Source organism: Sprattus sprattus (assembly GCF_963457725.1).
Source record: "Sprattus sprattus genome assembly, chromosome: 5".
Classification (NCBI taxonomy): Eukaryota; Metazoa; Chordata; class Actinopteri; order Clupeiformes; family Clupeidae; genus Sprattus; species Sprattus sprattus.
In genome coordinates, this window is record NC_137924.1 from 20,455,416 (window position 1) to 20,598,071 (window position 142,656).

The 142,656-nt window shown below is 42.8% G+C and overlaps 12 protein-coding genes across 20 annotated transcripts; 9 read left to right on the top strand and 3 right to left on the bottom strand.

Moving 5' to 3' along the window:
- Positions 1-20,216: 20,216 nt before the first annotated feature.
- On the bottom strand, positions 20,217-23,459 carry hspe1 (heat shock 10 protein 1; the record flags this gene model as incomplete). Its single annotated transcript, XM_080838555.1, is given in 6 exon segments — positions 20,217-20,415; positions 20,813-20,902; positions 21,088-21,243; positions 23,325-23,333; positions 23,335-23,406; positions 23,409-23,459. Coding segments are annotated over 6 exon segments (429 nt in total). The 3' UTR covers positions 20,217-20,364.
- Positions 23,460-23,983: 524 nt separating this feature from the next.
- On the top strand, positions 23,984-30,058 carry hspd1 (heat shock 60 protein 1). Its single transcript, XM_080838529.1, has 11 exons — positions 23,984-24,041; positions 25,396-25,571; positions 25,865-26,200; positions 26,294-26,389; positions 26,483-26,576; positions 26,669-26,837; positions 27,000-27,099; positions 27,207-27,452; positions 27,865-28,039; positions 28,429-28,607; positions 28,893-30,058. The coding sequence occupies exons 2-11, from the start codon at positions 25,398-25,400 to the stop codon at positions 29,049-29,051; spliced, it is 1,728 nt and encodes a 575-aa protein (XP_080694655.1). The 5' UTR covers positions 23,984-24,041; positions 25,396-25,397; the 3' UTR covers positions 29,052-30,058.
- Positions 30,059-30,423: 365 nt separating this feature from the next.
- Positions 30,424-38,956, bottom strand: coq10b (coenzyme Q10B). Its single transcript, XM_080838533.1, has 5 exons — positions 38,824-38,956; positions 34,056-34,208; positions 32,516-32,708; positions 32,306-32,407; positions 30,424-32,034 (listed from the first exon to the last, which is right to left on the bottom strand). Exons 1-5 carry the CDS (start codon positions 38,922-38,924, stop codon positions 31,867-31,869), a joined length of 717 nt encoding a protein of 238 aa, XP_080694659.1. The 5' UTR covers positions 38,925-38,956; the 3' UTR covers positions 30,424-31,866.
- Positions 38,957-41,126: 2,170 nt separating this feature from the next.
- Positions 41,127-56,234, top strand: sf3b1 (splicing factor 3b, subunit 1). 4 transcript variants are annotated; one of them, XM_080838521.1, is made up of 25 exons: positions 41,128-41,203; positions 42,431-42,609; positions 43,666-43,767; positions 43,946-44,060; positions 46,949-47,028; positions 47,648-47,842; positions 48,005-48,242; positions 48,375-48,587; positions 48,741-48,862; positions 48,972-49,169; positions 49,269-49,370; positions 49,480-49,659; positions 49,799-49,885; positions 50,023-50,293; positions 50,509-50,654; positions 50,748-50,894; positions 51,155-51,280; positions 51,465-51,686; positions 52,043-52,225; positions 52,340-52,451; positions 52,597-52,717; positions 52,972-53,103; positions 54,612-54,884; positions 55,070-55,286; positions 55,587-56,234. In XM_080838521.1, exons 1-25 carry the CDS (start codon positions 41,173-41,175, stop codon positions 55,743-55,745), a joined length of 3,951 nt encoding a protein of 1,316 aa, XP_080694647.1. In that variant the 5' UTR covers positions 41,128-41,172; the 3' UTR covers positions 55,746-56,234. The 4 variants fall into 4 exon arrangements, 2 of the variants coding, with proteins under 2 accessions (XP_080694647.1, XP_080694648.1); XM_080838522.1 differs by lacking the exons at positions 41,128-41,203; positions 42,431-42,609; positions 43,666-43,767; positions 43,946-44,060 and adding an exon at positions 44,132-46,606; XR_013968647.1 differs by lacking the exons at positions 48,005-48,242; positions 48,375-48,587; positions 48,741-48,862; ... (14 more) ...; positions 55,070-55,286; positions 55,587-56,234 and having other exon boundaries at positions 41,127-41,203; positions 46,003-47,028; positions 47,648-47,716.
- Positions 56,235-58,665: 2,431 nt separating this feature from the next.
- ankrd44 (ankyrin repeat domain 44) lies at positions 58,666-79,761 on the top strand. Its single transcript, XM_080838561.1, has 28 exons — positions 58,666-59,096; positions 62,745-62,828; positions 63,480-63,558; positions 63,918-63,988; positions 64,731-64,931; positions 67,007-67,094; positions 68,132-68,274; positions 68,682-68,894; positions 69,183-69,261; positions 69,493-69,607; positions 69,840-69,922; positions 70,691-70,754; positions 71,128-71,196; positions 71,647-71,787; positions 72,936-73,001; positions 73,648-73,759; positions 74,379-74,450; positions 74,785-74,986; positions 75,631-75,718; positions 75,918-76,035; positions 76,366-76,594; positions 77,001-77,088; positions 77,229-77,312; positions 77,433-77,578; positions 78,110-78,192; positions 78,454-78,536; positions 78,798-78,889; positions 79,418-79,761. Exons 1-28 carry the CDS (start codon positions 59,070-59,072, stop codon positions 79,669-79,671), a joined length of 3,174 nt encoding a protein of 1,057 aa, XP_080694687.1. The 5' UTR covers positions 58,666-59,069; the 3' UTR covers positions 79,672-79,761.
- A 4,379-nt stretch (positions 79,762-84,140) lies between these two features.
- On the bottom strand, positions 84,141-109,581 carry pikfyve (phosphoinositide kinase, FYVE finger containing). 6 transcript variants are annotated; one of them, XM_080838516.1, is made up of 43 exons: positions 109,407-109,581; positions 107,498-107,694; positions 106,158-106,319; positions 105,020-105,031; positions 104,079-104,188; positions 103,324-103,474; positions 101,934-102,141; positions 99,809-99,835; positions 99,377-99,466; positions 99,122-99,248; positions 98,553-98,618; positions 97,889-98,046; positions 97,455-97,566; positions 97,185-97,332; positions 96,526-96,678; positions 96,243-96,302; positions 96,021-96,150; positions 94,821-95,001; positions 94,639-94,713; positions 94,432-94,539; positions 94,014-94,154; positions 93,670-93,796; positions 92,032-93,332; positions 91,634-91,734; positions 91,459-91,530; positions 91,141-91,312; positions 90,738-90,916; positions 90,293-90,406; positions 90,095-90,203; positions 89,645-89,799; positions 89,040-89,130; positions 88,672-88,735; positions 88,448-88,582; positions 88,103-88,223; positions 87,819-87,914; positions 87,648-87,731; positions 87,252-87,346; positions 86,986-87,045; positions 86,691-86,867; positions 86,284-86,387; positions 85,329-85,719; positions 84,890-84,964; positions 84,141-84,760 (listed from the first exon to the last, which is right to left on the bottom strand). In XM_080838516.1, the coding sequence occupies exons 2-43, from the start codon at positions 107,682-107,684 to the stop codon at positions 84,645-84,647; spliced, it is 6,345 nt and encodes a 2,114-aa protein (XP_080694642.1). In that variant the 5' UTR covers positions 107,685-107,694; positions 109,407-109,581; the 3' UTR covers positions 84,141-84,644. The 6 variants fall into 6 exon arrangements, 5 of the variants coding, with proteins under 5 accessions (XP_080694642.1, XP_080694641.1, XP_080694644.1 ...); XM_080838515.1 differs by having other exon boundaries at positions 87,819-87,938; XM_080838518.1 differs by lacking the exon at positions 98,553-98,618.
- Positions 109,582-111,746: 2,165 nt separating this feature from the next.
- On the top strand, positions 111,747-115,373 carry c9h2orf80 (chromosome 9 C2orf80 homolog; the record flags this gene model as incomplete). Its single annotated transcript, XM_080838537.1, has 8 exons — positions 111,747-111,787; positions 113,207-113,288; positions 113,783-113,865; positions 114,104-114,182; positions 114,423-114,500; positions 114,605-114,692; positions 114,826-114,929; positions 115,204-115,373. The coding sequence occupies 8 exons, from the start codon at positions 111,747-111,749 to the stop codon at positions 115,270-115,272; spliced, it is 624 nt and encodes a 207-aa protein (XP_080694663.1). The 3' UTR covers positions 115,273-115,373.
- Positions 115,374-116,204: 831 nt separating this feature from the next.
- On the top strand, positions 116,205-117,558 carry LOC308366065 (gamma-crystallin M2-like; the record flags this gene model as incomplete). Its single annotated transcript, XM_080839700.1, has 3 exons — positions 116,205-116,213; positions 116,610-116,852; positions 117,283-117,558. The coding sequence occupies 3 exons, from the start codon at positions 116,205-116,207 to the stop codon at positions 117,556-117,558; spliced, it is 528 nt and encodes a 175-aa protein (XP_080695826.1).
- Positions 117,559-118,979: 1,421 nt separating this feature from the next.
- Positions 118,980-120,355, top strand: LOC308366066 (gamma-crystallin S-1-like; the record flags this gene model as incomplete). The annotated part of the gene is made up of 3 exons (XM_080839701.1): positions 118,980-118,986; positions 119,349-119,629; positions 120,083-120,355. 3 exons carry the CDS (start codon positions 118,980-118,982, stop codon positions 120,353-120,355), a joined length of 561 nt encoding a protein of 186 aa, XP_080695827.1.
- Positions 120,356-121,671: 1,316 nt separating this feature from the next.
- Positions 121,672-122,646, top strand: LOC308366067 (gamma-crystallin M2-like; the record flags this gene model as incomplete). Its single annotated transcript, XM_080839702.1, has 3 exons — positions 121,672-121,680; positions 121,866-122,108; positions 122,374-122,646. The coding sequence occupies 3 exons, from the start codon at positions 121,672-121,674 to the stop codon at positions 122,644-122,646; spliced, it is 525 nt and encodes a 174-aa protein (XP_080695828.1).
- A 4,126-nt stretch (positions 122,647-126,772) lies between these two features.
- Positions 126,773-127,280, top strand: LOC308365201 (gamma-crystallin M2-like; the record flags this gene model as incomplete). Its single annotated transcript, XM_080838556.1, has 2 exons — positions 126,773-126,871; positions 127,008-127,280. 2 exons carry the CDS (start codon positions 126,773-126,775, stop codon positions 127,278-127,280), a joined length of 372 nt encoding a protein of 123 aa, XP_080694682.1.
- Positions 127,281-129,917: 2,637 nt separating this feature from the next.
- On the top strand, positions 129,918-130,639 carry LOC308365194 (gamma-crystallin M1-like; the record flags this gene model as incomplete). The annotated part of the gene is made up of 2 exons (XM_080838549.1): positions 129,918-130,175; positions 130,364-130,639. The coding sequence occupies 2 exons, from the start codon at positions 129,918-129,920 to the stop codon at positions 130,637-130,639; spliced, it is 534 nt and encodes a 177-aa protein (XP_080694675.1).
- Positions 130,640-142,656: the final 12,017 nt, after the last annotated feature.

Here is a 142,656-nt window from a genome sequence, read left to right on the forward strand (position 1 = left end):
CAAATGTTACATTCACCTCATACATGTCTGTGCCATGGCACCATTTAAGCATTTGGACTGCTCCCGAAGTTCAGACTGTGGCCAGTGTGAATCTCTGACGTATAATTTGTAACACCAACTAAGACTTTTACTGAAGCTAAAATTATCCCCTTTCAAAACGCTGCACTCATTTTATACACCAAAGAACCCGTTGAAACCTATATGTTTGTTGGTCATGGTGAGAGTAAAGCATCACTTGCAATTAGTTATTATTCAATTCCCGCAATGGCGTTTTTCTAAAAGCATCTGTTATCTGTTACCATTTCTGTCTATTCCCTCATGTGAATTCACGCGCATGCTATAACCAAGGAATACGTTTCGCAATCTCATATTTGTATTATTAGTATTATTATTAGTGTTCTTATTATTATTATTGATGATGTGGTCGTTTTTATTATTATTATTTGTTGTTGTTGTTATATTAGCCCATTACTGTTATTGTTGTTGCTGTTGATTCTATTGTTATTAGCTAAAATGTATCTTAAGACAATTTGGGTAGTTATTAATAACAGGAAAAGTATTACTTATCATTATCCACCTCTAATTAATTCATTTTGATGGTGTTTTAAAATGAAATAGTTACCATTTACAAATGTTGTATTTCATTTCGATAATAAGTAAATAATGACCAGAATTAGCACACATTAAGGCTGGTATCCAATCACACGTTTTATTAGTCATGCATTTTGAGATTTTCACGTAGCACTATAGCTATGTGTTAACCTGCACATCCCCACATACCAGTAAGAGGCAAATGTTGAGAGGACATACCCTGGAATATGTGGAAAGATTGGGCAATTCCTAGCGATTCAGAAAATGGTTGTGTTTTTGTAACATTCACAGAAATTGATCATCGCCGTTAACCTCATCAAGTTAAGAAAAGTCTAAAAAAAAAAAAAAACAGCACCGATTAACTTGAGAAAGGGCTATAAGGACCAATTACTATAAAAAATTTGTGATATCTACTTTAGCTACTAGATCATTATAGCAGATAACATTTTGACATTTTCAGCTTTTATTATCATTTTATCTATTAGTAGGCTATCATTGTTTTATTCAGTTACATTAATGAGTACAGATCTCTGACGTTTTAATCATAACCTACACAAGTGCATCCTTGAAAAGGTTTTTTTTGTATTGTAACATATGAGACTATTCCTCGGTGGCTCGGGCACTCTTGAATTATTGAGCCCAAGTTTGAGGGCCCCAGTGCCCTTGTATCTCAGGGGCGCACTCTATTTTCCATTTCTTGGGTAACTGGGAATCTAAAATTAGCACAATACTTAAAGGCAAAACAGGGAGAAGCAAAAATATCCAGCATTTGGGAACGCAACTTGAGAGCGCCGTGAAAAAATAAAAAATTCATCCACTCAATACATTCAAGGCAAGGAAAACAATTCAAGGATAGTGAATAATTCAAATGACGAAATGTCCCCACAGCTTTTGTAAAACATGACAATAATTATGTGGCAGTTTACAACACGGTATACAAACAGCTCAAGGTAAATAGGGTATGAACATGCCTGAAACTAATTAAATGATCCGCAGCTAAGAATTTAATGACACGCGGGGGAAAACAAACTGCGAGGACGTCCTCGCAGAGTTATAACCAGGTAAAACAGTTTGAATTCCTAATGAACTGTTCTTCCACTCCAGAAAATATAAATAATAGTTAAACTCTTCTGTTTATGTTTTACCTGGAAACCAAATGGCTGACTATTAAAAGGGTGACCACCTTAATCCATTATTTGTACCCAAAAGGTGAGGCATAGAAGCCTTCCCTTTCCCAAATCGAAACATTGTTTGCCACAGCCTGCGTTGTTGGTTCGCAGTGTAATCGTGCACTCCGCATGCTGAGCAACCTCTGCAACCTATATGCCTAAAATTTGTAGCGTGTGTCGCACAAATTTGTATCGTATGTCACACTTTTCCTGTAAATGTAGACCACACAACAGGCAGATTGGGTGAGAAAGTTCACTACACGAATGAACAGCACAACCTAGTGGGCATTCGTGAAATGGGCTCTCAAAATCAAGAGTTCTGGAACAAGAATTTTAAATAGCTTAAATCAACACGTTTAACAATTTGCCGCTTTTTGAGATATGCTATTATCAGGAAACTAGTTTAAGTATCATATACAAATTAATTTTGATGGTAAATGGTCATGTGAAGGACAGATAGCCTACACGTGTCGTTTGCACACGCCAGGATAAGCACTATGCCGTTCTGTTTTCCAGGCCGGAACACCAGGTGAAAATGAAAGAAAAGCCTTCATAGCCCATTGCCAAATATATCACCAAAATATAATAGTTAGCATGTTAGCAGCAAGCTTTGTGGGAATAAAGCCATTACGTTTATTATAACTGATCTAACTGATCTCAATCAAATAAAACAAGTAAGACTCAGTGCGTGAGGTATCAGCGCCAAGTCTAAACGGAATAAAAGACTTCTACCGTTTGAGACACTCTTCTTTGTAGTGATTACAGTTGCCAGTGCATCACAAAATATAACCAAAGGTTTTTAGCTTCTAGGCCTACATAGTTAGGCTACAGGGCTATACATGATCATGTTATGGAAGCCTTTATGACATACAGAAGGTAGACCTATTCACTCTCCCTCATACGATTCCTTTGGGATACACCTTGCACTCAATGTTACATTAGGTCGAATTTCTAAGTAGGAGCCATCAGAAAGTTCAGAACCTAAATAGAATTGGATTTCTCACACACGCCAGGGATGACACATCATAAATATTCAACGGTAGTCTTGCACTGGATATTCGAACATCCTTGCAAGCTTCTTGTATTGTAGCCTACCTCTGACATCACTAAGGGGGCTGCCACTGAGGCCGGAAAAACCTAACCTCAAAAGTGGAATGACTGGCAGGAGACAATAAAATATCAATTAATAAACTTAAGAGTCTCTTCAATAATCGAACAGTCAAGTCGACCATCAAGGGCAACCCAATATGACGAGAGGCGAGCGGAATTCCGGGGACAATGACATTGTCCTTCGGCATAGGCCTCAGACCTCACAGAAAGAGCAACCGAATAGGACTAAGAAATGTGACCTCCGAGTTTTTCAAAATATGATTAAGATAAAACCGACTACGATATAGCTTAGGCTACCAGCCATCCCTCCTTGAATGAAGATGTTCGATCATCTTTTTTTCTGAAGCCTAAACGAGCTATGGAGCAAGACCAAAAGACTGTTATTTTATGACATTACGCTATTAGGCTATCGTATTGACTACCAATGCATTTCTTTTTTGCTCATATCGTTTAGGGCTATGTCAATAATTATTTCTCAATGCCCGAGCAGTTAATCTTTTGCTTAAATAATCAACGAAACTAAATGAGCGATGGAACATGGCTTGAATCACGTCTAATTAGATGCGAAGTCGACTAACCCGAAACGAATGTCTGCAACTTAAAAAAAAAAAAAAAATGGAAATGAAAAATATGGCAAATTAAGTTAAAACCAAAATAAATATCATACACGTCTCCACAACAGGCGTTCTTTCACACGATGTCTCAGTTCAGGTTTTTATTCAAAGGGCTCAGCGTGAAACGAATAATTGAATAAAGAATTGATCCTGATTTGATTGTCTCAATTGGAATTACGAGTCAATGATATTCATATTCTTTGGTTGGGAGTTGCGTATTTTCAGTTTTTTATTCTATTTTTTTCTTCGATCAGTTTTAAATTATTCAGATTTTGTTTTCCGATTCGGGCTACATTTTAATTGACCATTCTTCAAATCATCAAATTGGAATAAAAATGGGAAATAATAATTTGTAGGCCTACTAATTAAATATAAATAATTGTGAAAATATTCGACGGAGCTAGTAGCCTAAACAACGAGTCAAATCTTGATACATAATGTGTAAATTATGAAGTAGCCTACTTGGAAATTCTAGTCTATCTGTGATCCATCTATCTGCAGTCGTGATTTGCATTTATAACTAACGCTAAAGGAACCCTTGTTTGAATCACGAGTAGCCTACAGCCATATGTAATATGATTCAAAAGGACAGTGAAACTGCAATGACGTTTGATAGACTCAAGCCTTGTGTGTGTTACGTAGACACAGTTACCTGTGCGTGCATCAACTGAAAACATTTGTGACGAACCGTAGGCCTACACTTAAAAGGAACTTCGAGGTCACGTCTGTCTGTCCTGCATTTCCCTTTCGTATTGTCTGTAGCCTACTATAGCATAAATCTGTTCAATATCGGTCTGCCTACGGTGGCTCAAGCGAACATGATTGTGAAGAGCGGTGGACAGGGAGCTGAGTCTAATGGCTTGTTTTCAGAGGATGTATCTTGTTGCCGGTAAAGATTAATTTGTCTTTTAAACGAGACTCTAATAGCCCGTTCAGGCGGCTCAGACGCACCTTCCTAATTGTTTCCAGACAGAGGTCACGACTTGGAGTCCGTTACTACACTGCTTCGCCATTTTTACTAATGACTGTAGCCTACACGGTGAGCTTTAGCCAAGGCTTCTGCATTCCCACCATTAGCACGGCAGCCAGAAGAGGTCAATTCACTCAGTAGCCTAAGTAAGGAAGTGCGTAGACTACATAATGTATCCCTTTTGGTGACTCTTTTTCACATAGTGCTGCAGCATAACACGAAAAATAATATATCCCTACTCGCATTACGGAGTATGACCTCGGCACAAGTGTATCTCATTAATTAACTAGAGGCAGTGAGAACATTTGTATTTTCCCGGTCACAGGTAGATAATACTGGCTTCGGTCAGTAGACACAGGACATGGTTTCCTTGCATTTGTGTAGCCTGTGTTACTTCTTTAAACGATTGATGATTGACCATGGTCATGGAAATACTGGGGTTTTAGTTGATTACGTTTCTGCATTTCCATATATAAGAATAAAGATGTAAAGCCGGTTGTGTTGCTGCACCCTTTGAAGTTTTCATGCTCCAAAAAACAGTAGAATTTTGAAACTGGAAACAACACAAAGTGGAGTGTGTGAATAATTTTGTCTTGAGCCTTCGGTTGTGTTTATAACGAGTATCCCATCAGGCATCTCATACCCGAGTGTGTCTCTGCAGGCTGATGACGTGCAGTCGAAGCTATTGTTTTCATTCGCCCGGTGGTAAATGTTGCAGGTCTAGCAACCAGGGCGCCACTGGCCCTCAGTTTCGTTCTTACCTGAAATCAAATCCCCCTGACCTGAGCTGCAGAGCCCGGGAGTTTGAGAAAGTGAGTTGTTAGCGTCAGCACTCTGCTCTATGTCATTGGGCAGGAGTATTTGACAGTTGGAATTATCTGTAAATACTTCATTAGACTGTGTATGAGTTACCCCTTGTGCCTCACGGTCCACTTCTGGTAAGATTTACAAATGATAACATAAACAGACTCAAAAGAAATTCAAGGCGCGTTTGAAAGAGGAGGAGGGGTTCTTAAGAATTTGATCGGCCCACTTAGCATCAAAAAATATGGGAGGCCCAATGTTTGGGCCAGGACTTATTTGACCCACCACGTGAATTGTCCCAGGCTTCGACAAATGAGGGGGCTCTAGTGGCAAGTCGTCAAACACAGACCTCTGCTGTGGCTATCAAATTCAACAGGAGGAGGTATGAAATGAAGCACTGTTATTTACTGTAAAGCATAACAGGCAACCAACCACACGCACGTCCGCATTGCTTAGCTTTAATTTCCTTAATTGCACATATAGGCCACTGCCCCACAAAAAGGTTGTACGGAGACATATTCAACTGCACAGTAAGACAGGGAAGATGATGGCTGTAAAATGATGAATTGTACTTCTAATCAAAAAGATACTTCAGCGATAACTAAGCATTCATATAGCCTACAGAATGTTCAGATCATACCTGGCACAAAGTGAATTTCTTCGTCTTCTGTAAACATGAAATCGAATGGACCAAATTACAAAGCACAAACACATACCAGTGGGGCTAGTCTATATGGACTGTGATTAATTCCAGCTCTACCAGCTATTGGCAATGATGAAGAGTAGAGAATAGAGAAGTCTCCTTCCTGCATATACATTTACACGTGCTTCCAAGGCACAAATGACTATGTAATGTCTTTAAATATGAATAAAATCTGTCATGTGCAAATTGCATACATTGACAGCATGAAAGCTAGTTATATTTAAGAGGTCAGAAAGCAGTTGTTCTACTGAACTCACTTTTCATGGTTGGTGAGGAAACTGAGATGGAACACTTTACATATATTACCCGTATCACACACTAATCCTCAAATGACAACGAGAGATGCAACTACAATTATTCTGTCTGAAGGAGTGCCACAAAAAAAACTCCCCGGAAATTCTGAAAAGATTTTCGTTTACTTTCCCTCTCTTAGTCAGTAATTCTGTGGCCGGCTGGCCCCCAAGCCTGTTGACTCATTTTGATATTTCTGGGCTTTGACAGGCAGCACATACTTAAGCATTTCAGTGAGGTTTTTCCATTGGCACTTTTGGCTGCGCCAAGTTGGGCTGTGCCTCTCTAATTTGCATTTCCATTACAAGTTGAACGGTGCCAAACTGCACTGCACCATGCACATTTTTGACCCCTCTCCTCAGCAGGGCCACACCGCGCCGGGTCCACCTCCAAATGCGCTGAAAGTCGTGAAATATACTATCTCCTTTGTGATTATCTAGTCATCACTCAGGGCTTGCCATAGTGTGCCTGTATTTTTGTTATATCAAGACATGTATGAAGCAGATCCAGTTGAAAAGTTTAATTTGGAAAGTTTGAAAAGTAACCATAACAGTGATAGACGCCTAAATGGTAAACGTTCCATTAACATCAACGCGGTGAGTGTGCATACGCAAACAATGAACAAATAAATATATTGTCTCTTTGTAACAAGTGGTATAATCTCAATAAATTCTGTGATTGTTATCTGGAGAACTAGCATGCTGTTAAGCGAGCCCACATTAAATTAGATTCCAAATAATATCTTTGAATTGAAAAGTACGAGCCTGGAAACTAAACAGTTTCTTTTTTGAGACTAAACCAAATACTTCCTTTGTGGGCTAATGTTCGACATACCCAAACATGTATGGGCAACTGGGGTATAAACGGATATTACAGTGTAGCTGTTTGCGTCCACTTTGTCGAATATTTTTTTTTGTCGGGACACCACGGTAGTCTTTATCCCTTACTTAAAGACACACACTCAAGTGAGGTGAACTTGACGTATGGAAATGAAAATCTATGCTGGTCAACGGACTAAGCTGAGCGCCGAGCGATGCCATTTTATAGGAAAAAGAGCTTGAGAACAAGCTACTCAGCCTGGTTTCCAGACTGAGGATATATGTTCACACAGACAGTAGTGTGTGTGTGTGTGTGTGTGTGTGTGTGTGTGTGTGTGTGTGTGTGTGTGTGTGTGTGTGTGTGTGTGTGTGTGTGTGTGTGTGTGTGTGTGGATCTGACTGAGCGAGGGAGAGGAGGGGGTAGGGAGAAACGTGAGAGCCCTTATCAGTAGATCATTTGAGTGGGAGATTGGAGAGGGGCCTTGTTTATAGCTACTGATGCTTCAGCCATTTGTAGTGTTACAAGCAAACTAATAGGGCTCGAAGTCCACTTCCCCTGTCCAGGAAACCAACATACAAACTGCTTACTCAAACCAAGCTCACAGACCTTATTAACGACAGACAGACACGCAAAGATGCACAAAGTGCACCATGATTCGCCCAACCCTTCAAGGTCACATTTAACCACTGCTGTCAGCCACAATGACTTGGGATCTGACAATAGTATGATTAGTCGTGGAAACATTTTGCCACCAGGCTGTAATGCAATTTTGGGAGGAAAAGACGCCATGCAATATCTCCTAGACAGATTTTCTCCTAGACAGTTCCAAAATCCATGTCATATCATGGTAATATAAAATTTGTGGATACACCATTGCAAATAACACTTTCAAAATATTACAATATAGAATAAAGATGGAATACACAATCTGCATGAAATGTGAAAGAATGAAGCTAAAAAAGTATTAATACAAGTTGTGATAAATCTTATCATAATTCATTCATCTGATCAGTATAATAATATATGTATCAGATCTATGATATTCTATATTATCTATAATATCGAGCAAGGCAAAAGCTTAAGATTGGTGCAGACAGGTCATGTGATCCTGTTCATCTTACCATGTCACACATTCTTTCCAGGGGTTGATGGGAATCCTCCCGCAGCCATGTGTCATGTGTGCACCTCTTACAAACACCAATAAAGTGGACATGAAGGCATTGTGGGTAATGACAGTGGTGGGCATAAGGGGTGGTATGCAATGTCAATGATTGACTGCTGTTCACCAATCAGGAAGCAGCACAGTGCCAGCAAATTCCCTTGATTTGTCTAAATCAGTGAATCATTGATGACAGAGTATTACTATGTTTTTTGTCACAATGATTTGGTCAGAAATACCTCAAAGTAAGTAAAAGAGAGAAGGCACATTTCCCTTATTCCACTCCTAGAGCAAAACGATCATCAACAAAAAGAGAAATTACCTAGCAATTTATGGCATCACAAACAACTAATTTTTACAGTACCCTATAATGATGATATTATTAATAGGCACATTCCACAGGTTTGTTTGGTTTAAGAGAGCACTTGGATGGAACAATCCCCCACCCCCAATTAATAAGCCAGTCCAGTATGGGTACTTCACAGAGAAAAGAAAACATTGGTCTCTGTCAGAACGCCACTGTCATGTGTTTTTAGCCCTCAGAGTTATGGTTGTCTGTTTTGTAGTTTGGTTCATGTCCAATGAAAACAATAATTGAGTAGGTGGATTTACTATAGATTTTAATTTGGCACTGATGTATGTGAAAATGTAAAACGTATTCTACTCTTACAAACCTTTCATTTTCAAATACATAAAAAGACGTTGTCAAGTGTACTGTGGAATTCAATCACAGTTTTGAGTAAGACATCATAGGGGAATACCAGGAGCCTGTTCCAAGAAAGGACTTTGGAGAAAACATATAGCTTCAAGTTAAGTCCAACTTCATTATCCAAGTATGAAATGCTTTTGGTCAGTGGTGGAAGAATAAGCTCACACTCATTAAACAACTTACAGGTCTAAGGTTGAGTTTCGCCCAACAGTCAGTTATTTTAGTAATGCATCAAATTAAGTAGCTTTTCCTCAAAGGTAAAGTGTGTGTATATGTGCGTGTGTGTGTGTGGTTCTTACCTAATAGTAGAGCATGGTAGATTCGGCAGATAGTAATCTCTGTCACAGCCAGCGGAGCGAGAGGTCATAGGTCGCGGCCGGGCTGTGATCTTGTGTTTGTTATTGCTATGTTGCCCTTGGACAGGTTACCACAGCACAGCCGCCCCTCCTGGGTCTCCGTTAATGGGGGTTGGGTGGGGGGTGGGGTTGACGAGACTCGGGGGTCACTAATCTAAAGTGCTGAAATGTTATCCCACTAAAAAGGGAGGAAATCTCCTTGAGGAGGCCCTTACCTTTTTTCTATGTCGTGGGTTAAAGCCAGAGAAAGTTGCCTTATCACTGGATGGTCTGCCACTGTTCTGTTCTGTGAATACAGCTAGATTTAGTCTCTTGTATTTCAAACATACAGTACATTTCCACAAAGTGTACTTTTTTTATTAAGACATTGTGGAGGAAGGATTATAACTTACCGGGCTGGCAACACATACAATTGAAGCAATGGAATTATGACATACATACTGTATGGAGAGCCAGACATATGATACCAAAATGGAAAGTTCTGCAAGACAAAAATGCATGACGCTTGACAGCCATTACAGACGGAACCTCACATTTCACACCCCTCCACTGACAAAGGGAGATTTATCAGCAAGAAATAGGGACTTGTTGTTGTTGTTTCAGCAAACTGTACATTTGAAATGATTAGAATGATTCGAAAGTTTACACCTTATCTACCATGGGATTAAAAAAACACTTGTCCATAGATGTGTGGCATATATGAGCCTACATTTATGAGACCAACCACCCTGTTCAGAATCGTCAAGCTCAGAAACTTGAGGTCTAGTCAAAATAACTCCACTTGAAAAGAAAAACTGTCAGATTCTTAACAGTCACGAAATAACCATAAATACCCATAAAACCCTGTGCAGAGAGATATGTATACAGAATACATCACCTATGTAAGTGTATATAAGAATAATAATTAATTTGGCCGCTGTCTATGTCACTAATGCCAGCCGTGGACATAATGCATCGCATTATAAGTGGCCTAAACCAAACACAGGCCAGTTAGTGCAGTAATGTAAATGCATTACTATCCATAAATACAGGACTTTGTAATGGATGAGTTTACTTAGTGCACGTTTGTGACATGTCATTCTCCTGAGTAAGGTTGGCCGCCACCACAGAGAAGCCAGGGAAGTCCGCTCATGGTTGTAACGAAAGACGTTTTGATCTATTAAATCCCTTTTGAATGGGGGCGTCCCCAGTCCCGTGGGATTCGCCCCCTCTGCCCTCCTCCATTACCACCACCACCTTCCCTCCTCATTCCAGGTCCCCCACAATAATACTAATGCAGAACACATTGAGGACCACTGGCCAGACCAGGGCAGAGGCAAATTGTGCTGAGAGACCCAGCACAGCCACTTAATCAGCCATTATTTATGGGACTTGGTGGTTTAAATCAACAAGAGCAGGAACTGGGGCCAGACCTTATGGGTTTATAACTGCTGTCAAAATAATCACATACAGATATATTCATCAGAGCACAAACCAGAGCAACCTCCACACTCCCTATCAAGCCCACCGCTCCTTCCCCCTATATCCATCTCACTCTCTCTCTCTCTCTCTCTCTCTCTCTTGCTCTCTCGCTTTCCTTATCTACCTTTCTCTCTGTCTCTCTCTCTCACTCTTTTTTCTCTGCTCTCTCTTACTCACTCACTCACACACACACACACACACACACATGGCATACACTCTCTCCCTACCTTTAACACATTTAATTCTCTTTTCCTGTACCTGTCACTTCATTGTCCTTACACAATATGTCTCTCTGCTTGTCTCATTTATATTCCTTTCCTTTTCCAACGCCATCCTCTTCGCTTCAGTCTTTGTGGCTTCCCCCTGCCCCACTCTTGGCAGTGCGCGCTGAAGGTCTGTCACCACTGTAAGCAAGATGCCAGGCTCTGTGTGTCCGCAGAGGGACTGTAACTGGGGCAGGGGGCACGGGGTGGAGGGGGGGGGGGCTAGAATAAGAAAGGGGAGGTTTGAGGTGGCAGATTTGAGGATTGTAGATGAATGAGAATCCTGACTGAATAACACAAGAGAAATGAGGCGGACTGTAAGCACTGGGAAGAGGAAATAAATATCACCGGAGGACCGGAGAAGAGCATCTGCTAGGCTGTTTAGGAGGAGGAAAAAAAATGATCACGATGATCATCATGATGAGGGTTTGATTCAAGTGGAATGCATATGTAGTAAAAAAATAAATAAAAATCTTCACTGTCACCATCATCTGTAGCTCTCTATAGCTTAATGTGCAGTGGAGGGGGGATGCAGCGATCTTAGCGGAATGGAGAGGAGCACAGCTCCAGGGCCGTTTAGTAGGAGATAAAAACTCTGTCGAGAGCCAGAATGTGTGGGTGATCCTCAGGCTCCCCATGTGTCATTAATTAACGTGATAACTCCTCAGTGATTTAGACGTGGAGATACACAGATGATGGGTGGGGTGACATGGAGATTGCTGGTTGGGCAACCACTTTGATTACTATGCTTTCCTTAGAGAGATAGTTGATATTCACCCAAGTGACTAATAATAGCAAAATGCAAACTGACTTTTATTGTTGTTACTTTGAGAGGAATGCACCGAATGGCATTTCAGTCACTTGGTTTAGCATCTTGAGAAATAGGACAGTGTTTCTTGAGAAGGAACTGGGCCCTCTTAGACAGCCTAGAGTATTGGTGATTGTGGAAAGCACAGAGGAAATTTGTATGATCAGATATAGCCTTGCAGTTGTTCCATGTTAACGGTGTAGATTCATGCCATGCATCTGAAAAGCCACATCCTAGAAAGTTTAATCTGTTTTAAATTAAATATACATCTGAGCTGAGTCAGTGAAAAAATATGGTTTAGCAGTTTGCTTTTAGACAATAGACCATTATCAGTAATTGTTTACATTTCAGCTATATTGGCTTAATTTGAGTGAGGGAATATTAAAACCAACATAGTTTACACTAAAGCATTTTTCAATGTCTGCCCTTTTGCTAATACAGAATCTGGCGAACTGATTGTTTATATTGAAAGGATTCGAAACAGAGGTTTCTGGACTGTTGGTCATGTACTGGACTGAGGCCGAAACATTTGCCTCCGAAGGCAGTACACATTATGGACAACAACCAGAGATGCAGAGGCAACCTGAATAGAACTCTATGGTGCAAACCTCATTCCTAAGACAACTCAAGCGCCAAAGGGAGTGCCTGTAGTTGATCTCATTTGTCATTACCACATGTTAAAAATTAATATAATAATTTATTACCCCATTTTTAATGTTCATGTATTAATGGAGCTTAATTTGGTCTAACCACCCTGTTGCCTCAGCATCATTGTCTTTAGTAGAGTATTTCAAAAGAGGAAATGAAAGAGAGGGAGAATGTTGAAAACTGAGATAACCTTTGACCCAGGGTCTTCTAAGACAGGACGTAGTGACTTTGGTGAAGATTGTTTTTACCACACCCTTTATACATTTTTGTCAATGTCAAAACGGCAATGCAACAGGAATACAAAACTTAAGAGCACAAAAGAAAAGTGTCATGTTGTCATGTACGAAAATGTTTATGAAAAAAATGTCCATTGGTGCAAGTGCAAATGATTCCAAAACAAATACTGATTCGAAAGCAGAGGAATGTGGTTTTTTCAAAGACTGAGCTCTCACATTACCTTTGGACACAATTAGAGTAAGTATTTTTATAGGAGAGAGCCAGTGCATATTTCAGCAGATTCCTTTGGCAGAACTTAATTAGTCAGTGGTTAAGAGAGGTCAACTGATGACAAATGAAACTCGACAGGCATCCCCGCCATTGCCCCACCACTCCAGAAAAACATTTATTGACCATGTCTTGACTGCTCTGCGCACAGTCCTCGGACAATGAGCCAACATTTTTCATTGGAGTAATATTTTTCAAAAGGGGGGTGAAGCGGACTGGTGTGAGAATCAGAGGGCAGGAGAGAGCGAGAGAAAGCCAAGAGCCGGCTCGCTGTTTCTTTTTTTGTTCCCCCTCCACTTGCACACCACTGCACCTGGTTTCTCTCATGGTGTCTATGAGCCGGGGGATGGTGTTGCTGCTCGTGTAGGGGAACAGAAACATACAAGAGGGGGTCTTGTCAAGGACAAGGCCATGGGTAGTTTATGCTTTGTGCAACAGGGAAGGCATAGGCCAGATTAGGTTGGCTTGTGCCTACTGGTGTATGTGTGTGGGGAGAGATGGGGGGGGCTAGGTTGTGGAAGCACTGATCCAGGGGTGTGCTAACTGATTAGGCTTTCATTTGAGGGGAGCCCCGTTCGCAGGGCCACCTATGGGAGGCTGACACAGGAAAGCCAGTGCCCACGAGTTGACAGGCACTCCACAGGCCTGGAGTGCAGCGGCTGCCGAGAGGGGAAGAGAAGGGCAGGCAGACACCGGGATTGAGAACAGGAAGCGCTGATTTACTCCAAGTGCCAGAGACGCCTGGAAAAGAACCCAGCCCCGACTGGGGTCTCTCACTGGAACCCAGAACATCAATACGCCACAAGTGAATTTGAGGGGGAAAGGTAAGGAGGTCTGGCGTCATCTACTTAGGATTCAGCTCCGTCCATGGCCACTTCACTACCTCTAGACTTCATGGATATATATATATATAGAGAGAGAGTAAAGAGGCAGGCGGCTCCTCCTTCACACCATTCTCCTTCTGCAGTTTCCCCTTCAGTTGGCCAGTCGGGCTGATGGCATTCATCTGCGTCCTTAAGACTCAGAACATCGCCCCAAATGAAAAGAGCATGTATTTTGTAAGTTATGTGTAAACACTTGGGCAAATGGACAGAAACTGGCATTGATAACATCTGTTCTGACGCAATGTGAATGCTTCTCCACCCCCTCCGCCTTTCCCTGTACGAGGCCACTGCAGTTCATTAAAAAAAAAATCACCCAAGAGCACTTAATACTGTCTTCCTTCACAGCACTAAGCAGTAATGGACTGAACTAATGAAAATGTTTTGGGGGGGAGGCTTCAAATATTTGTCTGCCTTTTATTTGTTTATCCAGCCGTTGTCCTTGGCAATGTCATTGTCTCAGAGGGCTCGTCTGCTCTCGTCAACAGAGTGAACACTTTGTTATCTGTCTGCGGATCTGACCCTATTAGGGGAGACAATGAGGACAGAGTCAACAGGCGTGAGGTGGAGAGGTCCCTGCCTGCAGACCATTTATCTAATCTCAGACGCGGAGGATGAGTTGGACTTTGAGTCCTGAACAGGGCGTTCATTTGGTGTCTTGTTTGACTGGAAATAAAACCTATAGTTGCCATTAGGAGCTCCCTTCAAACTGTCATTCAGAGGTATCAGGTGGGCTAAATAAAAAAGGGCTAATTATAGTGCCACTTCCACTTTGTGGAAGGTCAGTTAGGGTCTGTTGAGAACCAGCATTTAAATGGGCAAGAGTGCTTATGATCTAAAACAAGCATGTGTTTTTGGGCTGTAGAGTGGAATGACATTCTGCTGTTTTATAGTCATATCAAAAAGATAACTTAGGTAATACATTTAGATTATATGTTGATATCCTTATATTTTATTAATGTCAATGTACCAATCATCTTTTAAAATCTGTTTATTATAGTGGACCTCAAGAAATTAGTGCACCACTGCAAAAAATAGCATACTCTGTGGTTACACGTTCAGCTGAATTGAAGCAACATCTCAAAGAAAACACATACGGAATACTAGCCATGTTTGTCAATGAAAACACGAAAACACAAACAGATCTGATCAACGCATTCAATCCATGGATCGCTATCTACTCCAAGTGAGTTCCTTTCCTTATTCCCACTCCTCCCATCTGAGACCGAGGGTGCTCACACAAACATACTGTACACAAAGTTATACACACATAGATACAGTGTACAAACACAAACACACACATAAAAATACATATGTGCACCAACCCACTCACACACACAGGCATGCCCACACTTCACCCACACACACACACACACACACACACACACACACACACACACACACACACACACACACTCCCAGCCTGAGGAAGCTCTGTTCGTGGGCCCTGCCTGCCCAGCGTCAGTATAAGTACTCCTGACAGCCAACCACACTGTTATTAACTGTGATCCGCCACCACAGGCCAGGGCTGTGCCGCACCGCGCCGCTCAGGGGAGGGCCGGGGAGCACCGAGGCTCCCACACAAAGGCTGCTTTCAGCGCCCTCTCGGCCCCTCCACCTTCCCCTCTCCACCTCCCCCCAGCACACATCCACTGTATTTTATACGCACATAACCTTTATAGGAGTTTTCTAATATTTTTGATTTGTGACAAGGAGATGGTTGCAGGTGTTCTGGGGTGTTGAAGTGTGCATTGTCAGAGGAGGAGCACACTTTACACCGGAGCATCCTTGTTGGGCTGTGACATTTGCCCCTGCTGGAAGGCCAGCCATCCCCTTGAATGCCAGTCAAATATAAACATACACTGCAAAAGTGTGTTTCTGTGTTTTTTTTTCCTTTTCACAGAGATTTTCTAATCATCAAAGGAAGTTACAGTTAAAGACTTGTACGGAGGGTTTGTATACTTGCGCGTGTGTTTGGTGGCAGTGAGCAGACCCCCCTTGCGTCAAACGTCCTTTTCATCATGTCTGGTGGTCTCTGAGGTTATTTGTGTCTCCAGTTGCACTTTGCTTTGCCACCACTCTCCTAAGGATGTGGCCGGCTGACCGGTAGTCGGTCCCGCTCTCTCGACAAAGCACTTCATCAGAGTGTTAAATTGAAACAGGAATAAACTTCAGGAAAATAAAATGCTGAGGAGGTTGATAGAGATACATAATGACAGCTGACTATGTTTAGTCCCCCCCGAAAAGCATTTCAATAAACAGCAAACTCTTCCTTGACTAACAGAAGGGCTTAGTCGCCGGATTGTTGAACCCCAAGCCACTCTTTCCTGCCCACGCTTCCCATAATTAGAACCCGCAATTCACTGTTAAATAGTTGAGGTTTTTTTAGCCTTTGAATTGACGGGCTTGTCTATAGCAGCACAACGCACGCAGTCTGCCCCCACCCCCACCGCTCGGCACCCTGGGACTGCACTGGCCGTCGCTGGCCGCCTTCAAAGCAGCAGCAGCAGGGGAGAGGGACACGGCTGACATACATTATTCTACACACAAGGACTGCCTTTTGTTTGTTTCATGCTCCTAGACCGCAAAATAGCAGGATTTGTCCATCAAGGTTTCAGTGTGTTTTTCCTCTCTCTCTCTCTCTCTCTCTCTCTCTCTCTCTCTCTCTCTCTCTCTCGCTCTCTCTTCCTCTCTCTCTCTTTCCCTCTGAGCTATGGGGTCTGTTGGTGGTGTGCTGATCATCATACTGGGATGAACACTTAAACCAGATGACACGCCTTCACTGAAACTCAGCACACACACACACACACACACACACACACACAGAAACACAGCACAAATACACACAGATGTATAAATACACATACAGTACCTTTGTCTGGAGTAGGGAAGGCTGGTGGGTTCTGGTGGGTACACAAAAGCATTGTTGGTGTTTATGTAAATAATTCTGATTTAGAAAATAAATGAAAAGCAATGTTGGCATCTGATGTATTGTATTCAGAACTGGAGTTAAGATGATGATTCTGAAACAGGATAGTCTACCATCACAGTATTTATCTACAAAGATACAACAGCACACTCATCAACTCAAGGAGGTGCTTAAGGCATCCAAGGTCCACAAATACACAAAGAGGACATACACAGATGTTTTGCCTTGACTTTAATCAACTCCAATACTTCAAAAGCTCAGAAAAAACATTGTAATCTAACTTAATTTCAATTTTAACCTCTCTCTCTCAGTCTTGCCCACAGAAGTAATGACTCTTCATGGTGATTCTTCCTCTCACCTAACTCCCAGTATCACTTAGATATGAGGCAATGGTGCCATCATGTGGTCAAAGAGAAAACAAAAATGTGCGTATCCGTAGGGTTGCTTTCAGCAGTGAAATGAAGAGAGGCTTTGGGAAGACATCCATCTGATGTTTCTCTGTGTTTTCCCTACTGTCACTACATATTTCCTTTTTTATGTCTGTATGATTGTTAAAGTTAAAGCAGCATGAGACAATAGGATTGCCAGGATGGTGAGTTGAGGGTGATTTGTTAAAACTGATTTAAACTTTATAGAGCTGTCACTATCTTATGTGGTGACTCGATGGACAGAACCTTCATCCTCTTCATCCTCCTGCATCAAATTGATAAAAACTGCCAAAGCTACTTACATTATTATCTCCGCAGATGGAGGTTATGTTTTCAGTGCCTTTTGTCTTTTTGTATATTTGTCTGTCTGTCTGTGTCTGCCTGTATGTCAGCACTACAGCACTCACAACTTTAGTTAACATTGAGAGATACGGCATTTGTCCTTGGCGGAGGTCTGCACTCGATGAGCCCTTTTATAGTTTTAAACTGTCATAACACAAAAATGGGAATATGTGAATATTTGTAAGAGTTGTTTGGAAGGCAAGTGGGGTACTAACAACACTAGAGGCTATCTTCATAAATGATAAACCTCCAAAAAAGACTACCAGTCATCCGTGTCATACCATGATTCCAATTGGAGAAAAATACAAGGTCAGACCAGATTCATTCTAGTTTAAGTCCCTGGTTCCCAGTTACCCCAAAGACCTCTTGAGCCGCAACTTTACACTAAACATATTTCTGTTGAAACGTGACCTGATGCACGCCTAGGCCAAAGAACTTTGAGATGCTGACCTTATGGATCATCAGACAAACATAGGATTTAGGATACAGTTTCTCTGATTAAAACAATTTGGAACTTTACTATGAGTCTGCTTTCCTGTCTGTCTTTCCACTGAGACAGAGGAGTTGTTTTGCGTGAGGAAACTCCAGAGTATGCAGACGAAAACAGTTGGCGTGAGGGGCGAGAGTCTGCCATGACAATGTCAGTGTTTCACCAACCAGCCGTTATAAATGAGTTGGAGAGTGACATAGGAGAACACAAAACCTCAGCAGTCAGACTGTCCTGTGTGTGTGTGTGAGAAGAAGCAACAGAGGTGAGACACCCACAACGTTAACGACTGCGGTGGGCCACCAACGTCACTGATGGAGGCAACACACACACACACAGATTCTCACACACAGACATAAGATGAATGCTTGTGCTATTATCCCTGTCATCATTATCAACCCCCTATAAATGGGATGTGAGATTGCAGGGAACTCCAGCGAGTGTATTAATGTTTGAAGCTCAAGGGGGGGGGAAGAGGAGTGTAAACCTTAATAGCGGAGACACACAAACCAAGGGGAGGCAGAGACGTCTGTGGGTTTGCCTTGTAGAGGCAGGAATGTCTGAAGGAGCACAGATGCACAGATGTAGATGAGGATCCCGTACCAGATAATCAGCTGCACACATAGACACTCTAAAGATACACACACACACATAGACACTCTTGCATGAAATTACAGAACGACTCTAGAACACAAAGAACAGATCCTCATACTTACATACTCACACACACACAAACATCACATCTTCACACAGATACACACACACACCCACACACAAATAACCACACCATAAAATAACCACACTTACAGAAACCTCTCTGTGTTCTCTGCCAAACCAGTCCTGCTGAGCAGACGGTCTGTAATAAGACCACCCTCAACCAGGGCGTACGGACACACAGGACGCCATCATGTGATCTCCAGACCGGTCGGAGTTACCTTCAGAGACGCCCAGCAACCACAACATCAGAGGGTAAGTGGAACCACATGGGTCACGCGGTAGAGGTCAGCCTGAGATGAGCCGACAGACTCACACACAAACACACACACACACACACACACACACACACACAAACATGTGGAGTGGGACAGACAAATTAACCCTAACCCCACACACATACAAACAAGAGTGACAGACGCAGAGAGCTCCGTAGAAACTGGGGTGAATAAGGGAAGCTAACATGACGGGGATGGGTTCTCCATCATGGGATTAAAGGCCTCACATGCCACACACTCACAGCTACACACTGATAAGGAAATTAATTTCAATGCATTAGAAGTAGCACTAGCTAAAAGTATTTCCCTCATGACTGAAATAGTTAAATGATGACATCTGACTGTAAACGTTAATGCTAGTTACTGGCTAAAAAATACTTTAAACTCTTTACATTTAGGTATAACAAGATGTAACAAAAATATCTTTGCATGTTTCTTAATCATCACTTATTGCAGGTAACTTGAACATTCTGCTATGTAACAAAGATGTCGCTGCAATCTTTTGGAACGTCTGGAACCATGAAGGGCTCATCAGCATGTAACTGGGTAACCTTTAGAAGAATTATTCTAAGCATCGGGAATGTCTTTAAAAGGTACAATGAAAGAGACAAATGTCAATGATGTCAAATTTAATAAGGCTGCACTGGTTCAGACATTTTAATTATTACACTTATCAACCGTTACACATTTACTGTAAGGCAGAGGTCAGTCAACTGTCCTGCACTTCTGCACTGCATTAGTAAGGGAAACTCTTTAAAGATGTGGAGTAGATATCAGGCAAAAACTAGGCAGCACAAATTATTTTGGTCTTAAATGAGGTTGACAGCAGGTGACCATAGGTTAAGATTTGTATTCAATATTTGTCATAGCTTCTATTCTTGCCTTCAAAAATATTTAGGTTTTTATTCAATGTAAGTCAGAGCTTTTATTCTTGCCTTGGACAACATTTCTGGGTTGACCTGCATCAAGACACACTGATTGCATAATGCTCATCGTGTAATAAATTAGCTCTCACTTCTTTCAATTGTGTAACAAAACATCCAAAAATGTAGCACTCAATAGAACATTCTAGTGCGTTGTGAAGACACAACAGGACTTCTAGTATCATGTCTTAACACAGAGAAAAGTAATTGGACAGATGTGTACCCACAGGTAATTAACCAAAGAAAGGCAAAGCATCAGGATCACCTAAGTCATTTTATTATTTAACAAAACATGATCAGAATTATTTACAATTGAAAACATAAAAAAGAACACGTATATGAAAGCACAACCATTTATCTTCTTTTATAAGATAAGGATGGAAAGGACGAGTAAAGACAGACTTCAGTCAACGTATTTGCCCAGAATATCTGCGTCCCGGAACAGGAAATAATCCTAGGAAACAGAAGAACAATGCCATCTGTTAAACAATGTGAAATAAAAAGACCATTTACATATTTGTTTTACTCCTTAGTCTAGAATGATAACACATTTGGCATCCAAATATTTCCTTCTTCAACTGCAGAGAACTGAGAAGTAAAAATAACCCAAAAGCTTATCCAAAACTGAACTGAGAAATATATTACAGTAGCATAATGCTTTATGAATACAGGGATTGAAATCATTACCCAGTTACCGCTGCCCTCTACATAAATACTGCATCACAGGATTATTGAGGGCATACCTCAGTTTAAATGTACAACATTAAACTTATAAACTACTTCTTGAAGGTATGATCGAGGAATAAACCATGATAAACAAGAAACATAAATCCATTGTCTTATAACATTACCTTGTCCTCAATAACAACCTTGGTTCCTCCATATTCCGGTAATAGCACTTTCTCACCAACTTTTACACAGACGGGCTGAACATCCCCTTTCTATAAAAAATAAAGTTACAATTATTATTTGATGATTACAACAGAATCATTAACCCAGGTCACAAATACATTCAAATGTAAATGACAAAAAGGTTTTCTTACTCCCAGACATAGTTAACGTCTTAACAGAGTGATTTATTAAAGGACAACTTTGAAATGTGTGTGTCCAGTGGTCTTGTAATCACCTGGTTGACAGAGCCAGGGCCCACCGCCACCACTGTAGCCTGTAGAATTTTCGCCATGGACTTCTCTGGCAACATGATGCCACCCTTTGTCACAGTCTCTGCTGCTACCCTCTCCACCAGCACACGGTCAAACATGGGCAGAAATCTACGGAAAGCCTGAAGAAGGAGAGAAGAGCAGACTTCATGAGGAATTAGGAATTAATTGTGCAATATACTGGATTAGCCAGTAGAGGGCAGTAGTGATGTTTCGCAACAGAATTTCTTAACATATTGTAGTACAGGGTTGCGTTTCTAAAACACATTGAACTACCACCATAGTTGAATAATAGAGAGACTATTATTCTAAACAGTGTCTCCATAGTTACCACTGAGGTTGCTCAACAACTCCTGTAGGCCTGCTCAAGTCTGAGGTTATTTTATCCTGGACCAAAATTGTAGTCCTGCACTATTCCAAAACAGGTAATATATGATACTGCAGCACACTAGTTAAACTTTAATTATACCATGCAGTAGATAACAGCACACCTATTACCACTCTGTGTTAGCATGCGATTCTGGGTGTGCAAGCATCCAGCTGATATATATAACTGAAATAGATCAATGTGAACATATGAAGCTAAAATGGCTAAAACAAACATGTGTTGTAATAAACACATATACGCTTTCTCATAAGTATGCACACATCCTTCTCAGTTACTGTCTTACTTGAGTTTTGCTACAGACATGCATTCAAACAGACAAGACTAAAATTGGTCTGGAAATGTGGCCATAACACATCACTTCACAATGGCTACAAAACTAAAATCTACCACCAAGTCTACTATGTTGAATTTGTTTTTAATTCTATGAAAACAAGACAATTCTCAAGGCTACAATGATGAAGATAAGAATTAATTGCAACAGCTCTGAGCTGCCTCTCTGCTGCCTACCGACCTTGGGTGAAGGTCATGAAACACTGGGGGATGGAGGACATTCAGGTTTAGACCAGTTTTATTTCAGTGGGGGTGGATTACAGTGTGGACAGAGGGAGAGCTTTCGTTAAAATGAATCCTGGCAACCAAGGACAAAGGTCACAGATACTACGAGAACCTCACCCCCCCATGCCTGGCCTACAGGCAAACCAAAAAAATTATACACCCTCCCAAGAATTCAATTGATTATTCACCATGTATTGCATACAGCAAATAAAGACTAAATCACCTGTCTGAACTAAGATATATTTCTGTAACCAAAGGATCTTAGATGATACATACGGAGAAGATGTGACCAAGGTAGTTGAAAAAAGGAGTGTGGGTGACATCAAGTAGACCAGTTTTCATACCGTCAAATCTAACTTCTCTCGCACGAACCACAAATATGTACTTAATACTTGTATTGACTTCACGTATACAGTGCATAGCAGATGATGCAGGTTAGACATATACGGTCATTTATAAAGCTAAGACAGCTGGTTCCACATTGCTGACCAATAAAGTGACAGAAAAAGCGCCCAAGTTAAGTTTGTATGGGGATGACCCGGAAACACATGACACTTTAAAGCGAACACAAATTGGCATTGAATGGAACAGCGAGGTAACTCCTGTATAAATGACTGCGTGATTCTCCAAAAACATTACGGCGCGTACTGTAGGCTACAGCACAGCACATCTCACACGTTAGCTCGCCATTCTGCATTCTGAATAATTACATAGATGACACCACAGCTAGCTAGCTAACATTGATGCTTTGGGGAATGGTGGTGGTTACATCATCTTACACCCTAATTGATAATACAGTAATAAGTGAGTTTATCGACTATGGCAAAAAAAAAACTAACGAAACATTTCTTACCTAGCTATCGAATCGTTCCAGATCATAGCTAATTCAAAGCTACATACCTACCGGCAACATGGTCGAGAAAAGAGAAACGGCATTGCAAGCTCAGAACTAAATTACCGATGTAAATGTATTGGGACGCTTCTTGCAAGGTATCAATAAATGTTAACAGACCTGCTGCTGCCGTGATACCGTTTGTGCATAAATTGTATTTAGCTAGTTACTGTCTGACCTTGCAGAGGAGAGTAACATGGACTAAGACTGGTAGAGTTAGCTAGCTAGCTATCTTAGCTTAAATGACAGGGATTTGGTACATAATAATAAGTCAGGTTTACTGTCATGACCACCAGATTGCAATGGTCTAAGAGTATACACAGATTTAAGTATAAAATAATTTCGTTGATAAAGCTTTGAAGTCTTACCATCTTGGTCAGTCGTTGGGCAGTTAGTGAGTCCTGTACAAGCAAACTGATTTCTGTACGTAAGAAATGGACACGCTGGGGGTACTGAGTGACTACCCACGTGAAGGAAGAAAACTCTAGAATGTCAATGCGCATGCGCCATGCATCAAATCTGGAATATTCTTTGGCAAATTTGCCAACAAAACAAACTGGCAGTTGTTCCAAATTGGGTAAAAACATAAATCTATGTAAATACACGTGCTAGTATGTAGTTTAAGCAAGCAAACCACTATATGCGGCTTGATCGTTCCAAAAGTGTTGCACAATTCCAACCTCTGACCTGAGGTTGTTTTCTCCAATCGAAACTGCGAAGATTCTGGAACTAGGGGCCCCGGAACGAGTATTACACAAATAACCACACATTTAACAATAATACACTAACAACAGTCTTTTTTTTGCAGTCCTTTTTTTTCTCCCCTTGATTTAAGTCGTCACTTAATTTGACTGTCGCGTTGAAGTTTATGTTTAAATCACCGGGAAAAGCCTTAAAATATGTATAGTTATGCATATTATACATGTTTAGGGGCGGGCCGGTATGTTACCCGGATGAAGTAAGACATGTGCATGCCTTGATGAGTCCACTGTAACTCAGTTCCCCTGAATTATATCAGTCCGTGTCCTCCGGACCATCAAGTAGACCAGTTTTCATACCGTCAAATCTACCTTCTCTCACACGAAGTAAGTATTTACTTGTATTGACTTCACGTATACAAAAGTGCATAGCAGATGTTGCAGGTTAGACATATTAGAGCAGGTTATATTTTATAATGCCAAGACACCTGGTTCTACTTCGCTGACCAATACTAAGGTTAGCTAGCTGTTTTACGCAATACAAGTCAAGTTTTAACGTATGGCATGTTTTAAGTTCATTCTGTAAAATCGAAGGTGGGTCAATCATAGAGGTATACAAATATAAAATACTACTCAGTGCTGGTGACGTTTTTTTTTCACTGCGCAAACTCTCATTGACAGAAACGTCAGGCAACTAAGACCCCATTACCGATAATCACTCATAGGTTTGTAAAAGTGCAGTTGCACTTGCACAATTGGACATTGTAGCCGTATTGCTTGATCTAACGTTATACCAAAATACGTTCTAAAATCATTATGTGCAGATTTTGTATCGATATCTTGCCAAGTCTGGTTTTGGCTAAATGTGGCAACTGCTCATAATACGAATGTACGTTATTGTTACGGAATTGACGTTGGTTGATAAATCATTTGCCGTAATATACCTAGTTATCTGACCAAACACATCTGAATGGATGTGTCTAGGGATATGCCCCCATCTCATTGCTTTACTTATGTTAACATTGATCAGGCTTCCGAAGAAAAAAAAAATACCCGCTGTTGACTTTTTATTCTCCTGTATTAGCAAGACGGAACGTTACTGGTGTAAGAAAAACGCTAAATGAACCTACAGTTATCTAAACACATGTGAAGCGTAGCTACTCATTTGCGCACTCGATTTGAAAGCAAGACGTCTGGGAGAATTTGACCTTGTGACGCATGACCCCGTTAAACACGTGGGCTCTTCGTAGTATCATGTCCGCTGTTGAAAGCGAACCGGGGTCTTTCATCATTTAAAATAATCTGTATTTTCTGCTAATATGAACTCTGGTCATATTGATATAACATAACACATACATTACATTGAATTTGACGTGTAAATGTGTAGTTTATTTCCCCCTTTTTTTAATGAAAACGCAGAAATGACCTGCCAGCTGAAATTGCAACATGGAACATGTTAATCTAATAATTCTGTAGTGGATTTATCCACATACTGAAAGCTACAAAAAATACACTTGTTTTCTGTACGACTGCACTGTGAAATAAAAACTAAAACAAATCCGTGTATCATGTTTGGGAAAAAAGAGGGGGGAGGGGTGTCATAATAAACCCTACTGTTCAGTCTGGTTAAGATGGAATGTGTGATGTGAAGCATTGCTGCGTTTGAACTGGGTATTTAAGCAAATATCTCTTACCTACAACTAACAGATCGGTGGTGTCTTGTCTTAATCTTTGTCCACAGACATGTTCCGTCTTCCCACTGTGATGAGACAGGTGCGCCCTGTTTGCAGGGCTCTTGCCCCACACCTCACCCGTGCTTATGCCAAGGATGTGAAGTTTGGGGCCGATGCCCGTGCCCTCATGCTGCAAGGTGTGGATCTGCTGGCCGACGCTGTGGCTGTTACTATGGGACCCAAGGTAAAGAAGAATTTCTAGAGGTTGAAAAACAGATGCCGTTACGACACCCAGGCCCATTAAGAACCTGCTCAGATGCTACGATGGTCTTGCAAAATGTAGACATTGTGTAGACATCAAAAATCCCCTTTGAGGAGCAAGCTGACAGGATTTCCAGAAACATTTATCTCAGCATTTAAAGCCAGTTATTTTCATATTTATACCAAGAAATGATATAGATGTGGGCTTGTAAACATGATTGTTCCTAAAATTATTGTTTTAGTGTTTTAAATGTGAACGACCTTGGCTGTCCTCAGGGCCGCACAGTCATCATAGAGCAGAGTTGGGGAAGCCCGAAGGTCACCAAGGATGGTGTCACTGTGGCTAAGAGTATCGATCTGAAGGACAGATACCAGAACATTGGGGCCAAGCTGGTTCAGGATGTAGCCAACAACACAAACGAGGAAGCTGGGGATGGCACTACCACAGCCACCGTACTGGCTCGTGCCATTGCTAAGGAAGGATTTGACACCATCAGCAAAGGCGCCAACCCAATGGAGATCCGACGTGGCGTGATGCTGGCCGTAGAGACAGTTATCGACGAGCTGAAGAATCTGTCCAGACCAGTCACCACACCAGAGGAGATTGCTCAGGTAAGAGTGAAATGAATTGCAGTGTTTGATTGTGTGAATGGTCATGTGTGGTGGTTACTCACGTGTTTTGCCCCCCTCTCCGTTCTGTGGTAGGTGGCGACTATTTCTGCCAATGGAGACAGTGAGATTGGTAATATCATCTCTGACGCAATGAAGAAAGTGGGCAGAAAGGGTGTGATTACTGTGAAGGTAAGGTTGAATTAGCTTTCTCCACTGTCAGTTAATGTGGGCCCCAACCATGGAAATAACATGCTTCATTGAGGTCCTCTTATTTACCCACAGGATGGCAAAACCCTGCATGATGAGTTGGAGATCATTGAAGGGCTTAAGTTTGATCGTGGCTATATCTCTCCCTATTTCATCAACACAGCTAAGGGTGAGTAGGTCAGTACAGAACATTCCGGATTTTCTCGATGGTTTTTCTCCCATGTGTATTTCTGACTTTGTATTTCATCGTCCGGCCTGCAGGTCAGAGGTGTGAATTCCAGGATGCCTATATTCTCCTGAGTGAGAAGAAGATCTCCACTGTCCAGAGCATAGTTCCTGCTTTGGAGCTTGCCAACCAGCACCGCAAACCTCTTGTTATTCTCGCTGAGGATGTGGATTCAGAGGCACTGAGCACATTGGTTCTCAACAGGTATAGCCGCTGCCCACTCAGTGCAGACACATGGCTGACTACTGTGGTCATTTTGAATAAAAGCAGTTATAGGTGGTTGCTATTTTTCATGCAGGACTGTGGAGGCTGATGAGTCAGTTTCTGTGGTGTTTACTGTATGTTGGTCTCCTATGCCACCCTTAGGCTCAAGGTGGGACTGCAGATAGTGGCTGTGAAGGCTCCTGGCTTTGGGGACAATCGAAAGAACCAGCTGTATGACATAGCTATTGCCACCGGGGGCACTGTAAGCACACATATCCAACGTTTCACTCTTATGAATACAATTTAATCCCCTTTTCATTTGTTGTTTTTTAACCGTAATTAAGATGGTTTTGTTTTCTCTGTCCGAAGGTTTTTGGTGACGAGGTTTCAGGACTAGCCCTTGAGGACGTTCAGGCACATCACTTTGGTCAAGTGGGTGAAGTGGTGGTCACCAAAGACGACTCAATGCTGCTGAAAGGCAAAGGAGACCCAGCAGCCATCGAGAAGCGCACCAATGAGATTGCTGAGCAGATAGAAAATACCACCAGTGACTACGAGAAGGAGAAGCTGAACGAGCGCATGGCTAAGCTGTCCGACGGAGTGGCTGTCCTCAAGGTTAGGGGGAGGGCACAGAACCCTGGGAAAGGAATGCATGGCCTTCACCTTGGGTTTGAGTTGCATGGCGTGTCAGTCATTTATGAAAACATGAGAGAATCATGACCTGTTGGTCAGTCATTTTGCTGGAAGGTGTAAAAAAAAAGCTTCTGTAACTTGCATTGCTCGTCTTTTAATGTATTAATTTTTTATATATAAACGCAATTTTAAAAAATTGGTTACAGCCAGAGGTTCTACTCCTGGTAGATTTTAGTATATTCACTGACTGGCTCAATATGGAGGTCTGAGATGTCATCATTTGTCAATTAGTTGAGGTGGTGACTCAGAGTTAATTGGGCAGGATGGCAAAAAAAAATGTGGCCATTTTTTCCACTCCATTGCTAGAATTTCTAAACCAGTTGTCCTGTTTCAGATTGGAGGCAGAAGCGAAGTTGAGGTAAATGAGAAGAAGGATCGTGTGACTGATGCCCTGAATGCCACTCGGGCAGCTGTAGAAGAGGGCATTGTGCCCGGAGGCGGCTGTGCCCTTCTGCGTTGCATCCCTGCTCTGGACACCATCAAGCCAGTTAATGCCGACCAGAAGATAGGTATGTCAGAACACCGACCTCCACGACCACCCCATGAGTACGACGTGGCTATAACGGTTTGGGAGTACCAGTTCAGAAAAATTATGATTATAATTATTATCATATTAGTAATTAATGATTTTAATTATGAATAATCGTATCTAAAGACAGTCATTACATTATCAATGCATAGGCAATATTGAGGAAGTTATCAGGTGACATTTCATGGTAAACAGTAAATGAGAATAAAATCCTACTTTGACATGACATTTATTTAATTTAATTCAGTTTTATTTATATAGCGCCAAAAAATGTAATTGTCTCAAGGTGCTTTCCAGAGCCCTGATTTAAGGTAATTTTTAATTTCAAGGTAATTTATCACTTCTCATCACTTTGATCCTCTATTGTAGGAATTGATATTATCCGTCGAGCCCTGCGCATTCCAGCCATGACTATTGCAAAGAATGCTGGGGTGGATGGCGCTCAGGTAGTGGAGAAGATCCTGCAGAGTGATGCTGATATCGGCTACGACGCTCTACTTGGGGAATATGTCAACATGGTGGAGAAGGGCATCATTGACCCCACTAAGGTGAGACATGGAATGCCTGTTTCTCACATCTGATAACCTGCTACCTCTGGACCTCGCTCTCCTATGCTGAAATACTCAGCAGTTTGCACTATTCTATTCTCTAATGGGGAAAACCAACAGGTTTCTCCGTCTCCCAAAAAATACTGGTGACATGACAGATTTGTAGAAACGTTTGCATTTGAAAGATGTACCGGATACCCTCCTTCGTAATGTCATGTTTGGTTTTCCAACAAGTACACCTTACCTTTTGCCAGTGGCATGACATGAGTTTTCCTTTCCATGCAGGTTGTAAGGACGGCTCTGCTGGATGCAGCTGGTGTTGCGTCCTTATTGTCGACGGCCGAAGCTGTGGTCACAGAGATCCCCAAGGAGGAGAAGGCTCCGGGCATGGATGGCATGGGCGGCATGGGTGGTATGGGCGGAATGGGAGGCGGTATGTTCTAACCGCCACGCCACCCTGAGCCCCAGTCAGACTTAAGTAGAGGGGTGAGAGTGGCAGAGGGACAGGATGTGCCCTCCACCTACTCCACCCACCTCACCTGCTGCAAGTGTTTGAAGGTGCTGCCAAACGGATGACCCTCCTCCCTCTTAAGGCATACTACTACTCTCCACCCCCAGAAACTTCAGCCATTACTCTCCTTTTCTTTACCCCTAAACCAGGCCCCTGCTCTACTCTCTGGCTGGAAGACAAGGCGTGTAGAAATGAGACACTGCCTGCTGTCTGCCTTGTCCCTTCGTTAACATGCACAAACAGAGTTTACTATCATACTGGGAGAAATGCACATCGTCCTCTCAAGTGTCTTTCTGAATTTAGATGGTCATCTCTTATTGTTGTTGTTGATGCTGTTGGCCCAGGGTGTTCAGTGGACCACATGGTCAGTGAAACGATGCAGGGCTTTTTAAGCCAGATAAAGAGCTTGTCAACCAGTCTGAAGGACATATAGGTATAGTAATGGCAGTCATGAAGCTAGTGCTAGCTCATTATTTCAAGTGACTCATTTTCTAAACTCCCTTTTCTCTTTAACAAAGAACAAAAAATAACACAAAAAGAAACACACTCAGATGAGCAATTAGTTCTGATTACTGCAAAGCCGGAGATCTGGACATTAGTGCCTCAATTACCAGTGTGATTGCTACCTTAAGTCATATACCCTGTATAAAGGGGGGGGCGGGATCTGAATGTGTGGCCTACACTGCTACAGTGGTGGGTTGATATCTGTGGCACAGCAGTTTGGACCAATGAAATGTTCCATATCTACAGCCAACTATCTTGTTTAAATAGGGTTTGTTTTTTCATATCACTGTTTATGCCCGTCAGTGGTGCAAACTGCTGTGTGACAGAAGCAGCTGAGCATCTCTAGAACAGGGATGTTTTTCTCTCATGCATAAATTCAGCAGTAATCGCTCAGTGTTTTTTTTTTTTTATAATGTCATTGTTTTTTTTTTGTTTGTTTTTTGTATTTAAATAAAAAAAATGTTAAATAAAAATCCTTTTGATTCCAATTGCATAACTTACCGCTTGTGAATTGGTTCCAATATTATAGTACATCAGATTACACTAAGGATGTTACCTTGGTTCTGATCGTTACAAATCACAGGATCAGGTGTTTAACAAGAACACACGATTGCACTCAACCATGTACTGTTGGTTTTAGTCCGAAAACATGAATACAGTCCACTAGGGGTTCTAACCAGTACATATAGTTTGTGTGACCTATTTTTATCACTCACATGACCAATGTATTTGTAGCCTTGGAACTGAAAGTTAAAGTAGTCTGAATCACATGGCAAGACATAACAAATCAAACTAGACACATTTTCTTAAATATAAAAATACTTTATGAACCATGCAGTCTGTATACATTTCACCCAACACTCAAATTAAAATACCTTAATTTACACTAAAAAAGAAAAAAAAAACCCACATCATAACATATACATTGTGTTTTTTTTTTCTACAAAGCGCCCTGATCTGTGGTCTTAAATCAGTATGTACAGTGTGGTCTTCCCATAACCTAAATAAATAGATGTTAAAAGATGATAAATAAATTCTGCAACTTGACATTAACTTGCAACAGAACTGCACTATGGATTTGGAATTGTCAAAGATTGGGGTTTTGAGGCAGCAGATACAGATGCCTCCCTCCTGCAGCTATCTGCTGGGAGACAAGTCACCTCACAACAGAGGTGATCCTCAGTTGCACCCAACACCAGTTTGGGCCCTTTTCAAAGCAGTGGGCATCCATGTTTAGCAAGCGGTAACAGTATTCAAATCCAACACTTCAGAAACACTATTGCACACGAGAACACGTCTTCGAAACAAACACAACTACGGTCACTCTCAGTCGTCGCAAGAAAAGCGTCATTAGTCTAGAATGTTATTACGCCCTGGCACTTACTCTGTTCAAAAGCCTCTACAAGGCACTGCCCTGTCTCCCCCCCCTCATCACGGACAGGGCTGTGGAAGTATCCCACATCCCTTTGTGCTTGCATGGAAGAATATAGCGCCTCTATGAGGAGTCTGTGAACAGAGGCAGAAGTCCGTGCTTGTAACCCATCATAATCATCATAGTAGCAAAACTGTTCTGCCTTGTCCTGCACTGGGCGCCATTCAGTCTGGAGCTCATGGCCAACATCCCTCTAGTCCCTTCTTTTTGAAATATTGATCACTTATCAGAAGTCCATAATTTATGCCTGCTTGAGAACATTACCATTAGTTTTTTTTGGTTGACAGCGCTGGCATTCTAAGCATTATGCGAATGCCACAAAGGTAGTCATCTAAATCATATGGAACTCCAAAATGGGGATGTTTTTTTTTTTCTCCCTGTTAGTCTGAAATACGTTCACTTTTTTTGTCAATTAGCCTTTGGATCAGACTACAATACAGTCTGACCCTTTTTGGTGTGAACGTGGAATTAATAACACCCTTCTCACTCTGCATCAACAATCAGCTGCCAGAATGGATGATGCTGAGCGTGGCTTGATGATGTTGAGGAAGAGGGGGTTCTGGGGGGGGGGAAACGAGGAAAGGTAACTGCCCACAGGGCAGAGCTCAGCCTTGCACAAACCCCTCCACAGACCAGGAACTGACAGGGGGGAAAACAAAAAAAACAATCTTCTTGTCGACAAAGGCAAATACGGCCTTAAGGCACCTTTATACCCAGACTTAAAACCCTGGCCCCCTTCCTCTTCAACTTCCAGCCCCACCCCTTTGCAACCTTTAACCCCCATCTCGCCTCCACTTGCCCCAGGGTGCACGTTACGTGTGGTGGATCTCGTGGAACATGAGCTCACGGGGAATGGCTGTCTCGGGACCATAGATGGATTTTGCGCGTCGTTCAAAGGCTGACACCATCTGCTTCACCACCTCGTCGAAGAACATCGTGGCCAGCTGAGAGTGCAGCAGGGAGCGGAACTCAAAGGAAATCTGGGGAGGGCGAGAGAGAGACAGACATGAGACATGTGAGACACAGCTCAGAGCGCTACAAAATCAGCCTAAAAATCACAGAGCTGCATCGTTTTCTCCTTTGCTGGATTCCAATGCACAGTAGAGAAGAATGGAGAACCTCCCAAATTTGCTACAAAGTAAATAGAACTGTGAGCTAAGTCCAATAGGTGGTTTGAAGTTAAGACATGGTTAAGTTCAGTTGGGTGAGCTTCCATTCATGTATCTGAATGAGATTCAAACTGGTACTCACGGCAAAGTCCAGGGTGCACGTACGCGGGTAGCCAGGAAGACCAGGACTGAAACGCCAAACTGTCTCAAGGTGATTGAACAGTTTACCATCAGAGCAGGCGGCCTAGAATTTGAGTTGACAAACAAATAAATAAGTCAAGAACAAAAACACAAAACCTCAATCACAACCCAAAATGATGCACATGACTGTACAGTAGATGTGTTTACGCACCTTGACCATGTGGGGACGCACGGTTGTGACCAGGGAGGTGTAATTTTCCACAATAGGGGGGAAGCCCACGGAGAGCTTGGCCTTGGAGAAGCCTGTGCGGCGGAATATGACCTCCGAGCGCTTGCACCAGGGCACAAAGTGCTTGTAGTCCTCCACACCAGCTACCACAGTGTACATCTCCTGCATGGAGTACCTGGGCCAAAAAGAACAAGGGTCTAAATACATTCAGTGGCAGGCACGTGACTATGGCAAGATCACACATGACAAGCAAGTGGGCATTAATCTCCGACGAAGGGTATAAAAAGGGACACAGTAGAATGCTTTGCATCTGAAGGTCAAAACCCTCGTGAGTAAAGGGTTCAGTGTGGTCTTTGACACAGAAACGTACAAATAACAAACAAAACCCCTTTTATGTGCTGCAGTTCAGCGGTCAACTCCGGACAGTACATAATGTTCTAAATGCTGAAAGTGTGTGTAGTCTAAAATCAAAAACCCTAAGCCTTTACCCATATCAACCATTAATAAAAACATAACAGAAATAGGCCTGTCCTCATGACTCTTCTGCCAAGGTCAGATTGCTTGCTGAAGAGTATTATTAGTCTAGGAACAGCAGGTCAGCTGGCTGTGGTTTTTGTGACGTCATGTTCAGGATTCACAAAGCATTTTATCTCACCACTTAGAGTACTACTAAGTCACACTAAAAGTGACAATAACGGAATACGCTGCCCACAGAGTATCTTTAGTGTGTATGACGACATGTTTGTGTAGACAGGACATTGTTTATTTGTACAGTAAATATTACAATCAATTCAGGGTTGGTTTGGTTAATTGGTGACGTATTGCACCCCTCACAAGCTCCATAATTATTCCTTTGCAATTGAGACTGTATGTTTTCAGTAAATTCTGTATCTAGTCTAACTATATCCAAAAACATGGTCACGTGGAATGATAGAAACTGCAGTTTTTCATTTATAGATCGAGTGAGTTAGGAGTCCTCTTGACAATTTCTTAATGCTTAAAGTAGCACCTAAATCTGGGAGAACTAAGGGACTTTGTGACTTACTCTTAGTCAAATTAGGAGGCCCAAAGGGCCGACACGTCCATATTTTCAGGAGTTTGTCCTAAAAGTTAAGAGCTACATTTTGCCTAAAGAAGCTTTGTGAATATGGGCCCAGTTCTGTGTGTTATGCCAGGGACTAGGCTCTAATCTTGAATCAGACAAATCAGCACTGAAATCCACTTCCTTCCTGGTCAATGAAATTCTCACAGTAACCGATTGAATGATGTTATAAGAAGACTAGCGAGGACCAGCCAGACCTTCCCTCATCTCATCCTTAAACCTGGAAGGCACCCAAGCACGCTCTCATTATCTAAGGACGCTATACCCTTGCCCTGGCATTGCATAACCAGCTGATGGGAGCGCCTTGGAACATGGATGCTAAATATAGCTACAGAGATAAAGAGATGGAAACCTTTCCTAATTCATTCAGTGCTAGGGCAGGAACAGCCAGGTCAGGCCAGGCCATACTTGCATACTCACCCAATGATGCGTCTCTCGGAGTATTCCTTCTTTTTGTTGAGCGTTTCAGCCAGGTTGAAGAAGCTCCGCGTGGGTGCCACCATGGCACGGCCAGGCAAGGCCCCCAGTAGGGGAGGCACTCGCGTCATCAGGATCCCACATGATGACAGATACCTGTTTCCAAAACAACACAGCAAAAATTCACTGAAATGAACCAGGACAACCAACACCAGACATTGCCAAACTGCTTACCTGGCCAAAGCTGGTGTTTAACAGAATTTCTAGTAATACCTTGGCGGATGTAAAGGAATGTACACTGATCACATTTATTTCTGGAAGCACAAGTTTAGGTTATAGGCTTATATTAAGTACAACCAACAATGTAAATGTTTAAAGCAGTCAAAACACATGGGCAAATAACTAATGTTTCTATTTGAAAAGTATCTCATGAAAGTCATCCAAAACGGTTCACATAATCCCATAATGTCCTTTAAATACAAACCCTAATGAATTCTACTATAGGACATGCTGAGGAGGCATTCCAGATTCAAAGGGCATATGATTTAAACAATCATATTTGATGGAAACAGATAAATATATATAGCTGTGAGCAGTGATGAGGGGGATAGTTGCAATGGCAGTCTGATGTCATGGCTGTATGCACCCACAACAGGTTTCATGTAAATTCACCAAAGATATGAGCTTACTTCCTGTTTGGCACAGAAATTTAATAGGCTGAAACGAATGAAGGGTTTTAACAATTTAAAATCTATCTGATGACTTTTGTAGGACATTGTCTGAAGATACAGTAATCTGTGGCACGTTTTGTAAAGAGTTATGTTTTAAGGGTTTTCATTAAATCCAATGTATTGTAGATTCACATAAATTTGGTGGCGCAACAGTTCTCGATGTACAGATATGTAACGGTTCTAGGGGCTACCTTAGACATTGTAGTAATCCTAACCTGTGTGACCACCAACTCCTGAATCTTGAGTTGGTATGTTTTGCTTCGGCATGTATTAAATACATGCCCTTGTCTTAACTTAATATTTTCTTGTTTTGGTAAAATTGGTATGTAACCACTACAGAAATCCAATCATAAGGACATGGCTATAATCTAGAGACTGTCAAAATTCTATCCACTGTCATTTGTTCCACATAGTGTAGACAAAATATGCGTGCAATAGAATGCATGCAGCATTCATCAACAGAAATAACACCAATGATCATAACAAAAGACCCAGCACCCAACATCTGGAACCCAAAACTCCCTCTTTGGCAAATTTTGGCACAGTCGTTCTTGAAAAACCTGACCTCAGTGGAAGAGCACAAGCCCAAGCAAAAGTTTATTGGACATTCAAAGAATTCATAGGTCATGTAACATAACCTGCCATTGCTCAATCACCTCTGACGCGTTACCCATCAAAACCTTGACCTATGAGAGTAGACACTTCTATATTTGTAGGAGAAGGCATCTAAACCAGTAGTCCGCATTCTCAGAGGGGACTGGTTCTCACCCAGTTGGTTCAGTTCTGGGTCATGTGAAAGCAACACTACTTTGAAGACAGAATGCACATGCCGTCTCAGCAGCTCCCTGGCACACAGACACCAAAGATGAGAGTTGAGGCAGTCTGAAACAAGCCTTCAGGAAGATTCATAAGGCATAGGAAAACCACACATACAACTGCATGTGTACATGTGTGGTAGTAATCGTCTAACCTTTATTATCATTATTAACTACATTTTACAAGGACAGAGTGGTCCCAACATTCCACTGCATGTAAAAAGTTCAAATGTAAGACCCTGTACAGGGACTGCATTGGCCAGACATCAGGACAACGGCTTTGGTGAACGACAGTGAACCTGTCAGGGAGAGACCGTAGAATGACAGCCAAGGCAACTGTACTTGGTCAATGTCTATGATGAGTACACAATGTCCCTGGCGAGTGGGAGAAGGTCAACTTTCACCTCGTGCCGTCCTAAAAACTCTCAGATAACGCACAAGCTAACGTCACAACTGAGCATGATGTCACATAATGTGGCACTCAAGAGACTCAGAAGTAGAACCACTGTAAATGCCAGGGAAGGGGTGGGGTGGGGGTGCAGTGCAAATATTCTATGCAATGTAAAAGAAAGACATTTCAGTTTGGTCAGAGGATGTAGCGGTATGTTTCGTCATGAATATTAAAAAGTGTGAAATGCTATTAAATGCTTATACGTAGTGGAAGAGCGAAGTGCCAAGGTCAAGTGGCTGTATTGAGACGGGGCTTAAGCATAAAAAATGATGACTTGCACACTCTATGATCGCACACGACCAACAAAACAAACCTTTTATCATCATCACGTAGGAAAAGTGCAGCTGTAAGGGAGGAAAACCACACTCAATTTGTTTTTGGTGGCCAATCATTGAAGCTCCATAGACACCCATTGTGTTTCTAAATGGGATTATCATTCATCTTCTTAAAAAAAAATATCTCGATTGATCATTTCAGCCAGATAACATTTACACATAGTATTAATGTGTCTCCAGTGGCCCCATTAAGATCCGATTACTGTGTGCAGCTTATGTAAAATCCTCGTATTGTTTTGTGCAGGTCCTAAAAATTAACAGGCCCAGTGGGGCATCTTGTGTTTTTTTGAGGAATCACATTTGAGAAAACTCTGGCCGATTTGCAACTGCTATTTCACGTTCTGAAAGTCTTCTGAAGTTCAAAACAAATCCCAGAGGAGAAAACTTTCATGAATGCCAAATTTGATCCTAAATCTACCGGAAGTGGAGTTCAGAAAAAAATCCTTCTTAAATTCTTCTCAACTGCGTTCGAGAATGAGGCCCAATGTTTGGCCGATCAGATCAGAATCCGTCCTCAAAGCATCTTGAAGTGCATTCCGGTGCCGGTTCATCTGTACTCTCATGTGGTCAAGCACAATCCGATTGCAATCCTATCACCCAAAACGCATTTTTATTGCTAGGTGTAAAAAGCCCAATATTATTTCCACATAAGTATCCTACCGAATTGACTTTAAAGTCCTGCTCCTGGCCTACAAGTCCCTACACAACAGTACCCCCACCTACCTCTCTGACCTCCTGGAAGCTTACAATCCTGCCCGCTCACTGAGATCCTCCTCAGCAGGCCTACTGCATGTTCCTAAGGCGAACCTCAGCACCCTGGGAGAGAGGGCTTTCAGCTACATCGCCCCCAAGTTGTGGAATTCACTGCCAGACTACATCAGACACTGTGACTCAATTACTGACTTTAAAAGCAGACTTAAAACTAATTTCTTCAAGATAGCTTATGGACTGACTGACTGACTTTTATTTTTCTTTATTTCTATGAGATGTTTTGTAATTCTCACAACCTGTTTGTGAAGTGACCTTGGGTGTCATGAAAGGCGCTTTAAATAAAATGTATTATTATTATTATTATTTATAAGATTGAGGCCTGAAACGGATCTGAAAACGTATGATTCCATTTGCTCTTACGTTTTTTTGTATTTTTTTTTTGTGACCCAGCAAAACTAGGGGGGTAGCTAGCTAACTGCAAGATGCTTCATTGACTTTGGTGCAGACATATGTGTGTTTGCAGCTAACTAGCTGTCTAGCGAAATACGCTATCGCTAGGTTTGATAACTATCTAAACTGAATGGGGTCTCCCACACTGTTTAATCCACAGCCGGCACCTTTCCATCTGTGTTTTGGACTTTAAAAATGCGGGGGGAAACGACGCCTCCATGGTATCTCTCAGGGTAGCCTACCTTGTGTCAGATATAGAAGTCCACTAGGCACACTGCTTAACTATGCTGCTCATACCTAAGTTGTTCGACCCTACTCTCTTAGTAGCGGTTCCTAAGGTAGGATTGGACGAGGACCGTTCTAGGGAGGAGTTTCGCGAACGGTCAATCGTTATGGTCTGCATTATTTGCATTTTTATTTTTAACTTGTATTAAGTGACTGACAGGCTCGTTCGTCAAGGGCGGGCCCAACCGAGTCCCAGGGCGGCCCCAGCCCCCCAAGGCCCTAGACCACTAGACCCCTGATTTCTGGAAGACCCGGCTATGCTCACTGGCCGTGAACCACACCTCGGACAGCAGCTTTAACACCAACGAAACCATCCGCCTCATGCAGTTGGCACCAAATGTTATTAGCGAAAGTAGAACAAAATGGCTCCACTGACAGCTAGTCAAGACAACTATCTGGCTTGCTAAGTTAGCTGGCTTACTTATGTCATTAGTTGTATATCTAATGTATCAGTTACAAACCTGCCGTTAGTATCTGTATCTTTAATTAACTACATTGTAGGGTTAAAATGACAGTACCCTGCTGAAAAGAACAGCTAAAACCCAGCATATGCCGGTTGGTGGTTTTAGCTGGTATGATCAGTTAAACCGTCAAAAACAATACGAAAAAAATCCTTTAAATTGTCAACCATCTTCAGCTGGTAACATTAGCTACTGAAAACTGATGGTTTTAGATGGTTTGGCAAAAAAAATCATACGAAAAGAGAACTTAAACTAGTCAACCTACCTGGTCAACCATCTTAAGATAACATTAGCTCCTGCAAAAAACCCAGTTTATTCTGGTAGATGGTTTTAACTGATTTGACAAAAAACAACAACACCGTAACCACCTTAAACTGGTCAAACTGTTTCTCCAGGGTAATGCCACCAATATAGACCCTACCTTGTAAGATTAAACCAGAACAACGCCAGCAACGTTAACCTAGCCAGTTAGCCAACGGGGAACGAGGGGAGTTATAAAATATCATGATCAGACTTGAACATATTAATTTACCTCACTCCACTCCTTCCCGGTACTTCTCGGCTACTTGAAGATGGCAATTGTTTAATACATTCAGCTACCGCTCTCCGCAAACACCGCGAACCTCTCGCCATCTTCAGTTTCGACAACTATTGTTCCACATACGCTGATAACCCCTCGAATTTAGACCCCACCCTCCTCTAGGTCGCACCCTATCGGCAAATGTGGTGATTGGACAATAGCTTTACAAAATCCCTTTTGGTTTGTTCCTTTGTACGTTCGTCACTCTGGAAAACCAGTGACGTGAGGGCACATTGTAGTGGACTTGCGTGCGCATTCATGTCATGGGATGCGGTATTGAGTTGCGGTCGGTGACAGCCGACCCACAGAGCGCTTCCAAAAGGTTAAGCTAAATTTATTGAGGACTGCCATGTAAAACATATGCTACAATTTCTACAATACCCTCTCAAAGTGTCTAATGTTTATGTTTTGCGAATGGAACTTCAAAACAGTTCAGGTGTCAAATCACATAGCCCTTTTTTTGTTTTCTTTGGGGGCCTCTGTCCAAAAGTTTGAACTTCAGCCAGGAAAACCAATACAACCACACTCTAGGCCTACTCTCTATGTCATTTTTTCTCAACACAAAACAATTTGAACCATTGATTGAACATAATTGAAACTGTGCCTGCAGAAGGCAAGCTAATTGAACAAGTGTCTTATTGTGAAGGTCAGCTCAGGCACACCCCAAAAAGAATTAATAAAATATAGCCACATACAGCAATGATCAGGGTCCAAGAAAAGGAGACCTTGAGGACCATTGATGCATAAATGTATATATGTGTGAGCATTGTTCTTTGCAAGCGGCAAAAGCAGACCTAAAAAGCAGACCCCTCCCGGGCCTAAGATCTTTGAAAATTGAGAATGGAAGATTGAGACAAGGTGCACCCTAGCAGAGGTGGAAGTGGACTGAGAGACACTCAGAGTTCAACCGTGTGTGTGCCAGTGCACAAAGTGCCAAGGCTATTTTGAGCCAAAGGATTAATTGAATGAATTCCACAGCTTAAGGTCCACACAGACAGATATTTTATGTATAGTTGTTCCAAAATGAGATGCATATATTGAAAACTGCAGATTGAAGATTTGGATTTGGAAAATGGGAAAGTTTAAAGTAAGAGAGTAATCTGCTGATAACCTTATTAACACCTTATTTAAATCTAATCAATTGAACTTCTGCACTCAGTTCAAATTCAAATTCAAAAGAAGCTTTATTGGTATGACCATAGCACTCTTGACACTTACAATTTTGGGTTAATTACTTGAGTTTCTTAGCACTCTTAAACCTGCTACTCTGTGTTGAATCTCTCAGGGTCTGTGTACAGCTAAATGTCTTTTTTCTCTTCTCGCTGACAAAAAAAAGTACCACTGAATGTTTCCTGTATTTATTGGGTGGCCCTTCAGCCCCCCTTTCTTATTATCGGCTAGTGTGCTCAATCAATTATGTTTGTGCAGTACTCTTCAAAATATTGGTTATACTTCTGTGTCAACAATGTCAAAACTAAAAATTTCCAGTTCATAAGATACACCTACGAAAACAATCTATAAATCCGCCCTTAATGACAGTTAGGTTTACAAAATATAATAGAGGTGGCGATTCAACTGTAGGGTATGATCATTTTGGAGGATGTAGTTTGTGGTGCTATTAAACTCTAGTGTTTCGGTTATTTAGAGTGGCCTCACAGATTGAAGCTGACTTTACTAAGTTTTCCTGAGCATAAGCTGTGAATGGTAAAATCCTAAATAATTAGAATGATCATAGCATAGAACTGACCGTAAGCACACCAAAAGAAGTTTAAAAAAGTATACCTCCTCATCAACAGGTTTGTACACTCTCTCAAAAATAAACAGAAATGCGGATGTGTTGACAGCTATAGACCAAAGCTTCCAGTTTTCTGTTTTAGTTAAAAGAAGGACAAAAACGATAATTGGTGTTTTTATTCAATATTATAGTAATTTCATATTCCGAGTTCGCCTGATTTTCACTGTCTGTCTGAGCAGCTTTATTAAACATCTATCCCTGTGTCATTAACCTGATCGATGGTTGTGATGAGAGGCAGATTGGCAGTTTAATGTACACAATGATCAATACATTAGTACATACATGTAGCAATACATATGTAAAGGGAAAAAACAATAGATACAAAGCGCTGAATATGTTCTATTCTATCTATGTGCTTTACCTTCATAAGTTTACTTCATCAGGATTTTCTTTTGACGCAAACTTCAGACTTTTATCGTGACACGCACTTCCTGTCCTTCTTCACAAGAGGCGGATTCGGATATGTTCTTCAGGCCTTCCTGGATTTGTTGATACGCACCACGAAAATGGCGGCGAAGATCGCCAAAACACACGAAGGTAATAATACATTTTAAAAGTGTAATGTGGATCAATTGTGTATATATTGTGCATGCCAGTGCTTTCCTTACAGTTTGACATAATTTAATGAATTCAGGATGCTTTCGAACGTGTTAAGTAGTCAATTCACGGTGGTGAGATTACAGTGAATAGATAATGGCGTCAAGACAACGTAGCTAGCTAGCATAGCGTGGTTGTAAGCGTTCATACTGCGTATTCAGAATTGCATTTAACGTTACTTGAGAAGTTATGCACGTGCATATGTTCATCAACTACGGTGTAGTTTGATATTTTCAACGTGTTTCTGTGCAAATCCACATTTACACATTCATTTAAGAAAATGTAAGGCTTCACCGTAATCATAACGTGTCCAATGTTAGCTAAATTAGCTACTCCTGGCTAGCCTTTTCAATCCTGTTACTTCAAAATGGCGCATGGAACTTGGTATTCAATCTGATATTGTGACAATTACATTTAAATCTAAATTGCATCAAGGTGCTAAAATACACTACACAGTTGATGTTTGGCGATATGATGACTAGCTAAAACTAAAGTAAGATGGGTATGTTAACCTTCCAGCTAGCGTTACTGGAGGATAGCTAGCTACTAACATAAAGGCCCATGTTTAGATGTAACGCTACAACTGGCGGTCTGCAGTGCTAGCCATGGGAAATGACATCAGAATAAACCTGGGTTTACCAATTAATACGAACCGCCGTTAGATGGGTAGTGAACTGATGTAAAGTTATATGAAGTTGCGTTGGTGCACCGGAGAAGTTGATTCCAACGAAATGAGATCGACTACTTACCACAGTTCAATGCCTCAAATAGTTAAAGAAGCCTTGTTGTAATCACACTGTTTGCGGCAAAGTTTAAATGATAAAAGTGTCACGGTGGCCCATCATCTTGGTGAGACTGTCTAGATTATTTACGTAATGATAACAGTTAGCCAATATTACGATAGTGTGTATGGATTGTATTGGATATCAAGATTGCTGTAGACTGGCATTAAAGCGCAAATGCATCACTTAATATTCTGTGTATGACACTGTGACATCAGTTTGCGTAGTAGACTTGGAAACTTGCTGAAACATATAATTTAGGTGATCCAAAAACTACTTTTTAGAAATTGAAGGCAATGACTAACAATGTAGTGATTTAAAACCCTCTCAATTTTCCTTCTGTTGTATCTGTGGTCACTGAAGTGTTGCTCTCTGTCATCCACAGACATAGAGGCGCAGATCCTGGAGATCCAGGGGATGAAAGCCGCCCTGGTGGAGAAAGAGGGTGTGGAAGAAGGTGTGGGGCTTGATTCCACTGGATACTACGACCAGGAGATCTACGGAGGGAGTGACAGTCGCTTTGCAGGATACGTCACCTCCATCGCTGCCAATGAACAGGAGGATGTAAGTCCATCAACATCACTTTCTAACAAAGCCCTCTGGTCAGGTTTTATTCCACTGCTGAATAGGGATTCACCGATCCGCTTTTTTCACCTCCAATACCGATCTGAGGTTTAGTATCGACCGATACCGATCCGATACCGATATTAAAAAAAAAACAGTACGAAACTATGGTAACTGTGTGTATGTGTGTGACTTCACATGCGAGAGGGAGAAATGAGGAGTGCATGACATGAGATCTTGGTGCATTTTTTTGCTCATTTGCTACTTAACATCATGTCTAGTCATCACTTTCAATTCATAACATAGGCTAAAAATAATCACAAATAATGAAAGTTCTAACTAGCGCTAGTGTTCATAGTAGTTAGCATTCGTATATCCGCTAGCGTCAACTTTTACGTTACATTGTAGAGGCTCAGCATGGTGACCTGTTAATGTATTTGCTGGTTCTAGTCTGTTAAAAGACCCACGATTACCAAAGCAGTATTCTTTATCTCCCTTTAATGTTCATTCATCAATTTCCATTACATGACGATGCATGTGATCCTACATATGTGTGTGTCTGCAATGAGAATGGGGACTAATTAGCACTGCACTGAATTACTTTAACATGAGTTATTGCTACACGATAACAATTACACAACTAATATTACTCGATACATATAATTGTGGACATTACACAAGGCAACATGAATCTCATTCATAGCTCATCCTGTCGAAATCTTAACAGGATGAACCCATCTTTATTACAGCGAATCAACATCAGGACATAACTAAATCGCTGCTTAGCATGCTAATCGCTACTAATAGCAACGTGCACTCATAATGCACTACCTATAGACATAAATATAAAAATATATATATTTGTCACCGATACCCGATCTAGAAATGTCTTCAATATCGGTACCGATACAAATATCCGATCGGTGCATCCCTACTGCTGAAGTGTTGAGGGGGACCTGCTTGTTTTTGATGTCCATGTGTGTTGGTTGTGGAGATGTTTACAAGTTGGGATAGCCGGGTGCTGCTAGGTTTAACACTCTCTCTCTCCTTTTGTAGGACGATGAGGAAGACTCTTCTACCAGTTTACTGGGTCAGAAGAAACCAGGGTACCATGCTCCGGTGGCGATACTCAATTCGATACCACAGTCAGATGAGCAGGTGAGCAAAATTCTTACTTGAAGGGTGCTATGAACTACTACAAAGTATTTCTTTATGCTGTACAGAATAAAGTTGTTGGTCCATTAACTGGATTTTGTGCCATTTTTGTGTTGAAACTGACATAGTTGGTTTTTGAAATCCTCTAAAGAAAACCTTTTTTTCCCCCTTGCTCTTGCAGTACGATCCGTTTGCGGAGCACCGGCCACAGAAGATTGTGGACCGAGAGGACGAGTATAAAGCCCGCAGGCGACAGATGATCATCTCTCCAGAGCGACTCGACCCATTTGCAGATGGTAAATTTCCTACCACTTCTCCTCCCACTGCAATGTTTGTCCTCCTTCCATCTTGATGTGCACTTCTTGTTCCTATGCTCCCCCGCCCCGACCTCTCAGTTACCAAAATCCACCTGTGGTCCAAACCAGGCGTTTCCTCTGGTGCTTAACCCTTCGAGCACCGCCTAACATCTTGCTCCCCAGACAAACTTTCCCTTCGTATCTCTCCTTCTTTTAGCAAGGAACAGATGGGTGTACTCTCCCTCTACAGCTCTTCATTTTAAAACTTCCACAATTTGTGTAAAAGGTTGATTTTTCAAACCAGATGCTGAGGATATTTGTGGTTGTTGGTATCCTCGATTGACAAAAGGTGTAAACTTGTAAAGATCGCCTTTGCAAATGGTAGACGGGGAGAGGTACAGTATGTTTTTGGGGAGTGGTAGTTGGGTGTCACCTTTTTAAAGCGTGCCTAACCAGACGTGGGTTGCAGGTAGGTGTGTTCATGGGGGTCTCGAAGGGTTAATGGATCTGGGTGGAAATGTGAGGTTTTCATGATGTATGGTTTATAAGGTAAAGCAGGGCATTTAAATTCAGATATACAATAAGGCTGTTAAACTAAGGAAAATGACACAGTGACAGAGTGCTTGGTCACTTTGGCTTTCTGACTTGGACAGCAAATATCGCCCTCACCCCTCACGGCATTAAGTCAGCTGCACATCATAGGTCTAGTTTCTGAGCCAGTGGAACAAAGATGTGCTCGTAGTTTATTTGTATCCAACCTTTTATCATCTTAATGTAGGCTATAGGTATAATCCAGCCAATAATCCAATTTGATCGCTAGCACACCTTATATATGACTTCACTTGAGTGGCATAGCATTAGTATGCACATGAGTCTTATTGTAATAAACTTCGTAGACTAGAGAGAGAGTGTTCCATTATATCTATACTGCAATTCACTTAACATGAGGAACCTCAAAGAATATGCGATCCACTGTGTGCTGATCCCACCCAGCTAATAAGGTTGTTCTGCACTCAGTGTCAAACATAATGCCCCTCTTAAATTAAGGTCACACCAGCCCTTCTGGCTTACTGTGCAGTTATGCAGCCCCTAGTTGGCTGCCTTTTCTTCAGTGGCTGAAGTCATGTCATGACCACCTATGGTACAATTGCTATGCGATGCCAAGTATTGATCCCTCTTGTCACGTAATAGTGCTGCATATCAGGGTCATATAAAATGTTCAGTTGTCCAGTGATGGTGCACTGCACATATGACAAAAAGTGGGGCACATGGGAACAGCACTCTTGAGAAAACATTTATGTTTCCGTCCATGTCACTGAAAGACAGATTATCCCGTAATATGTAACATTTCCAGTCGAGAGGAATGTCAGCAGTGGCTCTGTTGGCAGTGACACTCTCCAGTTCGTTTACATTTCACAATGGTCTCAAATGACTGCCTGTGGGCCTTCTGCCACTGGAAGTAGCTGTTTTTGTCTTCCAGACTTGGACAGGAAGTCCAGAAATGGCCGGAATTTTATTTTAGGATTTCTGATGGTAGCTTACACCAAGGGTGTATACACAACAGTGGCCCTTGGGTTTCTACTCTCTGACAGTATATTATCTGGCCTTATTTTTCAAGTAGTGTTCATTCTCAGATGCATTTTTCCCAGACCTCCCCACTGGCTGTCTATGCACAAAGCTTTACAGTAGTTAAAAGGGGAAACCCACACCCAGCAGTAACAGACAACGATAGGCTGACCTTAGAGCCTCAGTGAATCTCATGTAAGGGACCATCAGCCTGCATGTAGTTAGCTGGAGGTAGTCACCATCTGCTGTATGCCAAATTGTTGTTGTAAATATTTCCATTTTACATCAATTGTAAAATAGAAATATGTCATTTCAAAAATCTGTGTACCACAAATAAACCGGCCCATACTAACTGTCCTTAATTTCTCTCCTACAGCAGTACTGCTTTGCCAGTCCTGTCTGCACTCTCTTAAGGGTGCAGCAACTCATCCTGTGTAGGTTATGGTGAACAAAGCACAGAAGAGGGGTTTTTCTTTTTGGTAGTCATATCAGGGCCCTTGGAAAACATTCTTTGGCCATTAACACAGGCCACTGTCAGAGAAATGCTCTGTGTTTTAGTCATGACTATAAATATGAGTGTATATTTATATCAGAGCTGCAAGATGGAATTGCCCCCACTCATTACTTTAATATAGACACAAGCCTTAAGTGTCCCAAAGAAGAGGAAGTGAAGCATCCCAAATTCAGTCAAATGGAATTTCAAATCAAATTGCTCTGTAATTACCTTAGTCTTTGTCTCAGTTCAGTAATTGAAAAAAAAAAAAAAACAATTTAGATTTTCTCCTCTCTCTCATTGAGGTGTTAGTGAAAGGAGCTTTTTTTTTTTTTTTTTCTGAGTGACGTTCACATCACAGGTGGTATGCTTTTGTGTGTGAGTTCCAACCCTTTTCCAAAGTGTTACTAATGGTAAAGAGAAATTTTCTAGGCTTCTTTTCTGCCGGTTGAAGTCTGACTGCAGATGGACCCTTGGCACTGAAAGTGTACGTATTCTGGAGAGCACAGCCCAGGACCCCCCTGCACCAATGATGGCTATATCCTCTCCTTATCACCTCTTAAGAGACAAAAAGCAAAGTCAATGTACCTGCCTGTTGTAATGTATCAGAGCCATGACTGTATGTAGCTGTATGTAGGGCTGTTTTTTCCCCCTTGTGACCGAGCTGTAATGAACATCAAAGGAAAGTAAAGTAAAGAGACTCACTGAGTAAAGTGAAGGGCCACCTAGGCTGTCTTGTGATGTTTGCTGATGTGTGTGTGTGGGTGCAACCGTTGCTGCTCATATCCGTTTAACCGTCTGGTGTGTATGTTGGTGCTCTTTCGAATAGGGGGGAAAACGCCAGACCCAAAGCAGCAGGCTAGGACCTACATGGACGTCATGAGGGAGCAGCACCTGAGCAAGGAAGAGGTAGGGTCTTCTTAACAACCCCAGTGGTAGGGGTGGGGGGGGGGGGGCATCGACTTCTATTTCTCTCGATTCTCTACAGAACGATTCTGCCTCGATTCAGAAAAGTTCAATCGATTTTTTTAAATTAAAATATATATATATATATAAATATATATATATATATATATTGTTTTTTTACTCATCCGTTCTGTGTTGAAATGCAAACTGCATCGATTGTTCATAGAAATTGCATTGTTCATAGAAAGTCATAATTGTGACAAGGAAAAGCTTTTTCTCTAATACAAAAATAGAGAAGGTAATTCATCTGTTTGTTTTCTTTAATTATCAAACACAAAGTAGGAAGTGACTTGAGACTCTGAGTGGCAAACTCAAATGTTTTAAAAATCATTATTTATTGATAATCGTATATTGGTTTAGAACCCATAATCGATTTCGAACCGAATCGTTGACCTCGTGAGGTGCCAAGAGATTCCCACCCCTACCCAGTGGTCTCAACTTTATTATCTGCTATTTTCAACAGAGCCTTATTTTGTGGTTAGTATAAAATGCCCCTATGTATTTACGTACTCTGTGCTGTCATGAAGGTCCCCACTAATCCCCTGTGTGTCCGTCTCTGCAGAAAGAGATCAGGCTGCAGATGGCAGAGAAGGCTAAGTCCGGAGACCTGAAGGTGGTGAACGGCTCTGGTAAAGATGCCACTGCAAAAGAAGCCAAACGCAAGCGCCGCTGGGATCAGACGGCTGAGCCCACAACACCCAGCAATGGCACTCCCAAGAAAATGTCCAGCTGGGACCAGGCAGATGCCGGTGGCGAGGTAACCTCCTAATCTGGGAATAATGAGTAACTCTCTTAAATGCCCTGTGGTTTTGCCTACTGATATTTATTAGCATGCCTCAGAGGTTGTGGGATTCTACCTTATGTCCTTACTGTTGCTGTCTGCTACCACTGCTTATGTGTGTTGGTCTTCTCCATTCAGACACCAGGACACACACCTGGACACACTCCCTCCAACAGCCGCTGGGATGAGACCCCGGGGCGCCCTAAAGGCAGCGAGACGCCCGGCGCCACCCCCAGTAGTCGCATGTGGGAGCCCACACCCAGCCACACACCTGCCGGAGCTGCCACGCCTGGACGAGATGCCACCCCAGGCCACGGGGGCACCACACCAAGCGCTCGCAAAAACCGCTGGGACGAAACGCCAAAGACAGAGAGAGGTGAGAGAAGCACCCCCCCCCCCCCCCCCCCACATCAGTCACGCTCTTGGCATTCATGGTTTTCACGTATAGGGCAAAGCGCAAAAGGTGTTTCTCCAAACTGATCTTTCTCCACAAACTCCCATTTTCCAGAGACCCCAGGCCATGGCAGTGGCTGGGCCGAGACGCCTCGCACAGACCGGGGCGACGAGTCTGTGGGGGAGACGCCCACCCCCGGCGCCAGCAAGCGGAAGTCCCGCTGGGACGAAACCCCTGCCAGCCAGATGGGCTCCTCCACCCCTCTGCTCACGCCTGGAAAAACACCCATCGGCACGCCAGCCATGCACATGGCCACCCCCACCCCAGGTGAGTGTCTGAGCTCGTCAAGTGTTTTTTACAAGTATTAAGAACACAGGCGGTCAGGGAAGTTGTACTAGTTGGGTGCATTTTTTTAAATGTATTTATTTTCATGACCATAGTTGTAGCATGCTTGTTGAAAGGCGACTGTTGTGCTTCCAGGTCACCTGATGAGCATGACCCCAGAGCAGCTGCAGGCCTGGCGCTGGGAGAGGGAGATAGATGAGAGGAACCGCCCTCTGACTGACGACGAGCTGGACGCCATGTTCCCAGAAGGATACAAGGTACCGTATAGCACACCTGCCTTTCACCCATAATTGCCCTCCCATTGCGTTTATGACATTAGTCTTTATAAGTATTCGGTTTCTCACTTCATTGCTTAAATGTCTCCAGGTCCTGCCACCACCTGCGGGCTACGTTCCCATCCGCACCCCGGCCCGCAAGCTCTCAGCCACCCCCACTCCCATCGGGGGCATGACTGGCTTCCACATGCAGACGGAGGACCGCTCCATGAAGCAGATCAGTGACCAGCCCTCCGGCAACCTGCCCTTCCTCAAGCCAGACGACATCCAGTACTTTGATAAACTCTTGGTGAGTTTCGGTTTCGGACTCGGGAGAAGTTGGTTTCCGCTGACAGGTCAGCGGAGGTGGGTTGTGTTTGTTCTAACATGAACCCTGTTGTTATTTCAGGTGGAGGTGGATGAGTCCACTCTGAGCCCAGAGGAACAGAAGGAGCGCAAGATCATGAAGCTGCTGCTGAAGATCAAAAACGGAACACCACCCATGAGAAAGGTGAGCGTTCCCTACTGCCCCCTCCCCAACCCCTCACCCTCATCAGTCTTTCTGCTTAGGATAATCCACTAAGCTGTGCTAAAATCTTGGACTCTCTGTGTCCTTCCAGGCTGCTCTGAGGCAGATCACAGATAAGGCTCGCGAGTTTGGCGCGGGGCCTCTCTTCAACCAGATCCTGCCCTTGCTCATGTCTCCCACACTGGAGGACCAAGAGCGCCATCTGCTGGTCAAAGTCATTGATCGCATCCTGTACAAACTGGACGACCTGGTCCGACCATATGTACACAAGGTACCTCTAGGCTTCAGTATTTTGTGGTTATTAACCATTTTAGTGACCCTCAAGTGCTGTTCAGATTTGCATATCATGTAATTGATTATTATGAATGGTTTGCTTCTTTTCTGATCTACTTTGACCCTCTGCTAAACAGATCCTTGTGGTGATTGAGCCCCTGTTGATTGATGAAGATTACTATGCCAGAGTGGAAGGCAGAGAAATCATATCCAACTTGGCCAAGGTGAGGACTGGCTTCTCCCTGTATCAACACTTCATTTTAGATAATTTAAATCAAAAGTGAAGACCTCACTCGCATGTATTGAACGTGAACTACTGTTCCAGCTTATATAAAGAGGTACGTCTGGTTGTTTCCCCTAGGCTGCTGGTTTGGCCACCATGATCTCCACCATGAGGCCAGACATTGACAACATGGACGAGTATGTGAGAAACACCACAGCTCGTGCCTTTGCTGTGGTGGCGTCGGCTCTGGGCATCCCCTCCCTGCTCCCCTTCCTCAAGGCCGTGTGCAAGAGCAAGAAGTCGTGGCAGGCTCGCCACACTGGCATCAAGATTGTCCAGCAGATCGCCATCCTCATGGGCTGTGCCATCCTGCCCCATCTCCGCAGCTTGGTGGAGATCATAGAGCACGGTTAGTCATCTGAAGCTAAAGCACACACGGCTATCCTGTTGGCTGTGAAATTGCCTTGATATTTGCTGCTGTTGAGGTGCCTACTATATTTCCTGATGGTCCATTTAATAATAATTGCTACAATTGCTGATGGAATTGGGATAGCAAGTGTAACTATTATTTGGTGGGTAGACACGGACAAATGTATGAAAGTATTTACTTCTTGTGACTGTTAGGTCTGGTTGACGAGCAGCAGAAGGTGCGCACCATCAGTGCCCTGGCTATCGCTGCTCTGGCTGAAGCTGCAACCCCGTACGGTATCGAGTCCTTCGACTCAGTGCTGAAACCCCTCTGGAAGGGTATCAGGCAACACAGAGGAAAGGTGAGTCGGAGATCACCTGTCAATGAAATACTAAAAGCACACATTTTACTCCTTCGTGTCAGCTAGAAGTGCTAACGTCTTGTTTGCTCGCAGGGTCTGGCTGCCTTCTTGAAGGCCATTGGCTATCTGATCCCCCTTATGGACGCTGAGTACGCCAACTACTACACCAGGGAAGTGATGCTTATCCTCATCCGAGAGTTCCAGTCTCCTGACGAGGAGATGAAGAAGATTGTGCTCAAGGTGAGTCTTTGCCCCATGTGATCAGTGAGGCTCTACCATTAATTAATGTCTCCCCAGCCTATGCTCAGCCTGGTCAGGTTCAGTGAAATGGCTTGCATACTTGACCTTGAATAAAACTCTGAGTATAGACTTTACAGAGACTCTTTAGTCCCTCCTGATATTGTTCTCAATGCGTCGCACTGCCGTCTTGTACGGTTTGGGAATATGTGCAGATTATGGCCAATTGAAATCCTAATAAATCGCTTGTTGTGTTCTTGTAGGTGGTGAAGCAGTGCTGTGGCACAGATGGTGTGGAGGCCAACTACATCAAGACAGAGATCCTGCCCCCCTTCTTCAAGCACTTCTGGCAGCACAGAATGGCCCTGGACAGGCGCAACTACAGACAGGTACAATCCCCTAGTTGTGAAAAATAGTGTTCAAATGAAACCAGTTTGGAAATGATATCTGGAGTATTAGTAGTTTATTAAAAGAATAAAGATTGGCATCATGTGCAATTTGTGCAATAGTAGAGATTCACACTTTTGTCAAATTAGTTAAGTTCATCTCACTTAAATGCCTGTCACCCTACAGCTGGTAGACACCACAGTGGAGCTGGCCAATAAGGTTGGAGCAGCGGAGATCATCTCGCGTATCGTGGACGACCTGAAGGATGAGGCTGAGCAGTACAGGAAGATGGTGATGGAGACCATCGAGAAGATCATGGGCAACCTGGGCGCGGCTGACATCGACCACAAGCTGGAGGAACAGCTGATCGACGGCATCCTGTACGCCTTCCAGGAGCAGACCACTGAGGTGAGTCAACCGTAGCAACATGTCATGGTGTTTCTTGGTGCTAAAGCTGTTGTGGTAGAATTAGTGCAATATATTTCGTTCAAAAAACATGCATACTAATTCATAACAGTTGAATGAGTAACAGGTGAGCCAGTATTCCCAAAAGAGCCTTCGGTTTGTCATGCTGTTAAGCTGCTGTGGAAGACTTAGTGCATGAGATTTTGTATAAAAAAAAAAGTGCATTCATTCATTAGAATGAGTGTAAGGTGTCCATGGCACACCATTTCAAGTCTCTTTTTTTTTTTAGTACTAGACATAAATACAGAGGCGTATTTGAATTTGATTCATTTCATAACTCGTGTCTGTGTCCCTTCCAGGACTCTGTGATGCTGAATGGGTTTGGTACGGTGGTCAATGCTCTGGGCAAGCGGGTAAAACCTTACCTGCCTCAGATCTGCGGTACCGTCCTCTGGCGTCTCAACAACAAGTCTGCTAAAGTCCGTCAGCAGGCCGCTGACCTCATCTCACGTACCGCTGTGGTGATGAAGACCTGTCAAGAGGTGCGAAAGACGGACACACACACACACACAGTCACACACACACAGTCTGTGACCATTCCTGTGTTTGGCCTTTCCTCTCCATGCTAATAATAGTGACCTTATTCCCGATTACAGGAGAAGCTGATGGGTCATTTGGGTGTGGTGCTGTATGAGTACCTGGGAGAGGAGTACCCAGAGGTACTTGGTAGCATCCTCGGAGCCCTGAAGGCCATTGTTAACGTAATCGGTAAGTCATTACCCAAAATTCGTTTATGGGTTTATAAGTGAGATTGTTATGAAGTGAGTGTAACAGTTGGACGAAAGATCTGTTAAACAACAGTTTGGTCCCCTATTAGCACAGCATATTGATTTTGAATGCTTTAACCCTGCAGGTATGCATAAGATGACCCCGCCTATCAAAGATCTGCTCCCTCGTCTGACTCCCATTCTGAAGAACAGACACGAGAAGGTGCAGGAGAACTGTATCGACCTGGTGGGCAGAATCGCTGACAGGTCAGTACAGCCCAGAGTAATCCCCACTCAGACTTTTATGAATGATGGTCGAAAATAATTAAATTATTCTCATAGGAGATGACTAATGTATCTGCAGCTGTTTGTACATTACAGCTTACAGTAAATGAAGAGAGAGGGAGAGAGTGTATGTGTGTGTTTATATATATCAGTGTTTGTCCAGTAAAATATGGAAGTATTTCCACTGTGAATTTCGTGTCCCTGGGCAAGGCTTAATTGCTGGTCTCATGTTGCAGGGGTGCTGAGTATGTGTCTGCCCGTGAGTGGATGCGCATCTGCTTTGAGCTGCTGGAGCTGCTGAAGGCCCACAAGAAGGCCATTCGCAGAGCCACTGTCAACACTTTCGGCTACATTGCCAAAGCCATTGGGTAAGTGTTTTTTTTTTTCTTTCTCCAGCGAACAGTCCTTTACTTCAAAATATGATATTGACTTCTGGGATGAACATGGAGTAAGCAGCGTCTGCTCCCAATTTCTACCTGTTCATCTTTGCTGTATGCTTAAGGTACTTCTCCTTATTCAACACTGAGTACACCTGGGGACATTGCTGGACACAGAAATGGCAAATAAAATGTAGCTCGTAAATAAAAACTGGGGAGAAGGCTGCAACAGTCTGGAACAAGAAGGCTGAAGTCATGGGTGTGGTACCTCTGCCTGGAGCTGTGTCTCACTACCAAGCAAGCCTGCTTTTAGTGCTTCTCACAAATATGACAAGTGATTCATTCTGTCCTAAGAAGAGAATTTGTGCAGGCTTTGTTATGTCGGCGACAACTACTTTAGAGCAAGTTATGTCCTCCTACGAGTCACACAATAAATCCACACGTGTGGTTGAAGATGGTCTTACCGACCATAGTGACGGACTGGTCAACTTAGTAGGCATGTAATGCTCTGCTGCATAAGCAGAAATGCTGTTTCTGTTCCAGCAGACTCTAGCATATACAAAGCACTAATCCACCTGGTTCATACATCTCGCTGTAGTCTGTTTGAAGGCTTGCCAAGTTGTTGCTGAATGTTTTCTAGGCAGGGAAAGTCTCACGTATTCTGCGTCATCTGAAGTTTAAACAAAGCCAAGCTTGCTGACGTATGTCCTGGGACAGGCGCTGGCAGTAACAGGTGCTCCTTCCCTCCAGCCAGTGAAGTATTCTGTTCTTGCCCTGAGCTTGATGGTTACTGGGCAGATTTTTTAAAAACTATTAGTGAGTTTCTTGTGGTGACATTAAGACCTTGCCTGCTTAAGGCTGTATTTGGTGTTATAGATGACACTGAGTTTAAGACATTCAGATCGCTTTTGCTCGTAGGAGGAATTTGTTTATCTGGAAATCTACCACTCCTCCATGTGCTGTTTCTTGGCTGGAGGACATATTGTGTTTTTCTAAAACTAGCAAAGGTTAACTTTACCCTTAGGGGGGTCTGTTGGAAAAATAGGAACCTGTCATCATACTTTGCGAATCTTGGGGAACTACCCACTGGATGAGGGCATGTGATTGTAATTGGGGATATGCTTTTTTTACATTTTTACACAAATATTGATTACCTCAAAGCATTGTAAATGACTGGATTCTGAGCCATCTGTTGTGACGTGTGTGGGTGGGCCTGTGCCTGGGAAGGGTGTAGAGAAATGGCTGTGAAATATTGTCTGGTGAACACATCAGCTGCCAAGGCGTGTTCAGGGAGGGTGGTTGAGGGGAATCTTGTTCAAAAACAAAATGGAGGAGAAGGTATTGAATTGCCTAACCTGTGTTGTATCATTCCTTTAATATAAAAATGTATAAAGTAATATATTTTACAATTATTACGATATTGTAATATAATATTAGATTGACAATAAAAAAAGTCTTGTGATCAAGTAAAAATTGACGCCTGTTTCCTCTTCCTTTAGTCCTCACGATGTGTTGGCCACGCTGCTCAACAACCTGAAGGTGCAGGAACGACAGAACCGCGTGTGCACGACGGTAGCTATCGCCATCGTTGCAGAGACGTGTTCCCCCTTCACCGTGCTCCCAGCTCTAATGAACGAGTACAGGGTTCCGGAGCTCAACGTGCAGAACGGCGTGCTCAAATCGCTCTCCTTCCTGTTTGAGTACATCGGCGAGATGGGCAAGGACTACATCTACGCCGTCACGCCACTCCTGGAGGACGCGCTCATGGACAGGTGAGGAGGCCTGCGTCTGTACTTAGATGGCAAGCCCGAACATTAAAATCCCTCCAAGGAAGTCAATTCAAATTTGAAGATTGTACAGTGACGAGTGCCTTTTTGAACATTGTAAAACAGTAACTTGTCAGCCCTGGTGAAGTCGTCATTCGCCCACTGACCTATCTCTTGTGCTCTCCATTCAGAGACCTGGTGCACAGGCAGACGGCCAGCGCCGTGGTGCAGCACATGTCCCTGGGCGTGTACGGCTTCGGCTGCGAAGACTCGCTCAACCACCTGCTCAACTACGTGTGGCCCAACGTGTTTGAGACGTCGCCTCACGTCATCCAGGCAGTGATGGGCGCCCTGGAGGGCCTGCGTGTGGCCATCGGGCCGTGCCGCATGCTTCAGTACTGCCTACAGGTAGGGGCTTCACCCACTACACCTCCACGGGCCTGCCTGTGCCCTCTGCTGCTCTCACACTGCATCTTTCCTTGACACCCATCTCTCTAACCCCCACCCACCCCCACCCCCCCACACACACACACACACACAAGGCATACTGGTCTGAAGCTGTCAGTTTAGTTAAACAGCCAACGTGTCTTAAGAACATTAGAACGACACTTATTGCAATTCCGATGTGCCGGGGGCAGGTTAGGCAAAGGTGCAGAGGAATCCTTTTGGCATGTTTCAGATGCTAACCTCATGTTTGTCTTCCAACAGGGTCTGTTCCACCCGGCACGAAAGGTGCGAGATGTGTACTGGAAGATCTACAACTCCATCTACATCGGCTCCCAAGACGCCCTAATAGCCCATTACCCATTGGTCTACAATGACGAGAAGAACCCTTTTGTTCGATTTGAGTTGGAGTATTTCATGTGATCACACCAAACCTGAATGTGCACTCTCTTTCTTTCCCTCTCTCCCTGTCCCTCTCTCTCTCCTTCTTTGTCCCCTCTCTGCCCAGCCTTCCTGGTTTCAAGGACCTCCTCCATTTTTTTTTATTATTATTATTACTGTTATTATAGTTCTCCGTTTGTGGGCTACACACACACACTGTAGCCGTAGATTGATTTTTAATAAAGAGAAATGGGATGAAAACGATATGACGCTTCAAGCTTGTAGATGTTTTGTGTTTGGAATGTTTTCAATGAGGAATTGCGGTAGAAGGCAAGTAGCGGCATTGCAAGAAATAAAATAAATAAAAAACAGGCAGCAAGTCTTGGTAAGCCTTCTAGTACTCGTCATGGTTTCTGTGTATTATGGCCTCTAGGAAACGCCCTCCTCACCAGTGCTCATCAATCACCCATCTGTTCTTATTGAGATGCTGTTTAATTTGATGGAATAAACATTTGTGTATAAAACTCACAAGGCCTGTGTGGTGTCCGTTTGTAACCCCATTGATGAAAGCATACTCTACTTCCACTAGTGGTAAGGTGGACCAACTGCAGAATTAGTACACATGAAATTGTTAAAAGACCTAAGCTTTTCAAATCCATGTCCACTAAGAATGTAGATTACATTAATTTACAAAGGTCATTAAGGGGTTATAGAATAAACTCAGTGTTTGACCCTTAAAAGGCCTAGATGTGAGGGCTTTTGTTTTATGTATTGTGTACAGACATTACATGTTCTTTTTTAGGGTACATTTCAGGTTATTCCAAGCTGTGTATTTCCACTTTGTTCATTAGTGTGTGAATTGCTTTACAGAATTGTCACCACCGCACACAACAGACTGATTGACTGTTCTCCAAGTATCTCACAGTGGCATTTAAATTGGGTAGAACTCTAATGTCCCGGACATAGTAAACTGGTCATTTGATCATTTCTGATAAATATTGATGACTGCTTTCATTCACAAATGAAATTAGGTTTCAGATGAATCATGTGAATATCTCAATTGACTTACATATATATATATATTTTTTTTACAGTTTTACACAAAATGAATTGTTAACACGTTGCAACGTAGGTCCATGCAGTTACCTGTCCATCTGGATTCGATATATAGTCCATTAATACAACGTAAACAAAACCCGTCTCGCCATTTCTGTGCGAACCATACATTTGTATCCATATCTGTATTTTAAATAAGCTGTGAAGGGTAAATGTTAGCAATTGAGGTATTATCAATCTACATCCTCATTATCCCACATATTATGATGACAAAAAAGCAAGGGGGGGCCTGCAGAAAGATGAGTGTTTATTTGAACAGAGGTAGGGGTGGTGCTTCTGGGAGCATGTGCCTCTCAGCACAGTTGCAGGGATGGAATGTGTTTTGACTAGAGCCAGGGACAGTGTTAGCTCTGAGGCCCTCTAGATTAGTGCTGGTGAGCAAGGAAATTGGCATGCTACATTAAACACTACTCTGTCCATTTAGTGTTCATGTCTGGTGGTCAGGTGAGCTTTCTGAAGCTTTCACATGGCTGGAAGACCCAGCCTCAAAAACCCATGGAAAATGTATAGAGCTGACTTATATGTGTCTGTTTTGGACTTGAGACTTGCAAAAGCAAACGGTGACTGGGAACTGAAAACTACTTGCCTGGATTTGCCCATACTACAACGTCACAGCACCATACTTGAAAAGTAAAATGCAAATTCTTCAGAAAAAAAATCATTTAATGTGTTAGTGAGTCAAAGTAGAGGAGCCAGTAGACTAGCGTGGGAACAAATGTGTCAAATGGTTTGGACATTTAAAGGACATCTATTGTTTTGAGTGAGAAGATCGATTATGTTAGTGTGTAGCGTGTTTAGACCTTAAGTGAGTTTGACACTGCCTGAAGCCTGTGGCTGGCCTGCACAAAACGGATATGCTGATACCATGGGTGAATGTGGTGTGGGTGGGTGTATGTGGATCACCTCAGTGCCTCACAGGAAGCTGTGCCAAAATGTATGATGACTGATGGCTTGTGTGAACTACATTTTAAAACTGCAGTAGGCTTATATTTTGTATACCAGTAGAGTATAATCCTTTAATATACCACTGAAACTCAAACTGAAATTCATTTTTTGTTTTGTTCAGGATACAAATATAAATACAAAGATAAAAGACTTTCATCATGTGACACAATTGTGTTAATTACACATTAGTTACATACAAGATAACAAACAATGTTAAAACTTGTTTCAATACAACAAGGAAGCCAACTGTGAAGCCAGATATTTGTGAATGACCATGCTTCCTGTTTTCTGTATGAGACACACCACAACCTTTGGAATGCATTTTCTTAAGCTTTCCTGGTCTTGTGACCAAGTCTTACACCTGCTGTTGATGAGTGTGCGCACGCGCCTTTTAGTGACTAGGTGTATGTACAAAGTGGTTTGTGTGTGTGTGTGTGTGTGTGTGTGTGTGTGTGTGTGTGTGTGTGTGTGTGTGTGTGTGTGTGTGTGTGTGTGTGTGTGTGTGTGTGTGTGTGTGTGTGTGTGTGTGTGTGAGGGTAGGACAAACAGGAGAGCAAATATTGCTAGATGTCAAGATTTTGAAAACAAGGCGATGGCTTACCACAACAACAGCTGAGCAAGGGCACACAAAACTGTACGCAAAGCATATTCAATTTATGGACAGGTTCTCATAGACGTATCAGTGAAGAACTACAAGAAATATAGTCTTTTTTCATTAGTAAGGTTTATAACCATTTAATATTTAAAACACGTGAGGGCATCAGTGATGCGAGAGCTTTCTGGTAGCTGGCCTCATCAGGGCCGATGACAGCTCAGCCTGCGTCTGTAAATCGAGGGGAGGGAAAGAAGCACTTACTTCCTGTGGTTGCAGAATCAACGAACACACAGAGGAAAGGGACGGTGCCCATAGGCACGAACCGAGTGTGCGTTGATGTAACGGAGCTCGCAGCCAGCTGCTATAAATGCGTTTTGTTTATTAGTGCTATCAGTTTAAGGTCTCTCGCCTGTTTCCTCTTCACTCGATGAGGCAGCGGCTGCTACGAGTCTGACTGGCCGCAGATAGCGTCTGTGGTGCCGGCCATGGCTGTGATATAGCCGGGGCCCAGAGGATTTGCTTTGCAACTGGGAAATTCATTGTTGATACCGAGATCGCATCGCAGAGGAACCTCCAGCAGCTGGTAGAGGGTATCCGATATTTTATTGCAATTCCGGAAACCTAGCTCGTGTAGCCTACAGGCCACACCAATCTCTACAATCTGGTTATTCTAGCGGGAGTTTGGATGTTTCGTTTAAGCTGACCAAGATATGGCTGTTCTTAAACTCGTTGATCAGGTAATTTTACGTTTAATCTCCCTTGTTGTACAACCCCCATTCTGATAGCTGCTGGTTGTGTCTCCGTTGCACATTTATTTAGGTTGTGTCTGGAAAACACAGTAGCGTATGCGAATGGTGTGCTTCCTCCAAAGTAACGTTTGCTAAATAATTTATTACACAATAAATAGATGCCCAGACCCAAGAGCAAATTTCCTGGTGCCGTGGGTAGCTGCGCATCACCACCACTCGAGGTATGTAGGGCATCTCAAAGATTTTTGAGGGCTCATATGCACAACAAAAGCCTTCAACAAACACGGCTTCATGCACATCACTGTGCAAGAGTTAACGAATAGTGTGGTGCATGTGTTGTTTAATCTCTTGAACGGCACAGCAGTTTTTTAAAATGATGACGACATATTCAGTGCGATTTCCTCTACGTCTTCCCTCAACTTAGCCCATGGCTAACATCACCATTGTGCCATAAACTTAGTTTTTGTTTGGCTGTGCTGCGTAACATTGAACTTTCTATGCAAAATGCAGTAGTCGGTCGGTTTGGGTCGGGGAAAAATGCAAACTTACAGGCGACTCAATAGCCAACGGCATGCTTGACTAACGAACAGATGGCCTAATTCTGCCTATGGATTCTTTATGCAGGCTATGCATCTTTGTAAATGTTGTCATGATTTTTTTGTGGTTGCATTTTACTTTTCAAGGCAATATGGTTAGCCCTTGTCGCTTCAATAATAATGTTTACCAAATAAAGCCTTTAAATGGACTAAACTTACTCCAGACAGAACCTTGCAAATTGGCAAATGGTATTTGGTGGAAACGTTAAGTCTTTTGCTATATGGTATGTCATCAGGAAATTCACACAATCCGTTTGTGTGTCTGGCCACAGGAGGAAATGGAATCTCGCTTGGGTAGCTGTCATTTGTCTCAGCCAGTCACGGCACAGTACAAACAGGACACATCTTAAAAAGACAGCTGAAAGATATTACTCGATAAGATTTTAATCTGCACCCTGAAAACTCATAGCTGACATAGCAACAAACCCCCCGAAGAAACTGCAAGTGGTGTTACTGCATTGCTCTGTATGCCATGCATAAATGTGTTAATAATCTGTCTCAGTGGTTACTCAAATAGGTCATTTTGATGTCACAATTGTATGTGAATAAGCCTTGTATTTTCCTTTCACTGGTATTTTAGCAGGAAGTGTTTATATATGCTTAGTATGTGCACCAAGGAATTCAGTTAGTGTGTCAGTTGGTTCCCATAGAAAATGACAGGAAGTTGTTCAATCTGACATCCCCCATCTTCCTCTGATTCTGATCCCACTGGACCACATGAGGTCACAAAGTTCGGGGGGGGGGGGTTAGTAAGAGCTCTGTAAGTAATGTATGCATACTTCCTGTTTTTTTTTGTCTGTAGTTTTGCCTGATATTTTTGCACTGATATCAGTACCTCTGTTTTTATCACACAGACCCACATTCTCATGCACACACAGAAGCAAACAAATACAGAGGCCCCAAATGGTCTCTCTCTTTCCCCTCACAGTCTTAAGGTGCCGGAAAAGTTGAGGGTAAACACAGTCACGCGCAGTCAGATTTTAATCTGCAATTCATTTATAGTGGGCATCAGCAGCTTCTCATTTCTGTGCCGCAGGGCCTGAGCGCTTACATGAGAGGGACTTCAATTGGTGCCTGAGTACCCAACTGTGAGGAGATGACACAGGGGGTAGGGTTTGTAGTGCCCTAATTGTTTAAAGAGGAGAAAAGCCTCCCCCTCTCATTGGCTTAGAGGGAAGTTCTGCTGCACATCCATTGGCCCCCAGGGGTGGCAGAGATGGGAAGGGGGAGCGGTGTTTTGTGGCAACAATGAGCTCAGTGTTTGAGATTTTGGATTTTGCCAAGGAGGACTTCTGGAAGGCTGGGGAATGTCCTCATTTGTGATGGGCCGTGCAGAGCCTTCAAGCTCCAGCTCCCTCCCCCTCACCCTGCCTTCCTCCCTCCTCTGTGCATGGCAGCACTGTCCCCATGTCTCCAGCTCTATTATGCAGACACCAGTGTTGTCACGGTTGGCCACAACCAGCTGTTCTGGTCTTTTGTGAGTGTGTGTTTATGTGTGTGAGAGAGAATCTATGAGTGTGTGTGAATTTGAGAGTGTGTGTTTCTGTGTGTCTGTAAACGTGTGTGTGTGTGTGTGTCTGTGTGTGTGTTGAATGGGAGACAAAAGAGAGCTAGTCAAGGCTTGGGTGGTAAAGCAGAGAGAGAGCTGGGGAGCTGATGAGAGTTTGGCACACTGCTTGAGCTGGAGTCTCCACAACCTTTTCTAGTAGGCCACTGTCTAGTTTTGCCTTTGGGAATATCTCACTGCTAATCAACTTCAAAAAGGGCCTCATCTAAGTGCAACCATAAGTGCAATAGTACACCAAAATCAGTCTTCATGTGTCATGGCTAAAAATAAATGTGGGCTAATTTGATCATGGATCTTCATGACCATGCCTCTGCCGTATGCTCATGTAGCCTCCCCTGGCCTCCCCTGGTCTCATGAGGTAGGTGACTCTTGGCCGGAATGTGTGCATTTCAGTTAAGCGGAAGTGAAAATGCACCAAGCTTCCTCTTTGTCATCTCTGAACATGCAAAAGAAAGTAACAGGAAGTTTGTGTGTGTGTTTGTGTACGTACTTCGAAGGTTCTGTTTTTGGGACTGTGTTGGGGGTTGCTATGGGAGCTGTAGGCCCCCAAATTAGGTTCAGTTATTCCCTCTTAGTCCTCTTTTTAAATATCACTTCACTAGAAGCTGGATATTGAATAACTTTCAGGGAGCCAAAATTGCAAAATCATTGCACCAGACCTGTACCAAAGAAGCCTTGATCAAATGTTTATGCTAGCATGTGTTTCTTAGTAGTTCCTGTTTAAACTGTGTGCCTTTGACTGTAGTTCCTGTCATCTTTTTTATATAATTAATTTGGTAATAAAGAGACTGAAGATGTTCATTTTGAAAGGTAGTGCACCCAGTCTTGCTCTGTTTAAGAGATTGCACTATGGCCGATCACTTCCTGTTTGGCACTGCTCGAAGGGCTTTACTGTCTTTTTCTCTGAAGACTGAGGAGATGCTGACGTGTAGATGAGAAAAATCTATAATCTCCACCCTCATGGTGGTATGTCTCTGGCTTTGAGGAGTAGTTCATGAAACAGGAAGGTTGTGTTTTTGATGGGGAAAGATAAGCAAATTGTTGAAAATAACATACCATGTCTTTTTTTCCATGTTTTGGTCTTTAAAGAGAAGAACAGTTATGGGTTGAAGGTCACATAATCTGGAAAATTAAGGAATTTAAAAGATAATATGTGAGGCTGAGGTCATCTTCATATAGGCTACCAGCAGTTTCAAATTGTTTTGTGCACGGTGTAGAGTAAATGGTGTATTGCTACATTGCCATCTAATGTAGAAAAGCAGCACCTTGAAGCACAAACTTTTGATAAATCGTGAGAAAAGCTCTTGATCATACAAAAGTGATACAAAAGTGTTAACCCTAGCCTTATCTCGCTCATATGTGAACACATGCATATAAAAAACAAATAACATTTCAATAAACCCCAAATGATGGAAAACTTTAGATCCTTTAGCCTCAGCTGAAGTTCTTCTGTGTGTCTCTTTGCCCTCCCAGCCTCCTCTTGTCCAGGCCATCTTCAATGGAGACCCTGAAGAAATCCGCATGCTCATCTACAAGTCCGAGGACATCAACGTTCTGGTGAGCCCTGCTTTTTATAGCCTTCCCCTTATCTTATCCTGACACATCAGTTCCTGTCTCGTTGCTGAGAGAGCCCTGATGGTAAAAAAAAACAAAAAGCCAAGCAGCAGTTTATATACAAGGCCCTCAATTCGTCAGAAATTGTAAAGACGTTCAGGAATGCAAAGCTAGTTTGTGTTGTGTTTTTGTTTAGTATTCTTTGTTCAGTGGAATATTTTGTCTTGCGGGGCTTGTCTGTCTTTGGGTAGAATTGTCTCATTGTCCACCCCTGGTTTGTTTTGGGAGAGAGGAGCCCTCAGTTTGGAGCACTGGTGTTTGGTCAGGTCTGTGATTTTAGGGATCACATTCAAAACTGGGACACACTCATTTGTGTGTACTATCTATGTTTCATTTCTTTCTGTTTATCTGTCGCTCCATCACTCTGTCATTCTTTTCTGCTCTGATATAGGGATAATCAGTGCATTGTGTGCTGTGCAGAGTGATAAGTTCTTACGTGATAACATACATTTGCTTTCATTTACCATCATTCCTTTGTCCCTATCTCTCTCTCTCTCTCTCTCTCTCTCTCTGTCTCTCTCTGTCTCTCTCTCTCTCTCTCTCTCTGTCTCGGTCTCTTCTCTCTCGTGTGCTTTCCCTCCATTAATACTGCAGGATGCAGAGAAACGAACTCCACTCCATGCTGCCGCTTTCATTGGCGATGCAGAGATCACAGAACTGCTCATCCTGTCTGGTAAGAACCAGTTTCACTTGTTTGAAAGCCTCTTGGCCTCTGCACAAGTGTGATAATGCACTATTGTTTCAGGCTGCGCCCCTGCTACTGTGACAGTAGGAACGTAAGAGGTTCTCCTGCCTGGAGTCTGTAGTGTGTAGCCTCTGGCGTCCAAAGTTCAAGATTAAGTTTTGAACACGAGTGTGTGGTCAGCTGGGAATGAGTGTATCTGTCAAAAGCAATGCACACATGTGCTTGTAGGGCTCATTGAAATTTCCATGGAGGCACTTGTATCTGTCCTTCACGCTGCTTATTCAAAGTGGTCTCTTTTTGTCTCCCTCTCTTTTCCTCGACTCTCTCTGTCTTTCTCTCCATCCTAGGAGCACGGGTAAATGCCAAAGACAACATGTGGCTCACTCCTCTCCACAGGGCTGTGGCATCCCGTAGCGAGGTTGGTTTCAAAATCACTCACACACACACACACACACACACCACACACACACACACACACACACACACACACACACACACACACACACACACACACACACACACACACACACACACACACACACACACACACACACACACACACACACACACACACACACACTCGCAAGCACACTCTTTTTCTACTTTTGCACAAGTGGAACTCAGGAAGTGTGTAACTCACTCTGAAACCAAAGCTGGTGAGGAACTTAGCTGCTCAGCATTATGTGTGCTCTGCTAAGAACTGATGCAAAGATCCCTTTTCATTCAGATGAACTACAAAACACAAGAGAGTAAAATCAAGACAATCAACTGATTAAAAGTTCTATTTGAGTGTATGTATGACTTGGAAAGTATATGTAACATGGTAAATGAAGAGAAAAAAAGGGAATGGTTTAAAAACAGAATTTTGTATTTAATACAAAATTGCTCCTGTGGAAGTAAGCTACTCAGACAAGTAATCTAATTTGAAACGTAAGTCGTTGAGAAATGAAACCATGTCTGGCGTGTACAGTTTTGAATGACAACAACCCCCCCCCCCCCCCCCCAGTATATGAGTATATATCTATACTCTCATATGGTAGCGAAATGTGGCGTGAGTAACATGGGTAGCACCTGTCTACAGTATGCTACTGATATGGATGTAGTTACACCTATAACACATGTGTGAAGGTTTTTATGTTGACTTTGCTCTGTCCTCCCAGGAGGCTGTGCGGGTCCTGATCCGCCACTCTGCTGATGTGAACGCCCGCGACAAAAACTGGCAGACACCGCTACATGTTGCCGCCGCCAACAAAGCACTCCGCTGCGCTGAGGTCATCATCCCGCTGCTGAGCAGTGTCAATGTGTCAGACCGCGGGGGTCGCACCGCCCTGCACCACGCCGCTCTCAACGGCCACACAGAGGTACTGCCGCCGCTTCAGTGAACACATCAGTGAGGCTCTACAATAGGCACCTGTAGCTTTTTGGCTTATGACAGACTGAACTGTAGTCTTTATGGAGCATGAGGCAGGCGTAAATGTGGCTTTCCTTCTTCCTTAATGGTTCGGTGGCTTGGTGTTTTCCAAACCTTTTGGTAGAAGTGCATATAGGAACACTTAAGAAAAGGGTTGGAGTTGAGTTTGGATTTCATGTCCTCAGCTAGGAACTCCATGGTTGATGAAAGTTTAGGTCAGTCTGACATGAATTAAGCAGCTGTAGGTAAAATTAAATCTACATGCAGTCGCACCAAATAATGTTGGTACATTAGCTCTGGACGGGCGCTAAATTAATGTGGGTGCAATTGAATGTTAATTCTCTCCTCACAAGCCCACCAAGATAAAGTTGGTACTATCCTGACAACATCGCCAATGTCTATACAATGTCTCTCCCGACTGGATAGGCATAAACTATTCAACAGCAGATCAATAATATTGAACACATGGAGGCGCCATGCAAAGAGTGCTGTCTATCATAGTAATCAAAATAAAGGATCAGTCCTAAGTCTCATAAAACATACTAAGCTATAAAGTTGGAACTGAACTAATGAATAATTAAATTAATAATTGCAACCATTATTACCACATCAGTCTACAGTCATCTGAATAGTATAGGATGGCAGCATTCACTCTTGTGTAACATTAAATAGACCAGCACAGAAGATCAAAAGCATTTATTTCAAGGGTTATCAAAAGTAAAACACTCATGTGTAATCCAAAGAGATGTACCTAACTAGAGAACTGAAGGAGTGCGTGTGTGTGAGAGAGAGAGAGAAAGGAAGAGAGTGTGTGCTACAGTGTGCTCATGTCGGGTGTGCGCCAGAAAGAATGTGTGTATGTTTCTTTATTTTGCCTTTATATGTTCCGCGTGCATGGGCATGAACACACGTGTTCGGTCAGAAGCAATAAGCGGGAGCTCTGAGTTTTTTCTTTGCTTGTGTGGTTATGTTTAAGGCCAATTTAAAGTATGTGTATTCACAGTAGACTTATGTTGCAGCTGCTCACGCTAAATAAACTTGTTTATGCTGAGTTAGTGGTGTATTCTTGGCTATCAAGGAATCTTAGCAATATGCATTGGCTTGCGCGATTCACTTTGAATGTTGCCATACTGAACTGTGGCTCTGTTGCTTTGCTTTGCTTACAGAATAAAGTTGAGAAAAGTTAACCTTTTAAGTAGCAACACTTGTAACACAGGTGCCAGCCCTTAACATTTGCCTTAATGCAAATATTTCAGGGTAGGCATTAGCCAATCAAATTGCATCTAAGCAAATATAAAAACAGAAAAAAGGTTTTAGGGATTAGTTTGCTTTGATTTGCTTGAGCCTATGTATAACATGACCAGGTTATGTAATTGGAATTTATGTTTGCACAAATGTTGTATTTGATGGTCAACACAGACTTGTCACAGTGCAACCTTAATCTAAAGGCTCACTCAGTCTCTTTGGTAGTTAGCAAAATGTAACCGTACATTTCATGTCTTGGTATAGCAAGCACACCCATTTATGGTGTGTTTCCTTTTAGTGGACTAAATCTCCTCTTGGTTTCATGTAGGCTGATGCTTTGTCATCTCACAGTGGATTCAGAGCAGTGTAAAATTGGGACTCACCCACATATGCGTAAACACACAAGTAACACACAAGTAAACACACCTATGCCCACACAGACTCACTCACTCATCGCAAAAAAGATCCTCTCTCTGTCATACGCACACACACACAGACAGACAGACACACACACACACATAATGGGTCTTGAAAAACCATGACGCAGACCATGATGCATCCTGACTCACAACTGTTCGCCTGCTGTGCCTGATCCATCAGCCCCACTCACTCCCTCTTAAGCTCTCTCTCTCTATCTCTCTCTCTCTTTCCCCCTCTCTCTCTCACACTCCCTCTTTAGCTCTCTCTGTCTCTCGCCCTTTCTCTTCCACCTAACTATCTCTTTTTGCCACCCTCTCTATATTCCTCAGCCATTCTAATTTTCCATTTTTTCTGTTTTAGATGGTCAACCTGCTACTAGCCAAAGGGGCCAACATAAATGCCTTTGATAAGAAAGATGGCCGTGCACTTCACTGGGCTGCATACATGGGTAAGTGACTGAGGGAAAGAAGAACTAGATTACAAATTTAAAAATCACATTTCCAATCAAGTTTCCATTCTGCTATAGCTGTATCATTGATATGTATACTGATATCTGGTACAATTCAGTGATGGTAAGCAATATTGTTAGTGAAACTGTGATGTTCAACACCCAAGCTTGATTACTTAATTAAGTCTTGAGATGGGTTCTTTGTATATACAAATTTATAACAGTTTATAAAACAATTGGGTTCTAGTGCGTAATTTAGCTGTTTCTGATTGGACGAGAGACGTTCCATGCTATAGGTTATTCTTCAACATACCTACAGTTACGGGACTTTTCACAGCTAAAAATAAATCACTCCGCGATGAAACATTTGCATTGATGATAACCGTTAATTCAAAGTTTTTAAAATTCCAAACCAAGACGTTGACAATGGAACTATTTTTTGTTGCGGAGAAACAATGGCGAAATAAACCATTTTTAATCAATAACTTTGTGTTGAAATGTTCATTTGTTGACTGTAGAATTGTTTTATAAAAGCAATATAGCACTCGTGGGAGTGGGGTAGGTAAGGGATAATCCCACGGGTGTTGTTGCCTACGCCACTCGGCCTGGCGGCCTCGGTGGCTACGGCCGAACACCACCCGTGGGATTATCCCTTACCTACCCCACTCCCACTCGTGCTATATTGCTTAAATATACAAATTATTTTGAGATATATACAAATAATTGTTCACAGTGTAAAGTCAAGGATTGTCCTTTTTAATTAAATTGCAAGTGTCATGTCAATGCACTACTGTTTTTCAGCCTATTCAAAACTGACTACAGAGCTTTACAGAGTTACATCTGCTCACTGTCATTGTGTCACATTGAAGCAAAATTGGAATACAATCTGAACTAACTAGCATCATTTTTATAGCAGCTATCAACAGATAGCCTGAAAAACACAACCAATGGCTCTGCAGTCTGAAAGAACAGAAGTCTTGATTATTGACTTTCTGGGTGATTAGCGATGATTGGGAGTAATGGCTTGGCTCAAACAGGTCACCTGGATGTGGTGTGTCTGCTGGTGAGCCAGGGGGCTGAGGTGAGCTGTAAGGACAAGCGAGGCTACACACCACTCCACGCCGCCGCCTCCAACGGCCAGATCACCGTAGTCAAGCACCTGATCAACCTGTCTGTGGAGGTATCTTACAGAGCTGTGAGAACATTACATTACACCTAGATATGACATAGGCATATGAATTGGTTGAAGCATGAATATATATTTATAGGGTAAGCACACATACAAAGCGTGCATATTTATAGAAGTCCCATACAGGTAATGTATACCCATGCTAGAAACACAGGCAATCAAAAGTATTTAGTATTAAAGTTTTAAAGACGTTTACATACAATACATAAATATGAGTACACACATATATATTCAAGAATACATAATAGATATACGCATAGACACACACACCCACACACACATACATATACATACATCATATTATATATACAAAATCTTCTTTGCTAAGTCTTTACCGTATAACTTCTGTTTTGCCCCTGCTGAACGCCCCACTCCCCGTGACCCTGGATGACACTCAGATCGATGAGGCGAACGCATTCGGCAACACGCCGCTGCACGTGGCCTGCTTCAACGGGCAGGACGCGGTGGTGAGTGAGCTCATCGACTACGGTGCCAATGTGAGCCAGCCCAACAACAAAGGCTTCACGCCGCTGCACTTTGCTGCCGCCTCAACGCACGGCGCCCTCTGCCTAGAGTTCCTGGTCAACAACGGAGCTGACGTGAACGTGCAGGTGGGTGGGGCGCTCGTGTTTGCTGTCTCAGGGTGACTAGTCTGATAGTCTCACATGGATGGTGGAAGTTCTCCAGGAAGGCTTGTCTTGGTTTGAATTCCTGCTGTGTCTGTTTGTCTGGGGTATTCTGACCGTATTTGGTGTCCTCGCAGTCAACTTCTCGCCAACTTTCGCCTCCGGCCGAGTCTCATTCTTCTCTCCCTTCCTGTCATGTTGTGAGATTTCGCTGTTTTATTCTCACATTCTCTTCTCAGTGGCTTTTCTGTCATTCTAACCCTCTCCATTCAGAGTCGTGATGGTAAGAGTCCCCTCCACATGACTGCTGTGCATGGACGTTTCACCCGCTCCCAGACTCTCATCCAGAATGGTGAGATATGTGTTTGTTATGCACGCAGTGCGCCCATGCCGGGTCGTTGACGCTTGATGTAGAAAATGAATGTGTTTCTTGTCACAATGTATGATGATGACTATAGGAATGAATGTTGTAGATATGTTATACACACATTTGAAATGGTGATATGTACTTAGTTCATGTTTATAGTTGGACATAATTATGAAGTGAATGAGTATATTTTGTATGGACGCTCTGATATAATAGGTGGAGAGATAGACTGTATGGACAAGGATGGAAATACCCCTCTGCACATCGCAGCCCGCTTTGGGCATGAACTCCTCATCAACACACTCATCACCAGTGGGGCTGACTGCACCAGGTGTGTGTGCATGTATGATTGATATTTGTGTACCTTTACAGTGTTTAATGTATCTGTTGATTAAACATTTATGAGTAAATACATGCAATCCTTTACCCACATTGGTCTGACTTTGAATTGTAAGACGAACATTTGAATTTTGATCTGTGCTGTAGTATTGTCACTTGAGCCAGTGTCTTTAGGAACACCCAGTGGATGAGGTTTTCTAAAAACAGATTCCTGTTTCCTTTAGGCGAGGCGTGCATGGAATGTTCCCCCTTCACCTGGCGGCACTGAACGCCCATGCTGATTGTTGCCGGAAGCTTCTCTCCTCAGGTACCTGGGGTGGGTAGGGAGGAAATGCGGCAGTGAAAACCGCTGGGGGATTCCTCTCGAATCTCTGTTGGCTATAAATAAATCAGGGGGGTGGGGTATTTAAAAAAAAAAAAAATCACATACCATTAAAATATGCCACAGGATTTGTGTTTGATTTTAAAACATTTTTTAATAATGGAGATGGTTGAAATGCTCATTTCTCGTTTTAATATGGAAGTATTAATGAGACTAGTCTCATGCCAATGATAAATATAAGTCGGCTAGACTGTATGATTAAAACTTCTCTGCATATACTGTATCTCTGTGTGTCTGGGGCAACCACTGAGTCTTTGTCTTCATCTATGTGCAACGATTCTCCTTTGACTTTCTTGTCTGTGTACACCCCTTATATCACCAGTGGTTTAGAGTGTGCTTGTCCCTGTAGGTAGAGAGATAACTTGTCCTTCTGCATCTTTTGTGATAGGTTTTAGCACGTCCTCTTGCCTGCAGCACCTTGTACATACCTGTGTCTGTTCTCTTCAGACTTCTTTCCTCCTGCACTAACACCCGTCTCTCTCTCTCTTTCCACCTCTCTTCCTCCCTTCCTTGTGTGTCCTGTGTCCTCCTCTTCCTCCTGGTCTGGCTGTGCACTGTGGCTGTCTGTATGTGGGGCTCCCCTCTCCACTTTGCCGCCCCGATCTCCTCCCTTACTCCGTCCCTCCCTCTGTCCCTCAGGACGGAGGTATAGCATAATGTGCCCCCTCAGTAATGACTCGGTCCTGTCTGCAGGCTTCCAGATAGACACCCCCGACAGCCTGGGGAGGACCTGTCTGCATGCAGCGGCAGCCGGGGGGTGAGTGTAACAGTGTGTGTGTGTGTGTGTGTCTGTGTGTTTGAGTGTGTGTCTGTGTGTGTGTCTGTGTGTTTGAGTGTGTGTCTGTGTGTGTGTCTGTGTGTGTGTGTGTGTTTGTGTGTGTGTGTGTCCGTGTGTGTGTCTGTGTGTGTGTCTGTGTGTGTGTCTGTGTGTGTGTGTGTTTGTGTGTGTGTGTGTTTGTGTGTGTGTGTGTTTGTGTGTGCGCGCATATGTGAGTTTGTCAGTCTGTGTTTTGCTTTGATGGTCTGCCTGTTAGTTTGACTCGGGCAAGTTACATGATTCACACAACCCTATCTCTTCTCTCTGCCAACCACACCCCCTCTCTCCCTCACACTCGCTGTCTCTTTTTCAGTAATGTAGATTGTGTGAAGCTGCTCCTCAGTAGTGGTGCTGATCACAACCGGAGAGATAACTGTGGAAGGTGAGTGTGTGTGTGTGTGTGTGTGTGTGTGTGTGTGTGTTTTTGTGTGTAGGTGCAGGTGCAGGTGGGCACCATGAAGTGTAGGCAGCTGCTGTGTGTGCCGTGAGTAAGAGCGAGAGGGAAATGTAATCTTGTGCACAGGGAATATCAAAGCACAGAAAACAGAAATTCTGGCCCTTATTTGTTTGTGCTATTTCCGTGTGACCTGCTTTGTTACGAGTGTGTGCGTGTGAGTGTGTGAGTGATCTGAGGAAAGTGATTCACAAATTCACCATTGCCCATGTCAAAATACAGAATTAAAGAGCTCAATATAACACTGACATTTGTGTGTGTGTAGGTGTATGTGTGTTTATGTGCATGCGTTTGTGTTTGTCTATTTATGTGTTTGTGTTTGTATCTACAGCTGTGTATTTGTATCTACATATGTGTTTGTGTGTGGTGTTTCCTCAGGACCCCTCTCCACTATGCAGCCGCCAACCGCCACTTTCAGTGCCTGGAGACTCTGGTGTCATGTGGAACCTGCATTAATGCCACTGACCAGTGGGGGCGCTCTCCTCTGCACTATGCTGCTGCCTCTGACCTTGACAGGAGGTAAGACAAGGCAGATGACCTCTGTGTCCACAGGGAAACCCTAAAGTATTAACCTTATGGCCCATTCTAAATGCCATGTCCCTCTTAAACACAGAGTCTATGTGCGTTACTGTAAGGCCGGCATATCTTTGTGTGGTGTGGGTAAGAGTGTGATGCACGGTAGGGTTATAGTTGAATGGGTCTATAATGGGTCAGCAGTTATTTACATGTAAATGTCTGGATTTATGTCTGGTCACAGTGATACACATGAGAAGGTTAGGTGTTTTTTTCCGTCTATATGGTCTGACCGACAGTTGTTGTGTCCCAAAACAAGAGCAGGTACATATGGCCTACACACACACAGATCACACACACACACACACACACACACACACACACAAACACACACACACACACACACACACACACACACACACACACACACACACACACACACACACACACACGTCTGCGTGCTCTCTCTTCATCTCAAAAGACTCTTTACACCAGTTGAGGGCCTGCCTAACCTGCTGTTGCCACGGTAACTTCAAGCTATTTTTAAAAACGCTGTACAGGGCAATACAGCAGTGCTTTTATTTTTAACAGAGACAGCTGTTGTGCCACATGACCGGCAGAACAAGGGGTAGATGGTAGGGGTTGAATGTGTGATTAATAGTCAAGGCCCTGACACCAAGTATTCATTTTTTGGTGTAGAGATGTCAGAATTGATTGGCCAGTTAATTAGATTCAGTTGTACTGTATCGTCCCACAAATTAAAAGACACTTAAGTAGAGTTGAATCTTTCTCAATTGCTTCAGTACTTCCTAATAAATAATTAGTCATTCAAACCAGCGTGGTTTAAATCTAGAATATGCAGTGATGTTACTTTAGTTTTTATGTTAAAAAATACAATTTTTAAACCCACATTGTTTCCTTAAATGACTAAAACCTACGATGTGAAAAGCTGCAAATATCCGTCAGAAATCCTTAAATATGTAGAAATAAACAGATGCAGTACAAGAATGCCTCCTGTGTCTGCTGCTTCAGGAAGTTTCTATATGGTAATCTGGGTATGTTCCTGTGTGTGTGTGTGTGTGTGTGTGTGTGTCTGTGTGTGGCGTGTGTGTGCGTGCGTGCGTGCGTGCGTGCGTGTGTGTGTGTGTCTGCAGACGTCGTGTCGTGTTGGAGCCAGAGAGTGAGGGGGTCCAAGCAGAGAAGGAGAAAGAGGCTGCCTTGTGAGTTTGACTCTTGTCTTCTCTTCTCTTCTCTCTATTATCACTTCTTTTTCTTTTCTCTCTTTTTGTCTTCTCTCTTTTCTTCTCTTCTCTTCTCTCTTTTCTTCTCTTCCATTGTCTCTTCTTTTTCTCTTCTCTCTTCTTTTCTTCTTCTCTTCTCTTCTTTCTCCATTTTCTCCTCTCTTTGCTTCTCTCATCTGTGCTTCTTTTATTTTTTTCTCTTTAGATTTACTTTTCTTGTCTTTCTCTCTTTCTCCCACACTAATAGTGTATATGTCACTCAGATAAATGGTTACTATTGTCTGACAGTATGTCAGAAGTTGTCTGAATGCATTTGAACCACATCAGTGCTATTTATCTCAAGTATTTGCAACTGCCTCGGGTGCTTGTATTTATACAAATGCTTGCCACACACACACATACACGCACCCCACATGCACGCCATATACACACACACACACACACACACACCAGACACACACACACACACACACACACACACACACACACACACACACACACACACACACACACACACACACACACACACACACACACACACACACACACACAATGGTTTATGTAGACAGAGGAGCCCATTTTCGATGGAGACTATTATTAGCTGTGTGTGTGTGTGGTTGCCTAGGTGCCTGGAGTTCCTGTTGCAGAGTGGCGCTACAGCTTCCCTGAAGGACAAACAGGGCTACAGTCCAGTCCACTATGCTGCAGCCTATGGCCACAGACACTGCCTGAAGCTGGTGAGAAACCATGTGCCCAAAAACACAAACACACACAAACAAACAAACAAGTAGGAATGCACTGACATATGCTCAGCCATGCATCAGGTATGGTTGCCACTGGGATGACATATCCAATCTATGCCATTTGAGCAAAAAAGTGGAAATGGGTCACATTTACCATGCAGTGTAAATTCAGCCAAAAATGCTAATCACACATAAGCACATACCATAAATAAAATCGCTGCAATTGCTGAATATTTGTGTTTACCTGTTTGTAATTGTGCTCCGCCTGCTGGTCAAAACTGGCATCACTCTTTTTTTCATGCTAGAAAATTAATCAAAGCAACTGCATGGCTCACCAAAGTTAGCTGATATTTTTTGTTATAAAAATAACTTAGATAATTACAAAATGCTTGATGTTATTGCAGTACATCCTCTGATGTAGCTGTCATTTGTAAAAGCAAACTGAGATACATGTCGGTTGTCTAATAGATCCAGTCTATTTTAATACTATTTTAGGTCAGATTTTCCTTCCCAAAACATCATGTTTTTTCACCCTTGTGGTGTAGTATGCGGTAACTGCACTCATAAAGTGTGACATCTCCATGACTGTTCCCTGTCCTGTTCTCATTGGTAGCTTCTGGACCGTGATGAGAACCACCAGGAAGATGCAGAGGCCTCTGAAACTAAGAGTCCCCTTCACCTGGCTGTGAGTGTCAGCACCTACAGAAAAACTACATCCATTTGTCATTGATATTTCCTCTGCCTAGTGCGCTCTAAGCAGACACAAAGAGAGGCTGGATTATGGTATAATATCTTAGAGATTTTACAACCTACTAAGTGTTTTGCCTGTGCATTTGCATGTGACTATATGTACTCATGCATGTGTCTATGTGTGTGTGTGTGTGTGTGTGTGTGTGTGTGTGTTGTGCCTTTGTGTGTACGTGGGGGTATACGTTTGTGTGTGTGTGTGTGTGTGTGTGTGTGTGTGTGTGTGTGTGTGTGTGTGTGTGTGTGTGTATGCATGCTCCCTCTGTGTGTAGGCATATCACGGCCATGCCCAGGCTTTGGAGGTGCTGTTGGAGCGTCAGTGTGAGGTGGACCAGAGGAACGAGCTGGGCCGGACCCCTCTGGCCCTGGCGGCCCTCAGGGGCCACACGGACTGCGCCCTCACACTGCTCAGCCACGGGGCCTCGCCCAGGACCACCGACACGCTCCGCAGCCGCACACCCATACATCTAGCAGGTGATCACTTATCAAGAGTTAGTGATTCCCAGGGATTCACAGAGCTGTAAAATCTATCAGGTGTTACTTACCTTTATTGCAAGTCACTTGGGATGAAATGTATGTCAGATGAATGTAACCCGTGTAAATTTAAATATGTATAGAATAATAATGTTATACAGTTACAGAAGTAGCAGGAGTCTGGGATGTGCAGTCGCTGTATAAAGTACACATGCTGTTGTCATGGTTTTGTTTATATGAGCTCCTCCTGCCCACTGTCTCGTGGCAGTGAACTGCTTAATTTTGAGCATCATGTTGGCATGTGAGTCATGTGACTAAATGGATAGCCATGCTGAGCTTGTAAATGGCGACAGACAGCTTAACAAGGTCGTCAGCTGACCAACAGCAAGCCATTACTGACTTATTAGCCTCTGTAAACAAGACCTTCCTGAAGTGCTGGCATTGCTTGCAAAATAAGAATGGTTCAGCTCAGTTCATGTGAAACAGAATAAGATGTTAGAATACTGTTTTAGCAGGAAATAATTCTTGAAAAATGTTTTTGGCTACCCTCTTTTACATGCATATTTTGTGCAGCATTCCTGTGTTGGGAAAAAGTAGGGCAAAATCATTTGTTGACAGCGACCCTATCCCTTGTGGTTTTGCAGTGATGAACGGGCACACGTCCTGTGTGCGCCTCCTACTGGAGGACTCTGATAATGCAGACCTGGTGGATGCGCCAGATTCTCAGGGACAGTAAGTGCGACTACTGTCAGCCTTGCCATTCATCTTAGTGTTAGCTTCCCTGTCTACCTCCCAGTGTCTTTATTCGTCCTGCCGTTTTCTCTCTCTCTCTCTCTCTCCCTCTCTCTCTCTCTGTCTCTCTCTGTGTCTCTCTCTTATCCTCCCTCTTCATCTCTCAATATCTTCATGTCCATTTCCCATGTGTGTGCAGGACCCCTCTGATGCTGGCTGTGGCAGGGGGACATGTGGACGCGGTGTCTCTGCTGCTGGAGCGAGAGGCCAGTGTGGACATGGCTGATAGCCAGGGCCTTACCTCCCTCCACCTGGGGGTGAGTCCTCTCCTTTCGCTCTCCCTCTTCTCTTATCTCTCTCTCTCTCTCTCTCTCTCTCTCTCTCTCTCTCTCTCTCTCTCTCTGTCTCTGTCTCTGTCTCTTCTTACTGCCCGTCATTAATGCTTGAGTGCTTCATGGAGTGCTTGTCAGAGAGAGGAAATAACAAGTAACTGAATTCCATTAGCTCGTTCCCTGGACCTCTCTCTCTTTATCCTTTCCTCACACTCATCCTCTCTCTTTCTCTATCCTTTCCTCATACTAATTATTTCTCTCTCTGTCTGTCTCTCTCTCTCCTCCTCCTCCTCCTCTCTTCTCTCTGGTGTGTAGTTACTGAGTGGCCAGGAGGAGTGTGTTCAGTGTCTGCTGGAGCAGGAGGCCTCTGTGCTGCTGGGCGACTCTCGGGGTCGTACGGCCCTGCACCTGGCGGCCGCGCGGGGCCACGCCTCTTGGCTGAGCGAGCTCCTCAGCATCGCCTGTGGCGAGCCGCCCCTCCCCCAGCCCTCCGCCTTCAGAGATCACCATGGATACACACCCCTGCACTGGGCCTGCTACAACGGTCAGTGCCCCCAGAACTATGCTCCTCCCTTTACAGCACGGCTGATCCTCAGCTATGTGCTAGTATGAGCCCACTGCTGCTCTGCCAATCTCTGTTAACAGTAAATGTGGCATTTAAGCAAACAGTTTTTATCCTGTCACAGGAGTAGTAGCCTCAGTGTGTATTTATGTGGGAAACCACACAGATTTGTATGTGGATGTAGATGTTTGTAGCATTATTCCAGTGTGTGTGTTTGTGTGTGTGTGTGTGTGTGTGTGTGTGTGTGTGTGTGTGTGTGTGTGTGTGTGTGTGTGTGTGTGTGTGTGTGTATGTGTGTGTGTGTGCTTTCCTCGTAAATGACTGTTCTCACACTTGTACATTGCTTTGGACAAAAGCGTCGGCTAAATGTGCTGCGTGTGTATCTCAGGCCATGAGAGCTGTGTGGAGGTGCTGCTGGAGCAGAAAGGCTTTCGGAGCTTTGACGGGAATGTCTTCACTCCTCTCCACTGTGCTGTGTGAGTACGCCATCCCCGCCATCCCCCCTCTGGTCCCTCCTCTAATCCTCACTGCATATCTCTCTCTCTTACACTCTGTCTCATTTTTAACATATCCCTCTGTTTCTAATTGCTTTGCTCCTGTTCCCCCTCTCCTTCAGGCTAAACGACCATGAGCCGTGTGCTACCCTGCTCCTGGAGGCTCTGGGTTCAGACATTGTCCAATGTCAGGACGCTAAGGGCAGGTAAGTGCGCTAGCTACACAAGCCTCCGCTGGTTACACTTCATCAGATGGAGCTTCCATCATCATCATCATCATCTAAAGGGGCACAGCGTCATGCTTACTCCATCTCTGCTCCCCTCAGAACTCCTCTCCATGCTGCAGTGTTTGCGGGGCATGTCGACTGTGTCCAGATGCTCCTGGCCCACGATGCCCCTGTAGACACAGTGGACCAATCGGGACACAGCGCACTGATGATGGCGGCAGAGAGGGGCAGGATTGGTGCCATAGGTACTGTATGAGTCACACGTACAAACACACACACACACACACACACACACACACACACACACACACACACACACACATTTACATTTAGTCATTTAGCAGACACTTTTGTCCAAAGCGATGAGAACTGTCAAGCTACGAGCGACACACACACATAATATTCAGTTGTCGAAGTGGGGAAGGTGAAAGTACTCCTTTGACCAGCATGGTACAGCTAGGAATCAGCTATATCAGAAGCTTTATCCATGCTAAGGTAGTAGGGCTCTACTGGCACCCTTAGAGATATGAAGGGTAGAATAGGAGTCCCAATATCAGCCCTACCTTTATCAGCACACGGTCACAAGAGGCACATCTGCATCACAAGGCAAAGCAGAACATTATTTTAAAGGTTCTGTTAGTTACTCTTGATTAAGTGCCTATAAATAACAAAATGGTGATAAGCATGTGCTGACTGTTAATGTCTAATATCTAATTTGAATCTATAATCTAACCTCAACCTCACGCTTTGAGTCGGACACTCTTTTGTTCCTCCAGAGGCCCTGCTTACCAGTGCGAAAGCCAACCTGAGCCTGACTGACCAGAACGGAAACACCGCCCTCCACTTGGCCTGCAGTAAAGTGAGTGTCCATCTGGAGACATGAGTACGGTCATGGGGCAAGCCTCAATGGACCACTTGGTTATCAGTGAAACCGTCTCGTGTGTACTGCACAGACACGAGCCATGTCTTAGGTTGTAATCCCAAACAGTATAAGTTTCAGTGTACGATATGTTCCAGTGTATAATTTAAGGTTGGATAAAACCTTCTTTTTCATAGTTACACAGAAAAGGCGAGTGTAGGCGTTGAATGTTGTGTTTATTGTGAAATGGTGGCGTTTCAGGGAGGGGAGGACTGTGCACTGTTTATCCTGGGGAAGCTGACGGACCCTGCCAACATCAGTGCCACTAATGCGTCCCTGCAGACGTAAGCAACCACCTCTTGTCCGATATGTTCTGCCTCTGCTTACATCCCATCCCTTGTAGTGACTAACTCACTCCTCACTCCACATGCATCTATGGGTTAAATGATTTTGGTGTGTTTCTCTCTCTCATCTCTATCTCTCTCTCTCATTCTTTGCTGTTTTGCTCCCTAATTCCAATGTTTTTGTTGTGCAATGTTGTGAGATACTTGTCCCAAGTCAGGGATTACTAAAGTCTTAAAATCTGTCTCTCTCTCCTGTTGTAGGCCTCTCCACCTGGCTGCTCGTAGCGGTCTGAAGCAGGTGGTGCAGGAGCTCCTCTCCCGGGGGGCCAACGTGGAGGTGCTGGATGAGAACGGTACGTACCGCTGTCCTGACTGGCTGCCTCTCCGCTCTGCCTCCAGCTGCCAGTGGGCGTCTGAGTGTGTGAACTCTTGACCCCTGTAACTGCATGCTTCTCTGGCTGCCTTGAGGTTCCAGGACTCAGGTGCATTTATGTTGCTCTGCCACCTCTCATTTCTCTTTTCTTGAAACCTGACTTGAAAGGAAAGAAAAAACTGAAAAATGAAACCAAAAGATTCATGACTTTTCAGTCAGTGCTGAAGGCCAAGCCTGTTTATTTGCTGTGTGTTGCATCCCCCACATTTGTTTTTTTGTTTTTTGTTTGTTGTTTGCTGCTGTGCGTGTCGTTGCGTCAGCCTGTGTACTAATGGAATGCTGCCTTCTCCTCTCCACCAACCCCTCCTCCCTCCTCCTCCCCCGCACCGTCCTTTGTCTCCGTGCCTCCTTTCCCTCCTCTCTTCCTCGTTTCGCTTTTGTGCTTTTCCTTCTCTCTCTATCTCTCTCTCCCTCTCTCTCTTTCTCCGTGTCTGTCTCTGCCCCCCAGGTCTCACGCCTGCTCTGGCTTGCGCTCCTAGCAGGGAGGTGGCTGACTGCCTGGCTCTCATTCTGGCTACCATGATGCCTTTCTGCTCCCCTTGCAGCTCCGGAGCGCCCTCCCCAGGCGCCCTCCTGAGGATGCTGCCTCTGCCCGCTAAAGCTGGCAAGGGCCAAGGGGCGCCCCGCAGCCCTCGCAACCGCTCGGCCGGACCCTCCAGCGAGGGCACCACGGAGAACGACTCCGACTCGGAAACCTTTTGACCTCTGCCTCCCCTGACCAACCCCCCTAAGCAATCCAGAACCTTGAGTAGTTATTATGTCACTTGCCTCTCGTGTTCATTATAAAAGAAAGTGTGTACAGAATGATCATTTGGTTTTAATTTGTTTTAGCGGTCTTGCAGATGCATGAAAGTCTGACAAGACTGTACACGGTACAGTCCTGTTTGATAACCTCAAGGTTTTTTTTTTAAGATACTAATTGTTTTTATTTTTTGATTGAAACAGAGAAGTGTAGATCACAAAGAAATGTAGAGAAAACAAAGAAGTAAGATTTAACTTACCAAATATTGACTTTTGTCAACACATACCCACATGCAGTGGATACTGGCTGTGGTTTGGTTTGCTATGTTTCTAGCCTGTGAATTGTCAAAGCACAAGGCCTTGTAGAAGCACAATCTCAACTAGATTTTTACTCATTGGACCAGAGCTATCGAAATCATGTGTGTGTGCTGAATTTGTACCTGTTTTTTTTTTCTCAGGGTAATGAAAGCTTATAGTTTTCACATGGATGAAAAAAAGACAGAAAAAAAAGAGAACATCCAGATGATGATGATCAAATATGAAGGAAAACAAGCTAATTAGCACTTAAAGAAAAGAAAAATGGTGCAAATTTCAAATGTGTGAAAGCTTAATCTAACTAGCTCATGGGTTATAGACAGCATCTGCCTCATGATATCCTTACCTGTATCACCATTTGTCTTCATCAGGGACTATTGATTGAGAGATGCAGTGGAAAATAGACAGGCTCCTTTATAAGAGTATGTATTAATAAGGGCCCAAACCAGGCCTAGATGTCATATGGCTCTGCTATCCTGCCAGTCAAATACTTCAACATCCAGTATTTTAGCACTTAAAAAAAAATATTGACAATGCATTTTGTATGAAATGTAAGATTTTGTATAAACTGGCAATACTTGTACGATTAAGCCAATCTGACACAGTTCCTGTTACTGTAAAGATGCATTTGTATAATCAAGTGTCAAAATTGCCCTGCCAACCTCTTGAGGAGCTGGGTGAGCCCCGCGTGTGTCTGGGCCTGGAGTCTGACGCGTGAGGAAGACCTGTGGCGCTTCATGAATCCCTATGTCACTCAACACCTCTGTCCACTGACAGTGTTATAACTAGCTCACATATATTGCAGGGTGACTTTTATTTTTGTCTTTTTTGAGTCTGAAGTGAAGGTACTCTACTGTGCGCAGATTCCTTATTGTTACACAACGGTACAGTGACTGTCTGCACTTCAGCTTGAGAGGAACTGGTGTTAAAGAGCTGGAACAGGGACGTGTGAACGAGACCTCAGCTTCTTTCCAATCATGCTGTCCTCTCTGCTCTCCTGTTCCTGTGTGTCTGTCTCAATTCTGGTCATTCCTTGGTCACCAATGTGAACGTCTTAAACTTGTCCAGTGCCTTGTTATGTTCATTTTGTACTTTAGTTTATGTACTTGGAAAGTGAGAGTGAGGGAGGAATAAAAAAAGAAGAAAAGAAAAACAATTCAGCTTTCCTTTACCTGATTGAAGTGTTGATAATGTATTGTGAAGAGGACAACTTAGCTGGCATGATTCGAGATTTGCCCACTCAGTTTGTCAAGTCAATCAGTTGAAACTCGCCTTACTATGTCTGCATTGTTTTTATGTCAAGTGATGTGTGCCAAAGGGCCCAAAGTTCTTTGTTGGCCAGCAAGCAAAGTAATGAGCAAAGTCCACCGGGCATGAACTAAATAATAATAATAATGAAAATCATTTTGCCAATTTGATACCATGAGCAAGATTTTAAGTGCAAAGATGGGTAAGCGCAATGCTCCAACATACCACACAACGGCTTTAGTTCATGTGCAAAGGACTGTGCTTGTTGCCCATCATTGAAATTAAGGCCCAGGGTGTGTGTGTGTGTGTGTGTGTGTGTGTGTGTGTGTGTGTGTGTGTGTGTGTGTGTGTGTGTGTGTGTGTGTGTGTGTGTGTGTGTGTGTGTGTGTGTGTGTGTGTGTGTGTGTGCGTGTGCGTGTGCGTGTGCGTGTGCGTGTGCGTGTGCGTGTGCGTGTGCGTGTGTGTGTGTGAGTGCACTGCACCTAACAAAGCTAGGCCATTTTCTGTCTGGTGTGTAAAAATGTTGTGTTCTCACGTTTAAACCCTATTCTCTTGCACAGATTAAAATACCACTTTTCATTTTTTTTTTGTATAGCAAAAAGCACAGAAGCAGTTACAAATTTGATTACAAAAATATGATGAATATGACATGTTGAGTTTATGAAGTGGTGTGATGCGGACACTGAGAGTGTTTGGAACTAGCAGTATTATACCAGAGAAAGCTTTTCTTTTTGTTAGTTTTTTTTTCTCCATTTGTGACAATCTTATTTGTGTCAGATGTTCATGCCAGTTCCTGATGCAGTACCAAAATGCTGAGGGTTGTTTGTCAGCTGAGATTTGTGTTTTATAAGTATATAATGATATTAAAATTTGATTTAACTAAATTTCCGTCTCTTTAGTTAAGTGGCCATATATGATGTCAACCGACATGTATTCCAGGAGTTTTGTCCTTCTGAAAGCATTCTCTCTGGCAATGTTTAGTCAGACTCAACACCGCCAACAGTTGGATGTTTTGGATATACACCTTCATGTGCGATCACCAATCAATGCAAATTTCAAATCATTCCAATCAGCAGATGCTATAACTACAGTGCCCTCCACAATGATTGGCACCCTTAGTGAATGTGACCAAAACAGGCTATGAAGAAATATGTCTGCTGTTTAGCCTCTTGGTCTTTCACTCAAAATATTCACTAAAATCTTACCTTTTCATTGAAGTAAAACTATTGGAAAGAAAACAAAAAATGTTGACATTAAATAAATATTATTCTCCAAAACAGGTGTGCAACAATTATTGGCACCCCTTAATTTTATGTTTTGAGCAGCCTCCCTTTGTAGATCCGGATTCAGCTCTTCCCAGGTCGAGCCCCGTCCTATGGGGTTTAGGTCAGGGGACTGTGATGGCCATGGCAAAACCTTTATTCTTCTGTCGGTGGACCATTTTTGGGTTGATTTTGAGGTGTGCTTTGGATCATTGTCCTGCTGGAAGGTCCAACCAAGGCCCATTTTAAGCTTCCTAAAGGGGGCTGTTAGGTTTTCATTTAATATCTGCTGGTATTTGATGCAGTCCATGATACCATGTATCCTAACAAGATGTCGAGGGCCTTTAGAATAAAAACAGCCCCACAACATCAAAGATCCGCCACTATACTTCACAGTGGGTATGAGGTGCTTTTCTGTATGGCTATCTTTCTGTCAACGTCAAACCCACCCAGCTTTATTTTGGTCTCATCTGAACATATAACTCTATAATTAAAGTCTGACTTACATATGGCAAACTGTAGGCACTTTAGTTTGTTGTTGATTGACAGCAGAGGCTTTATTTCTGGCAACCCTCCAAAACAACTTGTGGTGATGTAGGTGACGTCTGATGGTAGTTCTGGAGACTTTCTGACCCCAGGACTCAACTAACCTCTGCAATTCTCCAGCTGTGATCCTTGGAGATTATTTTGCCATCCTCCTCACGGTGCGTGGGGTCAATTTACAGACAGGTCCTCTTCCAGGCTGATTCCATACATCTCTTGTCGCTTTTATCTTCTTAACTATTGGCCTGGTTGTGGAAATGGGTATTTCCAACTGTTAAGATATTTTCTTATATCCCTTTATCCAGGTTTCAGCAGCTCAATAACTTTTTGTCACACTTCGACGATGTGTTCTTTTGTCTTTCCCATCTTGATGAATGACCAAGGGTATTTGGCCTGTCACCTCATATTTATACCCCTGTGAAGCAGGAAGTCATGGTTGACCACTTAAGAGTTCCTAATCAAACAGGTGAACTTAAAAATGTAAAACATGACTGGTAATATAATTTAGTTAGATTTTAATGATAGATTTCCTAGGGGTGGCAATAATTGTGGTATCCATGTTTTGGAGAAAAATTCTTTCAATAATTTTTGTGAATATTTTGAGTGAACGACCAAGAGGATAAACAGAAAATACTGTATATATTTTTTCATAGCCTGTGTTGGTCACATTCACTAAGGATGCCAATATTTGTGGAGGGTGCTGTAAAATATAATTTCACCTAGCACGTGTCCATGACTAATGTGTAACTGAATTTGATTACTAATCATTACTATGCAGGAAAATGTACATTTTCCTCAGATTTATTAAGCATGAGCAATGTTTTACCCTTGTTTAAGAGGATTTTTTTGTCTGAACCCTCAAGTGTACCTAGGGGGTGTGATTTGTTGTTTTGCCATAGAGATTTTAGATTCTGAGAAATAAACCTTGCCCAACATTATGAAGTCAACTCAGTGACGTTTCCCTCTGATATCCTTATCATATTAGACAGCCTTAGGTAGGCTTACACAGGTGGAGAAAGGTGCAACCTCAGTAAGAGTCAAAGTTGTGTTAATAATATTTAATTACATAATCTCTTTACATTTATGACAAAACTTACAGCGTTCTTTATAGTTATTAGATTAAAACACAACACTACAGCCTAACGGTTCAACAGCTGTCTTCAGTGCAATTGTGAGGGAACCTCTTGAAAGCCGAACAACCTTCGTCTTGGCACAATCAGTGACTTAAAGGTCCAGCACGATTTGACGAAGAACTCACAAGGATCCCATAAATACTTGTGTGTGTGTGTGTGTGTGTGTGTGTGTGTGCGCGTCTGTTCACCCACTAAATGGTCCACACGGTCCAGATATGTCTGTGGCTCCCCTGTCGTCATTGGGCATCTGTGACTGAGGCACTGGCAGTTGTGAGCTGAAGTGTGGGGGCTGGACATGATGCAGCGTGTTTGCATGGGGTCCAGTGTGCTCACAGGGGACTCCTGTCTCAAGGGTTGGCGGCGGTTTGGGAGCCGTTACACCCCTCGGTCTCCCTCACTCTTTTCTTCCCATCCCCCCCATCCTCTCCCTGCTTCAGCAGTTCACCCCGAGCCCAGACCAGTGGTCTGGCACCATGAGGAAGTATTTGTCCATGGCCTCACAGAAGCGGGCACGGTAAAGCTCAGGGGACACCACAGTGGGCATTTTACCTGCAAGACGGAAGTGATGTCAGTCCGATTAAGACAAAGATGGTGGACCTCATTCATAGGCAGTTGACATGTTACATAGTAGAATAATGAGACAATAATGTAGAAAACAGGAAAGAGAAGATGCAGTACCTTGGCCACCAAGGATGCCTGTGGACTTGACTACCATCTCCAACTTCTTGTCCCAGGTGAAAGTGCGAATGTAATCTAAGAAAAGAACGATAAAATACTGATATATTAGGATCAAAGAGTGACAACACAATGGGCCTCATTCACAATCAAGCAGGTGGATTTAATACATATTTTAGATATTCCTATAACAAATAAGGAGACACTGCTGTATTGCACTATCCATGCTCCTGAAGCAACATGTTGATTGGCTGGAATTGTGTATTGCTCAATCTGAACCACTACGTAATTTTCCTGCCAGGAAAAGTTTATTTTTTTAGCGCACACACAGAATGAAGTATATTCGAAGGAGTAAGGAGCAATTTGCGGCATTCGACAAAAAGTGTACTGGATTAGAATTGTGGACAGCACCTTTAACCAGTGGCTCTAACCTGTGCCTTACCAATAATGCCCACCACAAGCTGGTCGGTGGCGTCGTCGCGGCCCACCAGCAGAGAGTAGTCGATGATAAGGTGGCTGGAGAGGAAGTAGGCGTCGCTGTGGATGGCAGCGCGCAGGATGGCCTTGCAGTGCGAGCGGATGTACAGCGGGTTGTCGTGCACCAGCTTGAGCAGGTTCTCGTCCAGCAGCACCACCTCGCAGCTCTCCTTGCCCTGCTCCGTCTTCACGTTACGGTTCCGCAGCGATCCCTTCAGGTCAAACACCTGCGCCATCTTGCGGCCGTAGAACAGGTTCTCCATCACCAGCAGGTCCAGCTTCTTCTCCGTGTTGTTTTGGGAGTTCTTGTAGCCGATGCGGTACACACCCAGAATCTTGGCCAGGGCAGTGGGGCGCTACAGGGTGCAAGGAATGGGAGTTACAGGGGAATAATGTGAGTTATAGGGGAATGATGTTATAGGGAAGTGATGGGAGTTATAGGGAATGATGGGAGTTATAGGGAATGAAGGGAGTTATAGGGAAGTGATGGGGGATGATGGGAGTTATAGGGAAGTAATAGGGAATGATGGGAGTTATAGGAGAGTGATGGGGAATAATGGGAGTTATAGGGAAGTGATGGGGAATGATGGGAGTTATAGGGAAGTGATGGGGAATGATGGGAGTTATAGGGAAGTAATGGGGAATGATGGGAGTTATATGGAAGTGATGGTGAGAATATGCTTGATTAACTCACTCCATCGGATAGGCAAAGTGGGGCACATCTTACACCATGGCAGAATACAGAACCGACTGACCTAATACAATTCATCCACTGTATATTCACAAAATGACTTCTAAGGTTACTAGTCACACTATAAAGTTTTCACATTCAGTCTGGTAGGGTTATTTACATTTAGAAGGCACTAAGATAGTCTTTGTTGTTGCTATATGGGTAGTACCACCATTAAGAATGGTCTTACCTTCTGCTGCGCAGCACCCGAGATGTAAGTGAAGTAGTGAGGAGCAAAGTCCAAGAAGGACTGCACCTCCAGTCTGGGCATCTGTTTCAGGATGAAGCGGTCATCTAGAAAATGAAGACAACAACGTCAGCTGTTATTAACTACAATGTCATGTAGACAACTCGTACGACTCAATGATGGCTGACTTAATTTAACCACCTCCCTTAAAATTACAGCAAGAAACATGTATGTACGGTATATTACAGTTTTTACAGTGAGAAACGTGTAGCAGTACTGACACGAGGGAGTCCCGGCTCTGACTGGCAGAAGACGATAAACACACAGAACGAAGAATTGTCCATGTTACGCCTAATTGTGAATCTGGTTGGAAGGCATACAGAAGAGAGAGAGAGGCTGGAGTCCCCCACCTTCAGTGGCGTAGAAGACGGCTCCGGACTTGCCGCCGCGGGCCTGCCAGTTGACACAGTGGGACAGTGAGCGCACAAAGTCCTCCTCCATGCTCTCCATGATAATCTCACGCATCTTGTGGAACTCCTCAGCGTAGTAGATCCGGCAGTAGAACTTAGCGTTGGCATCTGAGAACTCTGTGGTCGGTGGAACAAAGGCACAAATGAATGAGGACTGCTATTAGAGCGCACATAGATTAATTGGGTTTCATGGGGTTAATTACGACTTAAGTATGCGAGAGAAGTGTGTACTTACGGAGCTCAATGTGAGGGTTCCCTGCTTGCTTTTTGTGTTTGTCTACTATATCAACATCTTCTGTTAACACAGACAGACAGAAAGAGGCAAAGATACTTTCATTAAACTATAGCCTTGTGTCTTTGGAATCAATGCCAAATCAAGGGCATGTTTTCCCTCTCTGATACAGCCATAAGGCTTGAAGACAAATGCCTTTACTGTAAAGACTACCTCCTACCCCTACACTCTTAATTAAATATGGTAGCCAGTACTGCTAGCTCACTCACTCAGGATGTCGGCCTCTGCAGTGCTGCGTCCGATCTGGGAGGAGACGGACTCATTGGGCTTCGCAGGGCTGCTCTTTGCACGGCTCTCTCCAGCACTTCAGACAAAAAAGATCAAAGCATAGCAGTATTTAAGCTCAAGAAGGAGTATAAATGCTGACCTCAGTGGACACTTTCATGGAAACAGACACTGCTGTGCGGTGGAAGCTCCCCCTGCAGCGTTTCAGCATGACTGCAGCTGGAGAGTGGAGTTGGCAGAGCAGATGTTTACATGTGTACATGAGTAGATGTCGGCACACTGACAAAATGAAGATGTCTGAATACAAATCTGTAATATGTCCTCTCCACAATGCTAAATGAACCTTTGACTTATCGGGGCTTCTTAATAGAAATGTGTACCCGCTGGTCTGAGTTGTGTCCTCGCTGCCTGGCTTTGCTGTGCTTTTCGAAAGCTCCTCCAGGGCTGTCTTGTACTCCTTACAGCTAGGGGGGGCCAGAGACAGGTGTCAGACAAACATCCAAATAGAATGATGACTGGACAGCAGAGAGTAAGGGGTGCTGAGAGATTACCTGAGGGCAAAGGCGATGATGGAGCTGGGCTCCCTCTCACACACGGCGATAGGGACGCGCTCATGCTCATACATCAGGTAGTGCTTGTCTGGGTCACTGGTGTTAAATGGCAGAGGACAGCTTTTTAGAGGTAAAGATTGGTCTTTACAGCTCATAAGCAGACACATTGGAGAAAATACCAACCGAAGGCCACTACTAGCTGAAAAGCTACAGACTGAAGGTCACATTGTATTATTTATAATATAAAAGCAGAATAAAGACAAGTGTGGTGCGCCCATACTCACAAAGGGAAAGGGATGGGGTTGTAGCTGTTGCCAGGTAGCAGGTTGGCCAGAATGGTTTTCATGGTGGACTTCTCCTTCACTTGGCTGTCGTTGGAGCCCAACAGGTGTGCGTCAAACACATCTGAGTCAAACAGGAACACAGTTTCACAGATCACAAAAAACACAACCTATCTGCCTGAGTCTGCACATAAGAGTCTCCACAGTGTGTGTGTGTGTGTGTGTGTGTGTGTGTGTGTGTGTGTGTGTGTGTGTGTGTGTGTGTGTGTGTGTGTGTGTGTGTGTGTGTGTGTGTATGTATGTATGTGCTCTGGTGAGTATGAGGGTGTCTACAGCGTGTGTGGTTACCTTCTGGGATGCTGACAGAGTCCTGGTCTGCGAAAGAGGGACCTGAGGTGATGGTCTCTGAGCCATTGTCCCCGGGAGAGGGCAGCTGCAGGGAGGAGCCAGAGCTGGAGGGCAGGGTGCTCAGGTGACGGTCCTCTGGAAGAGACAACACATCTGTCAATCACAGGGCAAAGCCGGTAGCCAATCATGATATAGCTCTGCAGTAGATCAGCCAATGCCCTCACCCTTCTCTCCGTTCTGGACCATAGGGGAGGGGTTACGGGGGGAAGACTCCCCTAGTGCGCTCGTCTGAGGACAAAGAAACAGTAATCAGTTAATACTGGCTAAAGACTTCCACCGCTGCAACATTACCAATAAATCCAGGTCACATCTAGACAAATCCACTTTTATCAGGAATGATTCAAGGATAAAAATCTGTTGATGTCTGCAGGTCGTGAATTTAAAAAAACTGAATCAGACAGCCTGGAGCCAACAACAGCAAACACATCACTAGCATACGGACTGTCCTGACCAACAGCAAACATATCACCAGCATAAGCAGTCGTTAGACAGTCCACAGCACTAGCATAAGGAACATGACCTTGACCCTGACCTTGCTGTCATCGGTTTGCCTGTGTCTCCCTGGACTGGGAGGGACAGACAGACGCTTCCTTCCCTTCTCCTGCTGGAACAGGTCCTGCAGTCTAAAACAAAGAATCACAACACAACACATTATATACCACCAGCGTACCCCTAAAGGGCTCAAACACACACACAACACATTATATACCACCAGCGTACCCCTAAAGGGCTTAAACAAACACACACAACACATTATATACCACCAGCGTACCCCTAAAGGACTAAAACAAAAAACACACAACACATTATATACCACTAGCGTACTCCTGAAGGGCTCAATCTAAGACACAGCTCATTATATACCACCAGCGTTCCTCTAAAGGGCTCAAACAAACACACAAGACATTATATACCACCAGCGTACCCCTATAGGGCTCAAACTAAGAGACAGCTCATTATATACCACCAGCATACCCTTAAAGGGCTTACCTAAGAGAGCCTACTTACATTCAAAACCAATAGGCCTGATGCACTGAATAAAAATGGATCTATATTACACAATTTGCATGTGGTCTTTATGATGCATCCTAATACTAGTCCTGGTCAGTGTGACGGTTGTGGGGTGGTGGGCCTCACCGGCTGTTCCAAGACTGCAGGGTCTCACACAGGCTCTGTTTCTTCACCACCACTGACTCGAGCACGGCCTGCAGCTGCTGAGGAGAGTCCAGCACAGTGGCCAGCAGCCGAGCCTGCAGCTTCTCAATCCAGCCCCGCAGCTCCGCCTCCTCCATCTACATAAACCAATGGGGAGAAGTTATCTACTGACTTACTCATTCATGAACATTTTCACAATGGATGTGGTATGGAGGGGAGGGGCGACAGTGGTACAGGAGGTAGAGAAGTCGTTTAGTAATCAGAAGGTTGCTAGTTCGATTCCATGTCGAAGTGTCCTTGAGCAAGACACTGAACCCCTAATTGCTCCTGATATGCAGTGTGCCATCACTGTAAAATGTGTATACATCCTTGTAAGTCGCTTTGGATAAAAGCGTCTGCTAAATGTAAAATTAAAATGTATGGGATACTTGCATCTTTCTGTGCAAACAGATCCTCCATCTTCTCCTCTCGTGTCTTGCTGAAAGTGTCTGTTTTCAGGGAGGTGAGCCGGTCATCTATGGCCAGATACACTTGAGATACCCTGGAGAGAGAATCCAAAAATGTCTCATGAATGAAGATCCACCGGAACATTTTTCATTTAATGGATGAACCTGCTGGAGAGAGTCTTACTTCAGTAAAAAGTCCTTGAGGTCCTGATGCATGCAACCTTTAGAGGGGCCCTGGTTCCTGATGATGATCTTAAGAGGGGGGAGGCAAATCTCCAGAAGGCGAACTGGTATGAAGCTGTGTGAGAGAGAGAGAGAGAGAGAGAGAGAGCGAGAGAGAGCAAGAGAGAGAGAGAAAGAGAGCGAGAGAGCAAGAGAATGCGAGAGAGAGCGAGAGAGAGATCAGGAAATACCTTTGGCCTCAATTCAAACGAGCATATACATACATACCTTTGGAAAGTACTTCTGAAATGGATTAGGCCTAAAACTGAACTACACAAATAATCCCCCTCTCACACTTTAGACCAAGCATCAAGTCAAAACTGGTGCAAATTATCTAAGCTGTAAAGTATCGAGGAGCTAGAGATGGTTCAGAAAGAAACATTAGGAACCATATGGCTAAGGCTTACCTGAAGGAGGCCACCATCTGATTGTAGGAGAAGTACTGGTGGTAGTCTTTATGGATGGAGTGGCCACAGGGCTCAGCGTTGGCACGGCGGGTGTACTGGTGTCCATAGAAACGCAGCTCCAAGTATTTGGCAAAAGACATGGACCAGGAGTCATTGGAGAGTGGGACTACAGGCGTGACCTTTTAAGAGGGGGGGGGGGGGGGAGAAAGAGAGGGGGCAAGAGAGAGCGAGAAAGAGAGAGAAAGAAAGAAAGAAAGAAAGAGAGGGGGAAAGAGAGAGAGATCCTAAGATGAGCATCTACAAGCCAAAATGTTTCTCTTCTCATTTGTTGTGTTTTATTCCTAACATATATTTTCATATATAATAATAGCCAGAGTATCCCTGTGTGTCATGTAGTTGTAACCTGTTTGCAGATGCGGCACCAGGAGTAGTTGAGGATGGTGTGCTGGTAGCCCGGCACAGGGGAGTCCAGCTCCTTGAGGACGATCTGGACACACCCGTTGCCATGCACAAAGCGTCGGATATGGTGCACCATGGGAGTTTCACAGAACATGCTGGGGCACTGGTAAGAAGGCCTGTGTCCCGGAGAGAGAGACAGTCTCATTCAGAGGAAACCAGGAGCATAGCGGAAGGGATAATTATGATTCGTTGTTCTTTTAAGTACACGGCAACATAGTAGCTTAAGAAAGACAGTTTGTTAACATGTGGACAATAGCTTTACCTAAAACAATATCGCTCCAAAAAGATACCAAGAGTCAAGTCATTCTTTCCATAGAACTCCATTGTCACAATCCTGTGAGAATAAAAACACGACGTGAATTCCACAAGGTTAGGCAAACTATGTCATTATAACTACATATTGTACCAATGCACTGTAAGTGAGTTGTGGGGTTTACCAGGGGCTGACGCAGGGGTTGGGGGAATTGCTGGACTGTGCTGACGAGCTGCTGAACAGCACGCACAAACGCTGATGATTGATGGGGTTCAGGCAGTCCAGCTACAGAACACACGGATAAGAGGATGACCAAATGACACAGCAGTCTTCTGTTCATGACGCCAGTGCAATAAAGCTTAGGGCAGGTAAATATCTGCTGAGAACCTTAGCTGTGGGTATAACTTATTAAGACCAGGATTTTTTTTGCATTTCTGATCAACTTTCTCCTATTACTACAACATGTCACTATTGCCACACACGTGCACACACACGCACACCCACACGCACAAGTAGAACCCATTTTTACACACAGAAGCCCACTTTGTTTGAGTCAGTTTAAGACCAAGTGGTCTCCCTCACCTTCGTGGCCAAGGTGATGTCACTGTGCCCGGATTTCTCGTCCTCGCTGTCAGCCTTGACGGGCGCTCTGGTGGGATGCGCTTCCCTCGTCTGCTGGGGGTTGGAGAAGGGGTCCTCCCTCTGGCGGATGCGGCCCCCCTGCGCCCGATAGTCGGCCAGCATGCGGGCCAGCTCCTGGCTGCAGTTCACCTGCTCGGCGATGCGGGTGCTGGTGAGCGGGTGCGAGGGTAGGACCTGGATAGGCCGTGGGCCCCCGGCCCCACCGCCACCATTGGCCAGCGAAGCCCCCGACATCCCCGTTCCTGCCGCAGCCCCGGACTCCTTTAGCAGCTGCCTCTTGCGGCGTCCGTCCAGCTCCTTGAAGTCCTTGTTGAGGAGGGGGGAGAGGTAGACGTGCTCAGGGAAGTAGTCGCGGCTCGGGCAGCGCAGGCCAGCCGCCGTGAGCAGGAAGGGCTCGCGGAAGGTAACGAAGGGTGAGATGCACAGGATGATGTCCTTCAGCTCCTGCCGGAAGCATGCAGACAGCGACTTGAGCCGGTCGTCGGACGAGGTCACCTGCTCGGTGACAAACAGCCCTGTGTCGTCCTGCAGCGGGTCACAGAACAGACGAGTCGGCTGAGGAGTCGTGTCCGAGCCTTGTCCCCCGCTGCCGGCGCTGTCCAGGGTGCTGTCCTTCGTCCCGTCGGAGACCTCTTCCATCGGGCTGGGCCGCCCCTCCTCATCGGCCATCTCCTCCAGGTCAGAGATGAGGAAAGGAGGCGCCACAGGGAGGGCGGATGAGAATGACAGTGGTGTGGAGGTCTTACAGCCCGAGTCGGTGCCATCGCTGTCCGAAATGGAGGCAATAGTGTTGTTCCCATCCGCCCAGGGGCTCTCCTGGTCCTTACCAGATGATTCAGACATGGACTTCACAATGGAGTGGGAGTTTCCACTCTCCTGAGGCAACACCTCACTATCAGTGCCCTGGGAAATATCACTCTGCTCACCCACAGAACCATTTCTGAGAACTGTCTCTTCGTGAGCTTCTTCCTCCTCCTCCTCCTCATCTTCCTCCTCCTCCTCTTCTACCGTGGCACTCTCCAGCAGGCAGGGGAAGGAGGCGCTCTTGGCAAGACTGGGGGGCATGGCAAACTCATCCATAAGGAAAGAGATCTCCAGCTGCGAGTGGTAGGCCACGCAGATCATCAAGCGGATGATGTCCTTCACGCGGGCCAGCTCGTACTCGGAAGCGCCACGCAGCTTAATGGTGCAGCCCAGCTGAGGAGGGCAGCCCTCGAAGAACATCAGGGTCTTCAGCTCGCCTGATGCAGGACGGCGGGGAAATGACACGGATTACATTTACATTTAGTCATTTAGCAGACGCTTTTGCCCAAAGCGACGTACAAGGGAGAGAACAATTAAGCTAAGAGCAATAAAACCTGGTGTAACAATAAAAACTGCTGTTTTTTCTCCTTCATATTATTATTATAAGCTATATCTATTTTACAACCAAAACAAAGTGAAAGATTTTCCTTAAAAAAAAAATCATTAAAAAAACAAGGATGTAGAGGAAATATATATTATAGGTACATAGAAAAAATAAATCAAAACATAAAATGTAGATAAAGCCTGTATATTCCATCAGAGGAGCAGACGTACTGTTGGCGAGTTGGAAGGAGTGCATGTAGAACTTGTGGCAGGTGCCGAGGCGAGGCTTGGTGAGCAGCTGGTCCATGGACATGACCAGGTCGGCCTGCGTCATGCGGCTTACTCGGTCCAGCACTTGCTGTGGAGGTGATCAATTTCCTTTCAATTCAATTTCAATTTCTATCTTTTCAAAATGTCATGTATTTCGTGAAATTCTAAATTTCAGAGCTTCATTACAGTGCGTATCTTTAGCATAGCTATCTAAAGACGGGGTAGTTGTGTGTTAAAGATATTAGCTCGTTTGAGGCTCTCTAAGGCTCTTTAAGGATAGCACAGAGAAAAGAGGCACTGCTTACAGGTTTCATGTTGATCACCAGGGTGATCCCGTGCTCCAGCAGCATGTCCTGGGCAATGCGAGACACCGTCTTCTCCACCAGCACCAGATTGGGCCGCACATCCACAATACGCTGTACATAGTTCTTTAGGAACTCGCGCTCCTGATTAGGGCAAAGTAGAGTTTACCAAAATGTTCCCATTCACACCAAAACTGGATGAAGGTCACAAGCCATGGGCTGCTGACAATCTGAGGGTTATAACTTGGGGCAGTGTTCAGTTCATATTAATTCAGTTTATAATATGGGGGGGGGAGGGTTTAAATGATCTCTGTATGTGTATAATCTGCAGGAAATGAACCAATCATCTTGGTGTGGGATTCTGTGTGCAGAACCTTCTCTACCCGCAGAGCTATGGCTATCGCTTGTGGATGATACTCACCTGTAAAACAATCGGATCAATGCTGGTAAATTTAGTTTCTTCTCTGTACAGGTATTCAATCGAACACTTCAGCAGCAAGATCTTGGGGTTTTTGATATAGGAGTTCATCTACACACACAAAAGCAAACAGAAAGACATAATCAACACCTTACAATTTTTCAACGGGTCAATGCAGGGAAGCAGTGTTTCCAAATAATCTTGTCGTACCTTCTTGTGCGCAATATTCTTCGTACACACAAAGCCATTAACCACAGTCGAATCAAACTTCTTCCCCCCTGAAACCTGGAGAAAGAGAAAGAATGTGAGACCAGCACCAAACGACCTTAAAATCAGATATTAAAATACCAGAGGGATTTTGGAGGATGACTTGCAGCTCTTGGGAGTCTTACCTTCTTTATGTGAACCAGCTGACGGATGTCCATGTCGTCGTCACAGCTACGCACGTCGGGACGCACCGTCTGCACCACCTGCCGAACCACAGGCACGATGATGTCTCTCCAGGACAGCGACAGGGACTCGCTGTACAACAGCTGCTGGAGCAGCGCCATCATGTGGCTGTGGTTGGCAGAGCTGGAGAGAAAACACACACAGGTACATTCACATCATTAACATATATATATATAAAAAACAATCCTGTACATCGATATGAAATGGTCTTATTCATCTACGTCTTCAAACTTCTTCACTAAGCACTGCAGTATCAATAAACATAATTCGATAGTCAACAACCAAAACAACATTCATCCACAATTATGGGTACGCACTAGGGGTGGGGGGAAAAAAATCGATAATTCGATTTTTCTCGATTCTCTCTCGATTCAGGAAAGTTCATAATCGATTTTGTAATTTTTTTTACACATCCATTTTATGTTGAAATGCAAGCTGCATCGATTATTGGATTATTCATAGAAAGTCAAAATTGTGACAAGGAAAAGCTTTTTCTCTAATAAAAAATAGAGAAGGTAATTCATCTGTTGATTTTCTTTAATTATCAAACACAAAGTAGGAAGTGTAGCAAAGACTCTGAGTAGCAAACTTGAATTTTTTATCGGTTTAGAATTGATAATCGTTTTTTTTACACATCCATTTTATGTTGAAATGCAATTATCGATTGATTATCGATTATCAATTTGAAACCGATAAAACGATTATCGATGCATTTCGACTATTGAATCATTTGAGTTTGCAACTCAGAGTCTAAAATCACTTCCTACTTTGTGTTTGATAATTAAAGAAAATCAACAGATGAATTCCCTTCTCTATTTGCTTTATTAGAGAAAAAGCTTTTAATGGTCACAATTTTGACTTTCTATGAGCAATGCAATAGTCTATGCAGCTTGCATGTCAACATAAAATGGATGTGTTTTAATTACAAAATCGATTTAAAATCGATAATCGATTTAAAATCGAATCGTTGACCTCTGAATCGATTTTGAATCGAATCGTGAGGTGCCAAGAGATTCCCACCCCTAGTACGCACACATCATTTTAGGAACCGAGTACGTCAACAACCATGTCTACAATAGCCTGTAGATGTCTCCATTATTACTTTGCAAACTGCATTTTGTCAGTGTTCCATGTTAACTTACAGCAGCCTCTCCATGGCCTTCTTCTCCCCGTTCTCCTCCCTGAGCTGGTCCAGGGAGCTGTGGTGCCACCCCAGTGGAGTGAACAGCATCTCCTTGGCCTTCTCTTCCACACGGCGATTAAACAGAGATTCTACAGGGGAGAGACCAATGGTAAGACATCCGACTGGCCAGTAGCCATTCCTTAAGGCTACTTCATTTCCGAAATGTCTACAGGAGTCTTACCTTTGATGAAGGCGTCACTTATGCAAATGTTCTGACCATCCTCAGAGACTAGGACCTCGGCTGTGAGAAAAATTAACATGTAACAATCACAAATCAGGTTTTATAGATATAATCTACACCTTTTAAGAAAATAATAAATGATTATCACAATAACAACATAGTAATTGTTAAGCAATGTATTGTATTGACATTTCATAAGGCCAGGTTTGCATTCCAAAAATATCTCCTGTCTTCCAGGTGAAGCATGCTATGTGCAGTGACAAGGAAGCTAAGGCTCACGCACTTTTGTCTGCGGGGGGCGGCACGTGGGGGTACTTGGATGGCTTCTTGATGTGGAAGTTGACGTTGTCCTGCTCCATGTTGAGACTGATGGAGTCGCTGTCCACTGCAGACTGAAAACTGCTCACTGATGTTCTCTTACTGGGGCTTGAAGAACCTGAAAGAGCGACAGACAGAGGGAAAGGGCCATGAATGTAAAACGTGATGGTTCTCTCTATTCGTTCTTGTGTGGCAGTGTTGGTGACACAGGTACGGAGAAATCGAGACACCCACAACTAGTTCAGGCTTTTTCCTTTATCATCACAACACTGCTAGGGTTAGGGTTAGACAAACAGACGTCCTGATGTGTTTTTAAAGTCCTCGTCAGGGTTGTGATGATCATAGTCTGAGGATATGACTTCCCTTTAAGGTAAGACTTAAGTATGTAATATAATGGATGTGCACACATTGGGTCTACAGGATATGTAACTTGCACTTGCTTTCAGGATTACATCCAGTATGAATTATAATATACAATAAAGCTATTCACTTTAGTTAACCTTCAAGAAGTATTTAAGGATGTGCATAAAAAAAACCTGTTGACCTGTTAAAAAATTCACCACTTTAAAAGATATCACCACAACACTGAACAATGAAAGGCTTGGCAGATGCCGCAACACTCACCGGGCGTTGTGTAGTCATTCTCATCAGCCAGCTGCTCTGTGTCGCTGTCGTCAAACTTGATGTCCTTAAACCAGGACGGCTCTGAGTGGCCCTCCAGAGAGTTCACACTGTCACTGTCTGGGGAGGGCGTCTCTGAGAACTCCGTGTTCTGAGGACCAAGGCAAAGCCATCAATAGAAATCTCCACTGAGAATCAGAAAACTGACTGAAAAAAATAGAGAAAGTGATATTGACATCTTGTAACAGTTTCAGGGGGTGTGTCGTGACTCACCTGCAGGGGGCGGTAGAGAGCGTACTCGTCGCGGAAGATCTGATCGTGGTGAGTAACGCAGTCCAGCCAGCGCCCGTCCACTAAGGCCTGTCCAATAGCTATGGCCTGGGCTCTGGAGGGGTTGGAGGAAATGCACAGATATTCTGTTGTTTCTATGTTTAAGTTAGGTTTGATTTATAGTTATGTAGCCCACATGAGACCAATGACAGACACTGTGTTCAGGTACATTTCTCAGTAACTTGTCCTGTGACAGTTACTTAAGACAGACAAATTCAGGGGGGAGAATGAAGAGTTTCCAGGACTTCTGTATAGTCTTAATTTATCCATCTTAAATTCCAGGAATTTCACAAAACATGACAATGAACGTAAAAATGTCATGAGAGTTCAGTTCAGTTAAATGGGGCTAATACGCAATATGTGTCCATGTATCCGACCTGGTTGAAATAGTTCCATTCCGCAGGAGCCAGTTGACCAGTTCCTTTCCCACAATGCAGTTGGGGTAGGTGCGCAGCCAGTAGCGGTGGTCCTGGAACTCCATGCCTGTGCTGTTGTGGCAGATCTTCTTCCAGAGGTCTTTGAGCTGTGACGAGTCCTGTGTGGTCAAACAAAACTCCCTTTACGAGAGAAGCCACTGACTGGTTATGTTACATGACCTACTACAAGATCAACGAGGAGACGGCAAGTCATCCCAAGATGGTTTTTCCCCCACCAATAATATGTGTTAGACACTCAGTGAGCATGAACATGTGGGTTAGTGTGTGTAGTGAGAGAAAGGCGCACTCAAAGAAAATGCAACAGGCAGTGCACACAGATTGTACACTATTGGAGGAAAAACATTGATGCATTAAAACATGTTCTCCCGGATAGGTTCCCAGACAGGCAGATTGATAGAACCTACTTAAATGCTATGATAGATAATTATAGCATGCAGAAAATTATTTGCAAGCTTTGGTTGTGTGATTTGCACAAACATTGTATGTGCGATAGCAGATTACCAAAAGGTTCCCAAAGAGGAGTAAAGGAGACCCAACACACACACTAAATTAGGCTAGCATTAAATGGACAAAATCGTCGCAACCAGACGTCATGCCATCTTACCCTCATCATTCTTCTCTTCAACTCCAATTTCAGGTCAAACCACTTTTTATTTACGTCTGCCCTACTCTGTGATGAAACAGAATTCATGGCGCTAGTAACTTTCAACGATCCATTACTAATCATTGACAGACTCTTTATTGCTTTTTGTGATTTTGGTATACTCATGTGCCTGTGAGCAAGTGAACTAGTCCGTGGAAAATGATAAAACATACCTTGCATAATAAAAGCCCAGTAAAAGGGACAAGGAGAACTATAAAAGACACACAGACACCAACTGTGACAGAGAGGTGTGGCATAAGGACACCTCAACAGAGACATACAGAGACAAATGACAGACAAAAAGAGAAAGAAGATAAAGAGAGAGAGAGAGAGAGAGAGAGAGAGAGAGAGAGAGAGAGAGATAGATATGGAGGGAAGAGAGAAAAGGAAGATCAACAAAGATAAACAGCAGAAATATAGATGCAAGACCCATTGAGAGTGACGTGGAAAGAAAAAGGAAATAGAGCCTGACTGAGAAAGATAGAATCACAGAGAGAGACAAAGAGACAGAGACAGACAGGCAGAAGTACCAGGAGTATCTTCCTCTCCTCCTCGCCAAGGTCAGGCTTGGGCATGGCGCGGCTGGTCTGGGGACTGACAGAGCTGTCGTGGCAGGAGCTTGAGCGGTCCAGAGAGAGGTTGGTCACACTGGCTGACCTGGCCATGACAAAGCATCACACCAAAGTTAACTCACAAACACACACACAGTCTGGCCAAACACTACAGGCATGAATCACCTGACCACATGGCGGCGGCGTGCATCAATAGCAAATGGGGACACACACCTCTTCCTGGCAGGAGACTTGCCCGCGTCCTCTTGCACTGCCGTCAGCCTGGAGCTCAGCCCACTGCCCTGGGGCTCCTGATGGATCAAACTAACACACAAACACACCACACACACCACACACACACACACACACACACACACACACACACACACACGCACACACACACACGAGTATTCAGCTTTATACACACACACACATCCATGAACATCAGATAGAAATCACACAAGAGCATACCATCATGTACCCAGATGCACACACCCACATGCACACACACAACATGCAATAAGTCTTTCTAGACTACATTCTAACAAAATTAAACATTGCATGCATGGGATCACAATGATAAAAAAACAGCCACAAAGGTTTTCACAACTACATTTCTACAGGTCAGGCAGAATGGTTTTCAGAAACAAAGACGCACACACTCACTTCTTTCTCATCCCAATGGGAGTTTTTCTATGCGAGGAGAGAGAGGGGGAAAAAAAGATGTTCTTTGAGACAGGTCTTCCAAGTTCAGAGCAGGAGGGAACATTGATTGGCCGAGAGATAATTCAGGGAAGTAAAGTGCCTTCTACACAGGGGAAATACAGCATGTCTATTTTGGTGGGCAATTTATCTTAACCAATGATGGCAAGCATGCACTTTAAAACAAATTAAATGAAATGCAATATGTCTGGAAGAAACAACTAGTTTGATTGAGCTTAGACAGAATCTCCTCATGTAGCTACATTCAAATAAAGAATATTATTGTTCTGTTTTAGTTTTTTAAAACATTTTTATGCAATAACTTAAATTAGATTAAATGAAGGTCCCATAGACACAGTCTCTAGGTGTATGGCACCAATCCAGTCAACTGCAGTCAAACAAAGAGATGCACTTCATTTTAGGCACAATTTCATTTCTGAAGCATTTCATCAGGCACTACAGTCTGAACCACATGCTTATCATCCTAGGACAGTCATCAGGCTAGAATGGGAGGGGAGAAGAGGAAACAGAGGAGAAAATAATAGGAACAGCTTTTCACCCACAAAATTGAAACTGATTCAAGTAGAAGCTAAAACTGGCCTCACCACAGAGAAAACACACACAGAACATGATAAACACAATGGTGCCTCTAGGGAAGCAGCTCCAGGGAAGTGTGAAATTTCAACACTTAGTCACGCTTCTGTGATTGAGCAACTCTGTAAAATCCTTCTGTTAATCATCAATAAGAATGTATTTGTTATTTTGATTGTTGTTAAATAAAATTTGGAGATATCTTTGAACACAGAGAAAATGATTCATGCGTTGATATCTACTGCAATGCACTGTTTTCTTCATCTGATAACCAAGCAATTACGAAGCTCCAGTCAATACATCACATAGCTGCCATAATTGTTACCAAATCAAAAAAGACCCGTCATATCAACCTTGTCCTTGCCTCACTTCACTGGTTACCTGTGTCTTCAAGAATTAATTTTAAGATTTGACTTCTTTACTTCTAAAGCAATACATGGTCTAGCAACTAAACACACCGAAGCTCTTCTCAGACCTCATGTCCCTGCAAGACCAGGGACCTTTCTCTGAACAAGGGCTGCTGGCTGCTCCAGAGTCCAGACGACAACACTAAAAGTGAAAGACTCTTTTCAGTAAGGGCACCTGGACTCTGGAACAACCTCCCTCACAATATGAAATCTGCACAGACCCATTGAATTTTAAAAACACATTTCAGAACCCAGCTTGGTCTTAAACATTTTTTTTTTTTACATAATTGATGTTACACACACAGATTATTTTATGCTTTCTTCTTACTATACTCTGTTCATAACTTAATTGTCTCTTCATATAATTTTTTTTATTTTACTTTTAGGTACTTGTTTTACCTCTTTTAATTATTTTATGTTTAGTTGATCTATTTGTGTTGTTTTCTCCTCTGCTTGTCTGGCTGTGCTCTTTGTATTTGTGTTGGCCTGTGTGCTGTTGCTGTAAACATGTTGTGGAAAGCATCCTGTGAACATGCTTGAAAGGTGCTACATAATTAAAGTTTTATGATAACATTTGAAGGGGCTTAACGCTAGTAGAGTAGACGGTCTATTCAGAAATCAGCCAGTGTGTTCAGAAGGAGATGTGAGAGATTTGGGACAGAGATGTGAGAGGGTTTGGGAAGCAGAGTGAATGTGGCTGACCCTGGTGTCACCAGGGAGGAAGTTGGTTGGTGAGATGGGGAAAATGAAGACACCACTGCCAAGGGGCAGAAGACACCACTGCCAAGGGGCAAATGAAGAAACCACTGCCAAGGGGCAAATGAAGAAACCACTGCCAAGGGGCAGAAGACACCACTGCCAAGGGGCAGAAGACACCACTGCCAAGGGGCAAATGAAGAAACCACTGCCAAGGGGCAAATGAAGAAACCACTGCCAAGGGGCAGAAGACACCACTGTCAAGGGGCAGAAGACACCACTGCCAAGGGGCAGAAGACACCCCTGCCAAGGGGCAGAAGACACCACTGAATGACAGAATGACTGAATGACAGAGACATTTAAATCCTCCGGGTAGTCCCGGCTCTCAGCTTTACCTCTGCCAGGTGAGGTCCTCCTCCAGGAAGATGTTGCGGCTGGCCTTGCGGCCCCCAACAGGCGTCCGTGGCTCACTGGGCTCCAGTTGGCACACGGAGCACGACGAGTCCGACAGGGCGCTCAGGTCCTCGCCGATGGAGCCCGAGTCAGCTGAGTGCGCATAGCTCAGAGCAATCTTACGGCAGTACGTGCAGGCGCGCAGGTCACCTACATACAAACACACACCAAAGACAAGGCACAGAGACCAGAGAGAGAGAGAGCGAGAGAGAGAGAGAGAGAGAGAGAGAGAGAGGAAGTCAGACCAGCAAAAAAAACGGATTGTTATCTAGCAATCACAGCAACAGAAGTCACATTGCACACTTTTGGCAGAATCAAACTGCAAAGAGACAGACTGTGATTATCTTGTGAGGGCGCCTTACCACTTAATGAGTAGCTCGGGACTCTTTTCTGTATATTTCAGAAGAGCAAACCAGGCACATGCACAATTTGGCATACAAGTCCTATTTCACATCACCTTTCCTACAGTTGACATACTGGATATACTGTTCTTACATGTTTTACATTCATACGTTTGTGAGACATCAAAGGTACATATATTTTAAGCACCTTCAAGTATGCAACTTTGATGTGAAGCGACTGTTCAACTTCGTTTCGCATTTTTACAGTAATTAGATTCATGATAAACAGTCTAGCACTCAGAGGGCAAGACTGCACACCACACAGCTGTGACAGACTGAAATTCAGTTTATGTAATTTACAGAGTTTGCTAAACTGAGATGGATTATTAAAAGAACCTGAGGTTAATTTGCGCCAGAAAGAGCCGCTAGTGTCCGTGTCTAGACCGTAGCTCGAGCATGTCAAATTTAATTCTCAGCTGAGGCGATCAACAACACCCTTTCAGCCCAAAACCACTCCAAACCAAAAACACATTTGTTAAGCAAGGCTGCTGTCAGAGCAGGCAAAGACCGCACACAAAAAATGTCCTCAGAATTTCCCCACACGTTAGTCTTACTCAACAGCAACTCGCACGCAAAACTCAAACGTACACCATGCAGGGGGTGTTCTTACTTCTCTGTTTCAGTACCCATGGGTAGCGGCCGTTTCTTGAGCTCTACAGGCCCCTGTTTCACTCTGCCTGGTCTTAGATACGCTTTATATCCCCTGTGCCCCTTAAGGAGGCTCACGCAGGTTTACAGCATCTCTTGGGTGGGAGGGAAGAATTTCTTCCAGCATCAGGAAGATAACAGGGGTCGAAGGTCATGGAGGTCAAACTGGTGGGAGATTGGGCAGGGGTGGTGGTAGGTGTGCCGAGGCACATGCCAACCACCCCACATGCCTCAGCCCATCTCCCTGCGTGCAAACACTCACCCGTGTATCCCATGAACTTGCCGGGGATTTCCTGATTGCAGCAGCGGCTGCAGAAGATCTGTCCACACAGGCGGCAGTGGTGGCGGCGGCGGAAGGTGGTGAACTTCTCGTTGCAGTCGTAGCACTCCTTACACTGGCTGTCCGGCATCCAGTACTGCTTCAGGTCACTGTCCTGCAGCGCGTGTGACACACACACACACACACACACACACACACACACACACACACACACACACACACACACACACACACACACACACACACAGAGCACCCTTCTCAGATAATCTACTTAACAGGAAGCACAGGATGTGCTTTGGTGACACTGAGAGCATGATCATGCAAGGAAGACACCTAAAAGTGACCACTCAACAGAGCTGATGAGATTTGAGCAAGCTGATGCTTTCCTATTACTGCATCAATTATTTAATCTACTTAAAATGAGGAAGGATAAAGGTCATATCTACAACAGCATGCATGCTCACTTCCTTCTCAGTTCAATCTCTCTCTTCCTTCAGCGGAAAATTATGAATGATTGAGACAACAAATCTGTCTTTTAAACTAACATCATGGATGAGTTCCTCTGGTGGTGTTGGGGCAGTATTGAGCCATGGAGAAGAATACACAGTGGATACGTTTAAAGTGGTTAAGATTATGTTAGCTGGGAGGAATCTATGCAGCTGATTAAGATGAGCAAGCTGAGAGGGGTGCTAATGTCTGGTACTGATGCTTTTTCTATACAGATGGGATGGAAGTGGTGTCTGTGTCCAGGGAGTTACCTGGCTCTTCCCCTCCATGATCTCCTTCAGTCTCTTCAGGGCTGTGCGTAACTGCACGGCTGTGCGCGGATCATGGGTCCCCAAAGGGGTCTCTGATTTACGCCTTCCCTCTATATATATACACACACACACACACACACACACACACACACACACACACACACACACACACAGAGAGAGAAAAAGAGAGAGAGAAAGAAAAGAGAGAAAGAAAGGAGAGAGAGAGAGAGAGAAAGATAGAGAGAAACACACACACACACACACACACACACACACACACACACACACACACACACACACACACACACACACACACACACACACACACACACACACACACACACGAGTGTCAACCATCACAACCACCAACAGATGTTAGAGACATCATGCCTTTCTCAAAGGGCTCACACAGTAATCCATGCAGGTCAGTGGCCAGCACATATGTGACATGGCCTGAACCAAACCACCCTTACAAGCACTGTAGTAAGCCAGTCACAAGTCCTACTACCATAACCAGCTCCATTTTTTCTAGGCAGCTGTAGATTGTGTTATGCTGAATGATTGTGAACACCCACTGCATAACAGGCTTTTTTTTCATAACAGCATGCCCTAACCCAGTGTTTGCATCTCAGTATAAATAATGCAAGTAAAATATCAGGTAACATAAAAACAAATGATAAAGACATAAAAATCAAACTGTGAAGAATATCTTTTGGCATTCCATGTTGTTCTTAATGGCAAGGAGGTGAGACGTGCATAGACATGTGAACAGGCGTGTGTACACACACACACACACATACAGCATCACTCAGGTTATGGCACATACACACACACACACACACACACACAAACTTAGTTGTTAAAACATAATGATTCACGTAGGTCATCACTGCAAACCCCCACACACAGAAAGTCCCATGAGTAAGATGACTGAAGCTCACCTTCCCAATCCACTGCCATAAACGAAGAAAAAAAACAAAAAAAAGATTATGAGCACCATCTTTAGCACATGAGACAGACTGCTCATTGTTTATGCTTCCTAAACGGAAGTAAGGTAGTTCTCGGTCATACTGGTCCTAGTTCAACTCAATAATGAAACACATCAAGTAACCATTCCGTTTCCAAGGGCAAAAACCACACAAAGCTGAGTGACTCACACATGCTCAACCTGGCTGGGGTTAGGTCCCAGGTCTATGTAGGTACCCTGGCTGGATTAGTCCCCAGGTCTATGTAGTTCTCTGTACATGTCTCAAGCTGAGCAATTCTCTCCGTCGGCTCCTCTATCCTGCTCTCTGAAGTCCGACAGGGGCCTGTTCTGGACCCTTACTAGACGCCCTTAACCTCATCTCCGACGCCTACCTGACCAATTTTAACCTGACTGGTGAAGCTACTGTGGATAATCCTCCTGGTGAGTACCTGACAGAATACTGGTGATCAAAGGCCCACTGTATTGGCTTCTGGTCAATCACCAATCCAAGCCTTTGTATTCATTTTTCTCTTGTCAGTCTCTAACCCTAGATCAGACCCTTATCACCAGGTAGCTCCACTGGGCTTCAAATTGTGATTTGTGAGATGAGGGACACTTAACAATCCCATCAAACTCCTGTCATATCAGAGAGCTGCTTCTTAAACTTAGAATGCAGAGAATTCAACATGGATTTTATTTATACAGTCAGAATGCTACAAAGTCAATCTATTTAGTCAAATATCTCTCATAGACAACCTTTGAATGAACTGCGTGTATGGTGTATGCGTGCGTGTGTGTGTGTGTGTGTGTGTGTGTGTATGTATGTATGTTTGTTTGTATGTAACCTCATGATGTTAAAATGCATGTATTTGGGTTTGACTATGTTATGTTGGACGCCATGGCTGGAGTATGTACCCTAAGTTCTACAGTTAAGGCTGTTAGGCCTTAGTTATGTATTTTACATTACGTATTTCTGCACTTGTGCATAAGTGTGTGAATGTTGCATGTATAAATAAGTTTATGAGGGACTGTTGCGTGTGTGCGTGTGTGCGTGTGTGCGTGTGTGCGTGCGTGCGTGCGTGCGTGCGTGTGTGTGTGTGAGTGTTCTGTACCTGAGGCGCTGGAGGTTCGTCGTATGAGGTCTGGATGCTGTTTCCTGTGGGAGCCAGAGCTGTGGAGGGAGTGTGTAGGGCTGGACCACTTCCGCCGCTCCGCCTGGGGAGAAGGTGAGGCCGACCCAGACTTCTCTACCTCAGCTGGGGGGCGGCCATCATCTAAACACACAGCAATACAAACAAACAAACAACATTACCTCTTTACCCATCACACCAAGTGCTCCAGGGAAAACAGGTTAAGTTACACTGCTAAACACTCTTCAACACAAACACACAAAAGACTTGACAGGCAAGCAGGTTATCTACATACAGTATATGGTCATTGTTACACTTGTGTATGTCTGAAAAATAACATGATACATGATGAAGTGTGCTTTTGTTTTATTTTTGTTTGTTTTGACACCCATGAGTATGACATACTTAAGTCATGACCTGAATGTTGCATAACCCTGCTGAACTCACGCCAAGCTACACCCTGGGTGTCTATTATCACAGTGAGTGAGGGATAAAGGAAAGGACAACCAGTTCCAGCATAACTGCACGATCATACATGCAACTGACCAATGAGATTCATGTCTGAGAGTCAGGTGACCTGACACTGTACACGGAATCACAAGTCCTGTGCCCAACCTTTCCTCCATCACATGATCTCATAAGACTGCTGGCTGCTCTCCAAGCACACATCCGGAAACATGCAACACTCATCAAAAAAACTCATCAAGGGACCTGCCCATATTTATCTGTTATTTACTTACCAAACTCAGCAGACCAAAGGACCACAGAGACTTTATGTTTTTATCAGTTTCGTTTTACAATATAGCTTATTCATATGTGATGCCATTTAAGGAGCCCAACATAAAATACGGCATTAGTTGTCACTTGGAGAGAAAGATTTAATTGTGCTAAAAATCGCATGAAGCACCTCTAAGCATACAGTGTTTTGTGGGAACAGCAGAACTGAGTAGCAAAACAATTGAAAGACAGATGGTTTTCACACTAGCAGGAGAGGGTTCCTTTTGCCTTCAGTAGCTTAATTGTGTGCATGTGCATGTATCAGACCAGTGAAAAACATACTGAATATATATTTTAGCACACATATGCCACAAAAGAATCAAATAGGTGCAGAAAAATATATTTAAAACGGTGAAAGTTGTACCCTATAGTTCACCACTATTCTGTGTTATCACACAATGAGGTTGGTCAAAGGTTGTGAAAATAAAGCAGAGAAAGGCCCGCAAGCAGAGAAAATCCAGATTAAGAAGCAGCCTTCCCCATAAAACCCTGCAGTGCTCTACGTTACTGCTGTAAGTCTGCTGTCCTGCCTTGCTCTCACTTACCCTTGCTGAAGCGAAACAGGCTGACAAAAGAGCTGTAGGCCGAGCGCAGGGGAGGATCCTCCTGCTCGGGGCTCAGGGGCTTGAAGTGCGTCAGGTGGGACGGGCTGGTCGGCACCGGGGAGGGTGGGGGCTCCGGCACCCAGTCAAGGGTGGAGGATGATGAGGAGGACCTGTCGTCAGCAGCCATGTCGCTGCTCCTACGACCGAGGGAAACAAATCGTCACGAGAGGAAGAAGGCTGTTAAAAGCACAGACAGGACCAAACAACTCTTCCAGAGGGAGAAGACTTGATAAAGGGGGTTGCAGACACAGTTCTGGCATTTACAGGTTTAACTGACTTTCACTACAAGCAGCAGAAATATGCAAACATTGCAAAAGCCCCAGCTTCCTGGTTAGTTTACTTTTATGTTTCATAGGCGGCATATTTTATGATTTGCTCAGTCATTTCATTCTAAGATCAAAGAATACAGCAAGAAACTATATCAGCTCTGTTTTCAAAGTGATGATGAGAACTAAAAGGAAGTACTTGGTGTGTGAACTTTGTGCAATAGCTTAAGACTCAAAGGCATGCATGTGCTCTCAAAGGAAGCACATGACTCCATTCACTCACACCCTTACAAATGGAAAACAACCATAGAAGCAGGTGGCAGGCAGCCAATAAGTCTCCCAATCTTTAAGTATTCAGTCTCATATTAATCCGACAGAAAAACAATATCACATTTGGCATCAGCAAACCTCATGTAAAAAGGAAGGTTTTCACATCCTAAAAGGAATGGAACTTGTTGAGTTGAACTAGTGAAGTTAATATGGCCACTGCTGAAAAAACTTCGAGTCAGGTTATACTTCATCATGGTTGACATTTACTGATAAGACCTCGCACAGGTATCACAGTACTAAAATTAACAAGTGCAGAATAATATTCATCACTTTCTGTGTGTCTGTCTTATCACTAGGTCACTCTATAGACAGACAAATTAACAGCTGTAGTAAATAGGCTACACAATAACACTTTCACTTACTGTTTGGTGAATCCAACTGACTGTTTTTTAATGAAACACGTCATGATGATATAAAAATGCAAATAATCTTGACAACCAGGCCAACGTTACAACCCATAACGGTGCGGTGAATAGAGAAACCATAAGAACGTAGAACAGTTATCCTTTTCATTCTTTAGAGAACCAAATCATGTGACTACAAGGGACGTATGACCGTTATGAGCTATTGTTAGCTGGATTAAGAACTAACTTTTCATAACATCTTGCACGGCGCGTTTCTGCCAGCAATCGTATCTACGTTACTGTAAGCGCTGCGGGTTTTTTGAACTCACTTAATCACATTTAACACACATATATCTATAAATATGTATCTACTTTGCTAATCAGAACTGCCTGTTCGTGGGATGGTAGTTAGGCGGTGATGCTTGTAAAATGTTTAAACTAAGCAAGTACGATAACAACCATAACATGTTTATTTAAATTACCTTTGGACGACAGGAAGACAAACAAATAATTCATAAATTCAATACAACTATCCAATGTTAATACCATACACGGACACGCTTGCTAGAGTGACATTAAAAGCTTGCCTAACGTTACTCAATTGGATTTAAGTCATTCACGTTAGCTGTCGTCTGCTAACCAATTCATTTGCTATCTGGCTAGCCAGCTAATATTAAGCAAGACTGTTTAAAAGGTAGTTTCCCTTCCACACTAAAGACAACAAATATAAGCACTTAAAATACCCAACCACTCGGAGCACTAAGCATGGTTTCCCCACCCGCCATGTATTAGTTAAATGATGTTTCCCAAAGACCCTACAGCAGGCCTAACGTTAGCGTTGTATTTCACCGGAATGTTTGAAGCTACTCCGAAGCCCGTTATCGTTTGTCCGACTGTCTGCCACTTTACCTTGGTTGTCAGTTTCTTTAAAACCTTCGTATCATGTTGACACCAACAGAGTTAATCATTTCCGAAGAAATCACCAGTTTGGATCGACTTCCATCATTTAATGTTTACCTAATTCTATCTAACATTATCAGCTGGATCATCCCTCTGAAGAACTATCCTTGCTAACTAAGGCATAACGTATAGAACTAGCGATGGTCTATGTTGTGATCACGAGACTAGGCATTACAATCAAACTAGGAGAGCTTGTACTAATCGATGCAGTGAATGGCAGTAGGAGTAGAAACTTGATTCGTGAAGTCTGGGTTACAATGCAATAGGATCTTATATGAAGATGAGCACAAGGAAAGGGAATGAAAACATTGATTTATAGATCAATTGAATATGCTTTATTGAATATGTAGCCTAATTACAGATATATGATGAAATAAAATTAGCCTCAGTAAAATTATATTCCATACTCACACCACAAACTGATGATGTTCATTTTTAAATAGAGAAATAGATAGTGAGACAGACAGCCTGATAGAGAAAGCTTGACTGGCTAACCGATTTATTGATTGTTTGTTTGATTTGGACTACAGTTAAATATTGTTACATTTGATTTAAAGTTAAAGTTCGTTACCAGGTGCTTCCTAAAGTTAAGCGTCTGGCGTCAGTGCTTAACTTGTCAGAAAAATATGCTTCTTCCAAAAGCCATAAATAAGGTTGTAGACTAGATCTGGTCAGCTCAGTTCAGTTAACAATCAATATTACCCTCTTAGACTAATGCAATAGCCATGCTGGCCAGCCTGTGAACACTCATTGAGATTCTCATAAAAATACTTCTGATCATTATTTCACAAGTTGCTTCATGGTTATGCTTTCTGTAGCGTCTTTCTGCGCTAAGCAGCTATTCTGTGAACCAGTTTAGTCTGTGGCTTGCCCCATTGTTAAAGTGATTGACAGGTGTTCCTTAATAAATAATTCAGGTGTGAGCCGAATACCTGAGACCACTGTTATACTATCAGTCTATTTACTTCCTGTCTTCCATGACGAGAACTGCTCTGCAGAAGTCTTCTGTTGACGTATTTACAGTTTCGTACAGTGTTTCTTACAGGGATTTTCAGGTGAGTGAAACAGTCTACCAGGGTCTGTTCTATTCACTCAAAATTGGTTTAATGTGAAAGTAGATAACATACCTGTATTGTATCTTTTGCAGCAAGCAGGTAAGTCCAATTTATGTTTGCCAGACCTTGCTTTAAAGCTTACACATCTCAAGCAGGTGTCTTTAAATGGACGTCAGGACTGTTAAATATTTCTGTTAGTTAGTTTTTTCCTCTTTTATTTCCATCAGAACTACATTTGAGATTCTATTCACAACATACCATACTCACAGAACAGACATAGATTTGCTTGTTTAGTTCCTTTTCGATAAATCCCATGCGGAATGGATTACTGAATGCATACTGTTTTTCTAAGACTGCATGGATTGCTGTCTTGCCAAACCTGATTTGATGGAGATAATTTGCCAGCACTGTTAATGACTTAGTCCCTTGAATTAATAATTACTTTGTATGAATCATTTGCTTATGTAAGCAGGGACATGGCTTTTCTGTGTTCCTGTGTATATGTGTGACTTTAATTAGTACCACTTAGTTTGCATGTGGAAGATCTACATGCGTAAGTGAAGGAACCTCTTGTCTTTGTTTAGGTGAGCTCAGGGGTGATAAGAAGGGTCAGACTGTGCCTGTTCAACCCTGGGTAGAACTGACATCCTTGTATCTCAGCAGTTGGGATGATGCAAAGGGACTGTTAGTGTAGCGTGGCTATTCCTGCTGACGTTAGAGTTATGTATGCGTCAGTATTAGATACAGAGTAGATACATAAGATAAATCTATATAACCCCTGTGCAATGTTGTGAAATTGCTTCACTTTCATCCTTCTGCTGTGAGTGAGCCCGATTGCAATTGTTGAATAAATATACTGATCTACAACTCTAAAACAGAGTCCTGAGATAACTTAAGAGTGAATTTTCACCTATCATAATTGTTAGATTTTTATATATAGTCTAAAAGCCGATACTTGGTAGTCTCTCAGCAAAGTTCTTGAGTGACCAAAGTCACATCCATATGAACCTTAGAGTTTATTCATTGGTGTCTCTTTTCTCATTCATAGTATCAGGGTCATGGGTCACCACTCTCTGTAGAAGCATGCCAAGGCACAACCAGTCTTCCAGTAGGCTGAATAATATTACTGGCAAATGTCATGATAAATATCTTTTCCCTCCCACATTTGTTTCATTTCAGTGAGTGGTCAAGCTTGACACACATTCGCTTCTGCTCGCTGTGGACTGAGTGAGAAATGGAGGCCAGACGACTGAAAAGAGACATTGAAGCATTACTGTGAGTTTCTCCTCATACAGCTACCTGGTCTTGTATGGTAAAGGACTTGGCCATTTCTGATCATTTCTGTGTCTTTGACTCACAGATCAGTCAAACATAAATGAGAGTACTAAAAAAATTAGAGAGTTCTAGAGCTCAGTTTATGGAGGCTATAACTATATCACAAACCAGTGCAGAGACAATTGATATACAGTATTCCTGGATAATTTTAACTTTACATTTTTGAATGACATGGATGCTGGAAGTCAAGAAAAGTATGAGCAAACAGAAAGCACTCTGGATAACCACCACACTGGTAAAAGCTCTTAAAAGAAATTGTAGGAAAGCTGAACGTAAGAGGAGAAAAACAAAACCTTATCTTGTTTAGAAAGCCGGAGTTACTTTGTCACCATTGGCAATTATGGATCTGACAGTGATTGCCATAGTTGCAGATGATACTCAGATATATCTGGCTTTTTCACCAGATGACTACAACCCAAAAGACTCACTGTGTCAAAGTTAAGAACAACTAAAATAATAAGGGTATCAACCAAATTCTTCAATTAGATAAAGATACAACATCAATTATTGTTATTGAAAGAACAGAGAGTTAGTACTAGTGAACACCTTGATTTTTTTCGGGTTTTAAAAACCATTGACCATATCTTGGCGATATCCGATCCAATTCCGATCTCACCTTCACCAGCAATCAAAGAAATCGGCAAAACAGCCTTTTATCATTTAAAAAAATATAGCCAGAATCATCGATTTGGTGTCCCAAAATTACCAAGAGAAGCTCATCCATGCTTTTATCTACAGAAGAGTGAACTACTGTAATGGTCTCTGTGACGGAGTGCTGTCACTTTGGATGAGTATGTGCTCTGACTGCCATACCAACAAGCCTGGCTCACTAGCATTGCTGTCAGGAAGCAGGCTTGGTACCCCATAGACCTGGGTTCAAGGCCAGGTGGGGTGACTGCTCTCTCCCTTCGCTACAGTTTCTTAACTGGACTTCCGAAAAAGAATTAGTCAGCAGCAACTCATTCAGAATGCTGCTGCTAGTTTTATCCAGGACCGAGAGCATTACTCCTGTTCTAAAATCTTTACACTGGCTTCATTCATACTTACATAATACTTACATAATATTTTTCAAAGTGCTGATATTATAAAACACCGAATGGTTTAGGCCCAGAAAACATTTAAAAAGTAAACAGGTTATTGTCGCTGAACTTGATGTTATACAGTAGGTACAGCACAAGCTTTAAATGGTCAAACAGAATTTGTTCATAGTTTTACTCACTTGAAGCTATGATTTATAGACTTGCTTCTAATACAAATATAATTCTTAGTCTATTTGTTTGTTTGCTTGAAAATTTTAATTTAAATTGAATTTTATCTTAAGAAAGATTACAAAGTCTGAAGTATTTTTCTGTTTAATAGTGGTGATTACATTGGACAGAAACTCTGGGAAAATGGATTTGATCCCAAAGGGAAAGGAAACTCTACCATGTTGGATGACCTTGTAAGTAAGTTTGCCTTATTGCCATGTGGAACCTTCAAGATAATTACAGGTATATTTTAGGTTATGTTCATTATGGTAACATATACAGCATTGCTTACTAGTCACAATGTGATATTCTCATGGATGTGATATTTATGGACTGAGAATAAATACCTAACACTGGAAACATGATACCTCCACAAACACCCAGCATATCTTCACAAAGACATATTGTCAGGCATCAAGGCAGTGTCTGATTTTTGTGTCTGATATACCCTTATACAACTATTGAATGAATGAAGATCAATAAGCAGCTGCACTGCAGTCTAAACAATCGCAAATAAATGTGTAGTTTTTCAGTGGTCTTTCCTTTGATTTGTGATTTGTGTTTATGTATGTATGTATGTGTGTGTGTGTGTGTGTGTGTGTGTGTGTGTGTGTGTGTGTGTGTGTGTGTGTGTGTGTGTGTGTGTGTGTGTGTGTGTGTGTGTGTGTGTGCGTATGTGTATTCACAGGCCCATTATGACTTGGCTATTAGTGTGGCACTGTGGTGGTTGAATAAAGATGATGGCAAAGACCTCATGGAAAATGTCATCATGTGAGTGATGTGAAAAATCAGTTTTCCCTTCAAGTTGGGGATGGTCGGTTGGACTATTGGCTATAGAGACCTGCTTTATTTAAATGCACACATTTATACATTCAATTAAAGACATGTTATGTTTATTTCAGCACAACCTATTTTGTTCTTAAACTGAACACATTTTTTTTTGCAGTTTTATGTTTTATTTATATTGAATTTTTGTGTATATGATTTGATTGTGCTCCTATGGACAAAGAAGCCCTGGACACATACAGTACCCCAACCGAATGGAGCGAGAAGCCATGATCCTGTCTTCCTTTGCCGGGGTGATCTTGGTGAGCTCATGTTATCTTTATGTAAACAACACACATACAATAGAGGCATATGTACAAATTTGATACTTTATATACATACTGTATATAAGTTATATGAACACACATCTCTATGTGTATGTATACAGATCTCAAATTTGACCAAATGTATATGTTTAACTTCCAATTACTGTAAAGTAACTAGTCATGACACTACACTTAAAACAGTGAATAAGACTCCAGTCTGTGTTGCTTGTGTTTTAGAACAGTTTGCCAGTGAAGGACATCCTGTCTTTGTACAACTGCAAGCCATCTGCCTCTTACCCTCACAGTCAGACTAAGGTAAACTGAGTTGCATTCATGTTGGTTGCCAATGCTATATCAGTGAAAAGTCGTCATGTTTGTTTGCTTTTGACAAATGGTCCACTGTCTGTTATCATTCCCAGAGCGCAATCATTCACCCCTTTGCCTTGTCCTACCACCCATTTGCAATGCTTGGCTCCTACAAGGCAGTGGATCACTCACGCAAGCACAGTATGTTTGTGTCCCTCCCACTCGGCAATAAACTGAACGATTTACCTGTGTGAATTCCTGGATTCAACTTTTTAAATGCAGAAACAGTCTGTGTGTGGTTTGTGGTTATATTGGATCTGTTCTTTCTACCTAGCTGAGAGGCTGAAACGCTGGAAGTCCATCCACTGTAAGGCTGCCCCCGCTGTGAGGCAATGTACACTCCCGTCACCATCATGTTCCTCTGAGTCATCTTTCTCGGTAAATGGTTCACTACATTCTGTGAATCATTAAAACAAATGAGAAATGGTAGTTCACGGTCATAAGAAGTTAATTGTAGAAATTCATATTCTGAGAGCAATCATGTGTTGGACGGTTATATCTCATGGCGAGATTTTGAGTGACTATTTCTTAGGCATTACTGGTTGTAGTGTACGTGGTTGTCCTTTAAAGTTGCAATGGCACCACCTTGTGGCCAAATAGAGTAACCTCAGTATGTAATGCATCTATGGTTAAATATATATGTATCTTGCAGGACAGTGGTGACTCCTTGACTGAGAAGACAGAGCATTATGAGGGGTCACAAGAATCCCTGCAGGACTGAAGTCAGAACATGCCATTTCCAGAAATATAACAAAGGACGCAAATCCCTAATGAGAGTGTCCAGCATGAGAGTTCTGCTGCAGGGCATCTTCAATGACGCCTTCTTTGTCACCTTCTTTACATCATTGCATGGATGGGATCTGCCTTGCGTTTCATGATTTGTTTCTTTTTCTTCTTTTGCTTCCCCACAGAACTTCAGTGGCTCTGTTATGTGCTTTTTCATGAGGTATACTAAAATTAATGTATTAAGTGTTAAACCCTTACGAATAAACTTCTGTTAAGAAAAGTCTTGGACAAACTTGCCTTGATTTTTTTTATAAACATTTTCATTTTAATGTAAATGTAAATATAACTGTAACACCTGACCTTTGACACATAAAATTACTGACACACACACACACACACACACCCACACACACACACACACACACACACACACACACACACACACACACACACGCCTTCCCCCATCTACAAACCATAAACAGTCCTGCTAATATCCCAGTCTCAAGGCTTCTACTAGGTGTCACGCAGTGCATTTCAGAGAGCTCTGTTTTTAATTACCAGGGAGTGTGCCAAACAATACTATAGATTTTGTGATGAGCTTAAGCATTCCATGTGACAGACAATAATCCCATTTTGGCAGGTTCTTGGATGTAGTGACACTCCAGTGACAGTATTAAAAAAGAGGGGGGGGGGGGGGAGAGGTGTCAGCAATGTGCCCTGCTAGGCCTTTTGCTCTGATGAATCAGGGCTTTAACTCTATGCACTGGATCTAGACATTTGGCACCGCCACCAGGGCTCCAAATCCCAGTCATTAAAATAACAAATAAAATTTGATCCATCAAGCGTTGATTGAGGCGTATAAAGCGTGGCCCGCAGGCCCCCGTTGGCAAGGCTGTTACTTTCAGAGTCTCCAGAGAGCTGTGCAGGATGAGTAAGGTAAGACCAGACGCTCGGCCAAGAGCAATTGAAAAATTATCTTTATCTCACAGCATACGTAAACTGTATATATATATATAAACTCATAACTAGTCATTTGACGTTTTTATGAGGCCTTATGTAGATGATTAAAACTAAAACATTGATGAATATTGACTATGTTTATGACTATGTTTATGACTATGACTATGTTTAACCTCATGCAGCTTAGTAAAGTATGGCTTTTTATCCACCATTACGTTTATAATGCAGAAAAATGTTAAAAACACAGTGTGTGAATATATTTTTTTGTTTAATTTATTGTATGTGTTCTTGCATACTTCTGGGGCAGTGTGTCATGAGGGAAACTGGGTCAGCCCAATTACAATAGTTTTCTCTCTATTGCCTGCATGGTAGATCATCTTTTATGAGGAGCGAAACTTCCAAGGTCGCTCCTATGAGTGTGACACGGACTGCCCTGACATGCACCCCCACTTCAGCCGCTGCAACTCCATCAAGGTGGAGAGCGGCTGCTGGGTCCTGTACGAACGTCCAAACTACTCTGGATACCAGTACGTGGTAACCCGTGGGGAGTATCCAGAGTACCAACACTGGATGGGCTACAATGACTCAGTCCGCTCCTGTCGTACCTTCAACTATGTGAGTAACTGCCTTTGGAAAGTCTTATTGAGTTCGGCAGGGGAGGGTTGTTCACTGGTCTGCCAAGGACTGTGCTGGGGAGCTCAGAAGAACCATTTTTGGCCATATTTGGAATCCTTTTAGAAATCTGGAAATTTACATGACTGTTTTAGTAGTACTAGTAGTGGCAGAATTGTTTCTTAAAAGTACATACAAATACATCCAATGACAAGGTTTACCAGGTTAACAAGGTCTCCTGGAAGTACAAAATGTATTGATTGAATCAGGGCAATTGAGTCTCAACATCTTCTGTTCTTCTTTTATCTTCTACTATCTCCTATGAAGGATCTGAGAAACATCATGGGGTGAAATAATGCACATCACCCTCCAAATTAGGCTGCCCCTTTATAACTGAGAAACCTTAAAGAAACCCTCATGTGTTTCCTCACAGGCCAGTGGTGGTCCTTATCGGATGCGCATCTATGAGCGCCCTGAATTCCAGGGTCACATGATGGAGTTCACCGATGACTGTGAGTCTGTCCAGGAGAGCTTCCCGAACCACAACATCTACTCCTGCAAAGTCATTGAGGGATACTGGACCTTGTACGAGCATCCCAACTACCGGGGCCGTCAGTTCTTCCTCAGGCCTGGCGAGTACCGCAAATTCAGCGACTGGGGTGCTGCCTGCGCCAACACTGGCTCTTTCCGGAGAGTCACTGATTTTTAAGAAGTCTGCCACTGTTTTCCATGCATCTCTTTGGCACTGGTTTGTCAATAAACGAGCATGCATAACATATGGATTGGGGAGCATTTTGTGATTTCATTCTACTTCAGGAAACCGGTTTCAAATCCACAGAATACAGGCTTTTTTGGTAATGAGTTATGTTCAATCATATCCTTAATAATCACTATGATACAAGAGTGTGTCCAAAGCTTTGGTTGGTCAATGGTTGTCAAAAAAACTTGTTCCTCCTTCAAGGAAGTATGGATATAAACTATATGGATCAGTTACTCAGAAAAGGCTGTTAGTCACATACAAACATTACCTACTACATAACTATTATTATAGAGATTGATTGGCCCACTGACAGGTGTCAATGGCAATGGCAAATGTCCAGTGATAATGGCAAAAACTGATATATAAAGCCAAACTGATATTTTTGCATATTTCTTTAAGGCTTTGGCCAGCAGTTATATCACAAAAACATTCACTTGTTTCATATTATTCCACAAATGTGTTTGTGTATATGTTCTGCATCCTTTAATTATGAATGTCATATAATTTGGTACAGGGATTTGAGTGAGTCACACATCTTTTGGGGGGTTTTAATTAGCCTTTTTAATTGACAACATTGGTTGCCATTTAGAAAAATCAGAGAGATGTTAGAGGGATCTAAGACTTACAAAAGTTATTCTGTCTGCCAATAGATGGTGCAACACCAATGTGGAAAGCATACCCTCACTTCTGTTGTATTCTATTACAAGGAGGCATTCCTTACCTGACATTATTTCTCATATTCCACCTTTTTACTCCTTGCAGCAAATAATTACTTATTAATTCTCTTTAAAAATAGTTGTATTTCATGAGCAGTTCATTGCCAACTAGAGGTCTCACTATACCACAAAACCAAGCAGAACCATTGCCCCTCTCTCATCTAATATTCCGCCTCTCCACGATCCATGTCTGCAGCAAAAGAGACACTGCTATTTGTTGGGTCCCACATGGGTGGGGTCACCCTGGGTCTAACAGGATCTGATAGGGTAGCCAATGATAGGGCAACATCTGATAGGTCATAGGATATGGTTTCTGGCTGTCCAACACTGCCACACAAGGCTGCACTGAAACAAAAACATGCCTAGTTGGCAGAGCTCCCAATTAAAAAAAGGCTGCGTTCACAAAAGGCTGGAATGCCAGTTTTCTGGAGGCCATTATGCACTGAAACACTGTAAAACCAGACAAAACACACACAAAACATGGTTGCATAGCATTTGAAATCTGTGATCTATGGCACAATTTATGCATTAAGAATTAAGGGGGAATATAAACATGTTAAATATAAATATGTTAAATATTATTGTGATAATGAGTTTAATGGGAAAACCCTTTTACACAATCCAAAACACTGCCAATATATATAGTCAAAAAACATGGAAGGTGACTGTCATAGACAAATAGCAATTCATACTGCACTGTACACTCCAACCTCCTGAGCTTTCCAGCAGCTTTCAGTGCTGCAGTTTTTGCTGGAAAGAATGATCTGACAGTGGGCATCATAGAGAAAGCATTTAAAAAAAAAAAAGTCATGGTACCTGTAAAGTTTTTGCTGACTCTGGTCCACAATGATTTGAATAACAACACATCCTGTCATACCATTTCAAGCAGGGAAATGTATATAAACATAACCTCTCATTGACAACACAACATAGCGACGCATATCACCCATCAAACGTCATGGGCAAGGTTGGTAACGCATCGACATTTCCTTACACAATGCCCTTGACACAATATACATTAAGTCCTCTGTTTAACATGTCAACTCATTCTGTCTCTGCAGATCATCTTCTACGAGGATCGAAACTTCGGTGGCCGTCACCATGAGTGCATGAGTGACTGTGCCGACCTGCACTCCTACTTCAACCGCTGTCAGTCCATCAGAGTGGAGAGCGGCTGCTTCCAGATCTACGACCGTCCTAACTTCATGGGTAACCAGTTCTTCATGAAGAGGGGCGAGTACTCTGACTACATGCGCATGATGGGCATGAGCGACTGTGTGAGGTCCTGCCGCATGATCCCCATGGTAAGCGAAGATATAAGTTCACCTAGCATATAATTTGTGCCACAAGGGATTTACTGGGCACACTTAATTTCAAAAGCCTGTGATAGTGCTAAGTAAATAAAATGATCTACAAAACATACTCATGCAAACTCCAACCCTGGAGCTCAGTGTAACTAGTGCCAGAACCTAACCTTTAGACTACACCTGTTGTCTTCCTTAAAGTAAGCCTATTTGTGTTCCTCAGTGCCAATGGCAACTGGTAGTTTGTGGGTGAAAAAGGGACTAACAAAATGAGGTGGGACCTCTCTCGTCATATTCTGACATTCAGTCATATTTTAATAAGAGGCAGAGGTTAATTTGAGTGAATTGAGTGAGCTCACATTCCGGGGAGGTTTCTCTGACTTGAGGTGTAATGTATAACATGGTGCAGTGACATCAGCATAATCCTGTTTCTTCTCCCATCATCCCTTGCAGCATGGCGGCTCCTACAGAATGAGGATCTATGACCGCCACGACATGAGTGGCAAGATGACTGAGCTGAATGACGACTGCCCCAACGTCATGGATCGCTTCAGCATGTCCGACATCCAGTCCTGCAACGTGATGGACGGCCACTGGCTCATGTACGAGCAGCCCAACTACAGGGGAAAGCACTACTACCTGAGGCCTGGCGAGTACAGGAGATACAGCGACTGGGGAGGCATGAGCCCCAGAATCGGCTCCATCAGACGTATCATGGACCTCTAAAGACAGCGGGGTTCTTGAGAATTGTCTGCTGAATGCTTTCCTCCACACACTGAATAAAATAGTGTCGGTGCTCAAGTGTTTTCAGTTTTGTTCTTGCTCTCTGCACGTGGAAGGCTCTCTGTCCAGCAGTGATGTCTGGGAGAAGCTGCCTGATTACCTCTCTGTGTTTGGAGAGCTGAATAAAACTATCGAGGAACTGATTCTTATTCTCTGTTTTTAATCCTTATAGCTTCACATACGTCAAATATAACATTTGACGTACTCGAGTGCACCTTACACATGTACCAACTGAAAAAAGCTAAGGTCTTTCTTCTTACAGTATCACTAATGTGTAAAAGCTAGAAAGATACATATTTTAACAATTTGAAGCTAACTTATTAATTATAGTACATTAGTTCATAAATGTATGTATCCAAGAACAAAGCTGGAAAAATATATATTTTAACAATTTTAACAAGATAATATATAAGTGATAGTACATAAGTTCATATAATAGCACGATCTATCTGGCTGATGATATGATATCTCTGAGTACAGTGCCAAGTTACAAAAATACAAATCAGCTATGCTAAGTTTGTTATACCCTTTTCCCCTATGCCCTGTCACACAGAATTACAGAACGGAAACCTGTCTGTTATGATAGTAGACCTGTCCCTGTAAGCTTTAATTCCAGTAAATAATTGAGTGTTTCTGTCTGACACATTGATCTTTACACCAAAAATAAAAAAAATCATTATTATTGAGGCATCTGTGCTCTATCAGTATATGAAGGAAGGATGGATGGCTGGATAGACAAATCATGGTTTAATGGACCGTGGGAAGGTAGGTGGGTGGGTTGGTTCATAGGTGGGTAGGTAGGCAGGTAGATACCAACCAGTCACTGATATGCCCCTGACCTCTGGATCATCTGATTGCAAATGGCATCCAGGACATAATATAGAATTAATTTCATAAAAAAAATTCTGTTTGCATAGCCCCTGCATGAAAAACGCCATAGTTTGGCTAGTCCTCTGCCAAGGGTATAGGACATAGAATTAACTGTAAAGTATATGACTTGTGTGCCAGTATATGCTTTGTTTTGGTATTACAGTGACTAGAATGGCTTTCATGATATTTAATAGGTTATTTGTTATATTCTCTTTCATTTTCCTTTTTAGACTGTTTTACAGTTAGGCGATGGTCAACATGCAAAAAAAAAACTGGACATTACAATATGAATAGCACATGCAGTGTCTGCATTTCAGGTCCACTATATATGCCAAGTTCAAAATGCTGAACAGGGATAAACGAACAAGGGGCACCCAAATCCAACAAGAATGGGAAAGGTAATGTGCACAACTGAGTAGGCTCCAGTACTGTAAAGAGTAGATTTGGTTATTATTAACAAAAAATACTACAAAAACATTCAATTATCACACACACATACCTGAGGTTATTTGTATAACAAAGTTATTTTTGATAGCAACATGTTCTTTTTGTTTCAAGTATATTTATGTTTTTTGAATTTTAGATCATTTTCTTTGAAGAGAAGAACTTTGGTGGTCGCCACTATGAGTGCAGCGAAGACTGCACCGACCTGCACTCCCATTTCCGCCAGTGCAACTCCATTAGGGTGGAAAGCGGCTGCTTCATGATCTACGAGAACACTGGCTACATGGGCCACCAATACTTTGTATGTCAAGGAGAATACCCAGATTTCCAGAAGTGGATGGGTGCCAATGATTCCATATGCTCCTGTCGTGTGATTCCTCAGGTAAACAAAGTTTTTCAAAGTTATCATCTGTTCTTGTACTCGTTTGATGTTATAAACATAAATTCATTTCCCTAGAGGAATAAGCCTTGAATGCCTTAACTGCACTTACATGCTATTATACAATGAGCTTTGGTCAAAGAGTTTGATCGAGACACATATGGGTTTGAATATTAGTATGGGCTTAGTGTGATGCAATATAATTTTGTCATCAGTTATTTGAACGTGGCACTCATTTGTTTCATTGGTTTACCAACTTACAAATTAGTGTAAGAATTCCTACAAACTGTCCCTCTACGAGAGAACTGAGTTTGGTGGCCAGACGATGGATCTCATGGAGAACTGCCCAAGCGTCATGGACTGCTTCCACACCAATGACATCTTCTCCTGCAAGGTCAAGGAAGGCAACTGGCTTTTCTATGAGCATCCCAACTACGAGGGCAGGATGTACCTGATGATGCCCGGAGAATACCGAAGATTCAGCGAATGGGGAGGAGTCAATGCCCGAGTGGGCTCCATCAGACGCATTGTGGATAACTAAAGACTACAATAACAATTTAAAGAAACTTCAGCAAACTCATTTAGAAAAAAATCGCTTGGAAGTGTATGGATATTATTACTCATGGACTACTACTCACATCTTGGCAAAACAGAGAAATATTCCTTGGATGCAATCGGTAACAATTATTGAACTTAATTTTTTGTTCATAAGAAATATTTTGAATGGACTATTTGTACATATAATACATAAGAATAATACAACAAAGGCTTGTTTACAGCTATTGAAGTAGACAGATTTTTAGCAGGTTTTTTAATGTAACCTATGTTTTTTAAATTTATAAATTACACCTATGGTATCTGAAAAGTCTGATTTTTTTTATGACAAGGAGATTCAACACTGGAGTGTCTGCGCAACATTTTTTTTTAGCTGCCTGACCATTTTTATTTTGATGCTAGAAACTTTACAACCTCAAACAATTTTAAAATTATTAACAGATGCATTACTGAAGAACTAGGTAGGCAGGTAGATACAAACCAGTCACTGATTTACACAGAATTGCACAGCCCCTTCCCTTATTCTTTAACGTGAAATTACTATTTGATAAGGCAGTAGGAATTCTGAGCTATTTCTATGTCAATTTTCTTTATGTTGAGTACTGGATTTACTGGAGTACTGGACTGGATGCTTGTATTCTCCTAACACACTACTGCATATTTGTATATTTGAATTTTTACCAAAGATTGCTGTTGGTCTCACATCACTTTGAAAATGTACATTCATGTTGTACAAGGGACAGAGTTTTTTTTAATTAATTTCCAAAATTATTAAATTAGAATAACAGACAATTGTTCTGTAGATTATAATGTTACTGCAGGATACAACAGTCTAGAGTTGAAAGGGCTGATAACATACTAAACAACTATAAACTCCAACTTTTAAATTGTTTAATTACTAGCCTTCATGAATATCAACATGTTACACACAATGTAAGAGAGAAATTATTGAAGGAAATCAATTTAATTTTGCACCATAGGATAAGTGCCATCAGGTCAGTTTAAAGATAATATTAATTAATGTTTGAATTGTATTAAAACCAACAAATAAACTGTTCATATAACAGCCTTGTTTGTTGTTTAATCACATTCACTTTCAATCTGATACATTTTCTTTTGAAGTAGGTCAATAGATTTTTAGCTCAAATAACTATAATTTTACAGATACTGTGCAATCTTTAGTCCAGGTCTAGTATCCAGTGCTGTTTTTCTACAGGTCATTTTCAATGGAGAACAAAGAAATCAGACCAATAACTTGATTTTCAATACAGTAAAGCTTTTAATACAGACACAATGTACTAAGACATCATCAGCGTCTTAACATTGCACATGACTAATTATTTCAGTCATTAACTATTTCAATCCAAGGAAATCTCACATCTGTTTTACTTTTGTTGTTGTTTGTTTTATAAGGCACTGCTAGCCCGGGTGCCAGTACAAACTTGCCCCCCTGGATGCCAGTAGGTTGAGAAGAGGTAAGATGGAGTCTTAAGGTTTCCAATTTCGTGTGGAACAGAATTTGATTCAGGTTTCTATACTTCAGGACATTAAATTGAATTGATGTTCTTGTGTAAATTAGTTACAGTAATGTGACTGCAAAGCATGTTTCTATGATTTCCATTAAATTCCATTGCAAGAAAGTATTTTTGTTGTTTCTTCAAAAAATTGTATAATATTATAGATTATAGAAGATGTAACATCTAAAGAAATGTTACACAGTGTATCTCATTTATAGTCTTGTTTTAGGAATATGTTCACATGACAAATGAATATAGACCTCTGAAAAAAAGTAAGGAATAATTTACACCCAGATGTGCTGGTAAAGAATAATTAAACATGTAACAGTGGTAACACAGTTAAAAAATATATTAACAGGATGAACAAGATATACTGCCCTATCAGATTGATCTAAAGAAAATGTAAGATGTCATTTTTCATTATAAACCTGATTCAAGTGGCCTTTAATGTATAAAGGTGAAGTTTATGGCACAGCCTGCTTAAATATCATGGAATCAAACTCCTTATCCTGCCAGTGAGGAACATCTGTCCACCTCCAGAGATAAATGTTAACAGAAGGCTAACTGGAAGTAAGATGGTTGCAACGTAGCTAATATAGAAAACACCCCTGGAAAAGCAGTACGGGGAGCCACAAATGACTTTACTGTGCTGCTGCTGAGGTGGAAGCTTGAAGCACATGTAGAAAAGTCTTGCCTTTTGTCTTCAGTTTCCACAAGGAGTTATTAAATGCTTGAAGGTAATAAGGCCGGTTCCTGATATGAGCACACCCTGCCATCACTGGAAGATCTCAGGAATGATGTTTGTTTTAGAAAAGAAAGAAAAAACTGCCGCTCATGGCCTTATACAATGTAGGTGCAGGGGAAACACATGCACTGTCTGTTTCACCATTTTAGTATTTTGGACCACTAAATAGATTATATTTGCACGGTTGGCTTTCTCAATGTTACACAGTAGTGGAAGAGGAGTGGAAGACCTATGCTACAATTCATAGGCTTTGTGGCAGGGTACAATACAGATAGAATGGTGGGTTTGTCAGCCCTATCCTGTCCTGGACAGCTAAAAGCTACTGCTGTAGTGACCTGACCTTTCCAGGCCTAGGCCTGCAGTGACCTGACCTACCTAGGCCTGTTTTCCCACTCAAGGACTCTGGTTTCTGAACAAGACATTTCAAGGATTGTACCTATTCTTTCTAATAAACCTATACTGAACTGAAATTATCTTAGAGGTTGCAAAACCAGCCTTTGGCTGAAGAATATCCCAGACATAAAGAAGGGTTAGTGCACCCGAATGAAACTGATCAGCCTACAGCATGTGCATTATTAGGCTACCTAACCAGCACAGCATAACTGCACAGAGTTATCTGAACATGATTATTTTCCCTGCGCATGTTCAAACATCCAACTTTCATTATAGGACCAGGCACTTGGCCAAAGCCTTAGTAAGGACATGATTTTACCAGCATTTGGCCCAGTAACAGCTGCCATAGTTATTAGCGAGTTCATGAAAAAACAAACCCATCGTTCATAACTAGCCTACATGGCAAAACTCTTCCATAGTCTCTCAGAGGACACAGCAGGAGCATGAAAATGGACCACACCCAGGGCCTGAGGGCATGAGCATTTTTGCATCTAACAAGGGATATCTTAATTCTAATCTAATCATGGCGCTAGCATTACATAGATACATTACCATAGAGGGATGTGCAGTTTCCCATGCATACAGCTTACACAATGTTAGAAAACTAGAACATTACAGAAAATGTGTATTCTGACAAACTAAGAACATCATAGCCAGAATTGTATATAAGTTATCTTTTTTTTTAATGAAACCTAAGAAACAGTGAAAACTATTTCCATACAATATGGATTTTCGGCTCCGCAGACCTCCCAGACTACAGTAATGCCTATTTTGAAGCTGAACTGATTTACATGAAGTGGGCTGGAGATGCAGATGAGAGGTGAGAATGAAAGGCCGTTCTCTCTGTTACCTAACATTTTTAATGCTAAAGGGATGTTCTATATTGTTCTCCTGCCATTGTGCTGAGGACATGTGGATACCATACTAGCCCTTTCCTTTGTCCATGCATGTCAAAACACCAAACCAGTAATTATTTATCCTGTTTCAAATACAAGTCCATATTTCTGAACCAATATTGTGCTCTAACAAAAAGGTCAACATGTGCCAGTACCCTGAATTATAACTATGTGTTCATTTGAATAACAATGCTTTGTTTGTGAAGTGGTGGTATAAAAAGCTTGGAAAACATGTGGAATCTCTCCAACGGAGACCATGGGTAAGGTAGGTTTATTTTTACCACCACGTAGTGGCATTTACAGAATACTGCAGACCACAACCAATTGCATCCCACTGTCATTTCCTCTGAGATTTTGTAACTTTTCCTCCTGGACTCTACTTATCCCTGATTCTCCCCCGTTTGGTGGACTTTGCAGATTATCTTTTACGAGGACAGAAACTTTCAAGGTCGTAGTTATGAGTGCGGTAATGACTGCACAGACCTGCACTCTTACTTCAGCCGCTGCAACTCCATCAAGGTGGAGAGCGGCTGCTTCATGATATATGAACGCCCCAACTACATGGGGCACCAGTACTTCATAAGAAGGGGGGAGTACCCAGACTACCAGAGGTGGATGGGCTTCAGTAGCTGTATTCGATCTTGCAGAATCATTCCTATGGTAAGGACCTGTGCATGGTCTTACACTGTCTGCTGTAAGCAAAATAGCATATATTCTGACTGACTGATGGTGTAATTGTACTTTAGGTAACCATCTGCACAATTCCAGTAATTGCTGTTCTGTCATATGCCAACAGTACAGGGGATCCTACAGGATGCGCATCTATGAGAAGGCCGACTTCGGCGGCCACGTGATGGAGTTCATGGACGACTGCCCCTGTGTGTCTGACCGCTTCCACCACCGCCATGTCTACTCCTGTAACGTGATGAACGGCTTCTGGATCTTTTATGAGTACCCAAACTTCAGGGGCAGACAGTACTTCATGAAGACTGGGGAGTACAGGAGATACCGTGACTGGTGTGCCACCAGCGCCATTGTTGGCTCTTTCAGAAGGGTCACTGACTTTTAGCCATTCTTTACCTGCTTGTACTGTAAATAAATTAAATGTCTTTGAAATTTTCATAGATCTTTCTTTGACCAAAACAGCAGTCATGAAGTTCTCTACTTACAGTATGTCTACATTATAGAGGACTCAACCAAAAAATCCCCTTATGTGTTCCACATAAGTCATATAGTGTATCTGTCAGTTTAGACACAGAACATTTTGAACATTATGAACATTATGTATAATTAGTTAATCAGTCCAGGATATTCGATTTGTGAAATATTTGTCATCAAGGACAGTTCTGCAAAATACACCAAATAAACATTATCTCCCCTTACATCCCTTAAACATACAATGTTAATTTTCAAAGTAGTAAATTCAAATGGTTTCTATATAAATTTTGAAACCCAAGACATTCACTTCAATGCCAGCAGCAACACTAAATGTTTCAAATATGAAAGAGTAAACAGTTCTCAAAACATCATTGCAAAGTTATTGCCTCAAAAGTTAAATGCTAACATGCTTAGAAATGTTCTTATTAAGACCTTCTGTTTTGTGGTTATTTTTTAGTTGATTTAATTCTCAATTTTAGTCTCAGTCCATACATCAGTTTCAGTTAAAAGGCTTCCCTTATGCCCTACATACTTAATGATCCTCTTGAGTGACCAATTAGTTCTTTCTAATTCATTCTAATAATTCAAATTTTACAGTATCAAACCATTTTTATAATTAATTATTATATATAATTATAATTAATTATTATATATAATTATAAAAGCATATGATTATTATCATTTTACAAATTATCACTTGTACAGAGAGACTGGAGTTTCAAATCTACTATATATCAATATTATATATTATCAGTAAAATTATTATTATATCATGCTTGAGCAACATTAATTACATTAATTTTCTCAGAAATAGTTATTTTGTAATATAGCATAGAATGCTGTGCATTTGTTATGGTTTGCTGTGATCAACTCAGTTTTTGAATCCAATATTTTAGGAGTCGAGTAGTATGACTTACTATTGCAAATACCAGTCAATTATCAACCTTTAAGCTGTAATCATATACACTGAGTAATACAAATCTTTCAGAAACTAATCCTATTACAGATTCACACTTTTTGTGACTTTATCCACAGATACATCTCAATTGTCTTGATTTATGAAATCCAGGTCCTATATATTCTGATTTTCACATTGTTCAATATTTGGCTGTCCAATATTTTAGGAGTCGAGTAGTACTCCTAATGACTTACAATTGCAAATACCAGTCAAATAACAACCTTTAAGCTGTAATCATATACACTGAGTAATAAAGATCTTTCAGAAACTAATCCTATTACAGATTCACACTTTCTGTGACTTTATCCACAGATACATTTCAATTGTCTTGATTCATGAAATCCAGGTCCTATATTCTGATTTTCACATTGTTCAATATTTGGCTGTCCAATATTTTAGGAGTCGAGTAGTACTCCTAATGATTTACAATTGCACATACCAGTCAATTAACAACCCCTAAGGTGTAATCATATACACTGAGTAATACAATTCTTTCAGAAACAAATCCTATTACAGATTGGCACTTTCTGTGACTTTATCCACTGATACATCTCAATTGTCTTGATTTATGAAATCCAGGTCCTATATATTCTGATTTTCACATTGTTCAATATTTGGTGAAAAAATTACTTTTGAGAAGCAAAGTTAAAGAAAACGTCTCTTCAGAATGTAACAGCACTGTGATAATGTGACCACTTTAAAGGTATGGTATTGTCAAATTTAAGTGAAATAATAGGCCCTGGAAATACAAATGCATGTATGTAAAATTCACTGCCTATGTTGAAACAAAAATATATTGACTAGACAAAAAAATATGCTGTAGGTGAATTGAGAGGATCCACTGTGCACAGCTCTGTACATATAAACTCCAAATGATGTGCCCACCGTGTAATACACCTCACAGGTATCATATACCTGCAGAGCTTTTCATTATTTGCATTGACAGGACTTTGATAAGTTACAAAATAAGTCTCTATCCTGGCCACTTAACTCTAACAGGAAACAGGGATTGGCAGAGCAGATTTTTACACTGGTGTTAGTAAGAGAAATTCATAAATGATACTATTTGACCACACATATTACCCCATCCTTGCAAATGAGATGGTATTGGTTGCCTGCTTAGTAGCCTTTATGGCAGAGATGACTAATCAGGTAGAGAGAACATTCTGATCATGCAAAACAACAGTTCTGCTTATATTGTCATGGACAATGGACATAAATGCTGCCAGAAATGTATGGATGCCCACCATTGTTCTCCTCACTAGGTCCATTCAGCAGAAGACCATACTGCAACTTCATCAGCTTTCGCTATTTGAATAACAACACAAGTTGGCCCCCAGGTTTTTGTATAAAAACAGTGCACCAACACAGGGTCAGCACACCAACACCGAAGCTCACTAAACCACCAACATGGGCAAGGTACAAGTCTGTCTTCAAATTAGTCATTGATAAATTACAATTTGTTTTAAAGAATGCTTTCCAGTGTAAATCCAGCTGTACTGTTCAGCTATATTTGAATTTCTTTGCTAGTGTTAGAGTCTATAACTTACAAAGGTGTTGATGTTGATCATCCTGTGCTTGTTCCCTTTGATGCAGATCACCTTTTACGAGGAGAAGAACTTCCAGGGGCGCTCTTATGAGTGCATGAGCGACTGTCCCGACATGTCCTCCTACCTCAGCCGCTGCCAGTCCTGCAGGGTGGAGAGCGGCTGCTTCATGGTGTACGAGCGTTCCAGCTTCATGGGAAACCAGTTCTTCATGAAGAGGGGCGAGTACAATGACATGCAGCGCATGCAGAGCATGGGCATGATGTTCGACAACATCAGGTCCTGCCGTATGATCCCTCATGTAAGTGGCCAAAATCCATTCTATTCAAATTTGAAGTTTGAAAATACTACATGATGTGATCACTTTCATAAATGTGAATGTGTTGAACTAGAAGCAGTGGGACGCCTGCTAGCTACTTATGTATGGAAACACATGCACAGATAAACAGACAGCAACCTGAAGTTCATATTGTTTCATTACTTTTACAGCATAGAGGCCAGTTCAGAATGAAGATCTACGAGAGGGAGAGCTACGGTGGTCAGAGTATGGAGCTGATGGATGACTGTGACTCCATCATGGATCGCTACCGTATGTCTGACTGCCAGTCCTGCAACGTGATGGATGGCCACTGGCTCATGTATGAGCAGCCCCACTTCAGAGGCAGGATGATGTACATGAAGCCTGGAGAGTACAGGAGCTTCAGGGACCAGGGCTTCAGCAACACCAGATTCATGAGCATGAGGCGCATCACTGACATGTGTTAGTTTCTGTTTCAAACAACTCATTTGTACAAAACAGCCACAATAAACTAAAAACATTCTTGTAAGACAGACATGGAGTTGTGTTTTAATATTCTACAATGTAGGCCTGGGGTGAACAAATGGATGTGCTTTCAAATGTCTTTTTGAAGTTGTCACAGTCCATTATACATTTAGCATTTCTCTAACAGTGGTGAACACTAGGTATAGACACTATTGTATCTAGTAAAGTGTATACTGTATGTGGGGAGTAGGGCAATCCCTCTATAGTTCAAATAGTTGCCAAGATCATATTTCTTAGGGATCTTGATGATAAAGCCCTCTTTTCAATTTGACGGCACTCCTTCTTCCTAGATCTTTCTAGAAGGTGGGTATATCAGATCCACAGTGGTGTCTCTTTGTGCTTCTGCAGGGATGTTATCTGGTCCTACAGCCTTCAATAGCTTTTGCACAACCTTTTTTTTTTTTAAATCTCTCACAGCAGTTCATATCTGCTGGGTTTGGGGGTGTAGGGTCTGTTAAGTAGTTTCTCAAAATGTTCCACCCATTTGTTGAGTTGATCTCGTTGGCTATTATAATGTTATAATGAAGCTTCTTTATCTTTCTCTGGTCTTTCTACCTTGCTTGACTTACCTGATATCTTTCTGGTATTGTACAAACGCTTCTGATATCTTGTTGCCACTGCCTGAAGCTTTCTTTGCTTCTTCTACATTTACATTTACATTTTCATTTACATTTAGATGGATACTTTATTAATCCCGAGGGAAATTGACTCAGTTTCACTTTAGAAATTTAGCAGACACTTTTATCCAAAGTGAGGTACAAAGGAGAGAACAATCAAACTACAAGCGATACAGACTTAGCGCAACAATAAATACTACTTTACATAAGGAATAAAAAGCGCAGGAACGTAACTTCTGTAAGTACTAGTTAGAGGAGATAACATTAAAGGAAAGAATAGGAGAGGTAGAGGAAGGAAGAGGAAGTGCAAGATAGGAAAGGAGGTGCTCTCTGAAGGGTATAAACTGTGAGCTTATACAGATATGATCTCTTTGTGATTGGTGTCTGGTGTCTGGTGATTTACCCATATTGCTTTGTGGATCTTCTTGTGGGGGGAAATGTTGACTCCAATGACAAGTTTGTTAAAGGCACAAATGTCTATAAACATCTCTCTGTTCTCACTCATTTTTCACGGATGTGTTCCCATCAACTCTTTGCATCAGATGTTGCTACTGAGCAACTACTGTAGTTTACTTTAACACCACTGTAAATACCAGTCGCGCTCTGAGACCCCCTAATGGACAGTGGAACATGTGTATTTGTTGACAAGCTGAAGGCTATGGAACCAGCGGCAGACAACGGCAGAAGACACACGTATACTGAAGAGGTAGATTCATATCACAAGATTTTACACAAATATGAATGCATAGTTTTATTTATTTTGTCATCGGAGATGAAGGCCAACATAACCAAAGATAACAAAAATGATTGACACATTTAAGTTTAGCTGAAATACTGCTTGCTTTTTCAGCCTACTGTAAATTCATTGTTTTCTAAGGGTTTGGATGTGGATTGTGTGTAATCAAATAAAATGTTGTTGGTGACATGCTTAGTATTCATTGGACAGAGTAATTTATTACAAGCAAGCTGAGTTTAGTTTGAGTTGAATTTGACGTAGACTTTTTAACGTCAGAAATGTATTTTGTTTTTAGCCTGAGACAGGACTGAGGTTGATGACTTTAGACATCTGTAATAACATTGGCAGGGATGTTTATAATAAAACCAGCGAGTCTACAACTTTCCTAACACAGCCAAACATCAAGCAAGTGCAGCACAAGACAGCTAATAACGTATTACTGACTAGTCCAACAGAAAGAAGGCCAGCTGGGCATCTGACTTGCATCTTTTGTCTCTTTTAGCTCTCGCCAATGAGTAAAAGCCAGTTATAAGCTGCTGTCTGTAAAGCTCTTCTTTGGCTGAGACTGGTAACAATTGCCCACTGTTATCACAATATCCAGCCTCCCATTCAAACTGTCTTAAAGACAAGCACTCTTTCACTTACCCTCTACGACTGCCATTGAGGGAATCCTTACCACCAAGTGTTCTCCCCAAATAGGCTTCCAAACCCTTGATCTGACATCTGGGGATGAGTGTGCAAACTGTTCACTTCAAAAAGCCTCACACCCCATCATGCATTACAGTGAGTACTTATAGAATGTCCATGTGACTTACATATAATGTCATGGAGATGGAGCTGGGAAGAGAGAAACAATTGGACTGGGGGGCTGGTGTTCCCACATCAAAACCAAACTTTTTATTGTAAGCACGATACAAGCTAACTGACCTTTCATATGACTTTTCATAGGTAGGTGGAAGTGGTGTTATATAAGGGCTCTCAGCAGTATATTGAACAATAGCTGTAGTTGGATGAGGAGATGAACTCCCAGCACTACTGCACTCAAACACTGCAGGTAAACTGACTCATCTGTGGAGTGTGTTGGCGACAGTAGTATGAATGGAGGATATAACAAGATTGGTCTAGAAATGTTCCCTGTTATTTCGTATACCTTTATCTTATTGAAGAATTAAGTTGTCCCACAAACTTCACTCTGTACACATGTCTGCTGCTGAGTGAGAGGCATTCAACAGAATGGCAAAATAATATTACGACTAATAATATTTGGTTTTACTGTATTTCTTTTTGCTACTCAATTAGAGAAGGCAATGCGTCTAATGGAACCAAGCCTAGGGTTCATGGCACCCCAGTCACCGAATCTTCTGTACTCTCCAGGCCGCATCAGATACTGGCGACCCTTGTAGTTGGGATGCTCATAAAAGAGCCAGTACCCATCCATTACATTGCATGAATGGATGTCGTTGTTGTGGAAGCGATCATACAATGAAGGGCAGTCATCTGTTAACTCCATCATCTGACCACCAAAGTCAGAGCGTTCATAGATTCTCATTCGGTGGGATCCTTGGTGCTGCAGGTGTACAGAGAACAAAGGAGAGAGAAATATATTAAGACTTTTGGTCCAACTAGTACCTTACTTTTTAAATTGCAGGTTTGTGATAAGAGGCCACAATGTAGTTTAGATATTTGTGCTACAAGGGGAGATGTGGGGTCCACTGTGACAAGGTCTGTGTTTTTTATCTGTTTATCTAAACAGATTTAAAAAAGAAAATCTGTTCTAAACCTCTGTCTTAACCTGAAATTAAACTTCTAAACAATATCAACAGTTTCGGAGTACACATAGTATGTATGCGTATTTAAAGTAATACAACTATTATTGTAAGCTTGAGTACTGCCTGGTGTTTTACATTTGAAGTGACTGTAGTGAGATACTGTTGAAAGCTGCTGTTGCCATTTTCTCACACCTTCATGCACATTAACTACACTTTCAGTGGTGCTTGAGAAGATTCAGTCTGATTAGGGATTTGTTTTGTGATAATATGGGTGCTTAATGTGATAGATTTGTGGAATAAAATTCCATTTGACCAGTTCTTCAGTTAAATCCATTGATCAAAGTGTTGTGGCATGGCCTTTAGTGAATCAATTGGCCAAAAAGTGTAATTCCTTCTCTGTAAAAGCAACACGATAGAAGAAAAAAGCTCACTTGAGGGATCAAACAACAGGACCTAATGCAGTCATTGAAGCCCATCCAGCGTTGATAATCTGGATATTCACCCCGGCGCAGAAAGTACTGGTAACCCATGAAGTTGGGGCGCTCATAGACCATCCAGTTTCCGCTTTCCACCTGAATGGAGTTGCAGCGGCTGAAATGGGAGTGCAGGTCAGCACAGTCACTGCTGCACTCATAGGAGCGCCCTTGGAAATTCTTGTCCTCATAAAAGATTATCTGGAAAAAGGTAGATTTTGTTTAAAGCCGTTGAATGGACACTCTCGACTGCCTTTGTTCTTTGTACTCCCTGTAAAAAATAAATAAAGGAATATGCAAACAAACACACACACACAACACACACACAAATACACACAAACAAACACACATATACAAACACAAGCACACAACAAAAAGGCCCTACCTTCCCCATTGTGTTTTAAAAATGAGGTCTCTGAAACAGTGAGTGGAGTAGAGAGCCCTTTATACCCTGTAGGAAAACAGACATTGTTTGTTTTGTCAATTAAGTTGAGATGTCAGCTGTTTTGAAAAGAATGCATTGCTGCCAAATTTCAAAAGGTATTTATGTTCCTTCTCAGTGGGGCTAATCACCTTATTGTCATTGCAACAAACTGTCACCTCGTTACATAAAAGTGAATATGTAATATATTTCAACTTTTTATGTTACTTATACCCATTTAAAATTCCAGATATAGAACTCCTGGTAAAAAAATTAAAAATCCCAATTGTATTAATTTGTCAAACAGAGAGTTAAAACTGTAATTTAAACAGTTCTTATCAAATCAGTCCGTCAGCTCAATTGTTAACATAATTTCAGAAACATTTAGTCGTAACGCTATTCGAAAGAGTACGCTGAAATGGACCTGAAACTCTGGAACCTCTTGCCTGGTAGTTTCCATATTATTTTGATGCACTGGATTTGGATTACAGCCAACATACTTATTTCAGTGAACTGACCCAGTGCCATGTGAGCGGTCATTAACTGAGCGACCATACTGTATGTGCGACTGTTCGGCTTGCTTTGCCATTTGCCCCCTGTTGGTCTTGTGTGAGATGAGTGGTGACACAAAGGTCATGCCATACTTGAAATAACATGCTTCCATTTCACTTATTTGGTGTTTTGGGGCTTGTGGGTCATGGCAACCTGAATAACAGCAATTAAATAGACCCAATAGGCACATCATACAAAACAGGGGGTCTGTGACAGGGGGGTCTGTGACAGTCTGTACTGAAACTTCCAGGAATTCCAATTATTATTACAAGACATAGTAAGAGAGCTAATACATTAATCCTGACCAGTCCAACAGAAAGAAGACCAGCTCGACATCTCACTGGCATCCTTCTGTTACTTTGAGCTCTAGTCAACAAGTAAAAGCTAGTCCCTTGCTCGGTTACTGTCTTTTTCTCCTCCTATCCTCTGACAACGTCTTCCTCTGTTACTTCGTCGCCTCTGCCATGATGTTGTTGTGTCAGATTTATAGTTTAAAAGTAGGAAAAATATACAGTTTTCTGATCTGGTTAAAACTCTAAGGGCCTGATTTACTAATATGCGAGCGCTGCTTAATCTGCGTTCGCAAATTAACGCATGGTGTTTTTGCGCATTTTTCGTGGTATTTATCAAACCACATCTGCGCTGGGCACTGGGGTGCTTACTCCACCCTTTAAAGGGCCTGATTTACTAACATTGATTTGCGAACGCAGCTTTATCTGCGCCTTTGCGAGGCGCACATTAACGCACAGTGTTTCCCCGCATTTTCCGTGATATTTATTAAGCCAGATCCGCGCTGCATGGGCAATCATTATTTATCGCACCGTTAAAAGACTGGAGAAATTGCTTGCAAGTTATTGCCACCATGGAGATTCGAGGAAGAAAAAACTAAGGTTCAGCGAAGAGGAAAAAGATATATTGGTTCACGTTCGCTCAATCACTGAACCTGATTCAATGGGTTATATTGTTGTTTTGCCCGCCATCACCTACAGCGAGATGTTGAAAAGAACACGATTATAAATAATATGCTATTGGTGGCATTAATGCATAAACTGTCTATTATAACAATATAGATGTGTACATGGCGAGATTAATACGTTCTACAAAGGACATGGGTTCACTACAATATATCCCCACTGAAACAAATACATTTACCAAGTAGCCAGGCCTCTCCAAAATCACCGTTGCTCAATCATGGATAGATGGCACTATTCCGGAAGATAAAACTGTCATGGACAGACCACTACCACATAAGTAATGGTCATGTTGGCATCACATATGACCTGGACATTCATTGAATATGTGTGCTTTCTGTTTCGTTAAACGTGTTCGTGGATTGAAGATGGGGCTGTTTGCATGTGGGTGCGATGAATGGCTCCAACTACGTTCGGAAAGTTTAATTTCAGATATCGTAGTGGGGAAATGTATATTGACCAGTGCCCCGTAGCAATGCGTCGAGTACCTGGGTGAATATTTGGCTGAGTGAAGGCTGAGATATACCAACTGATGCTATAACTGTTTGAAATGATCCGATGCCAATATTTGCAATATTGTCCAGAGTCTACCAACTAATTGAATGGAATGTGATCTCCGGTTGGAGTGTCAGATGTCGTCTCTGATCTGGTTCAGTAATTGAAGTATTGCGTGGCTTTTAACCTGTACCGTCTATGATTTGTGGTTCATTTAACTGAAAATGTGTTATACGAGTTGAAAAAAATAATTCTGTGCGCTGTCTCTGTCTTCTTTTTTCGCCTTGCTGTTATCACTGCTGCCATATCAACGTTTTCAGACTCAATGGAAATGCGCTTGCTGGTTAAGACGTGCTTTTATGAGGCGGAGAATTAGCGCGCAAATCGGAGACTTGCGCTCACCAGGCAGTTTAGTAGATACCACGCAATACATCATTAGGCGCACTTACCTTCTCTCCTCCCATCAAAGTGCGCTTCACGACTACGTTACCACCCACGTCCACGTAACCTCCCCTGTTCACACCCACAGGCGTTAATATGCGCTGCGCCCCCTTAGTAAATACCGTTTTATGTTTACGACCGCTATTTTACGCCAGAAATGGGCGCAATCCTGTTAGTAAATCAGGCCCTAAGTTCTTGTTACTTGTGGTGGAAATACTCACAAAGTCCAGCCGGCAGAGTGTGAAGCAAAAAGGTTTATTCGGTCAGTGCAATACCAACATCACAAACCTGAGCATGTCTGCAGACAGTGCTCCTGATACAAAGATTTGCAATGGCTTATATAGAGTAGATGTACCCTAAATCTTAAAATCTCCGCCCCTGTGTCTACAATGCAACTTTTACTTTTTGCTGAGTAGCAAGCAACAGTTGAACTCTCCATGACACTGGAGTGGGTTTTATCAGTACTCCCCAGAGACCTCTATGGAGGAGCCGCAGAGTGGCTCATGCTGTGTTACACCCATATCATGGTGCTTATTATGAACATTCTATTGATTACTATAATATTAGTATTTTTCACATATTGAACAAAACCTGTGTCCATCTGATGGTGTCTGCATAGGCGAGTAGGGTCTGTGGGCCTCTGCCTCTGGACTTCTGCCTGTGTGTGTGTGTGTGTATGTGTATGCGCATGTGTGTGAGTGACTGTGTGACTGTATGAGTGAGTGAGTGTGCGTGTATGTGTGTGTGTGTGTGTATGTCAAAGTCAAAGTAGCTTTATTGTCAACTACTTCACATGTGAACATACAAAGCAGTCGAAAGAACGTTTCCCACTCTGAAACATATAAAGTGCACAGGCACAACAGATAAACAACAGATAAACATTACTTAGAGCTAAGTAGTATACAGTATACAGACAAGACATTACATAACTTAACATAACATATCACTAAATAGAACATACAGATAAACATATTAGCAGTGCAAGTTAAAAGAGGGAAAAGTGATAAGTGATAAAAAGTGATAAAGTGTAGAGACAGTTTGTTTCAGAGTCCTGAGTGATTTTTGGAGGGGGGGGGGGATTTCAGCCTGTTGTCAGACTGTCGGATATGGCTGGGGGGAGTGACTGGAGAGAATTTAGCTTCCTGACAGCTTGGTGGATGAAGCTATTGCTGAATCTGGTGGTGCGGCAACGGAGGGTCCTATACCTTCTTCCAGAGGGTAGGAGGCTGAAAAGGCTGTGTGCGGGGTGGCTGGTGTCCCTCGCAATCGAGGTGGCTTTCCGGGTGAGGCGGGTGGTGTATACGTTTTGCAAGGAAGGGAGTGGGGCACCAATGATCCTAGCAGCTGTGTTCACCACGCGTTGCAGTGCTTTTCGGCTGTGTTCAGTGCAGCTACTGCCCCACACAGTGACGCAGCTTGACAGGATGCTTTCAATGGTGCCCCTGTAGAATGTGTTCAGGATGGGAGTGGGAGCTTTTGCTTTCTTGAGCTTGCGGAGGAAGTAGAGGCGCTGCTGGGCTTTCTTCGCCAGTGATGCAGAGTTGGTGGCCCAGGAGAGGTCCTCACTGATGTGCACCCCCAGGAATTTGGTGCTGCTCAATCGCTCCACAGCAGCACCATCGATGGTCAGTGGTGGGTGTTCAGTGTGTCTTCTCCTGAAGTCAACCACAATCTCCTTTGTTTTGCTGACATTCAGCAGGAGGTTGTTGTCTCTGCACCACGTGGTCAAGAGGTTGACCTCCTTCCTGTAGTAGGTCTCATCGTTCTTGGTGATGAGACCCACCAGAGTAGTGTCGTCCGCAAACTTTACTATGTGATTGGTGCTGTAGGTAGGTGTGCAGTCGTGAGTCAGCAGGGTGAAGAGCAGGGGACTGAGCACACAGCCTTGTGGGGCCCCTGTGCTCAGTGTGATGCTGCTCGAGATGTTGTTGCCAACTCGTACTGCTTGTGGCCGCTCGCTGAGGAAGTCCAACACCCAATTGCAAAGGGAGGTGTTGAGCCCCAGCTGGTCCAGTTTACAGATGAGTTGTTGTGGGATTATGGTGTTAAAAGCTGAACTGAAGTCTATGAAAAGCATTCTCACATGTGAGTCAGCTTTTTCCAGGTGGGTGAGGGCTGGGTGGAGGGTAGAGCAGATTGCGTCCTCTGTGGAACGTTTGAGTGTGTGTGGAATGTGTGAGTGTGTGTGTGTGTGAAGATGGAGAGATGGAGATATAGATGGAGGGAATGAGAGATGGAGGGATGGAGAGAGATAGACAGAGATAGAGAGAGATGGAGAGAGATGGAGAGATTGAAAGATGGAGGGATCTGTCAGGGAGTGGAGTGGCTGCAACCGTATCAACTTTAGTAGTGTGTGTCTGTATGTGTGTGTCTGTGTGTGTATGTGATCAGTCTGGAATTCAGTCCTCAGTCTCCACTGTTAGCTGTTCAATGACTCCGTGCTGATGGGGTCTCCTCTGTTGTACTGTGTGTGTGTGTGTGCGTGCGTGCGTGTGTGCGTGTGTGTGTCTGATTGTGTGAGTGAGTGAGTGTGTGTGTATGTGTGTGTGTGTTTGCGCATGTGTGTGAGTGAGTGTCTGATTGTGTGAGTGAGTGAGTGTGCGTGTGTGTGTATGTGTGAGTGAGTGTGTGTGTGTGTATGTGTATGTGTTAGTTAGTGTCTGATTGTGTGAGTGAGTGAGTGTGCGTGTGTGTCTGTGTATGTGTGAGTGAGTGTGTGTCCAGCTCAGGATGTTAATATGAGTGTGTGTTAATCTCTGAGTGTTAGAATGAGTGTGTCCATCTCTGGCTGTGAGTATGAGTGTGTGTCCATCTCTGAGTGTGAGAATGAGTGTGTCCATCTCTGGCTGTGAGTATGAGTGTGTGTAGATTTGTTAGTGAATAATACACACACAGATTAGTAAGATTTAATTTACAGATTTTCCACAACAATGTCCATACAGAGAGTACTGCGCTAGCTTCCTGTTATAGCTATTGCATGGGTCTAGTTGTTGTTGCACAAGATGGTGTCATAAAGCATTACATAGTTCTCTTGATAGGTTTTGCGCCCTGTACCCCAAAGTAACACAGTGCAATACCAGGCGCACCAGTGTTGTGGCAGTTTGTGAAAAGGTGAAATCCATCCCCCTTCTCATCGTGGCCCAAAAGGGGAGGACTGGACTCCCCCATCAGAATGGTTGGGTCCGGATTCCCCCACAGTAGTGGAGGTGTTGACACCAATTGACACTAATTGGACCAATTTAGCCCTTAGGTGGCCTTATTTAAGGTGCACCTCATTGTTGAATGAAGGAGAGACAGAGTGAACATGCTAGGAGAAAGCTGTGAGAAGGTACATAGACCAAACCTGTGAGATTCGTGACCACAGAGTTGTACCTTGTCTGTTTGGCTTAAGTTTTGTTAATTTTGTGTACATCTGTTTTAGGGTGGATGTTGCATCCCCGTGTAAATAAATATTAGATATTTTTTTACAAGACAGCCATCATCCCTGCCCTGTGTGTTTTTCCCCTCTGCCAAATCATTCCTACCAGCCTATATCCCACAATGTGGGATGGCCGACTCGGGCCTTCTTTACACAGTTGCAGACACCATTCTCTGTATTACAAGTTAGCAGGGACGTGCAGGAGGGGGCTAAGGTTGCCCGGGCAACTGCCCGTCTGCCCTCCTCGACTCAAATTGCCCCTCCGAAGGAAATTATAATTCTTTAAAATAGTATAACGGTTACAGAATTTCCAAGATAATTTTTTTTTTAAAGTAAATGGAATGGCGTAAAACAGGCATCATAATCCAATTCAAATTAATCTAATTCTAGAATTCTACTTTTTGAATGGTCTGAAATACTGTGGCGAAGTAAAGAATGCTTTGAGTCAACAACTGGTGTTCCAAACCATAGACATATAGAATTACTAGATATATTATCCCCGTTGCCGGCCAACTGAGTCGAACGTCCGCAGAGGTCGGCCATCTTACTCCAGGAGGATCGCTCACCGTAACACTAGCCCCTTATACATGTGCCAATGTGATCAGATCAGTTTATCGTATCGTATTCGCGTGTAGGTGTGAACATTTTTAAGGGAAACGGCTCTTGTCGTTACGTGTTTATATGTGCAAAATGTGAACCGTTTACATTGCCTCGGGCATGCGCAAAGACCACGGAGATGTGCTCCCACCTGGTTTGTTTACTAACAACATCAACGTAGATCCGCATCGTGCACAGGCAGTGTAGTGGCTTAAAGTTCCCTTCTTTCTATCAGCATCTTAATATTTTCTTTGAATAACCACTCTCAGATGGAAAGAAAACGAGTCTACGCGTGGTTGTGTTTCAACAACGGTAGAAAACTGTGTTTGCTCCGTCTTTTACTGAACTCATAATTATATGACAGTGGTATTAGTTACAGTTGAGACACCCAAAATAACTTGCATGCGCAGCAATCCTGAGACGTGATTTTAATTTGCACATGAATACTAACGTCTTCTTTGATCCCAGGAAATGTGAGCACACAACCCATCTCCCTTACGGAGATATTGGCGAAAGTTGTTTTACCTACTTCATTGCAAACGTCTAGTTTTGCAAACGTGTCTAGTTTTTATGCAGAATAGAGTCTCAGGGCCCTATCTTGCACCCAGCGCAATTGACATTTGTCACGACGCATGTATAATTCCTATCTTGCACCCGGCGCACAGCGCGATTTTCCCTCCAGAGGCGCGCTTCGAAATGAACTTGCGTCGACATGGGCGGGGGCGGAACAGAGAAGGCGTTTCTCTGGCGCAAGTGGTATTTTGCAGTTTCAAAACAACGCCGTGCGCCGTGCGCCATTGACCAAAAAAAAGCTGGTCTAATGTGAGGCGCAATGTCTAAAGTCTGTAACGCGTATTCAGAACGCTATTTTAAGGGCGCATGTGCTTGCCCGCACAGTATAGGACCTATAGGCTACACTTTACTTCTGTCGTCTTCACGAGAGATTTACACCAATTGTTTGGCAAGCCATATATAATTACAAGGAAAATAAAGTATTTACCACATGAGGAAATCATTGTGATATCCGTATCCAAGACATTTTAAAACTAGGCATACATCTAGCGTACACAATTGACCCAAATTATTCAGGTTAATTGAAGCTGCGTGACATTTGATTTATTGTATGGCTTTGTTGCATTTATTTAATGCCAGTATTATTATAAATCTTGTAAACTCATCTTTGTGTATGTGGACTTTATTTATGTACCTTGGGTTTGGTCAGCTGGTGCACTGGCTTGGGTGCCGATTTCCATGCCCCCAAATCCCTGCAGGCTCTCAGGCGTGAGGGTAGACGTGGCGATGGCCTCTGCTGCCGTCAGATCCTGGGTCGAGGCAGATCCACCTCCCGTGAAGGCACGAGAACGTGTGTTACCTTCCAGCTTGGATGTCCCACGTCTCCGGACGTCATTATAGCGTTTTCGGCAACGTTTTCGGGTGCCCCGTTGCAGAAACAATCACGGCAATATCTT

Coding starts and splice junctions, on each gene's coding strand:
- hspd1 (XM_080838529.1), top strand. CDS start 25,398: ATGTTCCGTCTTCCCACTGTGATGAGACAGGTGCGCCCTGTTTGCAGG. Junction 25,572..25,864: donor CTGTTACTATGGGACCCAAG/GTAAAGAAGAAT, acceptor GGCTGTCCTCAG/GGCCGCACAGTCATCATAGA. Junction 26,577..26,668: donor TTTCATCAACACAGCTAAGG/GTGAGTAGGTCA, acceptor TCCGGCCTGCAG/GTCAGAGGTGTGAATTCCAG.
- ankrd44 (XM_080838561.1), top strand. CDS start 59,070: ATGGCTGTTCTTAAACTCGTTGATCAG. Junction 68,275..68,681: donor TGATCAACCTGTCTGTGGAG/GTATCTTACAGA, acceptor GATGACACTCAG/ATCGATGAGGCGAACGCATT. Junction 78,890..79,417: donor GGAGGTGCTGGATGAGAACG/GTACGTACCGCT, acceptor TCTGCCCCCCAG/GTCTCACGCCTGCTCTGGCT.
- coq10b (XM_080838533.1), bottom strand. CDS start 38,924: ATGGCGAGAGGTTCGCGGTGTTTGCGGAGAGCGGTAGCTGAATGTATT. Junction 32,709..34,055: donor TCCGAGAGACGCATCATTGG/GTGAGTATGCAA, acceptor TTTTTGGCCCAG/GTACTCCATGCAGGAGATGT. Junction 32,408..32,515: donor TGCGTCCCCACATGGTCAAG/GTGCGTAAACAC, acceptor CTCAAATTCTAG/GCCGCCTGCTCTGATGGTAA.
- sf3b1 (XM_080838521.1), top strand. CDS start 41,173: ATGGCGGCGAAGATCGCCAAAACACACGAAG. Junction 48,243..48,374: donor AACGCCAAAGACAGAGAGAG/GTGAGAGAAGCA, acceptor CCCATTTTCCAG/AGACCCCAGGCCATGGCAGT. Junction 54,885..55,069: donor GAGGACGCGCTCATGGACAG/GTGAGGAGGCCT, acceptor CTCTCCATTCAG/AGACCTGGTGCACAGGCAGA.
- pikfyve (XM_080838515.1), bottom strand. CDS start 107,684: ATGGCTGCTGACGACAGGTCCTCCTCATCATCCTCCACCCTTGACTGG. Junction 86,868..86,985: donor GAACCCTCACATTGAGCTCC/GTAAGTACACAC, acceptor CACCGACCACAG/AGTTCTCAGATGCCAACGCT. Junction 85,720..86,283: donor CGGGTGCTGCGCAGCAGAAG/GTAAGACCATTC, acceptor TGCACCCTGTAG/CGCCCCACTGCCCTGGCCAA.